The sequence below is a fragment of the Dromiciops gliroides genome, chromosome 2 (genome assembly GCF_019393635.1).
Source record: "Dromiciops gliroides isolate mDroGli1 chromosome 2, mDroGli1.pri, whole genome shotgun sequence".
NCBI classification, from domain to species: domain Eukaryota; kingdom Metazoa; phylum Chordata; class Mammalia; order Microbiotheria; family Microbiotheriidae; genus Dromiciops; species Dromiciops gliroides.
Genome location: NC_057862.1, coordinates 48246965 through 48390290, shown reverse-complemented (window position 1 = coordinate 48390290; position 143326 = coordinate 48246965). Strand labels below are relative to the sequence as shown.

General features: G+C 45.8%; 2 protein-coding genes across 5 annotated transcripts in view; both read left to right on the top strand.

The window, feature by feature from the left end:
• Positions 1 to 8640, top strand: part of UBL7 (ubiquitin like 7) — a 20679-nt gene extending 12039 nt beyond the window's left edge. For all 3 annotated transcript variants that reach the window (XM_043984529.1, XM_043984530.1, XM_043984528.1), the window contains exons 7-11: positions 2075 to 2208; positions 2475 to 2524; positions 2818 to 2985; positions 3734 to 3856; positions 8392 to 8640. In XM_043984529.1, coding sequence (XP_043840464.1) covers positions 2075 to 2208; positions 2475 to 2524; positions 2818 to 2985; positions 3734 to 3856; positions 8392 to 8529 — 613 coding nt within the window. In that variant the 3' untranslated portion in view covers positions 8530 to 8640. The remainder of the gene's footprint in view (positions 1 to 2074; positions 2209 to 2474; positions 2525 to 2817; positions 2986 to 3733; positions 3857 to 8391) is intronic.
• Positions 8641 to 46669: 38029 nt separating this feature from the next.
• Positions 46670 to 112100, top strand: SEMA7A (semaphorin 7A (John Milton Hagen blood group)). Of its 2 annotated transcripts, none has more exons than XM_043987337.1 (14): positions 46670 to 47115; positions 88592 to 88734; positions 90490 to 90531; positions 91552 to 91644; positions 92173 to 92257; positions 93633 to 93743; positions 95273 to 95412; positions 97492 to 97676; positions 98953 to 99061; positions 99353 to 99551; positions 106808 to 106926; positions 107081 to 107241; positions 108740 to 108798; positions 109765 to 112100. In XM_043987337.1, the coding sequence occupies exons 1-14, from the start codon at positions 46902 to 46904 to the stop codon at positions 110130 to 110132; spliced, it is 2028 nt and encodes a 675-aa protein (XP_043843272.1). In that variant the 5' UTR covers positions 46670 to 46901; the 3' UTR covers positions 110133 to 112100. The 2 variants fall into 2 exon arrangements, with proteins under 2 accessions (XP_043843272.1, XP_043843273.1); XM_043987338.1 differs by lacking the exon at positions 46670 to 47115 and adding an exon at positions 48419 to 48514.
• Positions 112101 to 143326: the final 31226 nt, after the last annotated feature.

The window sequence follows — 143326 nt, the reverse complement described above, 5'->3', positions numbered from 1 at the left end:
AAACTCTTCTACATGTAGAAGTGATCCCACTCCTTCCCAATTTCTCCTCCATCATTCCCACCCTTTCACTTATCTTCAGTCTCTCCTTTTCTACTGATTGCTTCTCTGCTGCCAACAGACATAATGTTTTACCCATCCTCAAAAAAAACTGTCACTTGATCCCTCTGTCCCTACTAGCTTCCATCCCCTATCTCTTCTCTCTTGGGACTAAATTATTTGAGAAGATTGACTGCACTGGGTACCTCCACTTCTTTTCTTCTCTCTTTTAAAAATTTTTGTTTTTTGGTGGGGTTAAGTGACTTGCCCAGGGTCACACAGCTAGTAAGTGTCAAGTGTCTGAGGCTGGATTTGAACTCAGATCCTCCTGAATCCAGGGCCGGTGCTCTATCCACTGCGACACCTAACTGCCCCCTTTCTTTCTTTTTAACTCTATACAGTGTCTTCTGAAATCATTCAACCAAAAATGCCCTCTCCAAAGTTACTCATGATCTCTTTAGAAATGGCCAGATCTTGTGGTCTTTTCTCAATCCTCATCCTTCTTGACCCCTCTGCAGTCTTTGACACTGTCAGTCATCCTCTTCCCTTTAATACCAACTTCTCTCTGGGTTTCTGTGGTGCTGCTTTATCTGGGTTTTCCTCCTACTGGTCTGACAGCCACTCACTAATGGTGGGTGTCCCTCAAGGATCTGTTCTTTTCTGTATACTCTTTCATTGGTGATTGGTGATCTTACCAGCTTCCATCACTTATCTCTATTGTAATGATGATTCTGAAATCTACTTATCCAGCCCTAATCTTAATGTTCAGTCTCACATCTCCAACGCCCTATTAAATATCTCAAACTGAATGTCCAGTAGATAATTTAAAACTCAACGTGTCCAAAACTAAATGCATTATCTTTTGCCCCCAAAACCTTCCCCCTTTCCTAACTTCCCCATTACTGTCAAGAGCCCCACCATCCTCCCCGTCATCCAGGCTCACAACTTAGGTGTCTTCCTCAACTCCTCATTTTCTCTTACCTCCCAATCCACTCTGTTGTCAAGTCCTATTGATTGTTTTCTTCATAACATCTTTTGCATATGCCCCCTTCTCCTTTGACACTGCCACCCCTGTGGTGCAGATCCTTATCTCACACCTTGATTGTTCTATCAGCCTGCTGGTCTGTTTCCCTACTTCCTGTGTTTCCCTACTCCAGTCCAACCTCCACTTAGCTGTCAAATGATCTTCCTAAAGAGCAGGTCTGACCATGCTGTTTCCCCTAGTTCAGTAAACACCATTGGCGCCTTCTCCTAGGACCAAATATAGAATATCTGTTTGGCATTCAAAGCCCTTCATACTCTGCCTCCCCGTCCCCCAGTGTTCTTATAGCTCCTTTTAGTGTCCCAGAGACTGTATCCAGTGTCCTCATTTCCGTTTCCATCAGTCATCTCCCATGCCTGGAACGCTCTCCCTCCACGTAGCTGCCTCCTGACTTCTTCAGGTTTCAGCAAAAATTTCAGCATATGCAAGAAGGTGAGTGCTTCCAGATTGTCCTTAAGGCCAGTGCCTTCCCTCTACCATTCCCATCATTGCTTGTTTGTGCATAGCTTTTGGCATGTTGTCTCTCCCATAAGGTGGCGCTCTTTGAGAGCAGGGACTGTCTTTTGCTTTTCTTTGTATCCCTAGGACTTAGTCCAGTGCCTGGCACATAGTAGGTGCTTAATAAATGTGTGACTTGACTGATGAAGGTCTCCTTCAGCATCAGCCTCTTCTCTGGTGAGGTGGGGCTCAGAGAAGTTTCATGCTGCGTTTTGTACTAATAGGAAACTCTCCCGTTGTAGTAGAGGAAGAAGGAGGATGATGAGCAGCAGAATAAGAGAAGGGTAAAGCTCCAGGATGACAAGTGGTTTAAGGGGTTCCTGCCTGGATTGGGCACAGGCATCACCTGCCTTGGACTTCACTTTGGTCAAGGACTCAAGTCACTTATCTGCTGGAGCTTTGCGCTTGTCCACCTCCCCTCCATCCGCACTTTCCCTGCCTTCCCCTCCCCCTCCTGCCTTTAGGTCACCTGAGTTTTTCTTGATGTTCTTACCCCAGGCTGGTGCCAGCTCACCCTGCTCTAGTCAATGCCATCATCCTGGTTCTGCACTCAGTGGCGGGCAGCACTCCGCTGCCAGTGGCAGAGGGCTCTTCTCGAAGTCTGCCTTCTAGCTCCTACAGGGACATGCCAGGTGAGCAAGCTGCCTTGTGGGAAATCAGAAGCCTTACACAGTCAATGGTGCAGGGGCTGACATCCCTCAGGGGCTCTGTGTATTGCTGGAGATGGGGGAGTGGTTATTGGGAACACTCAGCTTGAGTCAGTGAAATGCATCTGGCCCGTAATTTTCCAGAGATGGAGAATGAAATAGAAATTTGTTAGAGTAACTTAAAATGAGCTTTGGAACTGAGACTGTGGCTCTCTGCTGTTCTTACTGAAATCTGTTCTCCCCTGGACCAGGTGGCTTCTTGTTTGAAGGACTTTCTGATGATGAAGATGACTTTCATCCAGTAAGTTATCTTGGCTGCCTGCTGTTAGGGTACAGGAGCAGGTTCTGGGAGAAAAGCCCTTCCCAGAAGGCTGGGGTTCCCTTTGAGCCCCCCACGAGTGGGCTCTATGGTGCATCCGCTCCTTTTCCTTTTACTGACTCCAGTAGATGGGGTTCTGTTGTCTTTGTGCCCAGGGAGACCTTTGGAGCGGCTGATGGGGACCCCCCCCCGCCCCCCAAAGGCTTATGTGGCATAAATTACCCTTGCCCAGCTCACCCATGGGCTCTTACTCCATTGCTTGTTCTTTCTGCCAGAGCACAAGGTCCACGCCCTCCAGCAGCACGTCTAGCTCCCGCCCAGCGTCTCTGGGGTATAGCGGAGCAGCTGGCCCTCGGCCCATCACCCAGAGTGAGCTGGCCACAGCCCTGGCCCTGGCCAGCACCCCGGAGAGCAGCTCTCACACCCCTACCCCTGGCACCCAGGTAAGGACAAGAGGGCAGGCCCCACAGAGAGCAGAGCCCTGCCATGTGGGACATTCTCCTTTGCTGTGCCAGCAGCCATGGCTTGATGGAGGTGCTGGGTTCTCCACCAAGGTTTCATGACGGTAGCACATTGTCCCTGTGGCTCACACGTGAGCCCTGCTTTAGGGACTGAGAATCTAAGGAAATCGCCCTCCCTGCCGGCTCCTGTGCTTTCTCCAGCTTTTCAAAAGAGAGCTAAGGAATCCTGGAGTTGGAAGGGACCTTTGTAGCCAAGGCCAGTCTCCTCTGCTCTTGGGATCCCTTCTGTACCATCTGTGACAAGTGACTGTGTAGCTTTTGCTGGGATGCTGCTGGTGATAGCTCATTACTGTTCATGCAGCCTGTCCCATTGTTGGTCAGCTCCTAAAGCTTGTGCCTAGGACTGCTTAGCAGGGAGCCTGTTTTTAGCTGCTTTCTCCTCCCTGAGAAGGGAAGCGATTAACTCTAGGTGGGAGACTGAGTCTCAGAATTCTGGCCCCCAGGACACTCAGGTGTGGGGAAGGGCTCCTTGGGCAGAGGGACTCGGAGAAGCTTTCTTATCCAGGTGGAGAGCAAAGACACATGTACCCTGTTGGGGAGCAGAAGGAAAATGGAGCAGATAATAATCATCGTGGGCAATTTGGGGGGTGGGGAGGAAGGAAATTTACTGTGGAAGCAGATAAACTTTGAGATCACTGCAAGGGGTCATTGACAACTGGTTTGCTCCTAGGGCCACTCCTCAGGCACCTCTCCAATGTCCACCGGTGTCCAGTCAGGAACCCCCATTACTAATGATCTCTTCAGCCAGGCCCTCCAGCATGCCCTGCAGGCCTCGGGTCAGCCAAACCTCCAGGTGAGTCCTACCTAAAGAGGCGGCTTTCAGTGGGTGTGCCTCTCATGGAATCTCAGAGTAGGAGAGGGCCTTTACGATGATCGAGTCAAATCCTTAACTGATGCCCAGATCCCCTCTGCAGCATCTCCAGTTTCTGGAGGCAGATGACTCGTTCACTTCAGAGCATCCCAGAACATGAACTTCTTTCTTCCTTTGAGCTAGAATTTCCTCATTCTAACTTCCATGTCCTGGTCTTGGTTTTGCCCTCTGGGATCACCCATAATAACCCTAATCTCTTTTTCTTATAAGAGCCTTCATATATTTAAGTTTTCATTAATTCTTTTCTTCTTTGGGATAAATATCCCCACTTCTTTTAGCTGTTCCTGTTCTGTCATGTTTTTGAGTCCCTCTGTTATCTGGGTCATCCTCCCCCAGATGAGCTCATCCATATGTGAGACATAATCTGTAGCCTGACTATAGTATTGCCTTTCTTGTTCAGGATACCACAGAATCTTTGAAAACGTGCAGTCCAAGATCCTTTTGGCTTTTTTGCCAGTTGAAATGCACTCTTGCATGGTGCTACATTTTATTTTATTTTGATGCTCGACACTTTTTTTTAATTAAAAGAAATTATTTTTCTTTTCTTCAATTACATGTAAAAACAACTTTTAATCTTCGTTTTTAAAACTTCGAGTTCCACATTCTTTCCCTTCCTTCCTCCCCACCCCCTCATTGAGAAGGCAAGCAGTTCGATATAGGTTATACATGTGTAGTCATATAAAACGTTTCCATATTAGTCATGTTATGAAAGAAAACACCCCCCAAAAAAACCCTCAAGAAAAAGAAAGTTAAAAAAAGTGTGCTCCAGTCTGTATTCAGACACCATCAGTTCTTTCTTGGGGAATGGAGAACATTCTTCATCATAAATCTTTCAGAGTTGGATCACTGTATTGCTGAGAATAGCCAAGTCTTTCACAGCTGATCATCTTACAGTATTGCTGTTACTTTGTACACAGTGCATTTCACTTCATGACACTACGTTTTATTTTATTTTATTTTATTTTATTTTGTGGGGCAATGGGGGTTAAGTGACTTGCCCAGGGTCACACAGCTAGTAAGTGTCAAGTGTCTGAGGCCATATTTGAACTCAGGTACTCCTGAATCCAGGGCTGGTGCTACTGTATCACCTAGCTGCCCCGACACTACATTTTAAAGAAAGACTTGAGCACATCTAAGTTCGACCCATTATAAATCCACGTAACTTTATTGTCATCAGCTTTCCCTTTTGTCCATAATAAGATCGTGTGAGACTGTCAAATGCTGTGCTGAAGTTTCAGTAAATGTCACCCACAGTGGTATTCCTTTATTTCCTAAGTCTAGTCACTATCAAAAAAAGGAGATCAAGTTAGTGTGTCATGATTGTTCTTGGTGACCCTCTGATTGGTTCCTTGTGATTGTGAAGAATCCACCCCCTCTCCCATTTGAAATATAGCCAGGTCATTTATTTGTTTTTTTCTAGTACCTGTTCTGATATCCATGTTCCTTAAGGATTACCAGCAGTTGGAGTTCATGTGATCTCAACTGGAAGTTCTTAAGACCAGGAGACATGAGTTTGGTTAGAGCAGCTCCATGTTCTCTTGCTGTCTTTGATTTCAGTTCCATCTTAATTTTTAAAAAATTGCTATCTTTTGTTTTTCTGGTATCTGCCTTTTTCAATATATCCCTCCCCTCTCCTTCTCCCAGAGAGCCATTCTTTACAATAAAAAAGATGAAAAAAAATAGTTCAACACAACTAACTTATCAGAACAGTTTATCAAAACATGATGTGCAGCATTGCACACCCCATCTCCACATCTTTGCAGAAAGGTGGTGCATGTGCGTGTCCTTATTCCTGTCTCTGCACTGAAGCCAGGCCTGATCAGTGTGGTTTTGCAACATTCAGTTTTTATTATTCAACTGTTAGGTTGTTACTGAGTTGTTGCTATTCTTTCCATTTCTATTGCTGTAGTCACTGTATACATTGTTTTTCTAGTTCTGCTTACTTTGTATTCCATTTCCTTAGCCATATTTGCTTGACATTTCTCAACTAAAGAGTATTTCTGTTGACAAAAGGTGGAATCAAAATAGGCAATGAATAATTTTGCTTTCTTTCTGTTGTTGATTAATATAAATCGTCTTCTTTAAGTAATAGGTTTGGCATGTTCTTATTACCATTAGTATAGATTTAAAATAAAATGAAGCCAACTGCCAGGCATATACCCCAATAAAGGTTTGTATGTGTACTGCCATCCCCACCCCTTACCAAAAGTCAGAGTAGTTCTTTTTGTGGTAGCAAAAAATTAGAAACAAAGTAGATACCCATTGATTTGGGGAATAGATGAACCAATTGTGGATAATGCATTAAAAGGAATATTATTGGGGGGCAGCTAGATGGCACAGTGGATAGAGCACTGGCCCTGGAGTCAGGAGGACCTGAGTTCAAATCCGGCCTCAGACACTTAACACTTACTAGCTGTGTGACCCTGGGCAAGTCACTTAACCCCAATTGCCTCACTAAAAAAAAAAAAAAAAAAAAAGAATATTATTGGACCATAAGAAATGAAGAGTATAATGAATTTAGGGAAGCATGGGAAGACTTAGGTGGACTGATGCAGAGTGAGGTCAGATGAGCCAAGAGGAGTGGACACAGCAACCATAGCAGTGCCCATGGCAAGAACAGATACCCAGAACTGAATGTGGTGTTGTAACGATTGGAATGACGCCACCTGCTGGAGACTTGCTGTAGAGGAGTTCTGCCCATGAAGGGAAGGTCTTTGAGGGCAAGACCAGGAGTCAGGAAGTGACGCAGACTAGTGGGAGGAGGAAGGAAGAGACTGGCGCTCAGTCTCGGTCTTTTTCCTGAGGACGCTGGCGGAGAAGGGAGCTAGAAATGTGCTCTCCCTTTAATAGATAGGAATCTAGGCCTTTCTCTCTCTCTTTACCAAATTCTTATTCTCCTTAATAAATGCTTAAAAACCTAACTCTTGCTAAAGCTTATAATTTATTGGCGACCACTCATTAGATATTTTAGACAGTTTAGCTAGAATTTTACCCCTTAACAGTGTTACACTGCCTGAGCTTGTGATTATAAGTAGAGGAAAAATGAGAAAAAGGGCCTCCCTGCCTTTTTGTGAAGAAGGTGGGCTAAGGGTCATTGCACGTGCTGTCTGCACACACTATGAGACTTCAGCTATGTGTTGGTCAGCTCTGCAGAGCTGGTGGAGGGAGGGGATGGACAGGTCGAGGGGATCCTTCCTTTCTGATTGACATGAGAGACCGCTCTCAGGGGAGGGGAGGAAAATTGTTGGGAATAGAGATGGTGTAAAAACACAAGATATCCATTGAAAAAGTTCCTAAAACTAAACAGAGTCCCAGAATTGTCATCGTTGGTTTTCCTAAAGGCATTTTGGTCCATCTTCCTCTTTTCTGTTCTTCCTTGTGATTTAAAGCACTTCCCAGCTTGGCCCCTTCCTCCCTTTCTAGTCTTCTTTAACATTCTTCTCTCCATATTCTCCAGTCCTACTGTTGTAGCAGACTTGCTGTTCTTCTCACGTTGTGCCCAACTTCCCATCTTTGCTCTGTGCTCCTGCCTCTTGGAATCGCTGGTGTCCTTTAAGAATCCACTGAGGCTGGAGCTCTTCCCCTGGGTGGGAGGCCTGCCCTCTACCTTTTTTCTACTTTATGTGTATTTTGTATTTGGCTCCTTTTAGAATATAAGTCGTCTGAGGGCATGGAATGTTTTGCTTTTGTCTTTTCATCCACAGTCATGTGCACACTGCCTGACGATTCATCTGTTCCTTAGTCCTGTGCTCTTCTATTTTCAGATGTATATCCTTTTAAAATCTGACTTGTTGGACTTGGGTTACATCAGTCATTCTCTTAACATGTCTTCTCTGTCTTCACTCTTGAGAAGCCTCCACATTCTCTTTTATATTCTTTTGAACGCCATGGAACCACAATTGCTTTTTCTTTGAACTTCTCAAAAATCCTTTTCAATTCCAGAGAAAGTCTCGCTTGCTGACATTTCTGACCTTGGTGGGTGTGAATTCCAACATGTCCTTGATTCTCCTGTGATTCCCCTGGGTTTCATTTCACTGGCTCTTTTGGTAACAGTTGAGTCTAGAGCAGCTGCCATGTCCCTTCTGCTGCCTTTCAATCGATCAGTATGTCAGCAAGGCACATAAAGAATTCGCCACAAGTTTAGTTTTTAGTGAAATTGGGTTTCCAGCGTATACCCGGATGAACCTGTTGAAAAGCCCTCTGGACATCTGGAATGTCTTCCTCCCCTATTTTCTTGCCAGCTTCTCCCCTCAAGTCAGATGGAATGCCTCCATAGCACTTTGTACCTTTCCTATGATGTGCCACTCTTGTTTCCATGAAAGCTCTGCCCGTCCTCGCTCATCAGCTCTCTGCAGGCAGGAATGGCCCCTGACCTTTTTTACCCTCCGTGTTGAGTGCAGTCTTGCCTACTAAATGCTGACTTGTTTGTAATGGCTAATTATCTTGTCTTCCCACAGAGCCAGTGGCAGCCCCAGCTACAGCAGCTCCGGGACATGGGCATCCATGATGATGAGCTGAGCCTCCGAGCCCTCCAGGCCACCGGAGGGGACATCCAGGCAGCCCTGGAGCTCATCTTTGCTGGAGGGGCTCCTTGACCCCTGTCAGAGGCGGTAGTGCCTGGGCCAGTTGGGACGCTGTAGAGATAAGATGATTGTAAAGGTCCTGGGACCAACATATTTCCCCAATACACTTTATGTGGAAACTGCCTGCATGTTGTGAAGCCTCCCTGGTCAGAGTGGGGGAACGAGACATGAAGCAGGAGGGATCTGCCTGGTCCTGCCGCCCTGGATAGATAATGGGCCTTTGGTATTGGTTCTGGAGGGGTTTTGGCCTCAAGCCCCCACAGAGTCATGGGGCAGTTCTGTAGGCCTGGGAAGTTCTGGCCCCATTCTCTGTTTATGTGGAGGAGATTGCCCCTGAGGTTCAAGGCTAAAGTACTTGATGCATCTGCCCTCCCGAGAGGAGACCTGGCCCTGGGCCTGACAGTGGGGGAGAAGGGTTCCCCTTATTTAACAGGGAATGTTTATTTTTTTTTTAAGTTCTGTAACTGCTTGGAAATCCCATTTACCCTGTGAAGTTAGCTCATGATCACAACTTTGAGGTGTTCTTGTTCAGTTCATGAGTTGCTCTTGGGATTTCAGGGAGAGAAGATTGGAATAGGAGCTGTTCACCCCCTACCCCAACCCTAGTACTTCTCTCCTTTTTAAGCTCCAGGCTGCTTTGGGGACCTTCTGTGTCCCATCCTGACACATGGGCATGAGAGCAGGTGGCTTGGAGTCAGGAGACAGAATCACAGAACCTGGATTTGAACCTGGCTCACAAAATTAACCATCTGTGTGACCATGGGCGAGAGACGTCACCTCTCTGAACTCCAGTCCCCATATCTGTCAAACAGTAATCCCTCCGGGGTCTGCCTCGCAGTGATTGTCAGGTCTTAAAGTGCTCGCTCTCTCTCTCTCTCTCTCTCTCTCTCTCTCTCTCTCTCTCTCTCTCTCTCTCTCCATAAGTAGCTCTTACAATTAATAAGGGTAGCTAGCTATTTGTGAGAAGTGACCAGCAATCAGGAAGCCCCTGGGATAGTGAATGCCTACTGGCTTAGGCACCTGGTCCTTTGACAGGCTTTTTTCTAAAGGAATGTCCAGTCTTGACAGGGGAGGCAAGGCATAATTACATACTGTGTTACATAAGTGGTAATGAAGTAGGAGCACAGTTACAGGGGCTTCAGAGTCAAGTGCAGCATACAGCTAGTAGCCATTCATTCAGCCTTACTGGGAGACTTCCCAAAGCAGGTCCTTCCCCTTCAGCCAAAATCTGCCTCCCTGCAACCACTCATTTGTTTCCAGTTCTGCTCTCTGGACCAAGCAAGAGCAGTTCTTCATGACAGCCCTTCCCACGTGGAAATAGCTTGTGTCCCTCACGGCGTTCTCCCTTCAGTAGATCTTCATGGGGCTCAAGCTTAAGGAGCTTCCTAAGCCTGCAGCCCTCCTGTGCATGGGCTTTGGGCTGCACTCTATCGGCTTGCTAGCTTTTCCTGGGTTCTTGGTTTCCTGCATGATTTGGGGGTGGGTGGCGGGGGGGGGGGGCAAGAAAACTCCTTTTCTCTGTCCTTTGTGGTTTACTTGGGCATGGTATGTTAATTAAAGGAAATCGATAACTCATTTCTGTTGTGCAGCTGATGAAGTGACGATGCAGATTTCCCCCACTGCCGCCCCCTTCAGTTAACTTTCCCATAAGGGTATTAGAGCTGGCAGAGAACAGGAGCAGGAATTCCCAGGGCTCTCTGGGCCAAGAAGTAGTCTGGGCAGGGCAGAGTCATATTGGAAAAGCAAAAAAGCAGGGAGGTTCGTATTTGTCCAATTCCCCTTCTCTCCCCCCTCCTCACCCCCCACCAATTGCTTGCTTGTGGGGGCAAATGCTGCCTTAGCGCCAGGTAACTGCTTGCCTCCTGGCCACCTTATATTCTAGGACTTCTCAAAGGCTCCCACTCCAGGTTGCTGTAGGAGGAGATACTTTACTTCCCCCTCCCCCGCACAATTCTTTTGTAATCTCTGAGAAACTGCTATGCACAGAACATGGTTTTTGGAGATTGTCAAAACTGGTTAAACAAGTGACAAGGGACAAAGGATAGTGATTGATCATGGCTTTTGTCCATGTGGCATTTAATAATTATAAAGAGCTTTACTCACGTTCTCTCATTTAGTCCTCACTAATTCTGTGAGGTAGCTCATGCAAGTATTAATGCCTCCATTTTGCAGATGGGGAAACTGAGGCTTATAGAGGTAAAGGTTTTTACTCAAGAGAGCTAACTAGCAGTCATATTAAAGTGGGCATGCCTTATACTTGAGTACCAGTTTCCACTTCCCAGAAAACTGGGTTTTAAATTAAATTGTAATAAGAGCCCCTTATGGTGCTTTACACACCATTCCAGAGAAGTGGTCATCCGACCTTCAGTTGGACTTTGGGTGGGGAGGTGGTGGGGTCCTCTCACAGCTAGGACTTTTGACAGCTTTTCTGATCTCTAAAGACAGCTTCCACAGCCCCCTAAAATCTCTCCTGTGGTGTGACCAGAGGCCCTTCCCCACTCTAGTTTCATTCCTTTGTCAACTGCTCAACAAGCATTAAGTTCTTTCTTTGTGTAGGCCCCATGCTAAGAGGTGAGTACAAAGAACTGCCCTTCCCCTCCAATTGCTTACCAAAAGTCCACACAAGGGATGAATGCAGGTAGCCCTGGCACAAGGTAACCTCAGAGAGGACGGCATCAGCAGCTGGGGGAACCAGCAGGAACTGCAGGAGGTGGAGATGTGGAAGGAGAAGATTGCAAGCATGATGGACAGCAGCCAGTGCAGGGGCATAGAGATGGGTGGTGGCAGCGGGGTGGGGTGAGAGAATGGGTATGACACTAATATGGCTGGATTGGAGAGGGTGGAGGGGGAATAATGTGCAGGAAAACTGGGAAGGCAAGAAGAGGCCTGGTTGTGAAGAGCTTTAAATGCCCAACCAAGGGGTTCAAATTGGATTGTAGAGGTCATAGTCACTGGAGTTTATCATATTGGGGGATGATACGGTTAGACCTTCACTTGAGGCAGCTGTGGGAATGGTAGATTGGGGGAGGGAGAGAAATAGACCAATCAAAAGGCCCTTGTAGTGGTCCAGGGGAGAGGTGGCTAGGTCCTGAACTAGGGTGGCAGTGACTGAGGGTTTATGGGAAGGAGATGTCAATGAGATTTGACAACTGATAAGACAACTTTCATATGGAGTGAAAGGGAGGAATTAAGAATGACAGCAAGGCTGTGAACTTAGGTGCTTTGGAGGGTGGTGGTACCCTTAATAATAGGGAAATTTGGGAAGGGGATGGGTTGGCCAGGAGGGAGGACACAACAGTTGTTTTGGACATGTTGAGTGTGAGATGTTGACAAGACCTCTAGGTGGCAGTGTCCAGTAGGGAGTTGGTGATGAGGCCCTGGGGCTCAGGAGAGGACTAAGACTGGATATATTGGGGAGGGGGGAATGACCTAAAATGTTGCTCAGAAATGAGCACAGTACTCCAGATATGCTCTGACTAGGGCAAAGGGCAAGTGACACTCTTGTGTCACTTTAGGAGCTCCCCAAAGCCAGGGGGACTGAATTCCCTTTTGTCTCTGCGTTCCGACCTCACACAGGACTGGACATCTGCTTTGATCTCTGGTGTAATTGGAAACCAAATGGTATTTGAGAATTTGGACTGATTTCTTGATTGTAACTTTGTCCTCTGAGTAATTCTGCAGAGGGGGCTAGATAGTCTTATTCATATTCTTTGAGCTGGAAATCAGGTGCCCAGACCTTGTACACATCTCTATCCCCATTTAAAAACACAGCTGTGGCCTAGGACATTAGGATGGAGAATTAGGAACCAAATCAGCTCACTGTGATCAGTGTACCCACTGTCATCATGGGCAGAAAAGAGGCAGTATAACTGAAGATCCTGACTTTATAGGCCAAGGGACAAATTTTGGGAAGCGTTTCCATGGTTGGTGCTCATTGAAATATGGCAGTAAGTTTATCACCAAAACTTAAAACTGGTGACTATAACCCAACAGATTAAAGTCATATCTTAGAGGAAGCCAAGAATAATAGGGTGGAGGCCCCCCAAACAGCATATTAGGATTTCTAAGCAATTGTTCCATTCATATACCAGTCTCTACATTTGGCCAGGATTTTAAGCATGAGGGGAACAAACCTGGCGATAGGGTGATGCCCTCTTTTCTGACTAGGTATTATGTGTTTTAGCCTTGAGGAATCTGTCACTTCCTTTGGTGATCAAGAAATTTGTAGTCCACCTACAAAAACCATTGATAATTTTTCACACTTTGGGCAAGGAATGCAAAGCTTTTAGAAATAAATTCAGTTGGGGGGGGTGGTTAAGGGGAGAAGGGAATGAGTCCCTCTAACAGTTTATCATATAGTGGAGGGATAGAAGGCAGACTGAGGAGGAACTCATGTTGTGGGGCAGGGCAGGGGAGAAGCTAGTAACTTATTTTTCCTAACTAGGTGCTAAGTTCAGTTTTCTATTCTGTTAGAATGTGCCCTCTAATTTTTAGAGTCCTTGGACAGGGGTCTAGTTGCTTCACCTTAGTTACAACTATTTAGGATTATGTGAAAATAAAAATATATTTTGTCTAGTGAGATTTCATATTCATATATATATATATATATACACGTATATACACATATGCATATAGTAGAGAACCTTCTGGAAGGAGTAGAATTGACTCAATAGATTCAAGATGGGGCATCCCACAAGATGTAATCTGTATAAATGTAGTTTTGTATTAAGGAAGCAGAGATGAGAAGTTACTAAGCACATGAAGACTACAAAGAGTTGAGCACTTTACCTCCAAAGTTTGTGAAAAAGGAGAATAGTTATTAAGGGAGACTTCATACAAAAGGTGAGTTGTAAGGAGCAAGTTAATCCTGGCTGGGCTAGGAGCCGTGAGTATTTGCTTTAATAGCCCATTGCACGCACGTGCGCGCGCACACGCACACACACACACACATTTTTTTTTTGTGGGGCAATTGGAGTTAAGTGACTTGTCCAGGGTCACACAGCTAGTAAGTGTTAAGTGTCTGAGGTCGGATTTGAACTCAAGTACTCCTGAATCCAGGGCCGGTGCTTTATCCACTGCGCCACCTAGCTGCCCCTCCATTGCACATATTTTGAGCATTTAGGCATTAACCTTGCATTTTTATAATTTTCTCTCACTAGCACTTTTACACTGATCTCATTTGATCCTATGGGATAAATGGGGATGGAATCATTCCTAACCAATTTTACACGTGAGAAGGGATTGTAGATTTAAGGACTGGGAGGAAACTTAATGACCCCCCCCACACACACACACACACTCCCTCATTTCACAGATGAGAACTGAGCTTTGATTACAGAGCAAGTGCTTTTTCCATCCTACCCGGTTTCCCATAAAGATGAAATGAGTCGTCCAAGGTACTATTTGGTGACTGAACCAGGGCTTCGTTCTCAAAGGAGGACCACGAAATGGGGGAGGTGAATTGGATTTAAGTGAGGGTCGGCTGTGCAAGGTCACCAGCCTTGATCTCTTTCTCCTCTGAAGCCATCTGGGTCCAGTGGCAAGATATACATCAGGATGACTGGAGACTGCTCCCACCAGCATAAGCACCCTGGCTTTGGGGTCAGACAACCTGGGTTCCATACAAGGAGTTAAGTACCAGAGAGGGAATTGGAAGAAAGGACAAACAACAACAGCTTATGCTGATAATCAGAGTATACTTTTTCTCTGGACCTCAGTCACCCATAATACCTATGTTCTTGCTGTCCCGGGTGATTGGGGTGAAAGAGGATTGCGTTGGGATGTAGGGGAACCAAATGAGGAACAGCACCACAACCCCAGAAGAGAGCTAGTGAATTGGAAGACTTGAGTCACATGCAATGGAAAAAATTCTTAAGTGGAAGCTGGGACCTGGGTTCTAGCCCTGGTTCAGCCACCAAATAGTACTATCAAGTCTCAGGTCCTCCAGAATCCAAGGCCACTGCTTTATCCACTGCATCACCTAGCTGCCCCCAAAGCATTTATTCTTGCCACCCCCCACCAAGATTGGAGAGCTAGATAAAAACACATATAAATGTTATAATATATTATACATATTTATATACACATGTATAAACATTTACATACCCTTGCATATCTACATGTATAAATATGATACATACACATATGCCTATGTGTGCCCTGCCCAAAAAGAAATTCTGAAGTGGAAGCTGAGACCTGGGTTCTAACCCTGGTTCAGCCACCAACTAATGACCTTGGACAAGTCATTTCATCTCTTTGGGAAGCTGGGTAGGATGGAAAAAGCACTTGCTCTGGAGTCAAAGAAGCTCAGTTCTCATCTGTGAAATGGGGTGTGTGTGTGGATCTATAAGATTCCTTCCAGTCCTTAAATCTACAATCCCATTTTCTCACATGTAAATTGTTGTAGTCTATTAAGTGTGCAATAGCATTATGTCTAAAAATATTTTATTGCTAAAAAATGACAACTGTCATCTGAGCCTTTATCAAGTTGTAATCTTTTTGCTGGTGGGGGGGTCTTGCCTTGATGTTGATGGCAGAAGACAGATGAGGGTGGTGGTTGCTCAAGGTTGGAGTGGCTCTGGCAATTTCTTAAAATAAGACAACAATGAAGGTTTCCGAGTGGATTGATTCCGTTCATGAATGATTTCTCTATAGCACGTGATGCCATTTGATAGCATTTTACACACAGAACTTTTTTCAAAATGAGTCAATCCTCTCAAACCCTGCCACTGCTTTATCAATCAAATTTATGTAATATTCTTCTATGTTGTTCTGTCTCAAGGAATATAGGGAAACCTGAGGAGAGACATGGGGAATGGCTTGGTGGAGCAGTAAAATTTATTGATTAAGTTCTGTCTTATGCTGGCATTTTGTGGTGCCCCAAAACAATTACAACCAAAGATCACTGATCACAGATCACTATAACAGATAGAATAATAATAAAAAAGTTTGAATTGTTGTGAGAATTAGCAAGTTCTGACTCAGAGACAGGATGTGAGCACATGCTGTTGGAAAAATGGTGTCCATAGACTTGCTCCATGCAGGGTTGCCCCAAACTTTCAATTTGTCAAAAAAAAAAAAAAAGCACTATCTGTGAAGTGCAATGAAACAAAGCTCAATAAAACAAGGTATGTCAGTATTTGACTCTTTATAGATAAAGATAGAGGCCAAAAGAATGCATGACTTGTTGAAGGCCATATAGCAGATACTGACAAGCTTGGGATTAGATGGATTCTGAAGACCTCTTACTTTACAAACTATACACACTCACTCTCTCTCTCTCTCTCTCACATACACACACACAATATATATATATATGTATAGATATATATATATATACACATAGGCATATGTGTATGTATCATTTTTACATGTAGATATGCAAGGGTATGTAAATGTTTATATGTGTGTATATACATATATATATAATATATTATAACATTTATATGTGTTTGTATCTAGCTCTCCAATCTTGGTGGGGGGGCGGCAAGAATAAATGCTTTGGGGGCAGTTAGGTGACGCAGTGGATAAAGCAGTGGCCTTGGATTCAGGAGGACCTGAGACTTGACAGTAGCTGTGTGACTCTGGGCAAGTTACTTAACCCTCATTGCCCCACAAAAAACCCCAAAACAAACAAAAAGAATAAATGCTTTGGTTAAAAATTCTTCTCTTTTACCCTTAAAGTGCAGGTTCCAAGCCATTCTAGGTCAGTTGAATCATTTTTATTATCCTTCACACATACATCATAAGGTTGACTTGGGAGAAAGAAGTTTAGGGCCTAGGGTGAGGGTTTAGTCTCCCAGGAAGAGGCTAAACCCTGGAGTGGGCCTCCAATCTAAAGTATGACGATGTGATGTTCTCTGAGGATTTGCTCAGCTCACAGCTGAAGCTGTGGCTAGCCGCCTATGGCAGTTGGAAGAAAAAGGAAGGAGGAGGGGGAAAGGAGAAGAGGTTAGAACAAGAATGGGGACAAAACGTCACTCCATCCCTTCCAGCGTGAAATTTTCTTACTCCAAAAGGTCATCTCTGAAGATCTGCTAGAACTAGAGTCTTTAGAACTTTAATTCCCAGAAACCTGTGGAGGCCCCAAAATTACTCTGTTCCCTTCACCCCAGGAAGATCGGGTATGGGAAAACCCCCATGAATGATTAGGCAAGTCAGACCAGAATTCAAAAGGTAGCTTACATGAGACCTTACCCTGTTGGGTCTGCTAAGTCCATGTCCCCATTTCATAACTACATATTTCCATAGGAGCCTCCACAGGTAGCTACCTTGTCCTCAAAGACAGAAGCAGCAGTGTTATTTGGAGCATGTTCAGCCTCTTCACCTTTACCTTCCTTTCCTGAGCTCTCTGGTGAGGCAGATAGATGGTACAGTGGTTAGAGCTCTAGGCTTAGAGTCAGGAAGACTAGAGTTCCAAGTTGACTTCCTGGGATGATGGATATCAGGATTGGACTGGAAGGAGGACACTTTGAGGCACCAAACATTCCTGGAGTTCCTTGGTTAGTGTCTGGTGCTAGTGGATAGAAGGAAGGTGATCCCCTTCTCCACAGGAGTTTTTCCCTTCATTGATGGTTCTGGGGACCAGGACTGGTTGTCTGGGGAACACTGCTTTTCCCCAGCTTGGGTTCAGGGTCCTGGGCTGTCTCTATCAGCGTCTGAGGGGAGATGATGGTGGTTAAGTTGGTAAGTAGGAGTAGCTGTGGGACTCACTCAAAATATGCTGCCTCCTTGTCTCTCCCTCAGGGTCTTGCTAGTCCTTTTCCAAAAAGACTGATTAAGGAGGTAGGTTAGGTGGGTCCCTTTCCTTGTGCAGTCTTCAAGCAAAGGCTGGAGGACTATTTGTCCTATCTTATAATGGGGATACCTTGTGGGTATCCAGTTCTAAAGTTCTGTGATACTTAGGAGACCAGCTCAGCCCTGGCCTTCCACCATGACCCCTGAGGAGCTTGAAGCACAGAGTCTGGAGAGGAAAACGATCTTTTCTACTCTCACAAGAAAGAGTGAAATCAAATTCAATTCAATAAACATTTTAAAATTTCCTTCTTTGTGCTATGTACTGGGGTTACCAAGAAGGGCAAAAGACAGTCCCTGTCCTCATGGAGTTTACAATCCAATGAGGAAGACAACATGCAAACAAATATGTGCAAACAAGTCGTATACATAGGTTAAATAGGGAAGGCACTGAAACTGAGGGTTTGGGGAAGGCATCCTGTACAAGGTGAGATTTTCATAGGGACTTAAAGGGAGTCAGAGAAGTCAGTAGTAGGAGAGCATTGCAGGCATGGAAAACAGCAAGAGAAAGTGCCTGTTGTCTTGTGTATGGAGTAGCCATGTCACTGGATTGAAAAGTACCAATAGGGAGTGAAATGAAAGGAGACTGGACATACTGTTGTTGTTCACCCTTCATTCTGGTAGAATACCACCGACATCACTGGGAAGTGTCTTGATTTGTGAATGAATCAGATTTAAATGAGGATTTAATTGAAGTAGAGTTGCACAACGTCATCAGCCTCATTCTCTCTTCTAGAGTCATTGAAGTTCCATGGCAGGTCAAGAAGATTTTGGATGACCCAGCATGCAGTGGGTGACCTTGGCATCTTTAATGCCTGACTCAGCTAGGCAGGAGGGTGTTAGGTGAAGAGTTTTGAATGCCAAACAGGGGCTTGAGGTGGGGAGACTTCTCTCCAGCAGGCTTTAACAATCATCCAGGCATATGGTCATGAGAGTCTGTACCAGGGTAGAGGCAGGGTCAGGGGAGAGAAGGGGGCATAATGGAGAGATGTTACAAAGTTGAAATAAGCAGATTGGATATGGGGGGGTGGTGGTGAGAGATAGTGAGGAATCCAGGATGACTCCTAGGGAATTAAGGGAAGGTGAAGGTGGGGTGGAGAGGGGATGAAAGACCACGAGTTCTGGTTCAGATGTACTGGATTTAAATTCTCTCCTCTAGGTCAACCAAAGCCATAAACTGACATTTGAAGGGCTTCCCTGCCCCCGACCCTTGTATCTTCCTCACCTAGAATTCTGCTGTTACTTAGAGCTTCCTATGTATTGATATCTTTTTTTACATCAGCCATTTTGAGATATGTCCTCTTCCCATCCTCCAGTGAGCCTTCCCATGTATTGATATCTTTTTTTTTACATCAGCTATTTTGAGATATTAGAGCTTCATTACTTTGGCTTTAGTATTATCTTCTCCAGACATGTCCCTGAAAGGACACATTCAGACTCTCATCCCTTAGTGAAGATCTAGCCGATATTTTTCTCTCTGACAGGATGGTGTAGGATGGTGTCAGTGGGAAAAGTAGGGAGAAGGAGAAGTGGAGGAAAGTCAAGCTTTATTAATGTCAACTTTGCCTAGTCTGGTGAATGAGGGAGAGAGAAAGCCAGGCCTGGCTCTCCCAGGACAGGGAGCGCAGCACTGCCAGCTACCAAATGACTCCCAGTTCTCCCCCAGCCCTTGACCTTCCCCTAGGCTTCTTACAGCTAGAGCCTCACAACTCACAAACAATTAAGCAAGGCACTGTGCTAAGGATGCAATTTTTAAAAAATGGCAGTCCTGCCCTGAAGTAATTTTTAGTCTAGCTATGGGAAAAAGATCAGGTGGCATTAGAAACTTGGCTAATCCTACCCAGAAACTCACTTAGGCAATACTACTGGGTGAAGAGGCCTCAGATACTTAACCGGCTTTGTGACCTTGGTTAAGTCATTTAACCTCTATCTGCCTCAGTTACCTCATCTGTAAAAAAGGGACATCAGCACTTCCCAAGGTTGTTGTGAGGTTAAAATAAGATATTTGTGGTGAGCTTTGATGACATTGTTTTTGTTTTTCTTTCTTTTTTGCAGGGCAGTGAGGGTTAAGTGACTTGCCCAGGGTCACACAGCTAGTCAGTGTAAAGTGTCTGGGGCTGAATTTGAACTCAGGTCCTCCTGAATCCAGGGCCGGTGCTCTATCCACTGCGCCACCTAGCTGCCCTCCTTTGATGACATAGTTAAAGAGCTTTGTAAACCTTAAAGAAAGCTATTATAAAGGCCATGGTATTGGCCACTACACCCTCTCATGGGTCATAGGATAGTCACTACCCAGGTGGCATCAGCTATTCAGGCTGATGATTCAATCCTGTCCTAGGATAATATTCAATTCAACTCTGACACAGGTGGGAAAGAATTAAATACACAGAGGAAGTGCAAACAACCTCCTGGAGGCACCTACCTTTGCACCTAGTAGCTTCTGTGTGCCAAGCCTTTGGCTAGACAAGAAGTTGAGACATGGTCCCAGCCCTTGGGGTGCTCAGTCCAGGGGTAGGATGGGGAAGGAGACAGACAAAGTTCAAATATGAAATGAATTATATTGACTCATGAAGTGCCAAGTGAATGGTCAATGTGTCATCAGGATTCAGTGGGGGGAAGAAGGATCACTGGTGAGATCAGACTACATCAGAGAGAGAGAGTGAGAGAGAGAGAGGGGTGGGGGGAGAGCGAGAGTGAGAGGATGTGTGTGTGTGTGTGTGTGTGTGTGTGTGTATACCTTTGGACAGGCAGGATTTGGATAAGGCATAAAGGAGGGAAGCACTCAAGGTATATGTGTGAGAGAACGGCAATGAGCAAAGGTTTATGGGTAGGAGCAAGTATGGTCCTTTTGGGAGAAATCAAGAGAATTAGCTCTGAGAGTTGTTGGAGGAGAGGCAGCTAAATGGTGCAGTGGATAGATCTCCCTGCCTAAGGTCAGGAAGACACCTCCTGCTGAGTTTAAATGTGGCCTCAGATACATATTAGATGTGTGACCCTGCTCATTCAACACAACTGAAAACAACTGAACGACAACAATGTGGGAGTGGACCTCAAACATTAATCACTTGTTTTGCCTAATTTCAAATACTGGGGATACAGACACACAAGTGAACAGTCCCTCCCCTCAAAGTTTACATTCTCTCTGAGGAAACAACAACATGCATGTATATAAGCAAGCTTTAAAGTTTTTGCAAAATAAACCCAAGGCCATTTCAGGGAGGGAAGGGCAATCAGGAAAGGCTTAATGTAGGAAGTGAGAATAGTAGGTAGACACGACTGGACACATCAGATAAGGGAGGGCCTTGAGTTCCAGGTTTTTTGTTCATTTTTTTTTCATTCCTGTCTCTCTCTTCTTGACCCCATTTGGGTTTTCTAGGCAAAGATACTGGAGTCGTTTGCTATTTTTTTCTTCCACAGCTCATTTTACAGATGAGGAAACTGAGATTAAAAGGGTAAAGTGACTTGCTTAGGGTCACACAGCTAGAAAATGTCTTGAGTCCAGATTTGAACTCAGGACTCCCTGACTCCAGGCCCAGTACTCTAAATACTGGGCCACCTAGCTGCTCTTGAATCCCAGGAGGGGTGGTTAGATTTTTGCCTCGATTGTTCCACTGGGGATCCATTGAAAGGTCAGGGAGGGAGAGAACACTTCTGTAGTCAGTTACTTTACCAGACTTTCTGAGGTCCCTAGATTCAAGTGCAGGTCAAGGGAAGTAAGTATTGAATCACCTTTCTTTTTTCTTTTTTTTTTTAGTGAGGCAATTGGGGTTAAGTGATTTGCCCAGGGTCACACAGCTAGTAAGTATTAAGTGTCTGAGGCTGGATTTGAACTCAGGTACTCCTGAATCCAGGGCCAGTGCTCTATCCACTGCGCCACCTAGCTGCCCCTCATTCTCTCTCTCTCTTTTTTTTTTTTGCAGGGCAATGGGGGTTAAGTGACTTGCCCAGGGTCACACAGCTAGTAAGTGTCAAGTGTCTGAGGCCGGATTTGAACTCAGGAACTCCTGAATCCAGGGCCGGTGCTTTATCCACTGCGCCACCTAGCCGCACCCCTCATTCTCTTTTAAAATTTTTTTTTCCCCAATTACATGTAAAGCTAGTTATTAACATTCATTTTTGTAAGACTTAAGTACCCCAGTAGTAGTGATGGGTCAAAGCATATGCACAGTTTTATAGCCTTTTGGGCATGGTTCCAAATTACTCTGCAGAATGGTTGGATCAGTTCACAACTCTACCAACAGTGCATTAGTGTTCCAATTTCTCCACATGTTCTCCAACATTCATCATTTTCCATTTTTATCATATTAGTCACTCTCATAGGTATGAGGTGGTATCTCAGAGTTGTTTTAATTTGCATTTCTCTAATAAGTAGTGATTGAGAACATTTTTTCTTATGGCTATGGATAGCTTTGATTTTGTCATCTGAAAACTGCTTGTTCACATCCCTTGATCATTTTTCAATTGGGGGATGACTTGTATTCTTATAAATTTGATTCAGTTCTCTATGAATTTTAGAAATGAAGCCTTTATCAGAAACACTGACTGTAAAAATTTTTTCCTAGCTTTCTGCTTTCCTTCTAATGTTGGTTGCATTGGTTTTGTTTGTGGAACACTCACTCTCTGTGAACCTTAGCTGCTTCTTCTGTAAAATGAGAATGGTAAACAGGTATGCTATCTGCTTCATGGCGTTATAAGGATCAAATGATAACATGCAAAGTACTTCATAAACAGTGAAGCTATAGACTGTGGCATTGGTAATATTGTAGAAAAAGGACTGAATTTGGAGTCTGGATAGATGGATTCTAATCTTGCCTGTGGGACATTTAATAGTTATACAATTGGATAAGTCGTTTAACTACTCAGTACCTTGTGTAGCAGACCTGCATCAGTAACAAGCATTTTCATGCCAGGAGTTTTTCACATAGAAAAAATAATAGATTCTGACTAAAAATGAACTTATATTAATACACACACATACACACCACTTGGAGAAGGGCATCTGGTTGGCTCAGTGGATAGAAGGCTGGGTCTGGAGTCAGGAAGACCTGGGTTCAAATTTGGCCTCAGATACTTACTAGCTGTGTGACCCTGGGCAAGTCACTTCACTTCTGTCTGCCTCAGTTTCCTTAACTGTCAAATTGGGATAATAATAGTACCTACCTCTCAGGGTTGTTGTGATTATCAAATGAGGTAATAATCGTAAGGTGCTTTGCATAGTGCCTGGCACATGGTAGATACTTAATAAATGCTACTTATTATTATTTTTACTATAAGAAGATAGAAATATAACTTCACTCTCTATTTCCTCTCTCTCTCAAGCACTGTATGTGAGCTATGCAAGGGGGAATAATGCAAATCCTCCCAATCCTTCAAGAGTAACTGATCTAGTCAAAGAGCATCTAACTCCTCGGACCCTGGTTCCACCATTTACTAATCTATGTGACCCTGGACAAATCAACTCACTTCTCTGGGCCTGTTTCCTTTCCTTTTCTTTTTTTTTTTTTAGTGAGGCAATTGGGGTTAAGTGACTTGCCCAGGGTCACACAGCTAGTAAGTGTTAAGTGTCTGAGGCTGGATTTGAACTCAGGTACTCCTGAATCCAGGGCCGGTGCTTTATTCACTGTGCCATCTAGCTGCCCCCTGTTTCCTTTTCTGAAAAATAGTGGTTTGAGTAGATGGCCACTATGATCCTGTTCAAGTTGGGTCTGAATTCCAGCTCCCTGAGGAAGCCCTTCCTCATCATTTACTGCCTTTGTCATTTGTTGGTGCTTGGTGGCTAGGGGGTGCAGTGGATAGAGTGCCAGGCCTGGAGTTAGAAGACTTGAGTTCAAATCTGGCCTCAGACACTTACTAGCTGTGTGACCCTGGGCACGTCTCTGAACCCTTTTAGCCTCAGTTTCCTCATTTGTAAAATTATCTGGAGAAGGAAACTGCAAATCACTCTGCTATTTTTGTCAAGAAAACACTGGAGGGGGTCATGAAAAAGTGGACCCGACTGAAGAACAAAAGTACTTGGCTTTGGTTGTTCCAACTCATTTTTTCTCCATTGATTTCCCAGTATTCTCTCTCCTGTACTTTGCCTTCTGGCTAAACTGGCTTATTCAGGCTGTTCCTCATATTCCATGTTCCATTTCCCACTCTGCATCTGAAATTTCTTCCTTCTGCCTCCAATGTTGTCTTTCCTTGAACTAAGGGCATCCTTTTCTACCTCCAGGTCTCAGCTCAGATGTCATCTCCTAAATGATAATGATAATGATGATAATAAGAATTAAAATTAAAATTATCAGCCAAACATTTATTAAGCACCTACTAAGTGCGAGACACTGTGTTAAATTCTAGGGATAAAAGGAAAGGTAAAAAAGATAGTCCCTGCTCTCAGTGAACTGACAATCTAATGGGAGAGACAAGAGGTAAATAAATACTCATGCTATACAGGATAAATTGGGAATGATCAACAGAGGAAAGGTACTGAAATTAAGGATTGGGAAATGCTTCCTGTAGAAGATGGGGTTTTAGTGGGGGCCTGAAGGAAGCCAGGATTTGGAGCATTTCAGGCATGGGGGATGGTCAGTAAAAATGTCCAGAATCAGGACATGGAGGGTCTTATTTGAGAAACAGTATGGAAGCCAGTGTCCCTGTATGGAAGTAAGGGGAAAGAACGAGAAGAAGCATAAGGAGACTGAAAGGGTAGCGGCAGAGACAAGTTATAAAAGGCTTTGAGCAGCAGACAAAGGATTTTATATTTGACCCCAGAGGTGGAGAGTGTTGATTGGTGGGGAAGGCAGGGCAACATAGACCTACATTTTAAGAAGATCGAATTGACAGTTGAGTGAGGAATGGATTGGAGTGGAGGGAGACTTGAGGCAGGAAGACCAACCTGTAGCTATTTCAATAGTCTAGGAATGAGGTGATGAGGGCCTGCCCCAGAGGGGTGACAATGTCAGAGGAGAGAAAGGGCATAGACAAGGGATGTTATGTTGGTAAAACTTACAGGCCTTTGCAACAGATTGGACATGGAGGGTGAGAGAGTGTGAAGCATTGAGGATGACATATGGGGTTTCAGCAAGGGTGACTAGGAGAATGATGGAATAGGAAAGGTAAGAGTAAGGGAGGTTTTAGGGGGAAAGATAATGAGTTCAGTTTTGGCCGTGTTGAGTTTAAGATATCTACTGGACATTCAGCTGGAGATGTCTGAAAAGCAGTTGCAGATGTGAGATTGGAGGTCAAGGGAGAAGAGAGCAGGGCCTAGAACAGAGCCCAAAGGGATACCTGTTAGACATCTGGAGGGGGATCCAGCAAAGGAGACAGAGAAGGAGTGTTCAGAGAGGTAGGAAGAGAATGAGGGTGGGGTGGGTGGGTGGGGGTTGTGTCCCCCAAACCTAGAGACGAGGCAATATCAAGGAGGAAAAAAGGATCAATAGTGTCAAAGGCTGCAAAGAGATCAAGGACAATGAGGATTGAGAGAAGGCTATTGGATTTGGCATCTAAGAGATCATTAGTAACTTTGGAAAATAGGATAACATTGGGGGCAACTAGGTGGCACAGTGGATAGAGCACCGGCCCTGGATGCAGGAGGACCTGAGTTCAAATCCGGCCTCAGACACTTGACACTTACTAGCTCTGTGACCCTAGACAAGTCACTTAACCCTCATTACCCCACAAAAAACAAAACAAAACAAACAAAAACCCCCAAATATTTGAAGTATTGTCCCAGAAAAGAGATGAAATTTGTGCTACTTGATTCTAGAAAGGTGATCCAGAAACAAAGAATAGAAATTATAAGAAAGAAGATAGAAGCAATAACTAGCATTTATATAGTGCTTTAAGGTTTGCAAAGTGTTTTAGAAATATTATCTCATTTTTATCTTGGCAACAACCCAGGGAGGCAGATGCTAGTGTTACCTCCATGGTGACTTGCCGGGTGGCACACAGCTGTTAAGAGTCTGAGGCTGGATTTGAACTCAGATCTTACTAACCACGAGCCCCGAGCTCTCTCTACTACTATGCTATCCAGCTGCCGATTTAGTTTACAATCTCAGTTCAGTAGGAAGAAAATGTTCCTAGCAATCAGCGCTGTCTAAATGTTTAATGTGCTGCCTCAGAAAGGTATTGAGTTACTCCTCTCTAGAGATTTTCCAGCAAAGGCTGCAAGAGTTCTGGTTGGATAGATTGTCGTGGGGATTTCTGTTCAGGTATGGGTTGGACTTGCTGTCCTCAGATTTCCCCTTGAATTCTGAGATTCTGTGAGTCAAGCGTTGGGGTTTCATCTACACTGTCATATAATAAATGCCGTTCATTCAGTCCTACTTGAGAGTCAGGAATAATTTCGACGTGGGGGTGGGGGAGAAAAGGCGGTGTGGTGTGGAACAGTCTTAGATTAGGAATCGGTGATTTTGGTTCCCAGTTCAATGACTCATTGTGTGATCTTGGGCACGCCTCTTCCTTTTTCCTTAGCGCTAATTCTTTATCAGGAAATTAAGGACCAGTCAGTTGTCCTGCTACTCTGAAGATCTATGACTCAATGGGATTGGTGTCACCCAGAGAAAGGCAAACAAAAGGTGTGGATCAAATTTCAGGAGGCAAGTTTGACCAGGCAAGAGACTGGTTTAAAAAACTATTTAAATAGCTTCGTTTGTGTAACAACCTCTATTTGCATGTTTGTCATTTCATTAAAGCAGACCCAATAATAACAAATGCTAATATTTAGGGAGTGCTTGCAATGTAGGAAGGACTTTACAATTATTAGCTCGTTTGACCCTCACAATCAACCTGGGAGGTAGGTATTATTATCCCCATTTTATAGATGAGGAAATTGAGGTAGCCAGCGGTTAATTGACTTGCCCAAAAGTCCAGGCTTGGGTAACCTTTTGTTCACCTAGTTTGAGTAACGTATACTCGAACGTGCAAAACCCGGTAGTATGAATGAGTGAATGGATGGACAGAGGATGGATGGAGCATTTACAAACGCTCATCTCATAGAAAACATGGCGCTAAGCACCGGAGAGTGTTCGCTCTCAAGGGTCTCTCATTCTAATGGAGGAAACAACACAGAGAAAAGGTTTCAACCGCAAGTCAGGTGGAAAATTCAAAATTCAGCCATTTAAACATGGTGCTCATTCAGATGACCCTATTAGTCCAAATTAGGCATGTCTTAGAACTGGCCACCAGGTGGCACCCTAGGTATAGGTTCAAGGGTCCATAACAAAGCCTTCTTGCCTGTCTCGCGCATCGTGTGGATAGCTCTTTTGCAGTGAGGGACAGAGGCGCCTGACTTTCTTGTGTAGGACTTTGGGTAATTGTGAGGTGGACTCTGAGAGGTGTCTGACTGCATCGGTGTAACGTACTAGGGTTTGTTGTTGTGCAATCGTTTCAATTGTCTGACTCTTCGTGACCACTTTTGGGGTTTTCTTGACAAAGATGCTGGAGTCGGTTGCCATTCCCTTCCCCAGCTCATTTACAGATGAGGAAACTGAGGCCAACGGGGTTAAGTGACTTGCCCAAGGTCACACAGCTAGTAGGTGTCTGAGGCAGGATTTGAACTCAGGAAGAAGAGTCTTTCTGACTCCAGGCCTGGCGCTCTATCCACTGAGCCACCCAGCTATCCACACTGATTCACAGGCTCCCCTGTGCAACCGGTGACATTTTTTGAGATGTTTGAGATAGCTGGTCAGCCAGAAACCAATGTAGAGATCTCTCTGTGGCCAAGATTAGGAGTCAATGTTTAGAACAAGAAAAAGGGAGATTGAAAGGTAAGAAAACTGACTCCAGAGTAACTGGGTTCAAATCCCACCTTTGCCACTAACTTCAAGTGATTGGGCAAATCACTTAACTCTTCAGAGCCCCAGTTTCTTAATCCATAAAATAGGACGATGGGACTAGGTGACCTCTAAAGTACCTTCCAGTGCTAGATTTGTGATCCCCAGAATGCTGATCTTGAAGTCAGGAAGACCAGAGTTCAAATCTTCCCTCAGATGCTTACTAGCACTGAGTAGTGGGGCAAGTGATTTGACCTTTCTAAACCTGATTGATTATTCATCTGAAATATAGGGAGAATCATACATGTGGCACCTATTCTACCGTGTAGAAATGAGACAATGAAACCACACACTGTATAAATATCAGATTGTCACTACTTCTACTGTTGGTGCTGCTGCTACCGATAGCACCTCTGCTACTATAATTACAATTCTTGTTGGTGCTCATTCCTTGCATCCAGGGAGCTCTTAGTTTGGATGGAGAGAATTTCCAAATTGGGGTGGGGTAAGGCAGATATGGAACAGAATAATGCCTTGAAAGTGGATGTTAAAAGCTAAAGTTCTGGTGGTATAAGCAAGACTGTTGGGTTTTGGAGGCAGGAAGAATTTCTGTGGGCGGGCTAGGGAAGCAGGAAAGACTTCCTAGAAAAGGCAGAATTTAAGCTGGATAGGATTTGGCTAGGTAAAGGGAGGAGGGCAGGACATTCCAGGTATGGAGTAGAGTAAACAATCCCAAGCAAGAGTGACCAAGCCATGGGAAGGGGAGATGAGAGGGGCTGGTTATGGTGAGGCCTTGCCAGACAAAGCCTCGCATCATTGTGATCATCAATTGGTTCCAGATCCCAAGGTCAGACATGTCTTCTTGGCTGGCCGTCTCAGGTTGTGTGGGTGACCACAGGGCCATAGGTGCAGAACTGCTCCAAATCATACAGAGCTGGGATCTGAAGCCAAGTCCATTTGCTTTGACCCGATATCCTTTCTATGACACCAACATGCCTTTTACTTTATTAGGGCTGCCATTAGTTAGCAGATTGCCTAGTGTGCCAGCCAAAGATTATTAGCCTGGTATTTGGCTTTTGTCTCTTGAGGGCTGGAAGACACCATCTTCACCCTTAGGGACCTTGCTCTGTCAGAGAGATTTACCCTTGGAGGAAACGCTGGCTATCTTCAAATCTGAAGGACACATGCACAAAGGATTGGACTTGTTCTCTTTGACCCCAGAAAACAGAATTGGGAGCAGTGGGTTAAAGGTTTGATGGGAAACATTTGGGATTGATCTAATTAAACACTTTCCAATGATTAGAGCTATTCACAAGTCAAATGGGCTGCCTTGGGAGGGAATGGGTTCTATCCATTGGAAATTGACCATCATAATCATAACTAATCTTTAAAAAATTTTTTTTTGCGGGGCAATAGGGGTTAAGTGACTTGCCCAGGGTCACACAGCTAGTATGTGTCAGGTGTCTGAGGCTGGATTTGAACTCAGATCCTCCTGAATCCAGAACTGGTGTTTTATCCACTGTACCACCTAGCTGTTCCCACCTTTTTTTTGTGGGGCAATGAGGGTTAAGGGACTTGTCCGGGGTCACATGGCTAGTAAGAGTCAAGTGTCTGAAGCTGAATTTGAACTCAGGTCTTCCTGAATTCCGGGCTGGAGCTTTAATTGTAATCTAAGACCCATAGGGTCATAGATTTTGAGTTGGAAGAGACCTTAGAGGTCATAGAATTTATTTTCTGAGGATAAACAACAACAACAACAACATTGTATTAAAATCATGTGGGAACAAGAAGAAAAGGTACATACCATCTCTGTAGTCCTGTCTACTACAAGAGCTATATCAAAGATGTTTTCAGTGAACTTACCAAGGATGAGCTCATACCCTAATACTTTTATTCAACTCCAGTGATATATAGTCCATGGAATACAAAATATTAAATAATAAGACCATGACAGTGGCTCTTCCTGGAATTGTTTCTATTTAAATCTCAACCCAAAAAGATGAATGTAACAAGACATTATACCTGAATTACAAATAAATTCCCAACGTATACTTGAGAATTTAGTAAATTAACCGTACTGAGGATTGTTACTGAAAGAACTGTTGCCCACAACTACTTGAACATAACATTGATATGTAAACAGTTAAAACAAAGTTTTTGATAGATTCTGTCATACTGAATGCAGCTAGGTGACGCAGTGGATAGAGCACTGGACCTGGCGTCAGGAAGATTCATCAAATCTAGTCTCAGATGTGTACTATCTGGGTGACCCTGGGCAAATCACTTAACCATGTTTGCCTCAGTTTCCCCATCTGCAAAATAAGCCAGAGAAGGAAATGGCAGAGTACTCCAGTATTTCTGCCAAGAAAACCCCAATCAGGGTCACAGAGACTTAGACATGACTGAAATGATTGAACAACAACATCATCATATCGAACGCCTACAATCCACAAATCAAGTAGAAGGAAAAGCTCTAAGAATATATCGACTTAATGGAAGAAACCAAAGGCTTATGGGGGCAGGCAGAAATGTCTCTCATTTCTGTAGTTCTGCCTGCCCTGAGGATGCTTTGGGTGAGTCCAGAGAGGACTTAGAGTCAAAAAGAGCTGAACTCAAATCCAGCCTCAGACACTTATCACCTGTGTGACCCTGGGCAAGTCACTAACCTCTGTCTGACTTAGTTTCCTCAAATGTAGATCAGGGATAATAATAGCACCTATCTTCTATTGTGAGGATCAAATGACATAATTTTTTCCAGTGCCTGGTACATAGTAGGTGCTTAATAAATGCACGTTCTCTTCCCTCTTCATGTTTCTATTTTTAGAATGGAATTTTTAGATCCTTTTAAAAAAGTTTTAAGTATTTACAAATAGTGGTTATTTAAGTCTGCAACTTGTCCTTGCATCATTTCCCTGGCTCAAGTTGGAGGACTTGGGTTTAAACCCTCTCCTCTGATGTTTACCACCTGTGTCAAATTGCACAAGCTACATCACATCCCCGGGTCTCAGTTTCCTCATCTGTTAAAAGAGGAAGGTTGGACTTAATGGCTTCTAAAGTCTCTGCCAGTTCTAAATCTAGGATGCTATGGTAGTTGTTGAGTTGTTTCAGTAGTGCCTGATTTTTCATGACCTTGTTTGGGGTTTTCTTGGCAAAGTGGTTTGCCATTTCCTCCCTCTCATTTTACAGATGAGAAAACCAAGGCAAATAGGGTGAAGTGGTTTGCTCAGGGTCACACAGCTACTTTTTGTTCAAGGCTGGATTTGAACTCGGGCCATCCTGAGTCAGGCCTTGGAACTCTATCCCCTGTACCACCTAGCTGCCCTCCCTACAGTAAGGGAGAGGTGATTTCTGTCCCCTTATTTGGAGTGGCCCTGACCACTGACCCCCACATATTATGTCTAGAAAATGCTGTTTTGTTAGTGCCCTGCTTGCATGCAGACCTTGTCTCATTGCCTCAGGAAGTGCAGGCTGGCTCAGGAAATTACTCCATCCCAGCTGGCTTCCCTACTTCATTCCTGCTTGGATGGAAGGTGACGCAGTATTACAGTCTCATCCCATGCCATCTCCAGGCAGTTCCAGAGGGGAGGGTGGACCGGGAGCTAGGGGAGAAGGCACTTAGCAGTCCTACTCTTCTTGGACCTCCCCGGATTTGGCCTGGTCACCTGTCAATTTCTTGATTTGCATCCTCTTCTTTGATCTGTGTTTCCCGTTGGTGGGTTCTAGAGGCGTCCCAATTCTCAGGCCACAGTTCCCACCCTTTCCTGACTATGATGTGGGCTTCTCCATCACCACCCCAATTTAGCTGTGACCTTCATCCGTTACTGGACACTGCATTTTGTTGATCAGGATTTTTTTCTTTTTCTTTTTCTCCCCCTGACCCCATGAAAGCAAGTTTCCAATGACCACCTGGCTCCCATCACCTAGAGAGGAGTCATTAGTGAACCCTGTTCCTGGACAAGACTTGTATGAGAATAGGGCCTGGAGTTGGGGGTTTCTGCACAGTCTTCTTGTGGACTGTACCCCTTCTGGACAGCCCCCCTAAGCCAGAGAATTCTCGGAGCACTATTTGAGCCCAGACCCAGTGTAAGTCAAAGGGTTGACCCAAAGTTAGAATGGAACCTGAGACTTCTCAAGGAATGATAAATATATTGGGGAGGGAGCTCTTTGTAGTTCCCAAATCTATAAGAAAGGAAGGACATAGCAGCAGGCATCTGTTCAAGTTCTATTTTGGATTTTTGAGGGGTGAGGTTTTAAAATTTTTTTAAAAAACAACTGAAATTGTAAAAATTGCATGGATGCCTTTGATTTTTCATATCCCATTCATTTTCAGCTCTACCCCTCTCTGCCTCAACCAAGAACCTTCCTTTACAGCAAACAGTTAAATAACAGGCTAGCCACATCTGAGAGAATGCGCACCAGGGTCCAGGGTCCAGGGTCTCATTTTTTTTTTTTCCGGTGAAAGGAAAGAGATACATTTCCTCATCTCTTCTTGGGACTGGGATGAGTCATTATAGCTACATAGTCTCATTTCATTGTTCTTGTTTAAATTGCTGAATTCACCCTATGTTTGCTTTCCTGGTTCTGTTTATGTCACTCTGAATCAGTTCATATACATCCTCCCTGTGTTTTTTTAAATTGTTCCAATGCATCATTTCTAAGGGCCCAATAATAACCCATTATATTTGTTTACTATCTTTCTTCCAGACTGTTCCCTCAGTCAATGGGCCCAGGCTTGGTTTCCAGTTCTTGGCTATTCTAACTCTTTGTTAAGAGATATTATTGCCTGGAGGAAGAGGGGAGGCCTCAGCCTTTATCTGCCCATTCTCATTATTCTCCTTTCATTGCTTTGACATAGTTCATTCGGGTTCATCTATTAGCAGCTGGTCCCTTCCCCCTAACCCCTCAACTGGACTCCTTTCTCCTCTCAGCCCATCCAAGTCCCTTCAGGGTCCACCTCAAAACTTGCCACCTCCTGCAGCCTTTGTGATGAATTTTAAGGAGAGGCTTATATTCAACATTTTCTTCTCTATCTGTGCCCCTCAACCACTTGCAGATCATATACTGAGTTTGAACTCTGTTAATTTCTCCTCACTGACCTCTAATCATTGATGGTAGTTGTCTGTGTAGATGCACTCTGTTTCCCTAACCAGATTCTAAGCTTGAAAGTGAGAAACTGGGTCCTCTACTTAATTCAATTCAATGTGTTAATTAAGCCACCTACTGTGTGCAGTAGACTTTGCTAAGGCACTAGGGGAGATATCATAGGAACATAAATATAGTTCTGGAAGGGACCCTTATTTTTTATTTTTTTTTTAATTTTTTTTTTTTGGTGAGGCAATTGGGGTTAAGTGACTTGCCCAAGGTCACACAGTTAGTAAGTGTTACGTGTCTGAGGTCGAATTTGAACTCAGGTCCTCCTGATTCCAGAGCCAGTGCTCTATCCACTGTGCCACCTAGCTGCCCCAGGGACCCTTATTTTACAGATGAAGAATCTGAGGCTGGAGAGATACTAGAAAGATTGAGTTACTTTCCCAAACCAGCAAAGTCTTTTCTGTTCATATGAAGTTCAGATAAAACGCAGTCCCAGCCCCCCTGAGGGCTGCTGTTCAATGGAGGAATGAGCAGGGCTGTAACTAGGGCAGGGCAAACTGAGCTTTGCCCCCCAAAGGCTGGATTTAAAGAATGCTGGAATTAGAGGGCACTGAGAGTGCTAATAGTCCTTCAGCTGAGTGGAAGCAACAGAATTTAGCACCTAATTAGCGAGAATAATTAGTTAAAAAAGGGAAGCTACCAGATGGCAGGCTGAAGGTGTGCTCTTCCCAACCCTACCCTTTCTACCTTCCCACTCTCTCCCATGCACATGGCAGCCTTCCCAGTAGCAGCCTTGAGCCAGTGTCCTGGGGTCTCTGTTTCTTTGCCAAAGTGGGGGATATTCTCTTGCCTCCCCTCCCCACCAAGTGATGGCTCACTTCATGTCACTTTCCACGGGCCTCATTTGTGGTACAAAACCCCCTAATTACAGCTCCGGGGATAAGACACATTCACAAAAAACAGACTTCCCTCTTTGCAGTGTAAGCTTCTTGAGAGCTGGGAGGTTTCATGTTTTTTTTCTGTAACCCCAATACCTAGCATATAGCAGGTGCTTAATATATGTGTATGGAGTGACTGACTAAATTTCTTTGTGGGTGTGAGTGTTCTCTTTGCCAACACAGACCTCAAGCCCTGGATGCTGTGACTGGCAGAGTCCTGAGGCAGCTTGGTGGTGACCTTTTTAATCACCTCTTTTGGGTCATGGATCCCTTAGGCAGTGTCTGGTGAGAAAGTCCATCAAACAAAAATACATCTGATCACCAAGGAAACCAATCATATTGAAATAAAGATGTTATTTTTTCTACCTTCAAGTTCATGAACCCACTGAAATCTATCCACAGACCCCCATGGGGGTCCATTGACCCCAAGCTGAGAACTCCTGCTCTAGAAACTTAGCTTGACTGTACCTTGGACATCAGAAAACTTCCAAAAGACCATTGGAAACTTCTCCAGCTGATGTGCAGTCTGGGAAAGCCCCTGGTGAATCGATCCCTATGGTCCAGTGAATAGAGTCCTGTACTGGGCAGCTAGATGGCACAGTGGACAGAGGACCAGGCCTGGAGTCAGGAAGACTCATCTTCCTGAGTTCAAATGTGACCATAAACATTCACTAGCTGTGTGAACCTGGGCAGGTCACTTACCCCTGTTTGCCTCAGTTTCCTCACCTGTAAAATGAGTTGGAGAAGGAAATGGCAAAGCACGCCAGTGTCCTTGCCAAGAAAACGCCAAAAGGGGTTGTCAAGAGTCAGACATGACTCCACCACCGGCTGGCAGGTTCCTATTTTTCTCAGCTATGACTGATCCTAAGCCTTATTTCTTCTTTTCTAGGAATATATGGTCAGGGGTGGGGAGAGACAGTACTTTCCTCGAGGTTGCAGGCTGTATCAGAAGCAGGAAACTGGGAAGGAACCCAGGCTTTTGCATGTAAACACATCTGAGATTCATTTATCTTACCATCTCAAATTTTCCTAGGCTAAGAGTTTCAGTTTCTTAGATCTGCAGCTGGGGGCAGCTAGGTGGCACAGTGGATAGAGCACTGGCCCCGGAGTCAGGAGTATCTGAGTTTAAATCCGGCCTCAGACACTTAACACTTACCAGCTGTGACCCTGGGCAAGTCATTTAACCCCAATTGCCTCAAAAAAAAAAAAAAAGGTCTGCAGCCATTGGTGTGACAAAATCCTTCTCTTTGGGCACTGATTTTCTCCCCTGTAAAGCATTGGTCAAGGTGACCTTCAGTGTCTCTGGGAGGTTTCCTGATCCATGACTGGACTTCAAAGCTGGATTCCCAATAGCTCCAAGTGCATCAGGACCAGGTCACTTCCTTTCTCCTTTTACATTTCCATTTCTGGGAAAATCATGGGAATTTTTGTCCCCACCCTGGCCAAGGATGAGATTATCAAGTTCTTGAAAAGCTTGGGCCCTGAAGTATTTGGAAAAAAGAACATTTAGTGCATTGTCATTGGTTTCTCCAAAGGCCCCTGTACCCTTCTTCAGAGCCAGATCCCTTAGTAAAAGGAAGTCTCCCACTGATGCAGAAGGGGTCATAGAAGTACAATTAGATGAGGCCTGGGCAATGGTCATTGAGTCCAACTCTCATTTTAGAGCGGAGAAAACTGGGCAATGGTCATTGAGTCCAACTTTCTCCTTTTAGCATAGAAAAAACTAAGAGGAGATTAAGTGACTTGCCCAGGGTCACATAGGTAGTAAGTGTTGGGGGGGGGATTCGAACCCAGGTCTTCCAGACTCCAAGTTCAGTGCCCACCATGCGCACATTTCAGAAAGAGACTTCATTAGCCATCTCCTCTAGCCCCTGTCTGAACAAAACCCTCCTGTACAACATTCCCAGTAAATGGCCACCTGGGTGGCCTGGAGACTTTCGGGGGTGGGGAAAGGCAGCCTCAGTTGGGTGGCTCTACATGTTAGGAGGTCCTTCCACCATGAGTTTAAATCCAACTCTCTTTAATGTCTGCCCAAGCCCCTGGTTCTGCCCTCTGGGACCAGGAAGAACAAGCCTACTTCCTCCTCCAGGGGCAGCCTTTTCAGTGTTCCAGAAATTCTCTCCAAACGGTGGGGAGGAAGAAGAGTCGAGCTTTCATCCAGACCCAGTCGCCAACTTTGCCTCGCCAGCTCTGCTGTGGCTTTTTGCCATGCGTTGTTTGTGCTGGAAAATATGAGAACCATGGTGGCCCTGCCCAGCTCCCTAGAGGTGTCAGGAGACTCCAATGAGAGTGGGCGTGAACATGCCTCAGAAGGCACGGAGAGTGATGCGGATGTGAGGGATGCTTCTTGCATTCCTATTAAACACTCACATGCCTCTTTCACGCTCCACCCTTCGTGCAGGATCTCAGGGATGTTTTCAGTTCTTGGGCTACTTGGGCAGGACTTCAAATGGGATGTTCAGGTTTACCCTGGCCTAAAACCTCCCCAAATCCTCCCCCCAGCCTTCCCTTGATCATACTCCCTGTTCAAGCCTTCTCCTCCTCCTCCTCTTCATTGCTCAAGATTCCCTGATTCCATTTCCCCACTCCCAGCTTGCTCCTCAATCCCCTGAAATCTGATGGCCGTCCCCACCACGACCCTTCCCAATAGAATGCTTGAGGGTGGGAAATGAACTTTTGGTGATTCTACAACCACTCTGGGACTGTTCAGGCCCATGGGATTAGCATCATCATGGGCATCAATGACCATTTATAGCATCATCATTTTAGAGCTGGGAAGGATTCAGAAGCACCTTGTCTAATCCCTCATTTTATAGATAAGGAAACTCACCCAAGGTCATACAGGTGGTAGTAGCAACACATTAGGAAGAGGAATTCAACAGTAATGTCTAGGATATATTGGAGGCAGGAAAGCAATATGGACACCACTACAACTGACCTTTATGTGGCACTTTTAGTTTGTAAAATGCCTTACATATATTGTTCAGTCAATAAACATTTATGAAGCTCCCACTATGTGCCGACTATGTGTAGTACTGCCTGCCTACTGTGTGCCATCTTCTGTGCTAAGTGCTGGGAATACAAAAAAGAGGCAAAAAGACAGTCCTTGCCCTCAAGGCACATACAATCTAGTGGTGGAGGCAACATACAAACAAATACGTACAAATAAATTACAAATAGGATAAATAGGAGATAATTAACAAATGGTAAATGCTAGAATTAAGAAGCATTGAGGGGGCAGCTAGGTGGCGCAGTGGATAGAGCACCAGCCCTGGATTCAGGAGGACCTGAGTTCAAATCCGGGCTCAGACCCTTGACATTTATTAGCTGTGTGACCCTGGGCAAGTCACTTAATCCCAATTGCCTCACCAAAAAAAAAAAAAAAAAAAAAGAAGAAGCATTGAGAAAATTTCCTGTAGAAGGTGGGATACTTTATTTTATTTGAGGCATGACAGATATTTTCATGCCCATTTTATAGATGAGGAAATTGACAGGTTATAGGACTTGCCAGTGGGTGCCCAGTGGGTAAGTATTAGAGGCCGGGCTTGAACCTTGGTCTTCTTAACTTGACTATAGGTCTAGCACTATCCATTCTATTAGTCTAGCTCTCTGCCTGACACATGTAGAATCCACACCCAGGTCCCATGACTATATCTGGGCTCTTCTCCACTGAAACACAGAGCCTCTCAAGAGCCCCACCTCCGAATCAAGTGCCCAGACCCAAAAGCTGGCGACAGGCTCTCACCGCCGCTCAGTAATTCTGGAGGCACCAGGCAGAAAGCTGAGTAATCATCATCTTGATGACTTAACAGCGATGGAGAGCCTGCATTTTAAATTGGAATTGCCACAAATAACTCCCCTTGATTGAAATAACTCTCAAGGCACGGGGCTGGAGCGCAAAAACAAATAATAATCTTCCTCTGAAAACTCTCAAAAATCCTTCTCGTTTCTCTGACTCTCTGGCTTCAAATGTTCAGATCAGCCTAAAATATAGTAGTCCACAAGTGCTGGGTAAAAGAGATTTCTCCATCATCCCCCAAGTCCAAGAAGTTGACAACTCCCTCCTGTTCTATCTCGAATATAGCTCTCCAGCCTGTCCCCTCTTCTTTACTCTCCCAGCCACCATCCTAGTCTGGGATCTCATTAGTTTTCTCGAGACTATTGTAGTGGTCTCCTAATTGGTTTCCTATCTCCAACCCATCCTGAACATTGCCATTGGGTTCCTCTTCTTAATGTAAAGCCTTAATCACGTCACTCTTTGGCTCCCTACTGCCTACTGAATGAAGTTCACAGTCCATAGGTTGGCATTCTAGTCCTTTGGCAATATGGTGCCACCCTACCTTTGAAACCTAATCTCATGCCATTCCACTCTATGTACTCTTAAGTTTGAGCCAAAAGGTTGGAAACTACTCATGTTTTTTTTTAAATTTTTGTCCTTCCCTTTTTTGGTGCCTTTGTTCACACTATTCTCCATGACTGGAATGGATTCTTCACTCTAGCCATTCTGTCTGTTGAAATCCTCTTTTTTCATGACCCACTTCAAAACTTACCTCCTCTATTAAGTCCCCTTTTTTTATTTGGTCCCCTGAATGTACCATGCACATTCTTATCTCCTTATCTTAACTCATGTCATTGTCTGTACCTGGAATGTTCTCCCACTCTTCCTGGCCTCCAGAATTCCTATCCATCCTTTTTTTTTTGTGTGTGGGGCAATGAGGGTTAAGTGACTTGCCCAGGGTCACACAGCTAGTACAAGTCAAGTGTATGAGGCTGGATTTGAACTCAGGTCCTTCTGAATCCAGGGCTGGTGTTTTATCCATGGCACCACCTAGCTGCCCTCCTATCCATCCTTTAAAACCCAACTCAGATGCCAACTTCCACAGCAGCATTTCTCACTCTGTGGATTGTAGACTTTTGGAAGAGATTGGGATGCAAGCTACAAATCCATAAAAATCCAAACATATTTTCTTTATACTGAAGGAATGACACTTCATGGATAAACCAATTATTTTCGAATGTATACAGATGCTGTTTTGCTTTTATCATGCAGAGGGGAGAACAGAAAGGCATTTGATGTGGGGAAGGTAGGATAGGGACCAAATAGGGTAGGATGGGACTGAATTGTGGAAGGCTTTTAAACACCTCACCTAGCTGAGGTGTTTAGATTTGAGACAGTAGGAGAGGCAGACATTTTTAGAACAAGTGAGGGGGTAGCCCCTGATCAGACCATATCTGAGGTATTATGTTAAGCTCTGGGTACCACATTTTAGCAAGGACATAGAGAAGATGAGGTGGTTTCAGAAGAAAGTGACAAAAATGGGAAGGGGACCAGAGATCATGTCATATGAAGAGTAGTTGAATTATTAGCTCTAAGAGAAGACTCATGGGGAAATGATGACTGACTTCAGGTATTTGAAGAGCTGTCACAGGGAAGAGGGATTAGACTGGAGGAACTGGAGACCCTGCCTATGAGGAGTGGTTGAGTGATTAGTTCCAGGAGAAGACTCAGGGGAAATGGTTGCTGTCTTCAGGTATTTGAAGGGTTGTCACATGGAAGATGGATTAGACTTGAAACAGTCATAGTGATGGGTGGAAGTTGTAGAAGAGTAGAATTAGGCTCAATGTAAAGAGAAAACTTGCTGACTATTAGAGCTGCCAGAGTGGGATGAGCTGATTAAAGAGATGGTGGGTTCCTCCTTACCAGAGTCTTTGGGCAGAGGCTGGATGACCAATGGTTAGGGATGTCAGAGAGGAAATCCTTGAAAAGATACTGAAAGGACTCAACAACGCCTTCTGGGATTCTATGAAATGGCTGTCATTGGAGATTTTCAAGGAAGGGGAATGATTGGACAAAATCTATCTAATTGAGTCAGGGTGTGCACAGAATGGACCTGAAAGGAATGGTGGAAGTGGGGAAGTATGCAGTATTTTTATTATAAATATATTTTATATCTATAAATTTATGAGTATAAATTATTTTGATTATAAATATAAGACCATGGAATAGGATTAGATCAGAAAGATCCTGGTTCAAATCTCTATTGTACACTAAATAGTTTTGTGGTTTAGGGCAAGTCACTTAATTTCTCTGAGCCTTAGTTTCCTTTTCTGTCAAATTGAGATAATAGTACCTACTTCATAGGGTTGTTTTGAAGATCAAATGAGATAATGCCTGTAAAGCACTTTGCAAACCTTAAAGTGCTATAAACATGTTCACTATCACCACCACCATCATTATCATCACTTCCTGCTTCTCCTTGGGAATGGACTTACGCTGCCCAAATCATTATTATGTTTCCTTTTATTGCAGTCTAATGGTTTTCTATATATGAATCTTGACCCCTCAACTAAGCTTGGAATTCCAGGAAGGCAGTGACGGGATCCTCTCCTCCATGGTACCTGGCACTGGTACAGAGGTGCATAGAGCAGGCTTATGGAAGGAGTGCTGAACTGCTTCAAATTGAATAATGAGTCCATGGGACTAGCCCCGGGGTCATAAGGTTGCTGAACTCCTACTTCTCTACCATATTTAGCTGGGTGACCTGTTATCTTTCTCTGGGATTCAAAGAAAATGTGTGTGTGGGGGTAGTGTGTGAGAAAGAGAGAGAGACAGAAACAGAGAGAGAGAGAGAGAGAGAGAGAGAGAGAGAGAGAGAGAGAGAGAGAGACACACACACAGAGAGAGAGACAGAGAGAGAGAGACAGAGAGACAGAGAGAGACAGAGAGACAGAGAGAGAGACAGAGAGAGAAACAGAGAGAGAGAGAGAGAGAGAGAGAGAGAGAGAGAGAGAGAGAGAGAGAGAGGAGAAAGACACACACACACACACACACAGACTATTGAATCTCTAAGTTCCCTTACATCTTTGAAATCCTATGATTGCATAGCTCTCTATGGACATCAATTGCATGGGCTGTCCTTGCTTCCTGTGAACTGGGGAATCAGAAGAGGGATCTCTTGATTTCTGCTAATGACCATGATATTGCTAATAGGGAATGACATTGCTAATGAAGATGCTTCGGAGTCAGTGCCATGGGGACTATGTGACCAGGTTGCATAATCGGGTTGTTGCAGGGCAAAGATGTCAGGGTAATACCGGCCAGCTATCTCAGGAATGCCCGCCAGTAGGAGGAGAAAGATCTGAAATACTGGGTCACAGGAAGCCATCTCTAGGAGGCATGGGAAGGCATGCATCAATTTAGTTTTTTTTTTCTTTTTTAACACTGGAGTTCTCTTCCTAAGTATATCTTACTCAGACTGATATTAAAATGAGTTGGGCTTTTCTCCGTGCACACCAGCTGGGCGGTTGGGGATGGGGGGGGGAGGGGGAAGATGGCCCAGGAGCCGGCTGGTTGGTGAAAAGAAGCCAGCCGGAGATTAAAAATTCTCTCAGAATAAGCCACAGTGCATATTCCACCAGCTCCCCTCCTCCAATCCACAAAACCTTTCCAGTATCAGAGGAAAATGGATCTCCTCCTTTTAAGCACTCTACTTCTGCCTTCATCCCAACCTCGCCAACCCTTCTAGGATCTTGCTTCAGTAATCATAATCTCTTTTTCATATATCTTCAATCTCTTAGGTCCACTGGCTTCTCATCTGCCTACATGCCCAAGACCCCCTAGGTTTGAAATAGCTCCATCCAGCCACCCTCCAATCTCTTCTTTCCCCTGAACAACTAACCTTCTTGGAAAAGTTGTTGGCCAATCCCTACATTTTCTCACCTCTCTATCTCTCCTTAACCCCTTGCTGTCTGGATTCCCTTCTGACCACTCTATTGCAACTGCTTTCTCTGAGGGTATCAAAGAAAAAGACCTACTGTTTGCTGACCTCAATGACCCTTTCTTTCACTTCCCATTCTCCTCAACCTCTCTTAAGCATTTAGGATATTTTACTCTACCCCCTTCTTCATTTCACTTTTCTTGTGATATGTGTGACCTCGGGTCAGTCACTTCAGAGAGCTGACCTTGAAGCCAGAAAACTTTGAATTTTAATCTCGTTTTAGACACTTACTAGTCATGTGACCCTGAACAACTTAACCTCTCAACCTCAGTTTCCCTATCTGCAGAATAAGGGGTTTGAACCCAAAGACTCTTAAGGTCTTTTTTGGTTCTAAATCTATGATTCCATGAGCCTCTGAACTCATGTTAACATCTCATCATCCTTCAGCATGATTTTCTGTTCTCCTTTGTCTTCAGACACATTCCCTTTCCTGAACTTTCTATCTTTAACTGCTTCTTGTCTGTGTTCCTTATTGCCTCCTCACCCATTAAGGTAGATGTCCCTGAGGGTTCAGTCCTGGACCCTAGTCTCTTCTCTCTTTCCTCTCTTCCTCAGCAATCTTATTGCCTCCACAATTTCCACTATCACCTGTGTAGCTTACTTTCCAAACTTTGTCTCAACTCCTGACCACTTCCCTAAGCCTCAGATCATTGTATGACTTCAGTTGGCCATCTACAGCCTAGCTTCTTAAATTGTGAGTCCCCATGGGGTCATATAGCTTGAAACAGGGGGTCTCAAAAAATTTGGCAACAGCAAAAGATTATGTACACCTGTTTTTTATATCTACATACTGGGAGTTGAGTGAAAATTTCTCTGTCGAAAAGGGGTCAAGAGTGGAAAATGTTTTGTTTTGTTTTTGCAGGGCAATGAGGGTTAAGTGACTTTTCCAGGGTCTCACAGCTAGTAAGTGTCAAGAGTCTGAGGTTGGATTTGAACTCAGGTCCTCCCGAATCAAGGGCCAGTGCTTTATCCACTGTGCCACCAGCTGCCCCCAAGAGTAGAAAATTTTTAAGAAGCCCTGGTCTACAGGACATCAGTTGGCTTTGCCATTGGCATTTCAATCTCAATAGATCTAAAACCAAACATTGTCTCCCCCCACCCCACTCTGCCCCCACCAACCTTCCCCCTCTTCTAATTTAAAATTTCTGCCAATGGCACCTTTGTTCACTTTATCTCTCATGGCTAAAACCTTGGTGTTTGATTTTATCTTGGACTTCTCCCTTTTCCTCTCCTCTACAATCAGTCACTAAGGCCTGTCACTTTTATTTCTGTAATATCTTCCCCATTTATTCCCTCTTCTCTATTCCCACTGACACCTCCCTAATCCAGGATCTTGGAGAGCTGCCTGCATTATTTCACTAGCCTCCTAACAAGTTTTCTTGGCCCCCCTACTCTTCTCTAGTTTCCTGAAAACCACTCTTCATCTCTTCATTACCCACCCTCCTATTTCTTTTTTGGTCAGATCTGCTTTAAAAAGTGCTCTTTGAAAAAAAAAAGTGCTCTTTGACTGATTTAATCTCATCTAGGGAAGCTCCCACTGAATAGCTTCATCACCATTGTTAGCGCCTTCCCACTGAGATTACCTCCAAGTTAAAATGTGTAGAGCTTGTCTATTTATATCATAGTTATTTGCATGTTGTTTCCTCCATTAGACTGTGAACTCCTTGAAGGCAGGAACTATTTTTGCATCCCTAGTTTAGAGCAGAGCCTGCATACAGCAAGCACTAAATAAATGCTTGTTGTCTTGACCAAGAAAATCAGAACCTTCTCTGTTATTCATAGTTTAAGAGAGTTGCCAAGGGCTACTTGCAGTAGCCTCCTAACAGGTTTTTGCCTTTGATACTTGCCTAGGGTCACACAGCCAGGATATATCAGAGGCAGGATTCAAATGGGTTTTCCTGGGTTCAAAGAAAGCACTCTAGCCATTACCCCATGCTGCCTCCTAGTCTAGGGGGTCTCCGAGAACCAGATCGTTTTCTCACCTAAAGTTAACTAACATCTAACCATAGAGGCTCTTGTTTTGGGAAGCAGACCATATATGGACTGGTTCTTTTCTCTGATCTTGGTCTTTTGGGGAAATCACACACCAAAGCTCCACCCTGCCAATGCTCTTTAACTTTTCACGATTTCCCTCCTAGCCTTTCCTTTTTGACTCTCTCACTCCATATGGTAGGGTGCTGCTGGCGGGGAGTGATTGGGCAAGAATTCTAGAACAATAGGACTGGCAGACTTGGCTATACTTAAAAAAACAAAAAACAACTAACCAAAAAATACCCTCCTGCTTTGATAATGACTCGACCTGTGTGGGGCAGCCTTTCTTTTCACTGAATTATACAACTTCAGAGTTGGAAACAACCTCAGTCATAATTTTCCCCCTTAGAAAAGAGCCCTACTTTTTGACATAAAGACTAAACGGGAAGGGCAGCTAGGTGGTGCAGTGGATAAAGCACCAGCCTTGGATTCAGGAGGACCTGAGTTCATATCCGATCTCAGACACTTGACATTTACTAGCTGTGTGACCTTGGGCAAATCACTTAACCCACATTGCCCTGCAAAACAAACAAACAAACAATAAACAACAAAAAACCCCTAAACGGACCCCTTTGCAATGTTCACCCTTTGCTCCTGATTCTTTCTACCTTCTGGGACCAAGTAGCACAAGCCTCATCTCTTCTCCCCTTTATAGTCCTTTGAATTCTTGAAGACATTTATCATGTCCCCTTGAGTCTTTTCTTCAGGCTAGATATCACCTGTCTCTTCAACCAGCCTTCACATAGTATGATCTCAAGGCCTTTCATCATCCCCGATTGTCATCATCTAATTTATCAATATCCTTTATAAATGGAACCAAACAGCTAACTCCTCTGGATTTGGTCTAATCACACGGGGAGACCAGCAAAACTTTGGACAGCTTGTGTGGGATTCTTGGGACGTCAAGAAAAAAGTGAGGAAGGCCTTTACTATGTTGGGTGGATCCTATCCTTTTCCCCTCCCCCAAGTGGTGCATTTATTGGAGGACCCAGAAAGAGTCAGAACAGGACAGGGGGACCATCTGAGCATATCATGAGCTCTGCACAGAAATCTTGGGAGAGAGACAGGATAGGGACTGGCCACTAGGTGGCAGAATGGATGCAGTTAACCCTAACCCTATCCCTTACCCACAAACCTTAACCCTGTGCTTACAGTCTGGAAGGCCAGGACTTCAGATCCTATTACCTCAGCTGTGTGACCTGAACAAATCCCATAACCTCTTTTAGACTTAGTTTCCCCATGTGTAAAATGAAAGAGTTGGATTACATGACCTTAAGATTCTTTCTAGATTGAAACTCATGATTCTATGATGATCATTCCCATTGTGAAATTGCAGCTCATAGGAGTAGGTGATGTCTCAGAACTATAAGGTGGCAGAAACAGACAACTAGCTACCTCTGATCCTATCAGGAGCAAGCTCAAATTCCCTCACATCTCCCTATAGCCAATCTGTGAGACTGGGAGATGAAGAATCATTCTTTCTGTTTCAGATATGATTTCATCAGTGAAGGGGACTTCCAGTGACAAACTCCCCATACTATAGCAGGTTAAAACTTGCAATGCAATCAAAAGGCTCAGAGGCTGCCTGGGGCCACTGAAGGGTTAAGTGACATTACCTTGGTCATACTGCCAGTATGTCTTAGGGGCAGAACTTGAACCCAGGACTTCCTTTGTGGTCATCTCTCCATCCACTAAACCACACTGGTGTTCCATTTTACTATTGAGGAAACTGAGAATCAGGGGAGGTAATTTGTCTGAGGTCACATAATTGGACCCCAGACTCAAACACAGGCCTTTTAACTCTGCATCAGGTACTTTCCCCCTTAACACACCATACTGTGTCTTCCCCATCGATCCTTGTCTACCAACAAGGAGGTTTTCTTCCCTACTAGACTATAAACTCCAAGAGAACAAGGATCTTGTTTTATCTACACTTTAGAGCAGGGCTTCTTAAGCCTTTTCCACTTCCAACCCCTTTTTGTTTGAGAAATTTTTACATGACCCCGGGTATATAGGTATATAAAATGGGTATACATAACCTTTTACTGTTGCCAAATTTTTCTTGACCCCCACATTCAGTTACCTACAGTTTAAGAAGCTTTGCTTTAGATCTTCCCCATCACCAAATGTGGTTCACTGCATTCAGCAAGAGCTTAATATTTGTTGATTTAAATTACTTAATTCAGAAAGATCTATTAAATACTTACTATGTGACAAGTCTGGGTATCCAAAGACAACAAAAGAAACCACTTTTGCTCTGGAGGAATTTACTTTTTATTGGAAGGCAACAATCTTTATTCATACAAAGAAAATTAAACATAAATGCATAGGGATTTGAGGGAAGTCAAAATGCTGGAGAAAGCCTGAATGAACACAGAGGAAATGGCCACCTAGTTTCTGGGTTTAAGCAGGAATTCTCTTTCATGGAGCAGCTGGGGGCGGGGGGAAGAGGATAGAAGGGATAGGTTAACTGTGAGAAATGGGCCTTGAGCTGAGCCTTGAAGGTAAGTAAGTGTGGTAAGAAGGCACCTAAGGTGGCCCAGTGGATAAAGTGCTGGGCCTGGAGTCAGAAGGGCCTGAGGTCAAATCTGGCCTCAGACACTTCCTAGCTGTGTGACCCTGGGCAAGTCACTTAACCCTGCTTGCTTCAGTTTCCCCATGCAGAAGGAAATGACAAACCCTTTGCCAAGAAAAGCCCAAATGAGGTCATGAAGAGTCAGGAACTACTGAACCAACACCACTCCCTTGGGCAGCAGCATTATAGAGAGCCAGCTTCAAAGCCAGAAAGACAAATACAAGGTCTGCCTATGTCAGGGTGAGTCAGTTAACCTTTCAAAGCTCTAGGAAACTCTGTAGGGCTATACATGGCAGAGATGGTACTGATCTGCCTGGCTATATACATTTTATTGCCAAACCTAAGAGCCCTAAACTGTCCATCAGCAGTCCTTGACACTCACAATTCAGTGTTGGTTTCATGAATGCAAACTTGAAGGGGGGGGGAAGGCAAGACCCTCAGTGTGTGTGTGTGCGGTGGTGTTGTAAAGGGGCAGCTATTGAGAAATTTTCCATTAGTGATAATAATAGTTATCATTTATAAAACTCTTTGTTTGCAAAGCCTTTACAAGTATTTTGTCATTTTATGCTCACAACTATCCTGGAAGGAAAGTAGGAGCTGTCGTCATCGTCGTCATCATCATCATCTCTTTTACAGATGAGGAAACTGAGGTAAACAAGTTCGATGACTTGCCTAACATCACACAGTCATTTAAGTATCTGAAGCAAGATTCGAACTCACATATTCCTAGCTCTGTCCACTGCTGCCACCTAGCTAGTGTAACAATAGCTGTCTTTATGTAGCGCTTTAAAGTTTGAAAAGTCCTTTGCCTTCTCGCTCAACAGCGTTGTTAAAGAGGCATGCATAGGTATCGTTATTGCCATTTTAGAGATGAGACGGGATTCCAATCCGGACCGGTTCGGTATCCACTCCACCCCAATGCCTCATTGTTTCGGAGTCTGGAGTCCCAGCTACCCCGCCTGAAGCGCGTTGGCTTGACGGACCTGAGAAAAGGTGCTTTCTCAGACAGGAAGAGGCTTCCCCAGATGATTCATTCATTCAGCAGAGTCCCAGAATTCGGGCATCTCCTGGACTTTAAGGGCACGGGCGCGCGTGTGTGATTAATTTCTCTATTAAGGTAGGTGGGAGGGAGGCGGAGCTTGGGGTGCGCACGGGACCTAGGCGTCCCTGCAGCCCCTCGCAACTCCCTCCGCCGGACCCCGCCCGTCTGGCTTGCTCCCTCCCACCCCCCTTCTCTGCCCCGGGCGGCCCAGAGCCCGGGGGGGGAAAAGACGTAGACCGGGATGGTGCTGGCCCGGCCCTAACTCCGCCCCCAGCTTGGGGGTGGTGTGGCTCCGCTCGCAGGCTGCCTCCAGTCACTCGCTCGTTCGGGTGGCGCTAGCTCTCCAGGCTCCCGGCCCCGCAGCCTCAGCCCACTCGGGCCATGACACCGCTGCAGCAGCGCCCGCCTCGGCGCTCTGCTCCCTCGCCGCGGCTGGCCGCGCTGCGCGCCCCGAGGGCTGGCCGCCTCCTGGACCTCCCTCTTCAGCTCGCTCTGCTTGTGCAGCTGCTCGGAGCCGCTACTCCCGCCGCCGTCCCCGCCGCAGCCACCGGCAACCACCCCAAGACTAGCCCCCGCATCACCGCAGCCTGGAAAGGTGGGTGCGCGCCCAGGGCAGCTGGCGAGCGCCGGGAGCCAAGGCGGGCGCCCGCTCGCCGCTGGCACTGAGGGTCAGTTTGTCAGCCGGGGCCGGTGGATGTCCGCGAGTGTGTGTGTGTGTGTGTGTGTGTGTGTGTGCTCGCGCGCGTGGCAGCAGCACCAGTGCCTGGCGAGCGCGAGTGTGCCTGGATGAGTGTGTGTCCGAGTGCATCCATGTGTCGGGGTCTAGGTCTGTGTGTGTCCCTGGGCATCTGAGTAAGTCCGTGTCAGTGTGTGTATCTGTGAGCGGATTGTGCCAGTGGAGCTGTCATGGGGTGCCAGTGTGTGAAGTCTGTGTCGGGGCGTGTGTCCATATGTGAGTATGCCGGCGTGTGGTCCCCGTTTGTCGGCGTGTTCGTGTGTCAGAGTGGGAGTCTGTCAGTGTGGGTCTGAATCGGTGTGAGTGTGTATGTGTGTGCTGTGGGCCAGAACCGCGTTAATGCGGCGGCGATCTCTGCCTGCCCGAGCCTGGAGCTGAGCCTCCACCGAGACCTGCCCGCAGCCCAAATCTGCAGCGCTCGAGGGGGGAGGGAGGCGGAGAAAAGCCTGGAGAGGAGAGGATCTCCAAGCACCCCAACTTCAGCTCGCACTCGCGCTGCACCTGGAGCCCTTTCCCGAGACACTTTCTCCCTAGCCCGGGAGGGGGGGGGGTGACCCACCCCTCCCCCTCCCCCTGGGCTCCGCTGCTCTGGTTACAGCGGGGTGGTGAGGAGCCGGGTGCCGGGGCGCCGCCGGGCCTGCCTCCTGCCGGCTGCCAGCCGGCCGAACCGGGCCCGGGGGCTGGCGGCCCCGAGATCTCCCTCTCTATTCTGGGGCTGCAGAGAGCGTGGCACGCGCCGCTGCCGCCTCTCTCGGCTGCGCCTATTGCAGACCCCGCCTGCCTGCTGGTGTTCCTTCTCTTGTTGCGGGAACAAAGACCCTTCTCGCCCCCTCGCCCCGCCACGTGAGCTGGGGTGCCTGGCTCAGGGCTCCCGGGAGCTTGTGTGGCTGGCTGTCCGAGGGGAGGGGGCCAGTCGCCACACTGCCCTTCAGCTGCACCCCGACCAGCAGGCTGCCTCTCCGGGTGCAGCCCCAGCCCAGCAGGGGTGGGCGGGACAGCGGCCATTGGCCCTCTCCCCGGGGTGAACCGCTCACTGGACAAGGGGGCAAAAGGGGCTTGAATGGCTCAGGAGCTCTCGTTGAGTCTCTAGACCTGGCTGGCTGGTTGAGTCTCCCTCCAGCAGCCTCTCCCGGGGTAGGGGGCCAATTGGAGGCTGGCCTGGGGAGGACATGGCTCCCGGCAGGTGGCAGATAGGATCCTGGGATGCCAGGGTTTTTTTTTTTCCCTCCTGGTGTAGCAGTGCCCAGGAACGGTGCGGGTAAGGGAAGATGGCAACATAAGGCTCTGACATTTGAATGAGCAGGGTGGTTTTGGGGGGGCGCGTTGGAGAAGGAGGAGTAGTGGAGGGCTTTAGCCCTAGGAAATCTTTCGCTTGTGAACTTGGAGGCCCCTGCCGGATTTCTGAGTCTCGCCTTAGTTTTGTCCTTCGTACAATGGGGACACACTGGCTGAGAGGTGGAGTCCGGGGCTCGTGGCTATGAAATGGGAGGGGGTGGCGTTCACTCTCAAATGTCTTTTCTTCTCTTTCCCCTGCATTGCACAAATGCCTCCCCCTACCTGGGTCCGGGGTCTGGCCCAGAAATCTCTCATCCCTGCAGTGGACTGTGGTGCAGCCTGGGGCAAGGTTTCAGTCGGAGCTCTTTGATGTTGGCTAGATTTGCTAAGGAATGCGAAATCCCTGCTGCTAGGCTGGCAATATCTGGGGCAGGTATTCTTAGCTTGAGGTGGTGGAGGGAAAAAAAAATCCCCAAACTGCGGCACTGGGAAGGAAGATGACTTGCTCAAGGTCACTCAGCACATTAATACTAGACTTGACTGGTTTGGAGGGAGGCCTGGAGAGTGGCTGAATGAACCTGGAGGAAATACCAGTCTAGTTTCTAGGTCAGAGCAAGCTTACTTTTCATTCATTCAACCAATATCTATCAAATGCTTATTATGTGCTAAGCATTGAACTAGGCATTGGGGATACAACAAAGTGTGCAGATCCTGCTATAAAGAAGCTGATGCCTGCTCTGTATCTTAAGTTCTCTTCTTTACCAGTATTGGGAAGGGGGGGAGGAAGGAGGTAGTGAAGTACAGTGGGAAGCGCACTGGACTCAGATGACCTGGGTTCCAATTCCAGCTCTGTCACTTAATTACCTGTGTGACCTTGGGGGAAATCACTAACTCCCTTCATGCCTCAGTTTCCCTATCTGTAAAATGAGGGAGTTGGATTAGATGAACTCTAAGGTCCCTTCCGGCTCTAAATCTTTGGACTTTATGATCCTTACAGCCTGGACTACTGAAGGGAAGCAGTTGGGTGGGTGGGTGGGGGGATTGTATTTGACTTACAGAAAGGATGGGAATCAGGGGGCTGGGGTGGGGAGCAGTTCCTGTAGGCAGCTGTGATCTCAGACCTCTCACTGGGGAACAAGGGTTCCCCAGGAAATCCCAGGTGTGTGCAGGTGTGTGAGTGTGTGTGTGTTTGTGACTGTGTGAATATTTGTGCATATAGCCCCTGCACACAAGGTGGAGGGGCTCAGTTGACACAGCCCCATTGCTGCAAGAAAGTCAGGCTGAACCACAAGGTTGGTGGGGAGGTTTCTGGCTCTCTCTGTCTTGCCCAAGAATCTACCAGGACCCAATGCCTGAGTGTCTAGGTTCTTGTCCAGACTTTTTGCTCCTTGAGTTGGTGGTAGTCTTGGTGGTAGGGAGGGCCTGGATCAGTGTTCTGAGCTCATTCCGCTCTGTGCCTCCCCCCCCCCCCCCGCCCCCCGCAAGACTGGAGTTATAAAGTGCTAGGACATACATGTGCATGGTGTGTGTGTGTGTGTGTGTGTGTGTATCTGAGTTCTGAAAGCCTTCCCTCCCTGCACTTAATCTCTCCCTGCACTTCGACCCCCTCTCCCCATTCTCTGCACTTAGTTCCTTTCTTGGGTTACTATTGTCCACCTCCCAGCATTTCCCCCCTCTCCCCCAGGCCTGACACTCAGCCTCTGCCCTCACTTAACTTCCCCCCAAATTTCTCTAATTAGGCTATGAGGTCCCACCCCCATCCTTCCCCATTCCCTGGCACTTGGCTTTTCTTCCTTATAGGGGCCGGGATATGGGAAACGGTTTTTGAATCCATGTTAGGCAGTCAGAGGAAATCCTCTCAGACAGTTATGAAAGCCCCCAGGCTTGCTTCTTCTCATCTACCTATGCGTCTGCATTGAGAGGCTGATTTCGGTCCTTACACTCTTGGTGGGCTAATGGTCCCATCTTCAGACTCCAAAACTTTCTCCTGATGAGCAAAACTTGGGACTGGGAGATCCTCTGAGGCCCTCCTCCTTTAACCCCAGGCAGGGTACCATCTGTTCCCAGCCTGCTTTCCAGGACTGGGTTGCCAGCAGTCGGAGAGGGGTCCCTATTATCCAGACCCTGCCATTGGCCCCATCCTCCAGGGTTGGGCTGGCTGACAGCTGCCTTCAGGAAACTTGTGGGGCATATGGCTCCCAGGGCAGGAGCTGGCAATGAACAGAATGACCACAGGGTGTGTGATGGAGAAGCCCATGGACCCAGAGTCCCCTTTGTCCTCTGAGGGAGTACGGCCATCCAATTCTGCATTCCCTGGCCTCCAGCCCTTGTCTTCCTCTATCCAGAAACGCTGACCCCTTCATCCTCACTGCCTCCTCCCTCCCTTCCTTCCACCAACCTCCCTACCTCCCACTACTCCAGCTACAGAGGGGCAACAGTTTGTAGAAGAGGCTCCTGTTGAGGGAATGGCCTGAGACATGGTTACAATTGATGAGTTTTAAGTTTGGGGAGGAGGGCATTTTTCTCTTTAGACTGACTTCACCACTTGAGATCCCAGAGATCTGGAAGGTGTGTCAGGAATACTGCCCTTCACAAGTGGGAAAAAAAAAAGATCAAAACATTCATTTTTAACAGGGGAAGCAACTGAGATCCAGGGAGGATGTGACTTTCCCAAGGCCACACAGAGATAAGCAGGATTTGAACCAAGGGGTTCTAACTCAAGCTTCCTTTTTCTGGCTAAGATGTTGAGTAATTTCAAGTGGTATCTGAACATGGTTAAGCTATGTCCTTTTTTGGGGGGTAGGGATCAGATGGTGGTTAGCGGACTTCCCCTGACCCTTTGTCCCCCAAATATCCTTCAAGTATAATATCTTAAACTTTTAGATACAAAAACTGCAGAGAGGTAGTACTTTTATGTAAGAAAAAAAAAACCTTTGTGTAAGAAACAAACAAACTCTCCCTAGTGATGGGGGCTGATGAACAGTGAAATGGGTGTGATTGAGTTTCCCCACCGTCCCTCAATCACCCGAGGTTGTGTAGAGAGAATCCTTTTTCAGGTTTGGGTTAGAATGAGTGGTCACCAAGCTCCCATCAGACTCTTGGATTCTCAGTCCAGGATTCTTGCCTCCAAATTCAGCATTCTACCAATCTAGGGGCTAGGTTAGACAGCCTTAACCAGCCCACATTTCTCAAGGGCAGGCATTTGATGGGGGCGTTCTAGTTCCCTTCACAATTTTTTACCTCTTTCATCTGAACTGTGTTCTCTGACAAGTTGGGGCACTGGACTGGGGACTAGGACATCTGGGTTCTGCTTCTGTTAGTTAGCCCTGAGTCTGTTATATTGGCCTTGCTTTCTCCAGCTGTGTAATGGGGAGAATAATGCTTGTCCTGCTCTCTTCCTAGGGTTGTTTTATTTATTTATTTATTTATTTATTTAATTTTATTTTATTTTTAGTGAGGCAATTGGGGTTAAGTGACTTGCCCAGGGTCACACAGCTAGTAAGTGTTAAGTGTCTGAGGCCGGATTTGAACTCAGGTACTCCTGACTCCAGGGCCGGTGCTCTATCCACTGCGCCACCTAGCTGCCCCCCCCAGGGTTGTTTGTTGTGAGGATCCTGAGATAATGGATGGGGAAGTGCATAGGAAGGGGAAAAGGTTCTGTAAATGTGAGGCTTGTCACTAATGGAGGAACCGAATAAAGAGGGGTGGTGCTCCTAAAGGAGGCATATGCAGGAGGAGTCCCAAAAGGCATGATTCCAGCGGCAGAGAATGCGCCAAAACTTCCTTGGCTAAGTAAGGTAGGGCCAGGAGCCTGAAGCCTGATGGTGCAAGGAAGGTTCTGGTCTTTGCCATTATTGCTGCCAGTATAGTGTAGAGTATCTTGAAGTTCAGAGACTCCAGGTTTAAAGGTTGGCTCTGCTAAAAAGCAATGTGACCTTGGGCAAGTCATTTCCATCTATGAACCTCAGTTTCTTCTTCTTTTTATTTCTTTTAATTTTTTTATTTTTGCAGGACAAGGAGGGTTAAATGACTTGCCCATGGTCACACAGCTAGTAAGTGTCAAGTGTCTGAGGCTGGATTTGAACTCAGGTCCTCCTGAATCCAGGGCCGGTGCTTCATCCACTGTGCCACCTAGCTGCCCCACCTCAGTTTTTTCTTCTGTAAAATGAGGGAGTTGGATTAGATATTTCTAAGGTCCCTCCCTGCTTTAATGTTCTAAGAAATTCCTCTCCTCTTTTGCTGAATAGCTACCTCTTTGGGAGTGGGAAAAGAGGGGGAATACTGGTGGGGAGGGGGGCAAAGAAAGCCCCTGGGGTAGTCCACTTCCCCTCTGGGCTAGCATATGGTAGTGAAACCCATGTCTTTTCTGGGCCAGCTGGTCTCCTGGCCCCCTTCATTGGCCCAGCCTCTCCCCTGAGGCCAAGCCAATTACCAAGTGTGAATTTATTTCCGATTTTGGTCACCACAGCTGGGGGAAGGATGATGCCTTATTCCCAGTGGGTGCTGTGGGGGTGGAGGAGGGAAGTTGTTACCCTTTCTAGGGCTGAAGTCACTGTTGGGCCTCCCCAAGCTTTAGCATTTCCAGTGGAAATCCTTTAGTCTCAAGGGCTTTTATTTGCTCATCTCTTCTGGGAGTCATCTCTGTCTCCACCTGGTAGAACTCCTTCCCTCTGGGTGGGTTAGGAACCTGACAACTTCCCAAGCTGCCAACTTAGTGGTGGTGGTGGTGGTGGTAGTGGTGGCTAGGAGGGAGGGGAGGGGAATTTTCAGTAATTAGTGTCATCTCAGGTGACATCATCAGGAAAGGGGAGGTAGGAAGTCCCCCTTACCTGAGGACCCAGTAGAATAATCCCCGGGGACCTTTGGGAGTATCCACTTAGCTCTCAGCCAGAAATAATAGCAGCTTACATTTCTGTATTCCTGTACAGTTCACTAATGCCTTTCTTTTCAACAACTCTTTGGGTTGGAGAAATGGCAAACATTCTCCTCATTTTACAGATGGAGATACTGAGGCTCAGATAGAAGAGAGATGCATGCCTTACATACAATGGATTTCAAGTAGAATCAAGATTTGAACCCAGGTCCTCTGATTCTATATTTAGCATGCCCTCCATTGTATCACTCTGCCTGTTTTCCATCTTTCCCCCAAGGAACAAACCCATCCCAGTTAGGGATCTCTCATTTGCTTGCTCTGTGGCCAGGGATAATGTAAAATGGGATTAACTATTCCTCCTGTATCTGAGTTTGAAGATTAAAAGAGAAAATTAATGTCTGCAAAGCATTTTGCAAACTTTAAAACACTATAGAAATAGAAAATGTTATTATTATTCTCTTAAAAAATCATAGAAATGGGGCAGCTAGGTGGCACAGTGGCACAGAGCACCAGCCCTGGAGTCAGGAGTACCTGAGTTCAAATCCAGCCTCAGACACTTAACAGTTACTAGCTGTGTGACCCTAGGCAAGTCACTTAACCCCAATTGCCTCACCAAAAAAAAACAAAAACATAAATAAAAATCATAGAATCACAAGATTAGAAAGACCAGAGACCATTTAGTAAAATCCATGTATGTTCACAAAGTCCTTCTGTGATTTACCCCCTAAGTGGTCATCCTGCTGAAGGGGATGAGATCCACTCCTCCCCCCCTTTTTTTGTGGGGCAATGAGGGTTAGGTGACTTGCCCAGGGTCACACAGCTAGTAAGTGTCAAGTGTCTGAGGCCGGATTTGAACTCAGGTCCTCCTGAATCCAGGGCCGCTGTTTTATCCACTGTGCCACCTAGCTGCCCCCTATTCTCTTCTTAAACAGCCCGTTCACTTTGGGTATAGCTCGTGTTGTGGGGAAGTTGACCTGTCCTGTCCAACCCCCTTATTTTTCACTTGAGGAATCTGTGGCCTACAGAGGTCAGGAATAGAGGAAGGAGCAGAGAGAGCCAGGATTGGAACCTGGGACTTTCAGCTGCAAATCTGGCATTCTTCCACTGCATCCCACACTTCTAAGCATTTCTGGGTTGGCTGGGTGCCATTGTAATTAGAATGCTGGACTCAGACTCAGACTCGGACTTGGAGTCAGGAAGACCAGCCTGCAAATCCTCCCTCAGACACTTGCTAGCTGTGTGACCGTGGTTAAGTCACTTACTTTCTGTCTGCCTCAGTTTCCTCATCTATAAAAGGGTTAGAGAACAATATTGGGTAGTGTGAACTCAAGGAGCTGAGAGAGATCCCAAAAGAAGAAACAACAAAGTAATCAAGGAGGAGATGGAAAGGAGCTGGGTGTAGCTGTTGGCATATAGTCCCCTAGAAGCCAGAGATGGAAGGGGCCTTAATAGACTAGCTAATATGACCTCCCTCATTTTTTCAGTTGGGGAAACTGAGGTTCAGAGGGGCTAAGTGACTTGTCCATGGTCACAGAGCCAGCAAGGGCAGGATTTGATACAAAACCTTTTGATCCCAAACTTGGGGCTCTTATCCACTGTATCACAGGCTTCTGTCCCTTAGCCCTCCCCCTCTAAACAAGAGGAAACAAGGAGATGGGATTGCTACATCCACTGTTCTTCTTCTCACCTCAGAACACATAGGAAATATCCAACCCCATATATACAGGACAGAAAGGACAATACTCCTCCTTAGAGGGGCATACATATGTAGCTACTCTCGGTGAGAAAATAAGTCTTTGATTAATGCTATGAGCTCATCCCTGCCACATAGGCTTTGGGGACATCCTCTGCCCTCAGCCCGCTTCCACTCTCTTCTATGACCCTAATCTCTCTGAGCTGGCATTCTTGCCTACCCTCCCTTATCTTTCTCTCCCCCTCCCCTCCTAAACTGGGCAGACCAGGGTGTGTGTCACAAGAGAAAAAGTTTACACTTCCTCTTGCCTTCTCTGAAGTTAGCCATGGTTTGCTAGAGATGGCATTTCCCCATTCTTCTGATTTCCTCATGGGGTATTTTGCACATAGGATTTTAACATGTTCTTAGCTTCCAATAGGGGACAGATTCCTTTCACCATAGCTGGAGCCTTAGGATCCATATACTGGGGCATTCAGGGGATGGACAGGTCCCTGAAGGGCCAACCATGAAGCCTCACCAGTCTATAGTTCCAACACCCCCTACCATTTATGTACTTGGTAGTGGCCTTTCTCCCATGCAAATCATTTTTGAAAAAGAAAACCCACGTAATTTGCACTTGTTCCACATGCGTCTCTGTCTCCTCCCATCTCACACTAAAGAACCCCAATATCTCCCTATCATAAATATGCCTAGTATTGCTCCATCCCCTATCTTCCCAGTCACTTCTAAGGACAAAATAGAGAAAACTATGGGAATGTAGACAGGCAAGGCAAACTTGGCATTGGCTCCCTCATAGGTTGTGGGATCATAGCTGAGTGGGAAGGGACCTTACTCATTTTAATCAACTTCTTCTGAAGTTGAGGAAACTGAGGCACACGATGGTTGTGACTTGCCCAAGGTTGAGTAGGTACTAAATGACAAAGCTGAGTTCCAAACCCAGGTTCTGTACCTCCAGAGTCAGGACTCTTTCTCATATCCATTGTTGCATTTCCCCCCCGCAACCCTGGGCTTCTCAGGTGCCTCAGAAAGTAGTCCTTGACCGATCCCTATTTCTACATCTCCCCCTTCTCTATCACTTCCCCATAGTTGTTAGCTCATGTTCTTCCTCTTCTCCCAACCCGGCCCCTCACATCTGAGGAAACTTTCTACCTTTCTTCCCTCTTTCCTCTGCTGGGTTTTCTCTCATCTCTCAGCCTCTCAGTCTTATCCATCTTTTGGGGCTTGGTTCATCTCAGTTGACCTGGGAAAGGGCGCTGATGGCTCCGGTTAGGAATGATGCTTTTCTCTGGCTTTACATAGCACTTTGTATGTCCCATGTAGGTGGATCCATGATTGTTTTTAGTGGATACTGCACTGGTGCAGGTGACACCCTATCTACTGGCCTGCCACCCAGTGCCATTTTTGTCCATGCCTTTCCCAGAATGCTTTGCAGTGGTTCTGGCCAGAGTGCTGGAGCTCTGTGATTCAGCAAATTAAATTAAAATTTATTAAGCAGGTGCTAAAAAAATACTTGTTGGACTGGGCAGGACTGTGGTGGATTGGAGGCTTTCCTCTGGTTCTGATATGATTTCATGGATCCCAGTTCCAAACTTGGGCTGTCCATCTGTTAGCTCTTGCTTTCACTCCGTGCCCTCCTTTTTCGTCCTTGGCTGTACCTTTTGCTTCAGTTTTGGAGTACAAGTCTTGATTGGGAATGTGCTGCAGTCTGCTTACCCCCACCCTTGGGGTCACCTGCAATTTTGATTCTTTTGAGCACATGATGATATCGTGTGGCATCACTGGGAGAATATTGGTATTGAGGAAGATGAGCTTTTGTGTCAGGGAGCAGCTTAATATCTGTGACAGCACTGTTTTCCCAAATGGGATTTGGTCTTATCTTTTTCTATTCAATTCAAGGCACAGTTTATTGTCCATCTCCAGTGCCCCTCCAATTCAATTCAATGAGCATTTATTAAGGCAGCATGCAAATTGTGGCTAGACAGTGGGCTTTATATTAGGATTTGCTCAACTCCTATCTTATACTCTTGCTATCTGTGTGACCCTGGGGAAGTCACTTAAACTTTCTCTGCCTCATCTATAAAATGAAGGGGATGATGACCCCTAAATCTCTTCCATCTTTAATTCTATGAGCCTAGGATCCTACAAGCACCTACTATATGCCAGTGCTGTGTTAGGTACTTGGTGTACAAAGTCAAAGACAAAACGGTCACCACCTTTAATAAATGCTTGCTGATTGATTGAAGGAGGCTCTATTCTCACTGGATGTAAAAGACTTATTTCTTGATTGACTAACTCAATGGGTCACCCATCCAACTGAATGCCATAATCTGGGAAATCTGCATCCTTATTTCGCTTTTTTTTTCTTGTATGGATGGCTAAGGTGGTCTCCTTTAGGCGATCATGCATCTCACTGACAAGACCTGGTAGTGTTCCAGGGCTTGATACCATCAGGATAATTACATCTCCAGAAGTGCCTGGGAAGCCTCATACCTGATGGGAATTGATCTTCTAATTGGACTTTGCACAGGACATCCTCCATGGCAAGTATCTTGGATTAGTACAGATCTCCCTGTTTGAAGCCTAGGTCGATCTAGTCATCATTTGGAAGCACAAAGTTAGATGGCCCCTGATACATCTGTCACAGAAGATATGTGCATGTTCTTTATATGTTGTAGAGACACCTTGTCTGAGGAGAGCCACTGAGGTTGCATTTAAATTGAATCAAACGCTATTTTGTAAATGACCAGCAATAAAGAAAGTTGTGGTCAGCCTTCTGGGGAAGAAGACCCTGTGGACTTAGGCTGTTGGTCAGCCAGATACATCTATCCTATAGACCATTATTTCTCTGATGCCCTTCTTATAGTCTGATCTGCACTATAGCTGTTCGATGATTATGGCATTGGATTGCGTACTTGCCCATATATTCTCTCACGCTACCTCTCCAGATCCACTCCATGAGAGCAGAGGGCAGCATCTTTCTTGGTTCTTAGCATAGTGCCTGCACATAGGAAGAAGTTGCTTACTAAATGACTCATGGATGAATGAATGAATGAATGAATGAACAGAAGATTTGGATACAAAGTAAATGTCTTTTTGTATAGGGTTAAAACCAGCACACTCCTCCTAAGACATTTGATGTCTGAGGTCGTCTTGTCGTGGGAAGAAGCTCCTGCCCCTGACCTGCACTCCATTCCCCCAGGATCCTTTCCCTACCTCAGGAGTAGCTATGGTATAAGAGGACTGTCTTTCACCCTGTTGGAGTGCTCTTTCCAAAGCCATAGCCTCTCCCTTGGTCCTCTTGCTGCCCAATTATTTGGTGTTTTTATGGGGGAGTATAGTGTCCTGTTTTCTCCAAGGAGAGAAAACTAGCATCAAGGTCAAGGTCAAGGTAAATGTGCCTGGGGTTATCAAGCCTGAGGGACTGGGATATGGAAGCTTTAGCCTCCTAGGGCCTATCATTATTAATACCAAGCAGCTTTCTGCTGCCACTCTGATTAATCCGGGTTTAACACATCAGAACCATCTGGCCATTAGCCAGGCTCATCAGCAGCCTCTCAAGGCTTGGGGGATGGGCCCCTCTTGGTTGTGTGGTGGATGTCCAGATGGAGTGACCACCTTTTGGAGTAATACTGGGGAATCACAGGGCGATCTGTGAAATTCTGTAGATTTACTGAGTACTTCCTGTGTGCCCCCCACTTCCCTGTTGGGGGAAAAGAAGACATGAGCTGTCTGACCTTTGGGGGCTCCCATTCTGGTTGGTGGGGGGGGGAGACAGGATTCACCCACCTGAAACGGAGAACACCAGTAGGGAGCATGTGATTCAGGGCCCAAACTTCTGGTTCATAGTATAAATACCATAGGACTTGAGAGGAGGGAGAGATCAATGTGAGCCTGAGAGAGGACTCCCTGGAGGAGGTAGGATTTGACATGGGCCCTGAAGGGTGGTACAAATTGGATAGTCATTTCAGGTGAGAAGAGCAGCAAAGACTCAGGAAGCGTGACCTTGGCCCAATGAGGGAACAACGAGGCGACTGTTGGGGAGAGTCTGTTGGGGAGCGGTGAAAGAGGACTTTGGATGGGGAGGGCAGAACCAGATTCAGGAGGGCAGTGAATGCCAGCAGGGGAGTTTAGACTTGAAATACTGGGCAGCAGGGATCCACTAAGGTTCATGAGTTATCCTGACCACTAATATGCTTGGGGTAGAAATTGAGCTGTTCTCAGTGGGGGATGGTGATTATTCAATTCAACATACATTCAAACCCCTACTGTATGCAGAATAACACTCTGTTAGACCCCTGGGAAAAAGCAAAGTTTAGATAAGACAGGGTTATGGCCTACTAGGAAGACAGGACACAGACACAAGTAATTATAATACATAATAATATATGTTAAGTGTAGCCAAGAGGCAAAAGGAAAGTACTATGTGATCTAGGAAAGATGTGGTTGGGGAAATGGAGGAAATTCATCATTGGCTGAAGAAAGCAGGGAAGAATTCCTACAGAGCATTTGAATTGAGCTTCAAAGGAGTGGGGAGATCAGTGGAGGAAGAAGAGGTGAAGGAGAGAGTACAAGGAGACCTGGGAATAGCCTGGGAAAAGGCACATGACATACAAGGTGTGGCTAGAGGATGCTAATCGGTGAGTCCGGATAAAATATGGGGTACATGAAGAGAAGAAGGCTAGAGGGGTGGAGTGGAATTGGGTCAGGTCACAGAAGGCTTTGATCATCAGCCTAACAAATTAGAACTTTATTTAGTAGACAGGAGGGAACCATTGAAAAGTTCAGAGTAGAGGAGAGACATGGTGGGAACTACATTGGATTGGAGGAGAGAAATAATGGCAGAAGACCTAATTAGGAGGACACTGCAGTAATCCAAGCAGATACGAATAACATTCTCTACTGGGGTGATAGTTGTGGGGCAGGAAAGGACAAGTGAGAGAGATTGTGTAGAAAGGACAGGGATTAGTAACTGATTATTTATGGGAAGAGACTTTTCTCTTAAGGGAAAAGCCCAAAATAACAACAACTTGGTAAATGGTGTCTGACCGAAATTGTAAAGTTAGCAAGATGACCTTGATTAGAAGAAAAGATAATCTGTTAGGGATATGTTGAGTTTGAGGGGCTTGTGGGATGTGCATGGAAAGATGAATTGTAGGTAGTTAGATATGTGGGTTTGGAGCTCTGAAGAGGGGTGAAGGCTGAAGATGATAGATTTGGGAGCAGAGTTGTAACTAGGGTGGAGTGACAGGGCTTTGGCTCAGGGAGGCTATACCCAGCAGGTTGTAATTTCTCTCCATAGTTTTCCAGAAGCTATTATCCCATGACCTCAAGATTTGTAATACTATTCCAGCCTGAGCCTCTCAATACAACCCTGTTCCTTTGCCCCATCCAGAGCCAGTACTCTCAGGTTCTCATTTCCTGGTGCCCGTCTCCTTGGGCATTCTTCCTTCTTCACCCAATCCTTGAAGGGCAGGAGATGTTCCCTCTGCATCATGGGTTATCTCTTCTGATCTGACTGTATCCATGGTCAGACTAGCCCCAGGACCAGTGACACCAACTACAATACTGCTGCCCCAGCCTTACTGTTTTTGCCCCAGGTAAAAGAGTTCCTAGTTACATCTCAGTTTGAGAGTCATCTTTGTACGAGTATTCATTGAAGTCATGTGAGTGAATGAGATTGGCAAGCAAGAGAATATAGAGTGGGGACAGAACCTTGGCCAAAACCCATCTTAAGAAGAGGGGAAGAGGCTGAAGAACCAGTGAAAGAGAGGAAACTTCGAGAATTGGTGGTTAGGGCTCAGCAATGTATTAGAAAACAAAGCAGAGTAGTGCCCTCCCCCACACCCCTTGTGTTTACTACCAGATTTTAATGTCTCAAATAAATATGGTTCCCTTTGCCAGGGACAAGAATGTCCCGGTGATGTGACAGACCTCCAGAAGCATCAATGTAATCAGGACTAGCCAAGGACCAATGTTCCCTTCTGTGGATGAGACCCTCCTCTCCCTCCTCTCCCCCACCCCTGCCTCAACCCCCTCATCACACAGGGTTGCCGTGGCAATCACTGGCTTCCCTTGAATATTCTTCTTTCTCTGTATTTGTTTTGTCTCCTCTGCCAGAGCCATGGACTTGTTTATCATTTGGGCGTATGTTCTTGGGAGACTCCGATCTATTCTTAATACTCACAACAACCAAATATTATTATTCCCATTGGCAGTCAGAGCTTTGACCTTGTCAATAAGTCCAACAAATGTACCAGCTTACTCCTATTCTTGGCCCCCTCCCAGAGGCAGGCACACTGTGGGCACATGCAGAGATGCTTGGGCATAGCCCACAGTTTGGTGCGTGGAGCTGTTATACACATGCATGGGAGACATCTACACTTGTACACACACAGGCATCCACAGGCAGCTGGGCACACACAAATGTATATGTGTACAATAGACTTGGAGAAATGTGCTCATTAAATGCGCACATGTATTGTTGGCATGTACATACAAATGCATCTCTATACAAACATACCCCATGTAGAATGTCTGCATCTATGCACACCTGCTTATGCAATGCAACCATGCAACCCATGAGAACACACATGCATGGGTCTCATAATATATGCACACACTTCTGTATTTGTATGCACACACCAAACTCCTTTATGACACATGCATGTCTCCCCTTGCAAGCATGCGTGTATTTGCCTAATAAGTCTGCAGATACTCAAACGCACTTTGTCTGTTTTCTTACAGCCACCACATCTTTCTCACAACCTCAGACAACAGGGACAGGGGCCCCAAGGCAGCCAGTTTGAGCAAGTCACTTCCCCTGGACCGAGCAGAGCTTCCTTTTCTGTAAAATGAGAGGGTTGAGTTTCATAATCTCTTCTGCCTTTGACATTCTCTGAAGGCTGTGCTTAATTTCCTGCTATTGCTGTTACTGTCCATGGTGGCTGATCACAGGCTGACCTGGCTGCTCTGTTTCTCAGTTGCCTGTAAGAATCTCTTGACTTCTTCTGGAGGTACTGGTGTGGGGTCGGTTGCTGTCCTGAGGCATTAACCTCTGTCTCTAGCATTCCCCCAGAATAGTGGGTGCTTGGCTGCCAATAGACACTTTGCCCCAGTCTCTGTGGCTACCCCAAACCTTTCTTCAGTCAGCATCTTCTGAAACCTCCAGCTTTTCTCTTTAGGCTGTTTCCCTTCTCCCATCTCCACCCTGTCATGCCTAGTTGGCATATTCTCAGCCTTGGCTGTGGTGCCTCAGGCAGCCTGGCAAGTGGCCAAACCTTAGTACACAAGGCAGACCACTCTGCAAAGCTCTCTACCCCTAATCCCACACTTAGGACAACTCCTGGGCAGTGTTCCCTTTTTGGGGTAACTGATCCCCAAGGACATACTTGATATTCCTGACTTGAGTTCTGAGTTGTCCCTCTCCTGATCCACTAATTCCTGTTTGGCTCCCTCGTTTAATCCCCAAACACCTCTGGGTCCCTTGGCTGCCCTGAACCAGACTGACCTCATTGGCTGTTTGAGAATAAGATGATCCTGGCATAACCCCTCTAGCCAAAGGATTTTCCTTTATTCCCAGCTCCCAGGATTGACCTTTGGCTTTTCCAAATGTGTAAATATATTTTGGGCTTGGGATCTTTGCCCTACATCTATGTGATTTCTTAGAACCCAGTGCTTTCTGGGAAGTGGGCTTAATATAAGAAGAGATATTTATAGATGTTTGGATGGACAGAATGTCAGCTGAGAGGCAGTGGGGTATAATGCAGAGAGCCCTGTGAGAAGTCCCTTTATGAGCCAATCTTCCTCAGGTCATGGCCCATGCATTACCTCCCTGGACAGAGCCTCTTTCACCTTCTCATTCAGCTGTGGGAATCAAAGGGCTTGAATTAGGAAGTTTCTAAGGGCCCTCCCAGGTAGATCTGCTCTTGCTCCTTCCCAAGCCCTCTAAGCACAAAGAATTTAGGGCTGAAATGGCTCCTCAAGGCTAGCAGTGCCCTCCCATAATTTACAGAAGGCAGGAGCAGTGAAGGGGCTTGCTTAAAGTCATGAAGTGAGTAAGGAGACACTTTGAACCCAAATCCTCCAACTCTACATGCAGTGCTCTGCTTGCTGTGCCTCCAGAATGAGGGGGAGCCCTGTGTCCCCCCTCACTGCTTGGGTCTCAAAACCTTTCCTCTCCATAGCATCAGAACACTTAGCTCCCAGTCATAATCTCACTAGATTGTCACCATAGTTCTTTGAGCAAGGGCAGGCTGACCTCTTCACTGTCCTTGTGTATTTTGTTCAGTTGCTTCAGTGGCATCTGACTCTTTGTGCCCCATTTGGGGGTTTTCTTGGCAGAGATACTGGAGAGGTTTGCCATTTCCTTCTCTAGATCATTTTACAGATGAGGAAACCAAGGCAAACAGAGTTAAGTGACTTGCCCAGGGTCACATGGCTAGTGTTCGAGGTCAGATTTGAACTCAGGTCCTCCTTACTCCAGGCCTGGTGTCATATCTACTGCAGCACCACCTAGCTGCCCATCCTTTTACATAGGTAGGACTCATTTCCACCTATATGCTTTTGCTGGCACTGGCCCCTCTCTCCTCTCTTTCCTACCCTGTACCTATCCAGCTCCCAACCATCCTTTAAACTCTGATTCAGAGCCTACCATTCCCGGGAAAATATCCTTGACTTCAGCCCACATGAATCTCTACTTCCTTTAGGTCATACAGCACTTTAGACCCTATAGTATGGATCTGAGCTCTTAATTAACCTTTAATTATTTCATGAGGCACATAGAATCATAGAACCTAAAATGACAAAGCTGGAAAGGATCTTGGATACCATCTATAGAAGGCAGTGTGGCTTAGTGGATAGTGTGCTGGACTTGGGGCTAGGAAAACCTGGTTTCAAATCTTGCCTCTAACACTTATCTAGCTCTGTCACCACAGAAAAGTCAGTAAGCTCTCTGACCCCTCAGTTTCTTTTTCTGTAAAATGGAGGTAATGATGGCTGTATTATTTACTGTTTAGGGTTGTCGTGATACTCAAATGAAATATGCCTGTGAGATGCTTGGCAAACTCAATGTAAATGTCAATTATTTTCTGGTCTAACATCCTTATTTTTTAAAAAGGGGAAACTGAGGCTCAAAGAGATAGGCAAAGTTACTTGCCCAGGGTCACGAGGTAACCAAGTGCAGAGATAGGGATGGGACCCAGATCTCCTAAATCCTAGCCTGGTATTCTTTTTTTTTCTACCCCATGCTTCTTGTCGGTATAACAATTTCCAATTTGCTGTTTGCCCTTTTCAAAGCCCATACTGTGTGTGTGTGTGTGTGTGTGTGTGTGTATGTGTTTCTGGTCCCTGTGTGGCCGGAGGATAAATGAGAACAACTGAGGGAACCACCCATGGTCGCCCAACAAGCGAGTGGCAGGCAGAGCTTCTGACATCCTCGGGATCCTGCATCCAGTTCTTTGGATTCCCAGTGGGTTTTTCCCCCTTTGTATCACATCAGTCTACTGATTTGTCTTCTCGCTGCTTTGATGGTGGAGAAATTTGGGACATCAAGGAGTGTTTGTAGAAGTGACCAACTCACACCTCTTCTGGCTGGAACATTCTGAGCCTTTGAAATCCCTGAGCTGGTGATTCTGTCCCTGCTGAATCTCTGGCCCCCATCTCCCATGTTGGGGGGGAGGGAGAGGGAGAAAAGGGGGAAAGTGCCAACAGATACTCCCTTAGTCTGTGTCAGTGACGAGACTCCTACAGTCTTGATAAAGAACCTAGTCAGGAGCCCTTGTATGATATGGCCAAGGTCAGCAGCTGAAAGCTGAGCCTTTCTAGACTTTCCTGTGCTACTCTGCCAGTGCAGATTCATTCCTTAATGCTCTCCTAGTCCTGCCTCTAAAAGCCGTCAACCAAAATAACAAACCTCTCAAACTTTGGAATGGTAGAAAGCCGGGAGGCCAGGATGTGAGAGGCAGCCTTGCCATGCAGTGCTGAAGGCTTGGTGACTTTCTCCTCTCTGTGCCACATGATCCGATGCTCCCAGGGGAAGCTCGGGCTAATTGTATGGGGTCTGGCAGTATCAGCTAGGTGTTTGGATTCCTCTGCTGTTTCCCCTTTCTCTTGGGGGATCCTAAAATCTGGCAGAAAGGGAGGGGGCAATAGTGAAGAGGAAAGGGGGTGGTGAGGAGCCACGGAAGGGATAACCAGTCAAATGGTGGAGGCTTGCCACCCTGGTCATAGTGCCAGGAGGCAGCAGTTGGCAGCTTTGCAGGTCTGGATTCAATTATCAAGAGTGGCTATGGGTACATCCACTTCCCAGGAGGTGCCACATGTATTCATTTTGTTTCATTCACTAGATTAAGCAACTCAATTCAACAAATATTTATTGAAACCCACATTGTGCTCAAGGCGTGTCCCCTAGGTGCTGGGGACAAAAAGTTAAAAATAGGAAGCAAAGCAAAAACAGCTTCTGCCTTCAGGGAGCTTACCTTCTACTGGGAGTGGGGCAGGCAGAATACAACGCGTACACAAGGAAGTGTAAGTAAATACAAGGTTGTTTGGGGTGGAACCTGGGCATTGGTAGCTGGGGGGGAGGGGCAGGGGATTAAGGAGTGGACACCCGAGCTGAAGCTGGAGGAACCAAGGGTTGTGAGGGTCAGACCTGAGAAGGGAGTGTATTCCAGGCCATGGGGGATGAGCTGAGATGGAGCCTTGGAGATGGGGAATGGCAGTCCTCTAGCTTGTCTGGCATTTTGAGGGCATGAAGGTGAAATAAGGTTGGGAAGGCAGGTTCGAATCAGGGTGTGAAGACACTAACTGCAGAGGAAGACATATTCCAGAGTCCTACAGATGGAAATGACCTTAGGAGCCATCTAATCCAACCCAGATCTGAAAATGAACCACCCTCTCCCAACATACCTGATGTGATCAGACCTGTGCTTTTGGAAGATTATTTTGGTAGCTGTGGGAAGGACGGATTAAAGAGTCAGAGAGACTAATAGGAAATTAGTACAGTAATCCAGGCAAGGGGCTATGAGGAGATGACCTTGGGTGGTGGTTGAGTGAGTGGAGGGAAGGGGATGGGTGATATAAGAGATGCTTTGGAGGTAGAAATGATAAGACTTGGCATTCATTGCATATGGGAGGTGAGAGGAAATGTCATCAGAGAGGACTCCAATAGTGATACTCTCTATAGAAATAGAAAAAAATTAGGGGAAGGGTAGAATTAAAGGGGAAGAGGATTAATTTCCTTTTGGCCATGTTGGGTTTGAGATACCTACAGGATGTTTAAGTGTACAAGAACCTTTTCCAAAACAATTAGCACGGACCATTCATTGGTTTTTTTATGGATGGAGAAGCTGAGTCTCATGGAGTTCAAGAGATTGTAATTCAAATCAATAGTGGAGATAGGAGAAGAATACCAGGGATGAGTCCCCATTAGCATCTGGGCACTTGGCTGTCTCTCTGTAGGCAGGGTGGGTGTTACCAAAGGGGGGGGCGTGAAGTTCTCTGAGAATGGAGAATGTTAAGTCAGGGCAATTAGGGAGGTAGAGACAGGCTGGCACAGGAGAATTGGCACTGCTGCTCAACTCTTGGGGTTGTCCCTGCTCAAGGCCAAATATTTCTCTGTCTGGGATTGAATTGCACCGACTGCAAGCCAAAACTTGTGAAGGTTAAGGGGAAAATGTCAGTCTTGCTACTTAGGACCCTGGCTGTGGGATCCTAGTCTCAGTCTTTCCTGCCCTGTCTTTGTCTGCCCCTACAGACCACTGACTGGTCAGCCTCGACCTCCTCTTTTCTATCCCTGTCCAGAGCTGTCCCAGGGTTGGCAAACCCACCTGGGCATAGCAGAGTATGCAGTTGGGCACTGGCCTGGAAATGAAGAAACCGAGGTTTGAGCCGTAACTTATCACTTACTTGATTTGTGACATTGTATAAGTCACAACGTCAGGTTTCCCCTATCTGTCAATGGAGATATTGGCGCATGCCCTCCCTACCTCACAGGACTATTGTGAGGATCAGATGAGAGAGATTTGGGAAGTATATGCATAGATATGAGATTGAGGGAAGAGGTGGATGAATGAGGACTATGAGTAATGCAACCATAAGACTTGTTTTCTGGAGATCGCTCGGGGAAATCAGAGAGAATGGAAAACACAAATTTTCCTTCAATATGAGGAAAATGGGGGGGGGGGGAACCTTCCAAACAATTTTTGACAGGATTTCTAGGTTAGTAGATTAGAGGAATTCCATGGACACAGTGAAATGGAGTTTCTTAAAAAAAAAAACGCTCTTTAAGGAATTCTGAGTTTAATAAGCACTAAAGATGTCAAATAGAAAAGATGAAGCAGCTGTATGTGGGTCTTATGGACATTTCATTATGTTTTTTAAAAAGCATATGATAAATTCAGCCTGTATTTTCAAAGTTGTCTTGCTCGTCTGCATTTCCTGCTGAACTTTCTTTTGTTCTTCTCTGTGCATTGAGAAAGAAAATGTTTCAATAACCCTCTTTTTGTCCTTTTCTTTATCTTTTTTTTTCATTTTGATAACCCTATCTCAGTGTTCTCCTTACACTCCCTGCTTCCCCAAATTGGCAGTAAGAAAAACAAAGCCCTTTAAAAAAAAATGCACAGTTAAGCAAAACAAATCCCCGCATTGTCCATGCCTGAAAATGTCTCTCCTTCCCCATCTTGAGTTTATCATCTCTCGGTCAGGAGGGAGAGTAGCATGCGTCATCATCAATATTCTGGACTTGTGGTTGGTCTTTGCATTGACTAGAGTACTTAAGTCTTTCTCAGTTGTTTTCCTTTACAATGTCTTTATTATTGTGTATGTAAATATGTATGTATATATGTGTGTATATATACACATACACATATGTACACATGTGTGTGTGCAGAGAGAGAGAGTTGTTGTTTATTTATTTTCAGTCATATAAGACTCTTTGTCACCCCTCCTTTGGGTGTTTTTCCTGGTAAAGATACTAGGGTAGTTTGCTGTTTTCTTCTCCACCTCATTTGACAGATGAGGAAACTGAGGCAAACAGGGTCAAGAGACTTGCTGAGAGTCCCACAGCTAGTAAGTGTCTGAAGCTGGATTTGAACTCAGGTCTTCCTGACTCCAAGCCTGGCACTCTATCTACTCACTGTACCACCTAACTGCCCTGCATATATGTATATACATGGATATATTCTCTGAGCTCTGCTTACTTCTCTGCATCAATTCATACAAGCCTTTCCAAGTTTGTCTGAAATCATCCCTTTTTTCATTTGTTATGGAGCCATAATATTCCATTACATTAATAAACCACCATTAGTTCAGCCATTCTTCAGCTGATAGGCACCTCCTCAGTTTTCAGTTCTTTGCCACCACAGACAGAGTTGGTATATATGTTTTTGTAAATATGAGTGAATGCATGAATGATAAAGCATTTCATAAGAGCCTTTTGCGAGCCAGGCACTATGCTAAGTGCTGGAGTACAAATAAGAACAAATGAGGCAATCCTTGCTCTCAAGAAGATTCTGTTATAATGGAGGAAGATATTGCAAAGAGGCTTGGAAATGATTGGGAAGTGTGGGGGAGGCTTGGTCTCGGGCACGATTAGGTAAAAGCTCAACTACCAAAAGCCAGGAACCAAGGGTCAGAGTCCAGTGGGAGGAGGGAGAGGAGAGGAGAGGATAGCATCAAGGTCTGGGAATGTCTGGGAAAGGACACATGTTTTCTTGTGTGTGTGTGTGTGTGTGTGTGTTTTGGTCTTTCTTTGGTCTTTTAGGGGTATAGGTCTAGCAGTGGCAATGCTGGGGCAAAGGATATACACAGTTTAGTTTAGTGACTTTACTTACAGGTAAAGTTTCAAATTGCCTTCCAGAATGGCTGGACCTATTTGCAGTACCACTAACAAGGTATTTGTTTGCCTATTAACCTCTCCAAAAAAGATCATTCCTTTTTTTGTGTGTGTTTTCTTTACCAATCTGATGGGTAGGTGGTAGAACCTCAGAGTTGTTTTAATTTTAATTTTTCTAATTCTTAGTGATTTGGAGCATTTTCAAATATTTACAGATATCTTGCATTTCTTCTTTGAGAACCACCTATTCATATCCTCAACCATCTATCTTTTGGGGAATGAAAGTTTTTTACCACAACACTCATACATTTGATTTTTTTTTGGCAGGGCAATGGGGGTTAAGTGACTTGCCCAGGGCCACACAGCTAGTAAGTGTCAAGCGTCTGAGGTAGGATTTGAACTCAGGTACTCCTGAATTCAGGGCCAGTGCTTTATCCACTGCGCCACCTAGCCGCCCCCGACTCATACATTTGAAACAATTCCTCCTGTATCTTGGATATCAGATTTTTGTTTGAGAAGCCTGTGGCCAAAATCCACCCCCCCCCCCAACAATGGTGCAGATTTACTCTCAGACACTAATAGCTGTGTGACCCTGGGCAAGTCACTGAACCCTCTTTGCCTTAGTTTCTTCATCTGTCAAATGAGCTGGAGAAGGAAGTGGCAAGCTACTCCAATATCTTTGCAAAGAAAACCCTAAATAGGGTCACAAAGGATTGGACACAACTGAAATGTCTGGATAACAAACATGTGTGTGCGCGTGCGCACACATGCACATATGTGGAGGGAGAGAGAGAGAGAGAGAGAGAGAGAGAGAGAGGATGAAAATATTGGGGTTGCAAGGTCATAATGACAGGTCCTTAAAATGATGAGTTTTTAATAGATTCATGTCAACCTGGAGGGAAATCCCTAGTAAAATGTCCCAGGAATCCATGCTTGGGTCTCTCCTACTCCACATTTTTATCAATGACTTGGATAAAGGCATAGACCGTGTGTTTACAAAATATGTGACTAATGCAAAGCTAGGAGGGATATGCTGGATGATGGATATGAAATCCAAAAAGACCCAGACAGGCTAGAATGACGAGCCCCTTCTAATAAGATGGAATTTAATAGTGAAATCTATAAAGCTCTACCTAGATTTGGGTTTGAAAAAAATGGTCCCCACAACAGACTTAGTGTGATATGACAGCTAAAAAAAAAGTGAAATAGGATCTTAGGTAAGTGAAAGATTTGTGATTTTGTAACTGTAGATGCAGGGGACTTCTGGTGTGGGAATGCTGATTGCAGCTGTCTGTGAGTAAGTGCTTACTGGGAAAGATTGCAGGAAGTTGAATGACTTTCCTAGGGTCAAACAGACAACAACTGCCTGAGGCTGGATTTGAAGGGGCGGGGAAGGGTGGGTGGGGGGTGAGGGGGTTCTTCCCAACTCCAAGCCTTGTGCCTATCAGCTCTGCTCTCCTGCCTCCCTCCATACTCTGAGGTTAGGGAGGATAATAGTAGGATAATCCCATTCTACTCTGTCCCGTTCAGATCACATTTAGATTACTGTGTTTGGTTTGGGGGTGTTGAAAAGTGGAATGTGTGACTTGAGTGTTGAAAGTACTTCAAACCAAGAACTTGATTGAAAGAACTGTGAATGTTTACCCTGGAGACGAGAAACCTTTGGGGGCACATGATAGCTGTTTACAAGTAAAGCCTGTCATGTGAAAAGAGAGATTAGCCTTGTTTCTCTTAGCCCCCAAAGGGCATAACTAAGAACCATGGATGGAAGTGGTGGTAAGGCAGATTTCAGTTTAGTGTAAGGGCTGTCGATTTACACCTAGAAGCCAACCCTCTCATTTTACAGATGAGGAAACTGAGGCACAGTAGTTCAGTGACTTGTGGGGGGTGGGGGTGGGGTCACACATCTGAGGTGGGATTGAAACTCTAGGGTTTTTTGACTCCAAATTGAGTCTCTTATCCACTGCCCACTCTGCCACTCAAAACAAATAATTAGATCTTTGCATCAGTCTGGCATAATGGGGAGAGCAGTGGATTTAGTCAGAGGACTTTGGGTTCAGATTCCTGGTTCTGATACTGACTATCTGTGTGGCCTTGGACAAGTAATTTAACCTCATGGTGCCTCATTTTCCTCATCTGTAAAATGGAAGGGTTGTGCTAGATGAATGACAAAGTCTCAACCAGATCAACCTGTAACTAATGAAATGGCTTGTTTTGGAAGGGAGTGAGTTCTCCAGCCCCAGAAGTCTCCAAAGTGGAAATTCGATGGTGAATTGTCTGGTTTGTTGTAGATAGAATTTGTTCTACTGGTCAGAGTTGGACTAGTGACCTCTGAGGCCCCCTTTGGCTCTGAGGTTTTATGATTCTATTATTATTTCATCAGACTAGAGGGTAAAGGACAACAGGGCATTCATTTTGACTAGGAGCAAAGAAAGGTCAGAATTTTAGGGCATTACTGGGCCTTCTGAGACTCGGGCGCCATGGCAGCTGAGGACTGGGGTTGAGGAGGACAGGGTGAGGCTCCTTCCTGGGGACCTAGAGAAGCAGGGGGACAGGACTTCAGTGAGAAACAACTGAAAATAAGCTTAGCTTCCAAAGCCATTTGGGGGAGCTGTATTGTAGTAGCCTGTTAGACAAGCAGAAAACCTAAAGTGCCAGATGTGACTTAGATGAGTGACTTAAAAGGCTATAGATGTTAATTGATGGATACCCAGGAGCTGGTGGCTACTGCAGCCCTGTTGTCCATTACCACTGGCCTTGAGAGAAAGCTAAGTAGTGCAGTGGTTAGAGCACTGAGTCTAGAGTCTAGAATACTTGAGTTCAAATCTAGCCTCAGACAGCTGTGTGACCCTGGGCAAGTCACTTGACCTCTGTTTGCCCCGGGTTCCTCAACTGTAAAATAGGGATGAATATAGCACCCATCTCTCAGGGTTATTGTGAGGATCAAAGGGGATAATATTTGTAAAGCACTTAGCTTCCTCCCTTCCTCCCTGCCTTCTCTCCCTCCTTCCTTCCTTCCTTTTCCCCTCTTCCCTTCCTTTTCCCCCTTCCTTTCCTTTCTTCCCTCCCTCCCTCCCTCCCTCCCTTCCTTCCTTCCTTCCTTCCTTCTTTCTTTCCTTCCTTCCTTCCTTCCTTCTTTCTTTCCTTCCTTCCTTCCATCTATGGCCTCCATTAGGCACAGGCAACCCTGAGCCTCACTGCCCTGCCCTTAGAGGGATGTCTGGCACCCCTGATATCAAATGAGTACCAGAAGTCAGAGAACTTCCTTATAGCTGAATTGGTCCAAGGTCCTTCTCAAAAGAGAGATTTTACACCCCAAAGGAGGGCAGAATGGAAATAAAAATGGTAGTGCCCTTGTCGCATCTTCTGGGACAGTCTTTTTTTTCCCTCTTTGGTTTAAATGTGTTTTATTTTAGTCACCCCCATGACATGTTTTTAAAAATGATGTCTCAGCTCCAAATAAATCTAGGTAAAAAATAAATGAATAAAGGTCAAGATGACATCAGTTCCTAGGACAGTCTTGCAGCAAAGTACCTTAGGAAGTAGGAATCTAGGAGAAACTTGTGACTTAGGGACTAATCTTATCTCTGGGAAGTGTCTACTGTAGCTGAGATAAACAGAACCCTCCCCCCCCACGCCCTAGGCATTATTTGGGTTAATTATTTGCCGTACATCCCTGACCTTGGGTAAGTTTCTTCTATGCACTGTGCTATCCAAATGGGCCACACTGCCTCTTCAAGATATTAAGCTAAGAGGTGATTAGTCCTATTGCCTTTGGCCTGATCAGATCACATCTAGATTGCGGCATTTTGTGTGTGTGTGTGTGTGTGTGTGTGTGAAGGTGGAGCATGTCCCAAGGAGGTTGGAGCCTCCTAACCTATAAAGTGAGATTGGATTGGATGATCTCAAAGTTTCCTTCCAACACAAAACTTAGGATCCCATGATCTGTCATTGAGCAGCAAGAGTGAACCTTCTCACAAGGCACCTGCCTAACAGTCCAAGAAAACACCTCTTCTGCATCAGGGACCTGTGCTAAGATCTGTAGCCCTGAACGCTGGGGTGAGGGCAGAGCTGAGGCTCCCTGTGTGTAGAAAGCAGGGCAAAGAGAATCTGGAGGCCAGGTTGAAGAGGGTGGGGTCAGTCGTGGGGGTATGAAGGATGCTGCCCTGGGCAAGCTGGCTCTCATGCCTCCAGTGGGCTGAATTCCTTGAAGGCGATGGGCATGGCAAGGGGTGATGTCAGTGGCCAGGTGCAGAGCAGATGCCTATTGTGGATGTGGTCAATACTGGCTGGTTGGGTTCCCTCGAGGGAGGAGAAAAATCTCTGGTGCTTTTTTGGATCCCAAGCCTGTCATGAAGGATGCCTGATCCCCACCCTCCCACAGGATGGGGATTCTCCCGGGATCTATCCCCAAACCCCTCCAGCAGCCCACCTCATTCCAGAAACATCACCCTCCTCTTGCTCATGTGTTAGTATCATTCCCAGGGATTTCCTTTTGACTCCATCTTTAGACAACTAGGGCAATTGACCTTTAGGGTTAGATGATTCCCCCTGAATTAACTAGTTCTGTCCCCGGGTGGATTGGAAGCCTGATGTTCAGGATATTCAAGTATTGCCTACCAACTGCCCCCTCCAGAAGACACTTGCCCTCTGTCCACTGGTTAATGGGAGCTTTTCCTTTGGAAGAACAAATGGTAGGGGATTTTGGGGCTTTCTGGCTAAGGGAGGCTAGCTGGTGACCACAGCCAGATGGAATGAAGGCAAGCAGTGTAATCTAGAGGAGCCTTACAGGAAGAAAACTCACCATATGAAAATGTCAGGTTAGCCAACTGGGAATGGGGTGGTTGGCTAGATGTGAGTGTTTACTCAGGGAAATAATGGGTTGTTTTATAGAAGTCACTCCAGGGGATATTTAAATAGTCATCCTCCCCCCTCCATCTGAACCGGGATTGGTTTATAGGGACACCTTGCCCAGGTCTCACTTCAGGAATACTACCTGGATTTTGTAATGGGAAACAGGAGGTGTTTATTCCAAGAGCGGGCATCTCTGGGTGGAGCCTCGTCTCCAGCCTCTTTATTCCCTCCTGTGGCTTTTTCTCCTTCCCTGAGCAAGCTGGGTGACCATAATGGATAGAGTGCTGTAGTTGGAGTCCAGAAGAACTGAGTTTGAATCCTGCTTTAGACACTTCCTAATTGTGTGATCTCCCTAGGATTATCAAGGAAACCAGTTCTATTGAAATGCAGTTGTCAAAAAAATATATATTTTTAATATTAAAAGCAAAGCAAAACAAGTTTGCGGCTCCTAGATCAAAAACCCCTGGACAAAGCATTTCTAGAGGGAATTTCACTTGAAGATGTAGGGGCCTTCAGGGATAGGAGCTTTCCCAGCCCCTTTGAAGTCCTACTACCAATGGGTAATGTTGTAGGGGACATGCTTAGCCTACCTTGTACTGGGTTGGGACAGAAAAGAAGACTTTACCTTTCACCTGGGTTATCTTGAAGTGATTCTATCACACTGTTCTGACTCTGGAGACAAAGGGCAGAGCTATGCCTCTGGGCCAGCCAAGCCGGTAGGACTAGATTGACTGTAAATTAGGATGATCTATGACTGACTGCTCTTGGCTTTCCAAGGGTACAGCTCTTCTTTGTTCTTCCAACAACCAGTTCCTCCTCACTGGGATGCCTGTATGACCACATTATCTTGGATATCCTGAGGACAGTAGAAATCTCCTCCCTTCTTGTCTTCTTGACTAAGTGTGGAGAAGGGGAGCCCGATTCTACGCTGCGCCACATCCAAGGATCAGAGGAAAAGAGAGTGTGGATCTGTGTAGCTCAGGAGTCCCATCTCTCCCTAGAGATTAATCTCTTCCAGAGACTCCTGGGTCTTGGAGGCCTCTTCCTGCCCCTGGATTCTAGTTCTAGAGTCCTGGCCTGTATCCAGGTATCTCTTTCTTTGTATGGGAGATGTCTTGATTCTCTCTGCTTGGTTTTTGTTGCTCTCACGTCGAGGCCAAGCATCTCTCGCCTTGGAGGCAAGTCTGGAGAAAGTGATTGCTTGACCAGCCCCACATCTCTCTCCATCCCACCCTCTCATTCCCAAGCCCCTTTGACTCTCAGCATCCCATAGAACTTACCCATTCCTTCCTTTCATTTGCAGCTGTTCTTTATCCTTTGCCCTCCTGTCTTGTTCCCACTTTTGATCTATTGTTTGAGTTGGGCCCAGCAATCATTTCCCTTCTCTGCTTGTCTTTTGACACTTGCTGCTAAGACATAAACACAGCTGTTCAGCCGAAAGGCCCAGGAGTTGACTTCAAGGATCCCAGCTGGGGTGGCACAGAGAGGAGCACACACTGCATGGGACTGGGGTTGGGGGGAAAGAGGAGCCCCACTGTCCTGGCACCGGAGTGGGAGTGAGAGGGGGCTCAGGGTCAGAGGAGAGCGCCTCCCAAAGCACAGAGGGCCTGTGACCGGTATTTGTGAAAGGAGGACCCAAGAGGAAGACCATCTGGAGCCAATATGGTGCAAGGGGAGTGCTGAGCTCTATCAGAGAAGGGCTCTCAAAGAGGAGGAGGGAAGACCCAAGGGAAGATGACGGAATATCGATCTAGAGAGGTATGTGGCCAGGTGGAGAGGCCCCTTTTGATGGTTTGGGGGTCCTTTGACCAGCATCAAGGTCAGGGGTCTTCAGCAACTATTCCATCATTCATAAAGCAGATAGATGACTACCAATAAGAAGATGGGCCCCAAGTGCTGAACCAGCATTCCGGAACATGTCTGTCATGAGGGAAACAGTGCGGACCCAGGGATACTCAAGATAAGAGCCCAAACTGAACCTACATGTAGGAGAATGTCACCTGGGAATGAAGAGTTTCTAGGTCCTCTCCAAGATATTCCAAGACAAACCAAGCCCCAACTCTTCAAAGCTGCTTCTCCTTCAGAATCACAGAATTTTAGAGCTGAGCTGAAATTTGCAAATTGATAAAAATAAAACGTTGAAATTTGGCCATCTCGGCCCGACTCAGAGACTGAGGCCTTGCCTGCAAGATCCATCTCATGAGAAGGTCAGGTCCTGTTGTTCTCACTGCTCTTTTCCCAATGACCTTCAGTAGCCCCACCCCACAAGTTAAGGGGGCTCCTTCCTTCCCCTGCTGTCCAGCTCCCTGTTACAGTTTATCTTTCTCTAGCAGAATGTAAGATCCCGAGAGTAGAGATCATCTTGTCCTTGTGTTTCTGTGTCCCCAACGCTTAGCACATCCCCAGTGTCTAGAACTTACTAAATGTTTAATAAATGTTTTATTGTTATCTTTTTCCTGCTTGCTATGACCTTGTGTGAGTCCTTCAGTTCTGGGACTTAGAGGGGCCCTGGAGAAAGAATACAGCAAGCTTCTGGAGTGGAGCTTATGCCCTAAGCAGGTCTGATGGCATTCCCAAAAAGGATGGGGTGAGGCAGAATTAGAGACTTCTTTCTGGACGCTAAGCAGATCCCTATACCCTTCAATGGGCACACACATACCTCTAAGCTAGCAGGCAAGTGGGCACCTCTCACCTCTTTCTGCACTTAATTTGTACATTCACACAGTGCTTTTCAGAGGGCGTTCACATCCATTATTATCTATTAAGTCAGGACAACAGCCCATATTCTTTTCTCCATTTCACCAAAAAGGCATTTTGGGAAGTGACTTGACTAAGCTGGGTCCAGGACTGAGATTTCTCGATTCCAGTGCCCCGCCCATCCCAAAACACTACCTGTAAAAGTAAAGGGTAGGCAGAGGTGAGCTAAAATCCCTTAATGAAATTTTAGGGTTAAGAACTTGGAAGGACCTTTAGGATGCTTTTGTTGAACGCCCTTTTAGAGAGGAGGAAACAGAGACTGATAGAGGTTAAATGACTTGTCCAAGGTCTCGTGACACCTGGGTTCGAATCATGCTGTCTAATGACAGAAGCACCACTCAAACAGGAGTCCTTTGACTAATCCAACACTTTCCATTGTACCATGCTGCTTTGCAAGCTCTGAGATTTTATGTCTGTATTGCTAGGTCTCATCAAGCCTCCCCAAAGGACAATGCCCTTTTTGAAACCTCCAAAGTTTGGACTGAGGAGTGAAAGGGGTTGGAGGTATATTATAATTTGGGGGAGGGGAGGATGGAGGTGTGGGTGTAGAGGGGGTGATGTTGGCTCTGGGGAGAGGACATCTTAGAGGGCAGGTCCTGGCCTGTACCCACCCTGTGGATCCTCCTCCCTATCTTCTGCCCCCCCCCCCATTATTTATTCTGGGAGCTTTTAGCTGCTACTTACTCAGCCACTAATGCGTCAGGTTCAGGAACCGAGGGGGAGGGGGGCCGTGGTGCCAGACTGTGCTTCTTTTAGACACACTCTATCCCAGCCAACAGAGGCCCCAGGGAGAAACCTGGTCCATCGGAACTGGAGGGGAAGGGGGGGCGGGGGAGACAAAAGGTGTGTGAGATGGGAGGATGCTTCACGGGGCAGGAGGCATAGCCATGAATAGCCGGGCCTCCTCAGGAAGTAGGGGGGGCTGTGGAGGGGGTGCCTTGGAGAGTGAGTGCAAACCTGGAATGAGGGATTTTCATTAAGTCACAAGCCTTCCCTGGGCCTGGCTTTCCTGGTCTGGGCACGTTGCTAAGTAGGAGGAGATGGTGATATTGATTATGGAGCGGTCTGCTGGGTGCCCGTCCTGCTGGTCAGTATAGGGCCATTCATCATCCAGCCCCATACTCTGCCTCTCTCACGCTACCCGAAGGCTGCTTACATGAGGAGAGAGGGTGGGGTTCAGTTTTTATTATTATTATTATTATTATTATTTTTTTTTGCGGGGCCATGGGGGTTAAGTGACTTGCCCAGGGTCACACAGCTAGTAAGTGTAAAGTGTCTGAGGCTGGATTTGAACTCAGGTACTCTTGAATCCAGGGCCGGTGCTTTATCCACTGCGCCACCTAGCTGCCCCCTGGGGTTCGGTTTTTGAGCCACTGCAAGGCATAGATATTGGGGTTCTGGCCTCTCTTGAGGCTTTTGCCTTCCATTGTCCCACTTCTCTGTGTCACTAACTAGACTTCTACATCGTGGGGCTCCCTCTTGGGGTTCTCACTAGTAGCCAAGGGATTATTTGGCTGTAGTCCTTCCCCCAGCCCGTGTCTCTGTCTCTCTTTGCTCCATCTTTCAGAATTCTCATCCTTCAAGCTTAGCTCCTCCATGAAACTTTCCTTGAGCCCTCTTAGCTGAAAATGCTCCCCCTCCCCCCAAGTATTTCTGGAGGATCTTGGCTGGATCTCTCTCCCCTTGGTCTCCATCACTCACTTCTTGGTATTATGCTTACCTCTATGCATGCTGAATCCCTCCCAGTAGATCTTCAGGGCAGGGAGACATTTGAGGAGTTGAATTGTCACTTGACCGAAGGGCTCTGCTCCCTGCACTTGAAAATCCATGGGTAGTGGCCACATAAGGGGTCTTGTAACTCAGTGTGGGGCCTGAGAAAAATTTGGCAACGGTAAAAGGTTATATATATATATATATATATATATATATATATATATATATATATATAAAGGTTATATATATAATATACCTATATACCCAGGGTTGAGTAAAAATTTTTCCAGTGAAAAGTGCTTGCGAGTGGAAAAAGTTTAAGAAGCCCTGGCCTAGACTATCAGAATAAGAGAGTTGGCCCTTATGGGGTCCTTAGAGAACATCTTGTTCAACACCCCCCACACTCATTTTACAGCTATGGTTCACAGGGCAAGCACTTGATTCAAGATTATACAACTAGTTAGGAAGGGAAAAAGAAAGAAAGTCAGAAAAAATGAGGAAGGAAGAAAGAAAGGTGGGTAGGAAAGGAAGAAAGAAGAAAGGAAGGAAAGATAAGAAAGAAAGAAAGAAAAAAGTCAGAAAAAAGAATGAGAAAGGAAGAAAGAAAGGCAGGTAGGAAGGGAAGAAAGAAGAAAGGAAGGAAAGATAAGAAAGAAAGTCAGAAAAAAAGAATGAGGAAGAAAGAAAGAAAGGCAGGTAGGAAGGGAAGAAAGAAGAAAGGAAGGAAGGATAAGAAAGAAAGAAAGAGAAAGTCAGAAAAAAGAATGAGGAAGGAAGAAAGAAAGGCAGGTAGGATAGGAAGAAAGAAGAAAGGAAGGAAAGATAAGAAAGAAAGAAAGAAAGAAAGAAAGAAAGAAAGAAAGAAAGAAAGAAAGAAAGAGAGAAAGTAAGAAAGAAAGAAAGAAAGAAGGGTAGAGCCCAAATCTCTTGGCTCCCAATCTAACAACCTTTCCACTCCACCATTATCCTCAAATCTTCACTATCACCTCCACAACAAATTCCATAGCCCTTTACCTGGCATTCTATAATGCCTTCCCATTGCCTGCTTTCTCCACAGTCTGGTCTTAATCCACCTTTCTCATCTTATCTTCTATATTAATATGGACGCTCCATTTCCACGAGTTGGTCCTTACCCTAGTCTAGGAATGCAGCCTGCACACTCACTGACTTCTCAGAGTGTTGCTCATGCCCTCCCCCTCTCCCCCTCTCCCACCTCCTATTGAAAGCCTCTCCATCCTTCCCAACCCTTTGGATTCCTGGGGAGGCAAAAGGGAAAATGGTCAGGAATTTGAGACTTTGCTCCATTGACATGGTCATAAGAGCCATAGAATGTCAGCTCTGGGAAGAGCCTTAGAACATAGGACATAGGACATAAATATAGAATACTCCAGCTTCAGTGGAGCCTCCTAAACTATCGAGCCGGCTAGCTCCCTTATGTCATTTGTTGTTAATAGCTAACATATAGGGCTTGAAGGTTTTACAGGGTGCTTTGCACATGTTAGCTCATTTGTCATTTCTTATCAAGAATTGCAATTAAATAAATTCTATTATTAATAATAATATGCCATTTATGTAGCACTTTAAGATTTAGATAATTCTTTCCATGCGTGATCTCATTTGGTAATTTGAGGTAGGCATTATAATTGTCCCATTTTTATAGTTGGGGGAATGAAAGAAAAGAGAGAAAGAAAGGGAGGGAGGGAGGAGGAAAGAAAGAAGAAAGGAAGGAAGAGAAAAGGGCTTGAGAGAAGAGAGATGAAGTCACTTGTCCAAGGTCACATAGTCGGGCAATGACAGGACCAAGACTAAAACCCAAATCCTTTGAAACCAACTAAGCCTGAGCCTTCTCATTCCCTCTGGATCGTGGTAGACTGAGGTCCAATAGTAAAGGACAGAACTGTCATAGTATTGGCCTATTTATTTCCCTGAGTTTCTTAGGTGATTTCTTCTTCTGTGCTTTTAACAGTGAGGTGGAGGGGGTGGGAAGCAGCAGGGATCTAAATTTAATAACTAATAAAACCCAGCCCCTGCCAGCAACACTACAGTGATCAGCAGGGCACAATAAATGGTAATCGGCATCAGTGTAGCTGACACCCTATCTAGCCATCCTTCCTTCCTCTGCAGGCTCAGGGTTCCCTCCTCATTGATGGGGAAGGCCAGGTGGCAGATGTCTGGGACTTCCCTCAGTAACCAAGGGGCTCCGAAGGACACCCGTAGCTCCCTGGTATTTTTGCCCCTCAGAAGGATGAGGCCAGCTGGGCTTGTCGTTCCGGCGGATTTCTGAGTCCCCTGTTGCCCTCCTCTTCACTTGGGCTCCAGGCAGATCACCCAGAGTGCTGATGGCAGCACCCGCTCCCCCTCATCCCCAAAATGAACAAAGCCGCTCATTCTTGCATTCATCCTGCCGCTGGGCGCTTCTGTAGGGAACAATTGGGCCTTTTGAGCTCTGGCTGGCCGGGTGAACAGGGGCGAGAGCAGAGGATGAGCCGGGGCCCTTGTTTCCCCCTTCCCTCCCCCCCCCCTCCAAACTGGTGTCATCTTCTCATTTCCAGCTTCCCTTGAACATGCCTATGCTGCCTTTCTTGTAATGGCTTCTACCAACAGCTACTCTTCCTCCAGGAAGCCTTCCTCTATTACCTCTGCCCCTTCCTTCCACACTGATGGTTGAACCAGTATTCATAGGATCATAAATATCGAGCCATGAGGCAGCTGGGTGGTGCAGTGGATAAAGCACCAGCCCTGGATTCAGAAGGACCTGAGTTCAAATCCGGCCTCAGACACTTGATACTTACTAGCTGTGTGACCCTGGGCAAGTCACTTAACCCGCATTGCCCTGAAAAAAAAAATAGAAAAAAAAATATCAAGCCAGAAGGGTCCTTTGAGGTCATCTAGGTCAACCTTCTCTTTGTACAGAAACTGAGGCCCAAGGCTGAGCTATTTGCCCAAGATCATTCAGAGAATAAGTAGCAAAGCCAGGATTTGAATCCAGGTCTTTTGACTTCAGATCCAGCCCTCATTCCACTGTGAAACCTGCTTTCTGCTTTTCTCTCAACAACTAAATAGTTCTGTGACCTTGAGCAATTCACTTAATCTCTGTGGGTCCCAGTTTCCTCATCAGTGGGGTTAATGATGCCTGCCCTGCCTACCTCACAGAAGTGTTGTGGGACCCAAAGAAGATAATAGATTTGAAAATGTTATGAGAAGCGTAAGGCTATTTCAAGGTATTCTTAATATTATTGTTCCTTTGTCCCAAATCTCCTGAGTGGGAAGGTCCGTACCATGTTAATTGTTATCTGCCAGCGTTCTTTATAGCATTTCTGGGATGTGGAGCCCAGCTTCATCAAAGGGATCTATGTGTTTTCCTCCCTCTGTCTCCATTGGCCAACCCAGGGCTTAGTAACATCTGGGTCACAGTGTGGGGTGGTGGGAACAAGGCTGGGGGTCGAAGCCTCCTTTGGAAGTGTTGGGCCAGGGGCAGGTTTGGAGGTTTCCCTTACGGTCAGTCCCCTCAAGATGTGATGGGCTTCAGGAAATACTCCTGGGAAATGGCCCAACATCTCTCAGACATGAATTCAGCTGTTTTCTCTTGGCCTTAGTCGGGGAGAAGGATAGGCTAGCCTGGGAAGACATTTAGCAAGGGCAGGAGGGGGGCGCGCAGACAGTCTGGATCCCACACTCAGCTCCCAGGAGACGAGTGAAGGGGGAAACTTGTGCCTCAGCTTGGTCAGTGGATGAAAGTGGAGATGGCAGAAAGCTGAGTCAGGAAACCCAAATCCTTCCAGTCTAATTTTGCCCTCCAAGAGGGAAGGAAAGAAGAGGTTCTGTGCTGAGCTGCCCGGGGCTTCCAATCTGTGAGAGGCCCTCGATTTGGGGGCAGCGTAGGACCATGTTAGGTGTCTTCAGCTCAGCTGCAGAGAACCAGACGCTTCTCTTCAGAGAAGGAGAAATCTGCAGACTTAATCTAGTTCCCAACGTCCTGCTCTATTCCATTGGATTGATATTTGCAGAACTTCAAACAAGGGCTGGTGGGGGTTGGGGGCCACAAAGCAACAGGCCAGTGACCCTGAGTGTTTTTTTCTCATTGGTCTTTAGCTGCTGACTCAGCTCCTTAACCCACATACCCTCTCACCCAGTGAAGGGAGAAGGAAACTTGCCCCAGAGCACAGAACACTCTTCTGAGAGAGCGTTGGTTCAGGGGAAAGACTTGGGTTAAGCCCTAGTCCTAGCTGTTCATTAGACTGCTGTAACCTTGGGCAGAACACTTAAACCTCCTGTGGCCTCAGTTTCCCCAACTGTAAAATGGAGAGATTAGACCATTTGGCCTCTGAGGTCCCTTGAAGCTCTAGAGCTATATTCCCATTGGATTAAGAAGGCATCTGTCGGGGCAGCTAGGTGGTGCAGTGGATAGAGCACTGGCCCTGGAACCAGGAGGACCTGAGTTCAAATCCAGCCTCAGACACTTAACACTTACTAGCTGTGTGACCCTAGACAAGTCACTTAACCCCAATTGCCTCACCCCCCCACCCCCCCCCAAAATAAAGAAGGCATCTGTCGGTAGCTTGGTGGTACAATGGATGGGTTGGTGGACTTGGAGTCAGGAAGACCCGAGTTCAAATCCCACCTCTGACCGTTTACTGGCTGTGTGACCGTTGTAAAGTGCTGCAGGAGTGGTAATTATTGTTCTAGCATTGATCTAAGGTTCTCCTTAGGTCTGATTCCTAGGCTTTTGAGATGAGCCCAATCAGCGTTTAGAAGTCAATGCCTCAAGTGATGTAAAAGTGGGAGATGGGAGAAGTAAGTGGGGAGAAGTTCTAGGAACTGGGCTGAGTTACAGAATCATAGACCGTCAGAGGTGGAAGGACCTTAGTGGTCATCTCATCCAACCACCTCATTTCACAGATGAGGAAAGGAGACCAGAGTGGGTGGGAGGGTGGGTGGGTGGGTGGGGAAGTGGTTTGCTCAGACAGTCAGCGAGTGGATTTATTTGTGAGAACAGCATTCTGGTCATTTTCACATCTCATAGGGTGGGTTTCTTTTACTCTCTTTTTTGGGGGGGGCAGGGCAATGAGGGTTAAGTGACTTGTCCAGGGTCATACAGCTAATGTCAAGTGTTTGAGGCCGGATTTGAACTCAGGTACTCCTGAATCCAGGGCTAGTGCTTTATCCACTGTGCCACCTAGCTGTCCCCAGGCCTGTTCTTTACCCATGGAGCCACCTAGCTGCTCCCATTGGGATTTCTATAAATCTGTAAGGTATCTTAATCTCTGCAGGTAGGGAATGTAAGTTTGGTGGCTTTCTTTTAATATATCAAGGAAGGAACTTCTTGTATGGGTTTCCTGTGCAGATGGCACAGGATTTGGAGTCCAAAGGACCTGAGTTCAAATCCTGATCCTGCCACTTACCGGCTGTGTACTGCTACCTCCCTGGGCCTCAATTGCTGCATCTGTCAAATAAAAGAGTTGGTGCTAGTGACCTCTAACGCCCTCTGTAAGTTTAAGTCTGTGATCTCGTTACCTCTTGTTCATAGAGAAGGATTATTCCCAGGGCACAGATGAGGAAACAGGCTCCTTGAGTTGGAATGATGGCCGAGGTGGTCAGGCCGGCCAGCCCTCTGGAGGTGCTGCCTGCTCAGCTCTCAGCTCAGGGTACTTCTGAAGGGAAGAAGATCCATTTTCTCCCTGGAGGCAAACACATCTACTGTTTCCTCTCTGGTCAGAATCTTCCATCTGCCCAGTCAGCCCTTCTGCTTTTAAAGGCACAGGCAGTCGCTCTGGTGACCCTGGCTCTGCTTCAGGAGGAGCCTCGGGATAACAAATGTCTTGTGAACCCTCATCCAGCCCCCTGGCAGCTAATAAGTCTTTGCTGAGGACTCTTGTCCCCTCCCTATCTCCTTTTCTTAGACCGGGCCTTATGGGAGAGACAGGCGGAGAAGGGGGCCCAGAGCCCACCCTCTCTGAGTTCTCAGTCTGGTCGGGGCACATGAGCAGGCCTTGGAACCAAAGAACACTTGCAGAGCAGTAGGATCAAGTATGAGTGTGAGATTTATTACAGGCTTGGAAAAGGTGGGAGGTCAGTGGAGGCTCCCGAGAGGAAATGGGATGGGGGAGGGGGCAGATCTGGGGCCAAGTGGCCCGCCCCCTGGACCACCAGTAACTTGAATCCTTAAACTGGGCCCGGGACCAGTGTGGACTCCCCAGCGGCCTCTCATCATGGGTACAGCCCAGCCCCATGGGGAGCCCCAGCTCTCCATGCTACAATCTCCCCACTCTTATTTCTTAATTAATTCAATCGAACTGGACTTCTCGAAAGATCCGAGACCATGGGGAAGATGGTGAGGGTTGAGGGGGACAGTGGTCCAGCTGGGGCTGCGGTGGCAGCACAGTCCGGGCACTGAAGGTGACTTTGAAGGACAGTTCCTCTTTGCTCCAGTTGGAGGGTGGGAGAAGCTTTGATTGCATCCTAACAGAAGTTCCCTTGTTCCCTCGCTTAACAGCATCCACAACCCCGCTCCCATCCCACCTCTCCCCCTACGGAGGGAGTGCTTAGGAAGGGGAGCCTGTCTTCTCCAGGCTTGAGGAAATCGTATCTTTTGTTACTCCTCCCTCCTTCCCCCCTCCGCAACTCTTCCCCCATAGTCCATATGTTGTGGGGGAGGGGAGAGGACTTGGGGGAGCATCTGTGGGCAGGCTGGCACCGGCTGCCATCTCTCTGCTTGGCATTCGTGCCTCGGGTACCGTCTGGGCCGGCGGGCCGTCTCCAGGGAGGCTTTGGATAGGAGGGGAGAAGGCTGACAGGCCTTCTGCCTGGCTGATGGGAGTCCCTGAGATGGGAATGAATGCTATGTGGTCTCTGCATGTGTTCTAGACATTTGTGGTCTTGGATCTAGCCTAGTGCTGAGCACCGGGATTGGAAGCCCCCAGAGGTCAGGCCGGGGGACTTTCTTTGTGCTGTCATATGGTGCCCAGTACCCAGAGGACAGGTCCTTACTTTGGAGGGTTCTCAGTATAGCTCTTAGAATTAACTAACTTTCCTAAATAACATTGAACATATAGGTAGGTATCAGGCTAATCTCCTTAAAAAACAAAACAACAAAAAACTATCTCCTGGCTGCTTTTTCAGGGGGCTGATCTCATTCCCTTGTTCCTCAACCCCACTCTCCCTCAAGAATCGATAATGGCTACCTATTGCCTTCTTTCTACTCTATTGCTTGACGTTCAAGGCCCTATACTCTTCCTCTACTATTCTCCAACACATCACCCTCCCCCTCCAGCCAGGCTAGTTTCCTCTCTGTTCTCTATATATTGTTCTTTCTCACCATTGTGCCTTTGCCCATGTTGTTTCTACCACCTAGTATACACATTTATATAACACTTTACAAAGCGCTTTCTTTACCACTGAACACAAGAATAAGTTTCCCAAAGGTTAAATAACTATCCCCAAAGCACATAAAAAGCAAGGGGCAGACTTGAGGTTCAAGGCCAGGCCTCCTGACTACATGAGAAATCATTTCCTTGTCACTGAAGGTGTCAGAAGTGGAATGGGGAATCAGAGGGTGTTGAGATCACCACTCGGTCTACACCTGATGTCAAGTGAAGGCTCTGTGACTATTTGTCAGGAATGTTGTAGAAGCTATTTCTGCTCAGGTGTGGGCTGATGTTGACGGTCTCTGAGCTCCCTTTCAATCAATAAACTAGATTGTAGGGGCGGCTTGGTGGCGTAGTGGATAAAGCACTGGCTCTGGATTCAGGTGTACCTGAGTTCAAATCCGGCCTCAGACACTTGACACTTACTAGCTGTGTGACCCTGGGTAAGTCATTTAACCCTCATTGCCCCGCAAAAACAAAAACAAAAAACAAAAAAACCCCAGATAAACTAGATTGTGACTGTACTATATTGTACAGTAGACAGAGAACTGGGCTGTCTGTCTGGAGACCTGGATTCTAAGTCTGGCTCGGCTCTGGATTCAGAAGGACCTGAGTTCAAATTTGGCCTCAGATACTTGACACTTACCAGCCGTGTGACTCTGGGCAAGTCACTTAACCCTTATTGCCCTGCAAAGAAAAAAAAAAGAGAAAAGATGAGCAACCTAAGTCTGGCTCAGCCACTGACTGAATGGCCAAGATCTTCTCTGGGTCTTAGTTTCTGTATCAGTACAACCAAGGGGGTAGATTAAAGGATTCCAAAGGTCCTTTTCCGAGAGGCAGCGTGGTTACTGGATTGCCAGCTGGGCCTGAGTCAGGGGAACATGGGCTCCAATTCTCCTCCTCCTCTTTGTCCTCTTCCTCCTTCTCCTCTTCTTTTTCCTTCTCTTCTTCTTTTTTTTTTTTTGCTTTCTCCTCTTCCTCTTTTCTCCCCACCACATTTAATCATGGACAACTCACTCATCCTCTCAGCCTCCTCCAATAACTCTCAAAGACTTGTCTACAGCCTCATTTACAACTTGCTACAGAGGAAGGGTTAATAGCCTTCCCAAAGTCCCTCCAAGCTGTGCCTGTGGTCCCAATTTCTGCCAATTCCTGAGGGCCTCTTTTCCTGCCTGGGATTTTCCTTGTTCAGTTTGAACCTCATTCATCTCAAACAACACTTAAATCCGAAGCCCTCATTAAAAAAAAAAATCTTCTGTGTACTTTGCATGGTATACAGTCAAGGCTTAATAAATACTCTATCTCTTGCCATTATCACTTATAACCTCCCAGTTCATAGCATCATAGATTTAGAGCTAGAAGGGACCTCAGGCCATCTAGTTCAATCTCCTAATTTTAAAAAATGAGGAAACTGAGGCTCAGAACAATTCAATGACTTTTCTAGGGTTTCACAGCTCGTAGGTGTCGGAAGTAGGATATGAACCCAGGTTTTCCTGATCCCTGGAAATCTGGGATCACCAGGGGTGAACATTCTTTCCCCAGCCATGCTGTGAGCCTCTTGGGGGGGCAGCAGCACCCCAGGCATCTTCCCTTTTCCGTAGACCTGAGCACGAAAGACTGCTTGCTTGCTGAACAGCTGGGATGGGAAAGCCCAGTGTCGGGAGCCTTGGGGATAAGAGAGACAGTGGCAGGAGGAGAAGGATGTGGGCTTCTGCAGGAGCTCTGTGACCTTGGGCCGATGGCTTCCTGATCCTAAGACAAGTCCCAGGGGACCTAGAGAGGCTGACTTCTAAAGCTGCTTCCAGCTCCGAGTTCCCAGGTTCAGTGAAATGCCGCAGTTCAAGGTTCCCCAAAGACGTTTTCTTTGTTATGTAACCTGCCAGCTGCGACTGCTGTCATTTTCCCTGCTTCCCTGGGAGCTGGTGGGATGTCACTGATGGCCGCCTCAGGGGAGCTCCCCTTGGACAACAGGAACTAGGGGGATTTAGAAAATATTTTGAAAAACGTCCTTCAGATAGAATTAGGTTCCTTTGTAAGCCCGGATATTTTATTTGATGTATTTGAGAAGGGGTCTTCAGGCTTCACCACACCCTGGCAGAAGAAGGCTACCCCCTGGCCTCTGAGATTACCTCTAGTTTATGCTGTAGAGGGCTTGGGTGTACAGAGTTGTTTGCATGTGGTCTTCCTCATTAGAGCGTGAGCTCCCCGACAACAGAGATCCTGTCTTTTGCCTCTCTTGGAATCCTCAGTACCCAGCTCATGGAGGGTGCTTAATAAATGTTTGTTAACCAACATGACGGAAAAAAGGTTAAGAACCCAGGGCCTAAATCGATATTTTAGATATTTGTAATGCACTTAGCACATTGCCTGGTACATAGTAGGTGTTTAATAAATGCTTATTTCCTTCCTTTCTTCCTTCTTTCCCTCCTCCTTCCCCTCCTCCCTCCCTCCCTCCCTCCCTTCCTTCCTTCCTTCCTTCCTTCCTTCCTTCCTTCCTTCCTTCCTTCCTTCCTTCCTTCCTTCCTTCCTTCCTTCCTTCCTTCCTTCCTTCCTTCCTTCCTTCCTTCCTTCCTTCCTTCCTTCCTTCCTTCCTTCCTCCCTTCCTTCCTTCCTCCCTTCCTTCCTTCCTATAACCCAGTATCTTAAACATCAGGCAAAGACAGTCACAAGGCTGGACAATGGCACCAATGACACTGTGTTGTCCTCTATTGGGAGACTTGGAGGAAGCGAAATACCCCCTGCTCTTGGGGAACTGAGTGAAGAGGGAGTACATGGTCTCCCCAGGAATGTCAGGTGGAATCAATCCAGGAAGGCTTCCTGGAGGAAATGACTGGTGAACAGGGTTCCAAACACATCTTCCTTGGCTGGGGGAAATGGGACTGTTGTGAGGGGAGAGAGGGGCTTTGTGCTGCTTGCTCCACCCTCCCTCCTTTCTTCCTCCCTCTAAGCAGTCTCTTCTTTTCTGGTCTCTGCAGGGCAGGAGAGTTACAGTTTTCTGCAGCCGGAGCCCCACACGGTGCTGTATCACGAGTTGGGCACTGACTCTGTCGTGGTGGGAGGAAGAGGAAAGCTCTACCATTTTGACTTCATCCAGGGGAGAAATGCTTCAGTAAAGACGGTGAGGACTCTGCTCCCTCCCCTACTCCCAACTCCGCTGCCCACTCCCAGATAGCTCAGCATCCTCCTCGGGCTGCTGGAACCCCGGAGGGCCCAGTCTGGGCGCCGTGAAAGGACAGGCCTCCTCCTAGCCTTCTCTCTTCTTCCTTCTCCCTATTTCCCCTGTCCTCCTGGTCCTCTCCCCTCTTCTTTCCTCCCTTATTCTGCTTTCCTCTTTTCCCTCTCCTCTATCCTCCTTTTCTCTTCCCTTTCTTCACTCTTCTTGCTCTTTGTTTCCTTCCCCTCTCTCGTTAGTTCCCTTCTTCTTTCCCCTTCTATTTTCTTCATTTCCCCCTCCTTTTTCTTTTTCCTTTCCCCCCACTCCTCACTATCTTCTCATCTCTTCTTTCCTCTTATTCCCACTCCCCTCCCCTCCTGTCTTCCTGCTCTTTCTATCCCCCTTCTCCTTCTCCCTTCCTCCCTCCCTTTTTTCTTTCTCTTTTCCTCCCTCCATGTTCCTCCCTCCCCTTTTTTCCCTTCCCTCCTTTCTCCTCTTTCCCTTCCCCTCTCCTCTTCTCTCTGTCCCTCCTCCCTTATCTTTGTCCCCTCTTTCCCTTCCCTACAACTCCTCTTCTCATTCTCTCCTTCCCTCTTCCCTCCCTTCATTCCTTCCCCTCTCCTCTCTCCCTACAACCTCTCCTCTCATTCTTTCCTTCCCCTTTTTCCTTCCTCCTCTGGAAGGGGAAGATCCAGATGAACGTTTCTAATCTGTGCCTTTGCCAAAACTCCTGAGGGTTTCTACATTTGGTGGGGGAGGGGAGGGTGAAACATCTCACTTCTAAACCCCAGCCCCTCTGTTCCCTTGGGAGTTGGGAATAGGGTGGGGGTGGAGGTGAGGGTGGGAATGGTTTGGCTTCCCCTCCCTACTCCATCTGTCATAAATGGTTCCCTGGGAGAGGAACCCTGAACAATAGGCCAAATGGAGGAGCCTGGGGGTGGAAACTGCCTGATATAATTGCACTTAACAAACATTAGCTAATGAGTCCCACCTCTTCTGGTGGAAAGAGGGCCCTGACCTTGGTGGCCTGGGACCTGGGTTCCAGTCTCAGCTTAGTCAGTGAGTGACTCATGTTGACCCTCTGGGGATAACCCTCTGAGTGCCTCTGGACCTGAGTTTGCCCCCTTGGAGAATGAGATTGGGCCTCCTTCCTTGGGAGAAAGAGGGAGATCCCCAGGTGGGAAGGAGCGCTCTGAACCAAGGAGCTAAAAAAGTTCGTGTTAATAGGTCTTCCTGTTTATCGAGGGCCCTCCTTTCCCTCAGTGACTCCAGGGAGGAGAGTGCTCTCGGGTTTCCCCTAGAAACACAGAAAGTAAGCTCAGGCTCTGCTCTCTGGGAATTTGGGGGCTTCAAAGGGGGAGTCTGGGGTCTACTCTCAGGGAGCTTCGTGTCTAATGGGGAGGTAGGTAAGGGGCTTGCTTAGAGTCAGACAGCAATTGAAAAGAGATGTGAAACCCTGTAGTTTGTGGCTACTTCCCATTCCCCAGAGATCTCTTTCAACCCCTAGTTAGGTAACTTCTTCAGAAAAGCCAGCGTGGCCCTCAAGGCTGGGGTGGGGTGGGGGGATGAGAGAGGTATGTCTGGGATTCAGACCTAGAACTGCTGGGTTCTAGGTGTTCTGCCCATCAGATGACGGTCTAGGAACCCTTGCCCCTCCTCCATCACTTCAGTATGGGCAGTTTGGGCCAATGCTACCTTTCTTCTCTCTCTCTGGCACAGGTGACTGTCAGTCCCAATAAAACATTCTGCCAGAATCAGCTGGTGAGTAAGATTGGGTCTCAGAGGTTATGGTGGGTGGGAGTGGGGAGTGGGTGTTGCATAGACATGGTGTAGAGGGGTGCCCCCAGGAGACAAGTCTCAGCAGCTACTTTCTACTTTTTTGGGAGCCAGCCTACCTTGGTGTTACTGGGACAGGGAGTAGCCTATCCTGCTGTTACTGGAGCAGGGGAGCCCTGCTCTTTGCCCCGACTGGGTGCAGGTGTCCTTGGCAGGAAGGGGAGCAAACTGATGGAGAAATGTGTAGTAGATGTCAATGTGGAGAACTCTGGGAAAAGAATCTGATGGCCTCCTTCTATGAGATATCATGGGTCTTTTCCTTGTGGTAAAAGGGAGTCCCTGAATCCTCTCCATGGCCTAGTCCCTTGATGGGACTAGATAGAAAACTTAGGACAAAGGTATCAGGTACCTCTTGTTTTTTGCTTTCCATGCTTGCTATAGACAAGGAACAGCAGACTGTCTTCCTCTTTCTCTTTCTGTCAGCACTTTGGAGGCTGAAAATGATAGAATCCTATGAGTAGAGGGGGCCAGGCAGCATGAATCTTCATCACAATATCTGACCAGTGGCCATCCAGACTCTGTTTGGACACTTCCTGTGAAAGGAAAATTGCTATCCCCAGATCCTGCTCTAATTGTTAGGAAGCTCTTCCCAGGAAGGGAAATTATCTAATTTTGTTCATCACAGAACAACCCTCCACTCAGTGTAGGAACCCCCTCTATGGTAGACCTGACAGTAGTCATCCTGCCTTTGCTCAAATACCGCCCAGTTACACAGGAATTCCCTTGCTCACACCACAGTCCTTCCCACTGTTAGATAGTTCTGATTGTTGTTGGGAAATTCTTATGTTGAATAGAAACCCACTTCTAGCAAATTAGGTATTCTCTCTGGGCTCACTGTTTGGTGGCCCCATTGTCAGGGGCCCCTTTCTTCCATCCTTCATGCTTTAGGGTGGTCACTGTTTTGTGCCAATCTTGAAGCCTCCATGCTTCTTTTGTCTTTGCTAGGACTGTGAGAACTATATCACCCTTTTGGAGAAGCAGACGGATGGGCTGCTCTTTTGTGGGACCAATGCGCGCCACCCTAGCTGCTGGCATTTGGTGAGGCCACCCTCCCACCTCAGCCGGGGTGGAGGGTGGGGGGGGTGTCTAAGGAAAACTTGGCTCATTCTATCAAAGAGGATGCAGGAGAGTAGGGGGGGGGGGCAAGACTTGGCTTTGTTCTGAAATCCCTCCAAGGAATGACCAGTCAGCATCATGTTGGGAAAAGGAGGGAAGCAAAACAGTTTTTGCTCAAAGAGACTCCAGTCTGAGGGGGTGGTGTGGTGATGAGACAATTAAATATAAGAACCTCCCCCCCCAAACATAAGAAAGGACAATTTAATCTAAGGCCAAGTGTGTTAGTGATGAAGGGATATGGAGTCAGAGGGAGTAGGGGGCTTGATGAGTTTGAAGGGAGCAGAAGGGCATGGATTGGCAGAGTGGGGAAGGGTATTCGGTTGGAGGCTTAGAGAAATGGAAGGCAGGGAGGGGCAGGGGCTGAGTAAGAACCCACGTCCCTCATAGACCTGAAGAATGAACTGGACTTTAAGAGGTCCAGACTGACCCTGCCTGTTCTTTCTCTCCCAGAACAACAAGACCATTACTCTGCTTGGGGAAAGACGGGGCTATGCCCCATTCACCCCAGATGAGAATTCCCTCGTCCTGTTCAGTGGTACGTAGCAGTTCCAGGAAGGAGGAGGGGGCCGAGGTTCATCTGGAGGGATTTCCAAACTTGATGGCAGAACTTGTCTATAATAATATGTGTAACACTGTGGCATTTGTTGCATCGAAGATTAGAACAGGAAGAGACCTTGGCAATGATCTGATTCAACTCCCTCATTTTACAGAAGGAGGAAGGAAATACTTCTAGAGAGGCATTGTGTTCTGGTGGGTAGAGAGCTGGCCTTGGAGTCAGGAGGACTCAGGTTTGAATCCTTCATCAGACACTTTCTAGCTGTGTCACCTTGGGCAAGTCACTTCCATTTCTTCATTGGTAAAATGAAGGGGTTAGACTGAATGACCTCCAAGGGCTGACCCTGTGGCCCAGAAAAGGGACATGAGATGTATAAGGCAAGTGGGTGGAAATGTCTCTGATGAAATAGTCAAATATAACAGGGAAAACTGTTGGTGTTTTCTGCTGTGGGTTCAGTTCAATTCTGAGAGCTTTCATCCTTTAAGTAAACGGAATAATGCCTGTGGGACACAATTTGAATACAGGTGGAGCTAGGATTTGAACCCAGGTCTTCTGATTCAAATAATGATTGAATTGAATTATAAAGCTCCTATTATGGGTAAGGACCCACATGTGCTAGGTATTCCAGTGGTCTTTCTACTATACCATGTTGCCTAACTGTGAGAAAGAAGAAACAAGCAATTACTAAGTGCCTACTATGTGCCAGGCATGGTGCTAAGTGCATTATAAATGTCTCAGTCAATCTTTATGACAATCCCAGGAGATATGCTATTATTATCCACATTTTACACTGCAGAAATGGAGACAGAGGCCAAGTGACTTGCCCAGGGTCACACAGCTAGTAAATGTCTGAATCCGAATTTGAACTCTGAATTTGACTCCAGGCCCAGTGATCTATGCATTATGGAGCCACATAGCTGCCCTGAACATACTATGCATGGAATTGCTTACTGGGAATTCTGGGGAGGCTCTTGAGTAATTAGACCGTTAACATCCATAAGTCGAAAGGCTAAAACAATACATTTTATTGAGATATTTTGTTTTTACATGATTTATATTTTCCAATGCATCTCTCTCCCTATCCTTCCACAGTCATCCCTTATAACAGAGAATTTTAAAAAAAGGGGGGAAAATCTCAGCAAAGTTAACCAGAAAATCATTCAGAAAAGTCTGATACCATGTGTAATATTCCATACCCATAGGCAGGCAGTTCTGCGAAGAAACAAGGGCAAGTGGGAAAGCTCAGTCTTTTGGGTGATGAAAGACATTGGAAGCCTCCATAGCCTCTCAAGGTGTGGGCTCCTGCCGGGATGGTGTCGGCTGACTGGATGCCTTCTCTCTATCCCCTCTGCAGGTGACCAGGTCTACTCCACCATCAGAAAGCAGGAATACAATGGCAAGATCCCAAGGTTCCGGCGCATTGGCGGAGAGCGGGAGTTATACACCAGTGACATGGTTATGCAGAGTGAGTGATCAGTGTCTGCCTGCTCCGTGAGGACTTCGGGACTGGGGTTGATGGGGAGCTCAGAAGGAGAGGACGGGAGGGGAAGAGATGGACTCTTCCTTCTCCCCCTTCTCGCATGGGGTTCACAGAGAATTTATACATGTGGAACAGTGGGAGAATAGCCCCAGGTGGTCAATGATTGAATGGTGGGTGGTGTGACCCAGGCAGTGAAGCGTGTAGAAGTCAGGGGAGGGAGGGATTATTGAAAACTGAATGGGACTCAGAATCTTGGATGTAGGACTTGAGTTGGAGTGACAAGTAGGCAGTACTTAGACAAGCACAAAGAAGGGAGAAAGGGGCTCACACAGGAAAGTAGGAATGAGCCCCAGGCTGAGAGATAGTGGGCAGACCTGAGTCAAGTGAAGGATGCATGTTAGAAAGTTCATTGAGAGCTGAGCACTGGGTTGAAGGTGTTGGGAGCCTGGGGGAAGACTTGGGACTTAGGACAGAGTTGGGTGGGGCGGGGGAGAGGGGCCAAGACTAGGTAAGGGAGGTGGGAAAGGGGACAGCCAAACAGCTAATGTGGACTTTCAGTGGAGCTGTTGGAAAATGCAGGTTGGCCCTAGGGTTGGCACCTTTGTGGAAGGAGAACAAAACAGGAGGCGGGCACTCGGCAGGTGTATGTGCTGTCAGCAGGCTGGGGCTGAGGTGGCTCTCCTGGGAACCCCACAAAGGAGGCCCCCAGGGGGCTGGGAGTTCCTCTCTCTGTCCTTGGCCTGCCTGCTCTCCTGCCCTGGGGAGGGCTGATCTCATCAAGAGGCCCTCTGGCCTCCCTCCCACCAAGTCATTATGGGCTCTGCCTACCTGGCAGAATTGACAGCCAAAACACCTGGGGAGCTTCTGCCTGTTCCCAGGGATATTAGGTCATTGTTTCTTTGCGGATGATGCGCTCATCAAAGGTTCAAAAACAAATGCTCTTCTCTTGGGCCTTGACCTCTGCCCCATCCCCAGACTCCAAGGCCAACTCTTCTCCAGCTCAGCTGAAGACCAATGCCTTAGTGGTCTCCCTTGATTTCCCCATTGTTCCCTCGATTCTCCCTCTCCTCCTCCATCTCCTGCCCAGAATGGGAAAGGCCTAGAACTTCCTGTTCTTTCTGTGTGATGCTCTCTGAGGGTATCAGCAAGGGTTCTGGCCAGAAAGCTTGACCATTTGCATACATGTAATAGGTGCCTGCCTATGTAGGGTGACATGAAGTACCAGGAAAGCATCCCCTACCCCTCAGGAATAGGCTACCCAAGTGTCCAGAGTCTCCCAATATCTGCCCTTCATCCCTCTGGGCTTGGTAGTGTCATCTCATAGAAACCCCCGCCTCCCCACCAACTACCCAGGAGGATATCGATCCAGTCTCCATTTTTTCAGAGAGGAAGTGGCTTCTCTAGTGCATAGGAGGGATTGGGACATCAGGAGCCTTGGGGAGCAAGTGTCAGGGAAAGATACCATCACCTTGGCACTGTGTCTGACTGTGTGTGGGGTTCTTTGTCTCTTCCAGACCCACAGTTCATTAAGGCTACCATCATCAATCAAGATGAAGCCTATGATGACAAAATCTACTATTTTTTCCGGGAAAATAATCCTGACAAGAACCCTGAGGCCCCCATGAACGTCTCCAGGGTGGCCCAACTGTGTAAGGTGCAGCCACAGGGCTTGCTGGCTGGCGAGGGGTGGCGGGGGCAGGGGGGTGGGGAGCTTCAGAGAGGGCCAGGCCACATCCAAGGGAAGGTAGCCAGTTCTGCTGGTGCTCTGGGCTCGCTGGTGTCTTCCTGGAGAGTGGATTTCTTCATGAATCAATGGCTCAGTCCCACCTTCAAAGATACACCCCTGTCTTGTACTAACAGCTAGGGTGGTCCAGTGGAAAGGACTTGGGATTAGAGGTCCTTACTATGTTCTGGCCTCAGCACTGACCCTAATTCACTGAGCAACCTCAGGGAACTTGTCTCCCTTCTTTTTGAGTTTCAATTTCCCCATCTGTAAAAAACTACCTTCCTTCCTTTAAGGGCTGTAGTGACCATTAATGAGGAGATGTTAGTGAAAACACTTTGGAAAATCAGTCACTGTTCAAGGGTGAGGCATTACTGGGTTTTTTTTATTGTTGTCATAGAGGCAGTGTAGTCTAGGGGGTAGAGAGCTGACCTCAGAGTCAGGGAAAACTAGGGTTCAAGGCCTGACTGACTCGCATTGGATGTATGACCCTAGGTAAGTCATTGCCTCCCAGTGGTCCAGGTAACTCTAAAACTCTTGAGTTTCAGAGCGAGTGCTGACCTCTGTTGGCAGAGAGAATTTCCTTATGAAGGATTCCCCATACCAATGACATTTTATGTCAGGTTTAATAACAAAATATCAAATGCAATTGTAACAATTCTTTTTATTTATAATTTACCAGCAGAGAGATAGGGTAGGAGGAAAAGCCCCCAATTTTACCTCTGCCTCCACCCCTATGATGCCACCCACAATGCCACTTTATCTACTCCCCTCCCATCTCTGCCCTGGATCCATTTACCTGGCATTACACTTGGAATTTGCTCAACCTGGTGGGCAGAAGTGGTTCTGCTGGTAACTGGTCCAAATTCCTCAAATGATGCTCAGACCTTTTTTTTGGCGGGGTAATGAGGGTTAAGTGACTTGCCCAGGGTCACACAGCTAGAAAATGTTAAGTGTCTGAGGCCAGATTTGAACTCAGGTCCTCCTGATTCCAGGGCCAGTGCTTTATCCACTGTACCACCTAGCTGCCCCGATGCTCAGACCTTAATGTGACATGTACCAGGAGGGGAAGCTGCCAGATCAGCCCTCCCTTCTCTTCAACCTGGGGGCCTGGTTTGGGTAGGGTCCCAACAAGGTAGTGACAGGCCCCCAAACACCCCACGATCTTAGAATTTTAGAGCTAGGTGAGACCTTAGAGGTCACCTCCTCTGGGCCTCCCATTTTACAGAGAGGAAGACTGACAGGCCCCCAAACACCCCACGATCTTAGAATTTTAGAGCTAGGTGAGACCTTAGAGGTCACCTCCTCTAGGCCTCCCATTTTACAGAGAGGAAGACTGAGGGCCAGAGAAGAAAGGGGCCTTGTTAGTAGAGTTTGGATTAGAGCACATGCCTTTGGATGCCAGATCCAGTGTTCTTTCCATGACATTTTGTCATCTTCCTGGATTCTCCTTAGCGATCGCTCCGGGAATGTCCCCAAACTCTTTGGTTGGTACCCAGTTGTATGTCTTGCCTGGACCCCTTTTCAGAGGCTCCAAGTTCACACGATGACTTTGCACATGGGGGAGGCAGGGTAGCTTGGGACCAGTGCCCAGACTTCCTCCTTTCAGTGAGAATGGATCTCTGGGCTCTCTTGATAGAGTCAGAGCTCTTTTCTAGCCCCTTTGGAATTTCATTGGGTTATAACTCCAGAACTGGCAGAAACCTTGGAGATTGTCTAGTCCAGCTCCCTGATTTTACAGATCAGGAAACTGAGGCCCGTGGAAATTAAGTGACTTGCCTCAAGGCCATAGAGGTAGCTAGTGTTGGGGACAGGATTTGAATCCAGGTCCTCTGACTCCACGTATGAAACTGCCTCATGGATTTTGGTCCCCTCGGTTCTCAGGCTGTATCTCTCTTCTCTGTTGGAGCCCCTCTTGGACTGTCTTCTTGGTCAGCTGGGCTGGTGATCTATGAATTAAGGCCCCGTCCTGGGATAACAGCCCCGTCTTCTCCTTTTCCTCCTGGGCAGGGGGACCGAGGAGGCATGAGCTCTATGTCTGCCACCAAGTGGAACACCTTCCTGAAGGCCATGCTGGTGTGCAGCGACCCGACCACCAACAAAAACTTCAACTGGCTCCAGGATGTCTTCCTGGTCCCCAATGCCACAGGAGACTGGCGGTCCACCAAGGTCTACGGGGTCTTCTCCAATCCCTGGTGAGCTGGGGGTGGGGGATGACTGTCTGGTTAGTTTGGCTGTGGCCACGAGCTAAGCACCGGCTGGGGGTGGGGCGCCTGTTGAGTGTGTGGGGGGGGGAGGCAGGGATCTGTTAAATGGGTGCTCAGGGAAAGGGATGAGGGCTCAGATAGAGAGTAGGAGTCTCAAGGGGGGAATGGGGGTCTAAAGGAGGGGACAGGAAGATTCAGGAGGACTCAGAGAGGGGATAGGGAGAGTCTCAAAGAGAAAGATTTCAAGGACGAAGGGGATGAATGCTCAGGGGGATGAGTTTTCAGTAAGGGGGATATGGGGCTCAGTCATGGGAATAGGGGTCCAGAGGGTGAGGGTGGGGGCTTTTGGAGAATGGGGCATCAGGTGGGGAGACAGAGCACTCATTGAGTGCATGAGGGCCTTAACTCTCCCCTCTACCCCCTAGACCTTTCTTTCTTCATCTGTAAAATAAGGGAGATGGGCTAGCAGGCTCTGAGGCCTCTTTCAGCTCTAGAATTGTGGTTCTGTGACCCTACGGGGCTCTGAGCGGGATGGCTGCCAGTTCTGGGTCACTAGCTGCGCTCTTCTAAGGAGGTGAGGTGAGGTCATGCCACCCCTTCTGCTGCATTGGCCTCTTGAGGGGTGTTATCACACCAGGCTCAATTACTGTGCTCAGCTTTGAATTTCTGCCTCTTAATCGCTCTAATCGATTGAAAACAAGAAAGAGTGTGTATGGGCGAGGATATAAGGAGGTACGGAATCTTTGGTGACGGGGGCCTTATTTATATTGCTCATGATTAGATCAGAGTCAGAATTCCAAGGACCTGGGAGGAGATGGGAAAGATCCAGCCCTGGGACCGAGAGCTGCCGTGGGTGCCCAGCTCTAAGGCCTAGGGAGTCGGGCTGGGAGCAGATGCCACCCTGCCCTGGGCAGATGGCATCCACTGAAGTCATAGATGGCACACCATGTTCTATGCCCACTGAGGATGGGGTCTAGATACTCATCTGCCGGAGATGCCATTGAGGGAATCCTACGTGGGTAGGAGGCCAGATTGCAGGATGCCCAAGGTCCTTTCCTATGACGAGACAAAGAAAGAAAGGCCTTAGATTATAGTGGAAGGGGGGTTAGGTTACCCCTGAGCACAGTGAGGCCCTGAGGGCCGATGTGGTTGTTGGTGATGATTGTGTGACTGGGTTCTCCCTGAAGCTGGTCTAGCTGTTTAGATGTGACCAGGGTCAAGGGGTTGACCCAGCCACTGAGGCAGGGTTCCATGCCTCCCACAGGAACTACTCGGCCATCTGTGTGTACTCCATCGGCGACATAGACCGAATCTTTCGAACATCCCCACTCAAAGGCTATAGTGGGACACTGCCCAACCCACGGCCAGGCAAGGTGAGTGTCAGCTCCATTGTCCTTTCCCCCTCCTTCACACACAGGAATAGAGTACTGGGCTTGGGATTGAGGGAGGCCTGAATTCTAAACCTGCCTGTAACACTTAGCAGCTATGTGACTATAGAATCACTTAACCTCTGTGAGACTCAGCGTCCTCATCTATAAAATGAGACTGGCAGGATCTCTATGTTGCCAGGCTCAAACAAGCAAACACTGATGCTGATCCAATGTCCTGCAAACCTTAAAGACAGCTGACTCGCCACTAATCCGTGTCCTTTTCCCTTGACCTAGTGCCTTCCAGACCCACAGCTGACACCCACAGAGACATTCCAGGTAGCTGACAGTCACCCTGAAGTAGCCCAGAGGGTGGAGCCTTTTGGGACCAAGAAGACTCCCCTCTTCCATTCTAAATATCACTACAAGAAAGTCCTGGTGCACCAAATGCAGACCAGGAATGGGTCCACCTTTGATGTTCTCTACTTGGCCACAGGTGAGGATGCTCTTTTGGGAGGAACTGTCTTTGACTTTATTCTCTATAATTTTATTTTATTAACTAGTGATTTGGGTGAAGACATGAATGACACTCTTAACAAATTCAGGTGCCACAGAGCTAGCAGCAACAGCTAACAGCTGTATAAATCAGGATCCCCAAATATCTCATGATTCCAGAACACTGAACTAAAACTAAGGACATAAAATTGGATGGTGATCAATGTAAAGCCCCTTTCTTGTGTTCAAGAAATCAAATGTACAAGTAGAGGATGGGGGAGATAGGGTTAGATCTCAGATTCTATGAAAATGACTCTGGGGGTCTTAGTGGACTGCAGGTCTGATGAGTCCGCAGTAGATCGTGGTGGCCAAAAAAATCCTGTTGCCTAAATAGAAATGAGGTCTAGTGCCAAGAAGACTTTCGTCTTTCTGTACTCTGTTTTGACTTGACCGCATTTCAAGTTTTGTATTTAATTCTGGATGTCATGTTTTAGGAAAGACATTGACAAATTGGAACATGTCCAGAGGGCAGCCGGCCTGGTGAGGGGACTGGAAGTTATGCTGTGTGGGTGGGGTTCAGGTGGAGGCCTGGAAAAGAGAGGACTTAGGAAGGACATGATAGCTGTCATTAAATATTTGGAAGGCTGTCATACGGAGGAGACTTGTTCTACCTTGTCCTAGAAAAGCAGAATTTAGAGTCGTGGCTAAATAACAGCTTTGGAGAAGCCAATTTAGGTTCAGTGTTAGGAAAAACTTACTGCAGATTAGAGTGGAATTCATCCCAAGGTGGGAGGGGCTAAATGGCCGTTAGCCAGGGAAGTTATAGAGGGGATTTCTGTATAGCTAAAGGTTGACCTATGAGCATCGAGATGGCACAGGGGATAGAGCTTGGAATCAAATTTATCTTCATGAGTTCAAATCCAGCCTCAGACACTTAGTGACCCTGGCCATGTCACCGAACCCTGTTTGTTAGCTTCAGTTTCTTCATCTGTCAAATGAGCAGGAGAAGGAAATGGCAAACCAGGCCAGCCTCTTTGCCAAGGAAACCCTGAATGGGGTCAGGAAGAGGCAGACATGACTGAACAGCAAAAGTTAAAACTAGAAGTCCTAGGGGCAGCTAAGTAAGTGGTGCAGTGGATAGAACACTGGCCCTGGACTCAGGAGTACCTGAGTTCAAATCCAGCCTCAGACATTTGACACTTACTAGCTGTGTGACCCTGGGCAAGTCACTTAACCCCAATTGCCTCACCAAAAAAAAAAAAAAAAAAAAAAAAAAAAAAAACAACTAGAAGTCCTCTCCTCCTCTGAGGCAGGTCCAGAAGGGAGGGTCAGACCAAGCTGAGGATTTTCATTGGCTGGCCCCCTCATCCCTGTCTCCTGGCTTCCTTTGAGTCCCAGCTAAAATCTTCCCTTTTCCAGGAAGCCTGTCCTAATCTCTTCCAATTTAGCCTGTTTGTTTGCATATTTTCTCCCCTCTTAAACTGTGACCTCCTCAAGAGTAGGGACCTTGGGGCAGCTAGATGGTGCAGTGGATAAAGCACTGGCCCTGGATTCAGGAGGACCTGAGTTCAAATCCGGCCTGAGACACTTGACACTTACTAGCTTGTGTGACCCTGGGGAAGTCACTTAACCCCCATTGCCCCGCAAAAAACCAAACCAAACCAAATCAAACCAAACCAAACCAACAAAAAAGAAGAGTAGGGACCTTTCCTTTTATCCCCAGTTCTTAGCACAGCATCAGACACATAGTAGGTGCTTAATAAAAGTTTATTGACCAAGCCACTTCCTCTTCCTCATCCTCATATTCCAGTGCTTGCCGTGTTGTGTGCAGGGTTCTTTGATGGACCTTTTCCATGGAGGAGGAAGGATAGTGCGAATGAGTACACCTCCTTCCCTGGAGAGTTTAGAAAGTGCTGGAGGGCTTGAGCAGATAGATGAGACGCTGAGTCGCCACTTGTAGAAGAGGTGGTGGAGAGGATTTCTGGGCAAGTAAAGGTTAGGCCAGTTGACCTCTGAGGTGCCACCCAACTCTTGGGATTCTCAGAGTCTGAAGCCAGGGCCGTGGACTAAATGGTCTCTGGACATTCATGAGCTGCCCTGGAAACCCTAGCTAAATGCAAATACAATCCTCAGGGGTAAAGCCCAGCAGTGGTTGTGGCTGCTGCCGCCGGGCCCATGAGGACAGAGAGGATCCTGGGACGGCTACCAACCAGGGACTTAGCTTGGTGCCAGGTACACAGTAGGCACTTAATAAATACTTGTTGACTGATCTCTTCTGTCAGGGCAGCACCTTGTCCTAACCCGATTCCCCTCTCCAGAGGGCAGAGAGGGTTGGGATGGGGTTGGGGAAGAGGTTGGTTTGGGGGGAGAGCCAACCATCAGTACTTCAGGCTCCTGGGACTTCCAGGATTAGGGTGGAGAAGTGAAGCTTGCCTGGGCAGTTGTAGGAGATCTGCTCTGCCACTAGGCTTCTTCCTGCCCCTAGACCTTGATACATGGGCCTGGGGACTGGGTCTTATTGTCCCTTTCCCCAGGGAGTCAGTAACAATAATCTGAAAGCTTCCTGTCCGTTTACTTCTTCCTCCCTTCCTCCCCCAGTCAAAATAGCCTCCTTGGAGTTTCCTTGCATAGGACGTTCCATCTCCTGGCCATGCCTTTGTTCTGGTCGTCTGTTGCCTATATGTGGAAAGCTCTCTCTCCCCTTTGTCCACTCAGAACCCCCAGTTTCCTTTAAATCCTACCCCCTACAAGAGATAGTTCCCCGATTTCCCCAGTAGCTAAGTGTTCCTTCCCTGATCAACTGACAATCAATGAGCATTTATGAATGTATTTAATGAATTCAGCAATAAAGAATTAAACCAATAAATTTAATAAATGCAACACAAATTCATTATAATTAATTTTATAATTACAGTGTCTTAAGCTCTAGGGATACAAGTACAAAGAATTAGACAATCCCTATTCACAAGCTGCTTACATTTGAATAGGGGAAACCAGTGCACATAAAAATATATATGGCATAAATATAAGGGTAATAAAGACATATATAGAGGTAGTTTGGCAGGGAGGGCTGTAGCAGTAAGCGGGGGTGGGGGGGATCAGAAAGGGCTTCATGCATGAGATGGTACCTGAGATGTCTCTTACAGGGTGAGAAGGTGGAGGTAAGGAGGGAGTGCCAACCAGACATGGGGGATGGCAGAAGTAAAGGAATGGAGATTGGGAACAGAGACAAGTCCCCTTTGTCTGCACAAGAATAGGCTTGGGAGAATAATGTCCAGTGGGGCTGGGAAGGTGGCTTGGGGCCAGGTTGGGCAGGGGTTTGAAAGCTAAATAGAGGAATGTCTATTTTACGTTCTATCCTAGAGCCCATAGGAAGCCTCTTGAGCTGGATCGATAGGGGCATAATTGCTTAACTGTGTACATGCTGTCCCCTCCTTAGCCCCCAATCCCTAGAATGGAAACCCCTCGAGGGCAGGGATTATTTCATTTTGTGTGAGGGTCTAGCACATTAGAGGGATTTCATAAGAGTTTGTTGAGTTGAACTGAGTTGAATTTAGCAGAAAGAAGGCAGTAACTACAGCCTCCTTTCTCTCCCCTCCCTAATCCCCCCGGCCTCAGGGCAGAATTTCCCTTAGGTGACTAAAGGGCTTCAGTTGAATAAGGCCTCTGGGGATGGCTTATTTTTATAACGAAACTTATTTTTACCGTACACTTACGGGGATTGTTTCAGCTGCGACATTGTCTGATTTCCTCCTATTTACAAGCCTCAAAGTTCTCTTTATAGCGGCCAGGAAAGCCAGAAACACTCATAGAGTCTATTGTTTAGCCTCCTGGAAAACGGGTCTGTGAGGGGAATTGGATTCTTTCTTTGACAAGGCCAGTGAAACGTTACACGTTATAGGAGGAAGGACAAACAGAGTAGCCAGTGCCCTTCCTGACTCTGAGCCCCCACCAGAATTCAAAGAACCTCAAAGGAAACAAGATACAGAGACCTTGTAGATGGGCCAGGGTGAGGGCTGGGCTGTTGTGGAATAAAGACCATGAGTCAGACTCCTGGCCTTCTGATCAGCTGTGTGACCTCGGACAAGGCCTTGAACCTCTGTAGGCCTCAGTTTCCTCATCTGAAAAATGGGAGAATGGAGCCAGAGCCTAAGATTATAGATTCATACATAGCAGAGGCTTGAGTGAATCAAAGCCAAACTCTCTCATCTTATTTTTTTTGTTTTTTCGGGGCAATGGAGGTTAAGTGACTTGCCCAGGGTCACACAGCTAGTAAGTGTCAAGTGTCTGAGGCCAGATTTGAACTCAGGTCCTCCTGAATCCAGGGCCGGTGCTTTTATCCACTGCGCCACCTAGCCACCCCCCAAAACGCTCTCATCTTACAAAAGATGAAGCACCTCCAAAGAGGTTTATGGATTTGGCTAAGGTCACATAGCTTGTAAGGACTGGAGCTGGGATTCAAACCCAGGTTCTCTGACTCCTAAGGCAGGAGTTTCTAATGATCTCTTTCCAGATCATTCTAGCATTCTAAGTTTCAACATTCTAGAATTCTAAGATTCTGTGAACAAAATCAGCCAGCAGCAGCGGAAAGCCCCTCCCTCATCAAGCAAATACGGTGGGGCCTGAGGTTATTTTGTTGGGAGAAAAGAGAAAGGAAGTAGAACCCAGAATCCCCTCGAAGACTGGTGAAGGGAGAGTGTCTAAGTGATGAGAACAGCAGATCCCTGTGTGTCCACCCAGGACAAGCTGAGAGGGAATGAACTTGAACCCGCAGCAGGAAGAAGCCGGCCTAAGTGCCAGGAAGAGACGCCTAGCTTTCACCATCTGCCATTTCAATTCAATTCAGTTCAGTTCCTTTTACCAATGTTTATGAGCCTTCAGATACTGTGTCAGGTTCTGGGGTCATAGAGACAGCAAAGAAAATGTTCCTGCTCTCAGGGAATTTTCCTCACGTTGGAGGCAAATAACACAAACACAGACAAATGAAAAGGAAACATGAAGTAAATGCAGAGTGATTTAGGGAGGAGAGAGAGCAATGAAGCGGCACCTGAGCTGATGAACCTTGAAGGATTCTGGGAATTCCCAGAGGCAGAGATGGGGAAAAAGAACATTCCAGGGCTGGGTGACAGGGAGGTAGGGGATAGCATAGGAGGGGAATACTCAAGGGGGCCGTTTGGAAGGGCTAAGAAACCCTGACGTGATTAGAGAGAGGCTGGTGACTGTTCCAGTTGAGGGATGCGATGCTCGTGTAGGGATGCTTTGAGTGCAGCCCAACCCCTACTCTGTGGGTTACAAAGTAAGGGGCAGGGCTGAGATTTCAACCACCAGTCTCACATCCCTCTTCGCTAGGTTTTACTTCAGACATCACCGTTTGTGATTTTGATTCGATTCAACCTGAAATAACTCAACGTGACAGACATTTATAATCACTCTTGACTTGGGGATTCTGTGGTTCTAAGAGTGAAAGTGAGGTACCACTGAGTCAGACCTAGGTCTAGATGCCCCCTTGTTGTTTCCAGCTTCCAGGACAGGCTTCCTGAAGTGATTTCTTCCATCTTGAATGCAAGCACTTGATCTCTGGTCCTCTTCCAGGATTGTCAGACAAGGAGGTCCTACTTGCCCCAGTTTTTTATCCCTACCAGCCTGATCCATGTCTGACCTGAGCTAGCTCCATCTTCTGGGTACAATTTTTACGGTGAAATCAGCTTAATTGGGCGTGGAGTTCCTGTGGAGGATGTAATGAGCTTTCCAGCTCTCTGCATTATTCTCTGGGCTATCCAGAAGCAGCTGACCTGCTCATATTGTGGAGGAACAGGCCCGCCAGCCCTCCCCAGCCCTCCTGTTTCAATGACATCCCCACCCCCACCCAATCTGACTTGCCCTTTCAGTTCCAAAGCTTGGTCATTGGGCCGGGGCACAGATCAATGGGGATCAAATGGAGAAGTCATCAGACTTGTTCTTTCAGTCTGGGGGAGGGAAAGAGGCCCTGGGAAGAGAGAGGAACAAGAGCACTATGTTAGGTGAGGTGGACAGAGAAAGCAGGGCTCTGTTGGTGAAGTAGGACAGATGGCTGTGTCTTAGAGGTGGGAGAGGTGTGGGCTGGCCCAGAATCGGGGGTTGGCCAAGGTGACCCCTAGTAGTTTGTTCTACTCTGACCTACTGGGTCAGAGAGGGCCTAGTGGTTCTGGGTCCTGCTTCTGTATTCACTCATGTCTGATCTCATGCCTCTTGGCCCCAGTTTCTCATCTTTAGAATGATGGGGGAGGGGGTCTTGCTACTGGCCTTTGGAATTCTGACATTATTTCTTTAAGCTCATAGGATTTAGAACCAGAAGGGGCCTTGGGCATCATCGAGTTCAATCCCTTTATTTGATAAAGGTGGAAAGTGAAGGTCATGGAGGTCAAGCAGAGGTAGTTAGAGAGTGGGGATTGGAAGCCACATCTTTGACTTGAAATCTAGGGTTCTCCCAATATCATAATGATTCCATAAACTCAGTAGCTGAAAGCAGCTTGACACCTGATCCAGGAAGCACTTGGTGTCATAGGATGCTAGATTTCAAGCTTGAAGAGACCTTAGAGATCACCGGCACCCCTCCACCCGCCGTTTTGCAGATGAGTCCCAGAGAGGTGAAGTGATTTGCCCCGGGTAGTAAGGGGCAAATCTTGGATTTGAACTCAGGTGCTGTGACAAGTTCCAGACTCTTCTCGTGGCCCAGTGTGGATGCCCTAAGAGGCTTTGCATGTACTGTTTATGAGTCTGTCCCCTCTCCCTCCCTCCAATTAGGAACTCTGTCCTGGAAGGATACCATTCACCATCACTCCCGCCCCCCCCCCCCCATCAACCCAAGCTGACTCTAAACTTTCCTGCTCTCTGAATGGTCCTCTTGGGTGGAGGGCCCAGGGACATTGTCCCCCCACCTCCAATCCAGACTCTACACGCTCCCCTCCCCCACCAGCAGTCCTGGGAGCTGAAGGGCCTGAGCTCATTACTCTACAGAGATAAGGGCTCTCTTGGCTTCTCTGTTCCATCTCCTACTCTTCTTTCCACTCACAAGACAGATTTTCCACCATGACACCCACACACAGTGCTCTTGACCCATCCTGAGTCATGTAGGGTTAGCCTAGTCTAGAGCAAAGGGGGTTGGGGCTCTGAGGCACTGGATGGCTTTCCCCTAATTCACCTCCTTCCCCTTTCCGTCTGTTTCTTTCCCTCTTGGTTCCCGCCCTCCTCCCCACCTACCCCCCTTTCTCTCCGCAGACAAAGGAACAATCCATAAGATGGTGGAATCAGAACACGAGGCCTTTAACATCATGGAAATCCAACCCTTCCGTCGCCATCCAGCCACTATCCAGTCCATGACGCTGGACAATGTTACGGTGAGGCCCTGCGCTGGTGCTGTCCGCGCCTGCTCTGGGTTGGGCTTTGGCTAATGAAGTTCAAGGTTCTGAGCCCCCAGACTCAGCTCATTGACCTTCCCACCCCCAGCCTAAGGAAGTGCCCTAATAGCCCGGGGCCTTCTTGCTCTTTCAGATGAAACTGTACGTGAACTCTCAGTGGGAGGTCAGCCAGGTGCCTCTGGACCTATGCAGCGAGTACCGAGGGGGCTGCCAGGGCTGCCTAATGGCCCGGGACCCTTACTGCGGCTGGGACGACACACATGGCCAGTGTGTCTCCATCTACAAGTATAAAGGGTAGGTGTGACCCCTGACCCTCCCCCAGGTGTTCATCGAGCCTCTCAATTGGATGCACCAGATTCCTTTGACCATCAAAGATATTTGCCAGCCTCTTGCATGTGGACAGACAACCCCTTGGCTTTTCCAGGGCTGCCCCGGGGGATAGGCATTCCAGGGATTAGGAATACTATTTCTTAAGATGACTTTTTATTGCTACCTTTTGTTTTTATGTCACCTGCATTTCCTTTTATATCCTTTCCCCTCCTTCTTTCCAAAGAGTCGTCCCAAATAACAAAGAATTTTTTAAATGATTTTTTTAACTAATGAGGAAGCAAGCCCATATAACAAAGGGTTTTTTTTTTTTAAGTGAGGCAATTGGGGTTAAGTGACTTTCCCAGGGTCACACAGCTAGTAAGTGTTAAGTGTCTGAGGTCGGATTTGAACCCAGGTCCTCCTGACTCCAGGGCCGGTGCTCTATCCACTGTGCCACCTAGCTGCCCCAACAAAGGGTTTTTTTAAATGAACAGTACCCAGACCCGCTATGCCTTCTGTGACCCAGTATGTCAGAGTGGAACAGACTGCTAGGGGTCACCTTGGCCATCCCCCTGCTTCCAGGCCAGCCCACACTTTGTCCTAGACTGATCCAAAACTAAAACAAAGCCGTCCTTGCCTCAAGGCATTTCAATTCTTCATTTTCTCTCTTCCTCACCAGGCAGTGTGGCACAGTGGGCAGAGAACCCAGTTCTCAGTCAGGAAGGCCCTGGGTTCGAGCTCTGGCTCTTGTATATACTGGTTGTGAGAAGCTGGGGAAGTAGCTTTATTTCTCTGTGCCTCAGGTAATTTATTAGACTGGCACAATCTGCATGGGAGGAAGGAGTTTTCTTATTGCAGTTTCCTGTAACATTGGAATCATAGGGGCAGCTAGGTGGCGCAGTGGATAGAGCACCGGCCCTGGAGTCAGGAGGAGTACTTCAAATCCGGCCTCAGACACTTAACACGTACTAGCTGTGTGACCCTGGGCAGGTCACTTAAGCCCAATTGCCTTACCAAAAACAAACAAACCAACCATTGGAATCATAAGTCCAGTTCTCCGCGCCCTCCCCACCAAAAAATCTCTGTTACCAGAGAGACATAGCTTAGTGCATAGGGGACCAGTGTTGGCATCAAAAAGACCTTGGTTCAAGTCCTACCTGTGAGATATACTGACCTGGTCATTAAATGTCTTAATGCCCCTTTCGATGCTCCAAGACTTATCGGAAGCCATTGCTGTTCTGGCTTCACTGCTCTCCGTTTGGGGGACCTAGAGGAAGAGGGGCTGAGGCATTCTGAGAACCCCTGGGGGAAAGACAGTGGAGGGCCTGGTCCTGGCACAGAGAGGGGGGCGATGGGGCTGGGCGCTGGCAGGGATGACGCAGGCAAGATAAAGAAATACACACCATTGTGGGGGGGTGTCAGCTGCGCTCTGGGGTTTTCTCCCTTACTGCTTGTGTAGCCTGTTGTACCATCTGTTCTCTAGGCCTGTGTTACAGTCTCTGGGTCCCAACGAGCCACATACAGAATGTCCATCTAAGTTGGGTAAGTCATACCCTTGAGTTTGGGAGAGAGCCAGGATTTTGCTCTCAGGGAATCCCTGGTTGTAGGATGAAGGAAGGAAGGAAGGAAGGAAGGAAGGAAGGAAGGAAGGAAGGAAGGAAGGAAGGAAGGAAGGAAGGAAGGAACAAACGACGAGTAGATGCAAAAGCATTGATTTAAGTGCTTACTGTGTGCCAGGCATTATTCGAAATGCTGGCAACAGAGACACTACCCTTTTGGGGCTTACACTCTTAGAATGGGAGACAGCACATATGGTAGAATGGGGTTGACTGGAGAAGAGGACTGATCCACAGACTGTGTGTTTGACAGAACCTTCCCAGAAGCACTGGTTGTGTTGATTTGTCATTGAATTGACTGCACCATTGGATTCAGAACTGCAGAGACCTTAGGGACCATTTAATCTAATCCCCCCCTCATTTTACAGATGAGAAAACTGAGGCCTCTTGAGGTACAGTGATTTTGCTCAGGTTAAGACTAGTAAATGAGTCCAAATACCATGGGAGCCTGTCCTGAGGCAGCCCTGTGTGTGTGTGTGTGTGTCCATGTCTGTGTCTGAGAGGTTGGGGGTACACACAGGCCTATCCTCAGTGTAGGCTCACTGAAGAGATGCTTCTCCATGCTCACTCTAAGATCCTGATATTGGCTCATCCAATATCACTGGTGTGGGATGAAAGGAATGCCAATCTCTCAGTCTCCCAAAGGGGTGTGGGATTGAAGGGGCCATCTGGGGCTGCTTGAAGGGGACTAGGAAACAGTGAGCTGCATAGGTGGCTCAGTGGTTCAAATCCAACTTCAGACCCTTAACTGGCTAATCACCCTTCAACCTCAGTTTTCCCGTTTGTGAGGATAAAGTAGATGATTATCGTTAATTGTTTTCAAATCTGAAGTTACCATACAAATGCTAGTTGTTGTTGTTATTAATTTTTATTATGATTATTTCCCCTCCAGAGAAGGGCTCTGGTGAGGCACAGAGTGTCACCCTGGCCCGGAATTCTCGATACTACCTGACGTGCCCCGTGGAATCCCACCACGCCACCTACTCGTGGCACCACGGAGACAAGAAGGTGCACCGCTGTGAGCCCGGCTGGCAGAACTCAGACTGCATCTTGTTCATCGAGAAGCTCACCGATGAGCAGTACGGGCTATACCGATGCAAGGCCGAGGAGGGCACCTACAGCCGCATCGCTGTTCAGTGGGAACTCCGCAAGGAGGCCACTGCGGAGCACCTGCTGATGGGCGGCAGCGAGGGGGGTCCAGGCTCCCTGCTCTGCCTCAGGCTTCTGTCTGCACTGGCTGTTTTCCTCCTATTTCAATAAGGATCCCTCCTCTGCTCTCAGACCCCCTTCCCAACACCTCCTCCTCCTTCTCAGGGTGTGGGACTTTGTGGCTTGCTCTTGCCCTCCTCTGCCACTTCTGGGGAGACACCCTTTGCCCCCCACCCTCCCCAGGTGCCTCTCACAACTGCTACAGGCCCAAGCCTTGCCTTTACCCCTGGGGGCTAGGGCTGGGGGAGCACAGAGCTTCTCCCCCACTTTCTTCAGGGGAATGAACATTTCTGAGCCATAGGTCTGCTTGGGAGGCATGGGGGGTGGTGGGGGGGAAAGGACTTGGGACAAAAGGAGAGGGGTCTGGTCTTGGCTGCACGTGGATCCTGGGCTTGTGAAGAATCTTCCCGGAGTGGTGGTAGGAGGGGGTATGGAGAAGTGAAGAATGTAGGAGAGAAAACCACCAATGAAGAACAAGACTGCGAAGGGAGTAGGGATTGTATCCGGGACATTCTCCCTTTAAGAATGTTTAAAAGAAAAACAAGTCTCTCTTCAGACATCACGGGAAGGAATCATCCACCAGAACTGAACGGGGGTGATACAGGTGCAAGAGCTGGACTGGGGGTGGGGTGGGGGCTGCAGGAGGCAGAGGTATTCCCCACCAAGGTCCAGAGGGAAGAGTTTGCCAAAGGTGAATCATACTTGGAAACTATATTGACTCTATGCATTGGGTGTGTATGGGTGAGGGGTGGGAGGGGGCTGGACGGAAGGAGAGGGGTCAGGCAGATCCCTGGCACTTGGCCTTGCCCTACCTCCAGGGTCCTTCTGTGCCCTAGCTGCCAGAGCTGGCCTCTGATCCATCCTGCCCCTGCCCATGCCCCTCTCTTTACCTGTGGGGTCCAGGACCAGCTGGTGTATCCCCAGGGAAGGGCGCGCCACCAAGCAGTCCAGGGTGGGTCCCTTCCCCTTTTGGTGGGGAAGGGGAGGGCCCTTTGAAGCTTGCATGTTTATCTAGGGATGTTTCCTTTCCTGTGGGAAAGGACTTTATTTGTATTTGTTTAGCTTATTTTAAGTCTGACAACTTCCGACTGCATCCAAATGAATCTTAAACAATGTTGGGAAGGGTGGGGGTGGGGGTGGGGATTAGGTGTCCCAGCCTAGGGCACCTGGGGTTGGAATCCTTATATGAGAAGGCTTAGTTTAGGGATAGAGGGAGGGAGGGAGAGGGTGGGGACAGAGGGGAGGAGGACTGTCTGCTGAGATCTTGGAGGCCTTGGGGAAGACTTCCTGGGCCCGGACTTGTAGCCCGGAGGAAAAACAAGGAGTTGGGGGTTAGGCTCAGGGCTAAGGAAGGCTGGACAAAGAAGGGTGTTGATTTGATCGGGGAGACAGTCCCCAGCCCCAAGGAGCCCCAAGGCCTGATGGGAGAGACCATTTAAAGTAGCTCTGGAGTCCCCTCAGAATGGCAGTCAGAGGGGCAGGTATTCCCTGTGACTTGGGAGTTGAGGGAATTATTGGGGGAAAAGGTTGGGGGTGGGGTGGGGTGGGATGAGAATGAAGGAATATAATCGGTCCCAATTTCATGGTGTTCATTTGGAAGGGGCTTGGTCCTCATGGGTAATGAGGGCTTGAGCCCCTGTTGGCCTTTGGAGTTGAGGGTTGGGGGGCAGAAGGGGGGCATCCCATTCTAATCCCCTCTGTTGTCCCCTCCCCAAGGACTGTGCTTCCATCCGGGTTCATGCCTTCAGCTCAGGTCATATTCTAATTTAGGATAAACTGTGAATCCCAGAAGGAGCTCTCCCCGGGGCGGTGGAGGCTGGAGCACCCGCTCCCCAGGGGTTTGGAGCAGGGGCTCTCAGTGCCCTTGGTCTGTCATTTCAGTAGCAAGCCCAGGCAACCTTCTTCCTCTGTGCCCCATGGGCCCCAGGCCCGGGAATCTGGCCACCTTGAGTCTGCTATGTCTCCTCTTGATGCACTTTAATAATGTAACATATTACTAATAAACAAGCTATTTATTTACCTGTGTCTGGTCATTGACTGGCAGAACACTGTCAACAGAGGCCCCGAGGGCTGGGGGGGGCACTTCCAGGTCAGGGGTCTTCTGCCAGGATCAACTCCTCTCTTCACCTCACTTGACTTCCCTTGCCCTAAGGTCAGGAGACCTGAATTTTAGATCCAGCTACGTCCAGGCTTTTATCATGTTATATTCGACAAGCCCCTTCACCTCCTGGGCCTCAAATTTTCTGGGATGATATTATTTGCCCAGCCTATCTACTAAGAAAGAAATAAAGAAATGAATGGGCAGTTTTCCATTGAGGAAAAAATCTTGGTATTACTATAAATGGAAAGTACTAGGGGAAATAGTGGCCTCTAGGAAATTTTGTGTATTGGAGCCCCTGGGAAACCACATGCAAAGTAATACACAAATCAGGATTTAGGCAGAAGGTGGGGATTAGGAAGAAGCCTATTGATTGTTCTCCTCCCTCATTCCCTTTGCATACACCACCTCACCCCTCCCATCCCCTAACTCATGCCTTGGCAGACTGTCTAAATGAGAATCTGACAGTGAGGGACCCTTCTCTGTGGTCCCTTCACTCCACATCAACATCCTCACTCAACAGTGACAGTCCTCCCAATGTCTACATCAGGGCTATATATGTAGGTCCTGGTGGGACATTTAGAACTCGAGATCAGAAAAAGAATTAGTAATTGATGCTGTGCTTCTTTATGTCTTTCCCTCACCTGTCCATCCTTTCCCTTAAAGGTACAAAATGGCAACAAAACAAAATTGGATGGAAATATAGCAGAAAAGTATCTTGTCCCTTAGTAACTCCCAGGATCACTGTGGCTGTTTTGAGGTAGTCTACTGTTGAGTTCTGGGCCTGAGCCCCCATCCAATTGTTTTCTGTATACTAGACCATACAAAAGACATAGATCAGGGGCAGCTAGGTGGCGCAGTGGATAAAGCACCAGCCCTGGATTCAGGAGGACCTGAATTCAAATCCGACCTCAGACACTTAACACTTACTAACTATGTGACCCTAAGCAAGTCACTTAACCTCAATTGCCCCGCAAAAAAAAAAAAAAGACATAGATCAATAACAACATCAAAACAACAACCACCATGTAGCTAATAAACGTGAGCAAAAAATGTAACTAATAAACACGAAACAATGGAAATAATGAAGAAACAGGTTAAACGGTAAAAACATTTTATGGCCAAATGGGCACAATCTCCTATCATTCCAGGTTAGTTAAAATCCATTTCCCCTTTCATACCTCTGATTTTTCCAGCAAAGAGGGTGAAGAGGACACAGTTTTTCTTTAGAATTCACATGTTAAATGATAGTGGGCATTGTCATCTGCCTCTGTTTTCCAGGCATTTCTTGTGGAGGACTGGGGAATAATTGAAAACTCTTGTCTCAGCTCTGGAGTATCATGGGTCAATGATGAATCCATGCCTTGGGATGTGATGCCATATTGCTCTATATGGTCTCTCCACCGTAGCTGCATCTAATGCCCCTAGGAGTGCTTGTGTTGTTCACTCTCTTTTACCCATCCCTGGTGCCTGATAGGTTACTTCTTTAACCCTCCTGCCTTGTGAATCACTCCTAATCAGAGACTTCTCCTGATGCTGTCACCAACTCACAGCCTTTTTGGGGATGTAGTCTAGTCTCTCGGAATAAGTGATGTTTTCTTTGCTCCAAGCATTATGGGAAACTGAGATGAATGAATAGCCCAAGAGACAGAGTTTCTGGATAATTAATAATCAATTTATTAATTAAGCTTTAGAGTTGGAATTCACCTAGATTGGATTTTATTTATGCTTTAATTAGAATTAAACTCTCCTAGTTGGGTGGGGTCCCACCCAAGATTGAGGAGAATGCTCCTGGAGAATTAGGTCAATCTCATCAGCCCTATCCTTTAGAGACTGACTGACCAAGAGGGACTGGTCCCTAAATGAGGAAATAGAAAGGGAAAAACCTCAATCCTAATTTGGTTATTAATATAATAGAAAAATAATCTTTTCTCATAAAATGAAGTCCCAGGAACATGCCCCTGTATCTCACTCATCCCATCAAATCAGTTGCTACGTTTTATTAATTACATTGAGACAATGGGGTGTAGACTTTCAGAGCTGGAACGGACCACAGAAACATCTGGTCCAGCCTGTACCTGAACAGGGATCTCTGACAAGTAGTCAGCCAGTCCCTTCTTGGAAACTTACAGGAAGAGGGAGCTCCTTGCCATTGATTCCTCCTTCCTTCCTTCCTTCCTTCCTTCCTTCCTTCCTTCCTTCCTTCCTTCCTTCCTTCCTTCCTTCCTTCCTTCCTTCCTTTCCTTCTTTCTTTCTTTCCTTCTTTCCTTTCTTTCTTCCTTCCTTCCTTCCTTCCTTCCTTCCTTCCTTCCTTCCTTCCTTCCTTCCTTCCTTCCTTCTTTCTTTACCACCTAGCTGCCCCCCACTGATTCCACTTTCACTCATGTATAATTGTCCTTATGTCAATAGGTACCCTTACACATTTGTTTGCTATGCTCAGTACACTCTAAGTGCTATGGGAGATACAAGGATGTGTAAGAGACATGCATGGTCCCCCAACTCAGGAGCTTTTCATATCCAATCCTGTCTGTTCCTGGGCTGACTAGCCCAGCTCTGAGCCTCATTACCTTCCACCTGGACTGTTGTAACAGCCTTTTGACTGGGGCTACCATGCTTTGGCTTGTCCATTTGCTTGGAATGCCAAGCAGAAACAGATTGGTCTTCATTCATATGGAGATAGTGAGAGGTATTGCAAACCTTCCAAGGAGGAATGAGGCACAACCATGTGCTCTCATCCTAGACAACCTTAAGCCCCTATTAAAAAAAGTAGTGACAAAAAAGATTCAGTTATCTTAGGTTTCATCACCAACCATTCCTAGGGCCTTTCTGTCTCTTCATCCCCAATTCAATTCAATTCCACTCATTGAGGGCTTAATATATGCAAGGCCTGATGACTATAAAGGTAAAGACAACACCTGTAATATGTGAGAGATCTATAATTTCTCTAAGAACTGATATGGGATCTCTCCCCATTGAAGAAGCTCCATAGATTACAACCTATTTGTGGTTTAAGTAGATACATTCTGGGCAGCTAGGTGGTGCTGTGGATAGAGTGCCCAGTCTGGAGTCAGGAAGATTCATCTTCCCCAGTTCAAATCTGATCTCAGACAGTTAGTAGCTGTGTGACCCCAGGGAAGTCACTGAATCCTGTTTGCCTCAGTTTCCTCATCTGTACAATGAGCTGGAGAAGGACATGGCAAACCACTCCAGTGTTTTTTCCAAGAAAACCCCAAATGAGATCAGGAAGAGTCAAATACTACTGGGAACCACAACAGATAAACCCTAAGGCATTGCCTGAGGCACATGGAGATTAAATGACTTGCCCAGGGTCATTTAACTAGTGTCAGAGGCTGAATGTGAACCCAGTTCTTCATGACTCCAAGCCTAGAATGCTTTTTACCTCATCATGCTGCCTCTAATAGTGGGCATTTTCATGAGGTTTTAAGGTTTTCAGAGCACTTCATGTATATTGTCTCATTTCAGCCTCATGACAACCTGTGAGGGAGGCACAACAGATCAGAGACATAACTAGGGCAAAGCATCAGGTACTTTGTCCCAGGATGCTGACATGGGGAGGCATACTTCCTCACTATAATGTTATTCTACCCAGAAAGGAAGGGAGGTACATATTAAATTCTTATTGGGATGGACCCAGGAAAAGAAATAGTCAAGGAATGGAGAAGTGCTGATCTTCCAAAAAGGGTTTAGTCCCAGGCAGATGTGTTGCAGTTCCCAGGAAGCCTGGGTATAAGCAGCACCCTGGGAAGCAGTCCCTTGAGCATCATCCATCCACCTGTGATGAGCTGGCTCTGTGGAGCCAGGATGCTTCTGGAAGGGGATAGTCTTCTTCATTCTACATTCCACCCAGAGAGAGGGGCAGTGCAGCTCCTTGGAAAACTGGAAACCAAACAATTAAAAAGTATTTATGGGGGGCAGCTAGGTGGTATAGTGGATAAAGCACTGGCCTTGGATTCAGGAAGACCTGAGTTCAAATCCAGCCTCAGACACTTGACACTTACTAGCTGTGTGACCCTGGGCAAGTCACTTAACCCCAATTGCCTCACAAAAAAACCAAACCAAACCAAACCAAAACAAACCAAAACCTAAAAGTATTTATTAAGCTGCTATTGTGTCCCAAATACAGTTAGGCACTGAGGATAAAATAAAATAAAATAATTCTTTCCCAGGATGTATATTTCCTCATCATTCAGGATGGGGAAAAGGGTCACATAGATACCAGACAACCCCAAGATAAGCTGGGAAGTGGTCCCTTGGTTCAAAATCAGTGCCACTTTCCCCCTCCCCTCAAGCATCAGAATATCTAGTTATGGTCTTGCTACAGGACTAGTATCAGCCAGAGAGAGGCATTTAGTGGCCCATCACAGGGCTCTGTCTTAAGCCCTTTCATTCAACATTTTTATCAGTGATTTGGTCAAAGACAGAGAGGACATGTTCCACAAATGATGATGTGAAGCTGGTTCGGGTGAGACTAGATAATATGTTGGATAACAGCATCAGAATCTAAAAAAAAAATATCAAAAGACTGGAATTAAGGAATATGTTATGAAGCACAGAATTTAGGCAGAAGCCCCAAACGTTCTGTCTTGGTGATTTGGGGAAAGTCATTTCCTCTCTTAGGTCTTGGTTTCCCCATTGATAAAATGAGAGAATCGGACTCCAAAATATCTAATGTTCAATTCTAATGTTCTATGATCTAATTTAGCAAGTATTAAATGTAAAGTCCTGCTTTTATTTTTGAAGAAAAAAACTACGCATATATAAGATTTCCCATTTTACAGAGATCACTAAGGCTCAGGTTAATGATTTGTGCATAGTCAGTAAGTGTCAGGGGAGGCTGGGGCGGGGGTGGTGCAGAATTCAAAGCCACATCTTCTCATATAAAAGTCTAGCACTTTATCCAATACACCACAATATTGTCCTAAAGGACAAGGTTCCAGCAAACAGCTATGAGAAGCTGAAAATACTTTGGGCTGGGGTGGAAGGAAGTGGATGTGGTGGCTCCTGAGCTGAGACTTGAAGGATGGGCAGGGACTGTTCTTTGTTTTGTTTTGTACTCTTTATAGAGTTGGCTGAGAAAGAAAGACAAGATGGGACCTGCTCTTGAGGACTGCTGACCAATGTATTTCCTACATGAGCTACATATCCCGGAGATGGAAGTTGCCCCCAGTATTCCTTGTGAATAAAGAAGAATAGAAAAGGGAACAGGCCTGGAATTGTCACTCTGGTTGGGTTCCTATGGGGAAAACAAAGCAGAACAAGACAAAACAAACATCATTTGCTGTCCAGAGGGGACAGTAAAAAAAAAAAAAGAAGAAGAAGAAGAGAGCAGGATTCACCCACAGAAAGAAAAAAACAACAACAAATGTTTCCTTTGGTTTTGGTGAACTTGGAGAAAGGGAGACTTCAAACACATTCTTGGGGTCAGTGAGTAGGCTTTGAGGAGCCTGTGGAAGACAGAGAGCAAGACCAGGCTTTGTGAGGTTTGGCTCTGATCCCAGCAAAGCCATGGGCTCATTATTTGATGTATAGTTGAAGGAACACTGACACCGGAGTTGGAGAACCCGAGTTCAAATCCTGATGCTTACTTTCTGTGTAAGATTAGGGGAATCACTTAGCCACCACTGGCCTTAGTTTCCTCATTTATAAAATGGCCTTTGAGCTCTTTAGATCTATGATCTTATGACTTTGGACAAATCATTGTCTCTCCCAGAGCTCTCTCCAACAGAACCTTGAGGACTTTCTGTAAGACTTAGGGGTATAAAACCATCTATCTCACTCTCACTGCCAGCTAGACTGCCTCCGCCCCCCTCCCCTGCCCATGACTGGTGAGAAACATCTCTAGAGCTGGTTGGGTGGGCCTCGCAGACGAGTAGAAGGTATTTGGGTCAATGATATTGCCTCCTCCAGGGGAAAAAAAAGGGAGGAGCAGATAAGGTTCCCCATATCCTGCAGGTCATCTTCCTCAGACCCAGATATGTTAGACTCAATGCAAGAATCCTGTCTGCAGCATCCCAGACAACCTCTTCTTGAACACTGACAGTGACAGGGAGCTCACTTTCTCCCAAAGTAGCCAGTTCCACTGTTGAATGGTTTTCATTGTTAGGAGGTGTTTCCTTTTTTTTTTTTTTTAAAGTGAGGCAATTGGGGTTAAGTGACTTGCCCAGGGTCACACAGCTAGTAAGTGTTAAATGTCTGAGGTCACATTTGAACTCAGGTCCTCCTGACTCCAGGGCCAGTGCTCTATCCACTGCGCCATAGGAGGTGTTTCCTTAACTGAAATGTTTCCTTGGAACTTAGCCTCATGGGTCAGTTCTGTCCTCTGGAGCAGAGTAGAAAAGACCTACATTCTCTGCCAAAGACAACTTCTCAGCTCTTTGATAACAGAAATCATATCTCTCTTAAGTCCTTTCTATCACTTCAGCACACCCATTTCTTTAGCTGTCCTTTGAATGACATAGTTTCCTAGTCAGCCTCTATCTAGACATCCCCCTCTTTGAAGGGGGGTACCCAGAATGAGGCATAATATTTCAAACGATCAGATTTCAACTACTCAGTGGTGGTCTTCCTGAACAGGGCTACCAATCACCTCCCTTATCCCGGGTTCTACAGGAATGGGAACAGATCACAGATCGTAACCCAACTCTAACTTGTCATCTTAAGGCATTACCTGAGGATGAGCGAGGCTAGGTGACTTCTTCATATCACACAGCTAGTACATGGTAAAGGTAGAATTCCAACCCAGCTCTTCGTGGTTCCAAGCCCAACACTGTCTAATAGCCTACTCTGCCTCTCTCTGAATACCAGGCTTCTATCACCGTAGTACAATATCACATTAATTAAAAAAAAAAACCCACAAAATTCTCGTATCACCTTGATGACTCACGTCAAGCCTGTTGTCTGCTAAAATCTTTAGGTCATTTTTACATGAACTTTTGATTAGCCATATCTCCCCATTCTATATGCAGGCAGGTTTTTTTTTTTAATTGCCAGAGCAATAGTTTACATTTAGTGTCTGTTAAATTAGATTATGGAATCAGTCATAGAATGTTAGAACTGGAACAAATCTTAGAGACAGTTGAGTCTAACCCTCTCATTTTATAGATGAGGAAATTGAGACCTAGAGAGAAGTAACCCTTTCCAACATCACAAAGGTGGAAGAGCTGGGGTTAGAACAGCAGGCTCATAGTATGCTCCTTAAAAACATTTATTTTTTTTACCCTGATTTTGTCATCCAATAGGCTAGCTGCCCACCCAACCCTTCCCATGTGCTTCAAGTCATTTGGGAAACATGTTATACATGTCTTTAATTTTTTAAAATTTTTGGTGAGGCAATTGGGGTTAAGTGACTTGCCTAGGGTCACACAGCTAGTAAGTGTTAAGTAACTGAGGCAGGATTTGAACTCAGGTCCTCCTGAATCCACGGCCGGTGCTCTATCCACTGTGCCACCAGCTGCCCCTATCCATGTCTTTAACCAAGTTACTGATAAAAACATTGAACAAAACGGGGCTGAGAAGAGAGCCTTGTGCCCTGGCGCTCAATGCTGGTCCAGTAATCAAACAATCTTTAGATAAGTCAAAAGTTGTCACACAGGTCAAAGACAAAAAGAATGATCCTACTTAAATTAAATCATTTATGGCAACATTTTTTTGTGGTTTCAAAGACAAAATAGATGTGTTAAAATAAACAGAAAGTGTTAAAAAGTGTTAAATAAAAGGAAAGTGTTAATAAACTTGGTACATGGGTAGAATAAAATATGACTACATCCTAAGAATGATGAATATTAAGCCTATAGAGAAGTATGGGAAAATCTAAGTGAACCTGATGCAGAGTGCAGTAAGCAGACCAGAAAAATAATATATAAAGACTGCATTATAGCTGACTCCTACTGGTTCCCTAGAGTTGGTTGATTATTAAAATTTCAGTGTAAGCATTTATCCTTCAGAAATGGGCAAATACTCCACAGTGGGGCTTAAGAAAGTTATGGAGAAAATATTAACAATATGGGTTAAATTTAAGTGAGTCATAGGCACATTTTTCTCTTCAGAAAGCTGGTTGTTAATTTCTTAGCATGCCACTGAATGTATAATACTGTAAATGGAAAAAAATAACAACCCCATAAACTCCCTGAAACTACACACTGTACTTACACTGACTAAGCTTGGCCTTGATGAAGAAATAAGAAAATTCCCCTCCTTCTCCATGAGTTCATTGATCAATTTCAGAGGAATTCATGAGCTTGGATAGGAAAAAAATATTTTCACTAAGTCAGCACTTAGCCCATAGTAGGTACTTAACAAGTGCTTCTTCTTCTTCTTGTTGACTGACCTATAACTGAAATATAGCATTTCTTTCCATTTTGGGTGTAGGCAACAAGTATTATTCTGTCATCATGAGTCTTTTTTTTTTTTTTTTTTTTTTGGTGAGGCAATTGGGGTTAAGTGACTTGCCCAGGGTCACACAGCTAGTAAGTGTTAAGTGTCTGAGGCTGGATTTGAATTTAGGTCCTCCTGACTTCAGGGCCAGTGCTTTATCCACTGTGCCACCTAGCTGCCCCAACAAATATTATTCTGAGAAGGGCTTCCTCAGATTGCAAAAGGGCTCATGACACACAAAGAGCTAAGGCCCTCTGCACTAGAGAGGAGCACATTGTGGGGCTGTAGTGGAATTGGAAAGCTTGAGGATCTGAGGGTGAGAGCCTCCTTCTGCAGATTTATTTTGTGTGAATTATGAATTACCTGACTCCATTGTGTTATGCTTGAACTTGTATGTTTTCTCTTTCGGTGTAAATAAATCCTAGAATTTACTAGAATTTACTCAGGAAATCCTAGAAAAATGGAGGCATGGATGAGGAAGCAGTGTGGTATTAGTGGAAAGAGGTGGGGAGCCAGAGGACCATCAGAGGATACTTACTGCTTGTGTGACCTTGAGCAAGTCATCTGTCCTCTCTGGCTGTAAAACGAGGGGGTTTGGACTAAAAAGCCTTGGCTGTCCATTCCAATTCTAGTTCTATGATTGTACCTTTGAAGATGAGGAAGTGGGCAGGGTGTATACAGGTGGTGGCACAGTGTATAGAGCATCTGGCCTGGAGTGGCAGTTCAAATTAACCTCAGATACTTATTAGCCGCATGACCCTGGGCAAGTCACTTAACCCCAATTGCTTCCCCCAAAAGAAGGAAGTGGGCCCTGGATATAGGCATTCAGAAGGTAGCAGCTGGAGACAGGAGACAGGTGTAGCAAATCTTTCAGGCAGTCAGGTAGATCCAGGGCTTTTTTTATGGGCTTTCAACCCGATTGGGATTCAGAACTCAGAGAAGTTTAGAAAATAGCAAAAGGTGAAGGCGCTGAGGAAGAAGGTAAAGGCCCCTGGTTCACCTGCAGGAGGGAGAGCTAGTGCACTGGAAGCCCGACGATGCTTTACAAGAAGCAGAGCCCAGGGAAGGACTCATTCCTATCTCCAGGCAGCTGCCTTTCCCAGAACATTGGCTGCCCTCTCTTCCCCTCCCTTTCTCAGTCTGAAGACAACAATGTATTGAGCAAGTGTTTGTTGATAGGGGAAACAGGATAATTTACTTGAATATAAGAACCATAGTAGGCAATTGGACAGACCCAAGCAGGATGGTAGGCCATAGGCAGGCGTAGAGTGTGGGTGCGGTGTGTGGGCATAGGCCAAGTGAGCAAGACCATCTGAGAAGGGGTATTAGGAAAGACCTCTAATCTTGCATGTCCGGAAAGTAAAGTTCTTAGACTACTGAGGACTTAGCCACCCACCCCACTTCTAGTTCTTTCTAGCATGAGTCTTCCCTTTTCTAAGACTCCTTATAGCCAACCCTGGCGGGGGGGCAAGGGGAGGAGAGGAACTCTCAAACTTAATTGAGATTGCTATCTCAATAACGATGCCCCCTCTCCATTATGGAGACCAACCTTGCCAAACCATGAGTCAGGAAGACTCAGTTTCCTGAGTTCAAACCCAGTTTTGGACACTTCCTAGCTCTGTGACCCTGGGAAGTCACCTTAATTCTGCCTCAGTTTTCTCATCTGTAAAATGAGCTGGAGAAGGAAATGGCAAATCATGCTAGTATGTTTGCCAAGAAAACCCCAAAATGGGGTCACAAAGAGTCAGACACAATGGAAACAACTGAACAACAACAAAAAAGTTGAAGAGTAAGAGACTGGGCTGGATGTGGGAAACCACATAGTACTTTCAGAGGTCTCAAGTTGCTTGCTTCTGCCAAAGTTCATCTTTTTATTATTTTTTTTAAAAAAACAAAAAAAAATATTGATACCATTATCTTAAAATACTTTCATTTTTGAATATGTCCTCTCCTAATCATAGAATGATCTCTTATAAAACGAATAAAAAATAAAAACATTTTCAGGTAGTTAAGTGGCACAATGGATAGGGTACTAGAATTTAGTCCAGAGGACCTGAGTTCAAACCCAGCCTCAGACACTTGCTAGCTGTTTGACCCTGGGCCAGTCACTTAATCTCATTTAGTCTCAGTTTCCTCATCTGGAAAATGAGAATAAAAATAACATCCATCTATCTCACAGAGTTGCTTTGAGGATCAAAAGGAAAGAATATTTATAAAAGGCTTTGATTTACATAATTTATTATTTATTATGATTTAATGATTTTTGTAAAGTGCACTATGTAAATGCTTGTTTTTATTTAAATGACAAAAATGCAATTAACACTGATCAATCCGTCAATCAAGTCTGATAGTATATGCAATACTTAACTCTCATAGTTACCCACCTCTTTGGAAAGGAAATGGTTTCCCTTATCTCTTCTTCAGGGACAAACATAGCCATTGTTTATTATACAGTGTTTGATTTTGTTTTGTTGTTCTTTCTATTGCTATTGTTGTAATCATTGTCTAAGTCATTTTCTTGACTCTGTTTACTTCACCTCTCTACCAGTTCATATAGATCTTTCCAGGTTTCTAGGCTTTATATTCATTGTTTCATATGACAATCATTTTCTGTTATATTCATATAACAATTTGTTAAACCATTTCCCCAACAGGAGCGGGGACCATCTTTTTAATGCCCAGATCTTCCAGTGATGTTATTTGGCTGTAGATTATGAAATACTATGATCTCAAGAGAAATATAATAGCAAGTGACCCAAAGGATCACTCCTCTGTATAAAACCAATTAGATTTGAAAGACTCATGGCAGGTGAAAGCCGGCTTCAGTGTATTACCAATGAAGACTTTAATGCAGTAAGTGGTTTGAAGGACATGTTCAAGGACATGTCTGACAGGAATCCGTTGGTAATAGTTTGCACTTACAGTTTGCGTTAAGTCTTGCAAAGTGTCTTACAAATGTTATTTCATTTAATCCTCGCGACAGCCATGTGAGGAAGGTGCTATTATTATCTCCATTTTATAGATGAGGAATCAGCCTAAAAGAGCTTAAGCAACTTCCCCTACACACACAACTGGCAACACATCTGGTAAGTGTCATTATTACTTCATTGAGTCTGTGATCTCATCAATGTAGGTATTCCCTCCATCGGTAGAGATTGCAATTCTTCCTTGTTATCTTATCCTATGTGACTCTTGATCATGCCTTCTGCTAAATCCCATACAGAGGGTTCACTCAACATGGAAGCTAGGCCTTTCCCTAGATTTTTTGACATTGTTTGGATGCTAATGATAGAACAGATGAATTATCCATTCATTGTTATGTAATGGGGGGAAATGGGGTACGGGGTTGGGATTCTTAGGAATTCCTCTTTAAAGAATTACACCGTCTTGCACACAAAAGTTAGTTAGAATAAGGTGGTAGTTTATTTAGGGCCAAGGGAAGGGAAGTGTGGGAATCCAAAGCTAGCTCAGTCCGATTTGGTTCCACTTATCTCTCTAGGCATTATCTGTCCTCTGGTTTAGTTTATCAAGGAGAAGATTCCTTGATGTGCCCCAGAAAACTTCTGGGGTGCTCTGCACCCCATGACATTTAGTTGTTCATTCTGGAAGACTGGACCACTTCTTTTTCTGGTCAAATATCTCTCAAGAACCAAAACAACCATCACTACCACAACAAAAGAATCACAGAATTTAGAGTGAAAAGAGACCACCACAGCCATCTAGCTCAACCCACACCCCAGAAAGAAATCTTCATTAGAACTTGACCAATATGTGGTCACTCATCCTGTGCCTGACAACTTCCATATACAAAATATGGTCCCGCTTTCCCCCTACTTTCTGAGGCAGCTTGTTCCACTCTTGTCCAGCTCCAATTGTTGGGATGTTTCTAATGAAGGGGCCGAGGAGAATTTAATCTGCCCCAGGAGGTTGGAGAATACAAGAATGGCACACAGAAGAGAAGAGAAAGAAGGACCAGTGAAAACTTGGAGCTAAGAGAGAAGTGTGAGGTTTTTTTCCCCAAAGACAAAGGGGGTTGACACCTGGAGGAGGGAAGAAGGAAGTAGCAGCTTGTCCTTTAGGTAAGGATGATGTGCGTCCACAGGTGCTGCTGGGTGAGATTGTTCAGGGTGAGTCAAAGTTATGTAAGGATGGATTTAATTGATCAAATTGGTCATGAGCCATCCCAAAGAATTACAAGACTCAGTGACTCAGTTCCTAAGTTTTATTAAAAGACTGTGATGGCCACAGGTAGAACACCCAAAGTTGTCTCGAATAGAGAGATGAAAATGGTTATATTTATAGTGAAAAATGTAGGTTACTTCTTCATTATTCTAATCTCCTCCTTGTAGGAGGTTCATATCCTATTTTGGAATTCTTGGGGTGCTAAGATGTCCCCCCAAGGTGGTACCTTTCTCACTAGGGGTGTGTTTTTGGGGTTTAAACATCATGTGGTGAACTTAAGGACACATTTGGTCCTGCTCAGGTTCCTAAAACCTGTTTAAACTTGTCAGACTCCAAGGGTCTCTCTGTTTAGGATATCTCTTTGCTTTAAGATCTGGTTTCTAGGTACAGTTTCTGTTTCCTGTCATCCAGGATTATTAATCCCTGGCTACTGTTTCCTTAAACTTCTGTTGATAGTGTTTGTTGATAAACCCTCTAGTGGATAAGGACTCAGGTCTTAGTTTCTCTGCTAACCCTTCTGGCCACCTCCATCAAAAGGACATAGACACAAGGAGTAGATAGATGGTGACTCTTTGTTGAGAGTCAGCTATATGATGATGTGATACAATGAAGAAGTCCTCCATCTTCCCAGAGCATGGATCCAAGATGTGACAGATTTACCAAACTGGATTCCCACTATCCAATTCTGGTGATGTATGTGGGCATAGATGATATGATCTGCAGGAACCTAGAAAGAATTGCTAAAGATTGTGAAGTCTTGGCCAAGAAATTGAACTCCTTAGGGGCATGGGTCATAAGTATAATAAATCTATAAGGGGCCTCAACAATCATCTAGTCCAATTCCTTTATTTCATAGATGAGGCTCAAAGAGCTTCAGAGGATCATGGAGTTAGGTTTGGAAGAGGTCTTAAAGATCGACCAGTCCAACCAGCCTGATTCTACTAACAAGGAAGCTGAGACCCAGATTTCAAGTGACTCTCTCAGTCACACAGGTAGTAAGGGATAGAATTAGGTTTCAAACTTAGTCCTCTGTTTCCAAATCCAGCAGTCTTTCCTTAGTACCATACTGCCTCCAGGTTGTTTTTGTTTTGTTGTCATCACTAATGTCCATTAAAGAGGAGCTTTAGATGAGAAAAGCAGATTTGGGGAATGAGAAGCTAGTTAAGGAAATGGTGAATAAGAATAGAAACTGTCTTTCCAAATTATTGGTTACAATATTGGAATGATGGGTTCTTAGATTGCAACCAAATTGGGCTGATAAAATTGTATTTGCCTGGAGTCTTGCAAATTTAATCAGGAAATCTTTAAACTGAAAAGGAAAAGGAAGGAGAGAATTACCTATACATATTCACCAACTGAGACACAGAGAGCAGTCTTGCTATCAGAAGATGGATCACAGTTGAGATATCCACAAGATTATACGAGGGGAGTCAAAATCTAAGAAAGGAGACAGTTATAAAACCCATGGTTTCAGATGTCTATACTGTACACAAATACACAAGATATGGGTAACAAGCAAGATTAGCTAGAAATCCTAAAACAAGGGTGTGTACACTTGACCTCATAGGTATTGTTGATGCTTGGTGTGGGGTGGGATTTATTGGGGAGGACACACCTTATTTAGAAGAAACTGGATAGGTAGAGGAGGAGTGGTAGAGAAGTAGCTTTGTGTATTAAGAAGAAATATTCACGTGAGAGGATCTAGCCACCATAGTCAGGAAGCATTGCAGAGATCGTGTGAATGTAGATCAACAAAGGCAGAAACAGAAGTGATATTGTTGTTGGGTCATGATTGAGGCCAACTGGACAGAAAGAGGAAATTGATAAAGGAGTTTTGGAAAGAGATTACAGACTACCACCGAACCATGGTGTAGGAGTAATGGGGGTGGAGAAAATTTCAATTATCTATATTATGTGGAATTCTCTCTTTCTCTTTCCTCTCTTGTTTTTTTCTCTCTCCTTTTTCTTCTCTTTCTTCCCCCCTCTCTTTCCTCCCACCCAACATCAGAGCAATGAGTAATTTTGTTAAACTTACCTTAATGATGATTTCCTCCTTCAAAAGGTAGAGGACCCAACAAGGGGAAATTTTTACCTAGATCTGATTCTTACCAATAAGGAGGGATTGATTGCTGCAGTTGAAACCTTGAGAGGAAGTAGATTCACCATCTTGGAACTTGTGAGAGAGGAGACAAAAACTGGAAAAAGTCTGGTATGCATCTTAGACCCAGAGAGCAGATTTCAAAGGGTTCAGAGAAAGAATTGGTAGGATTCCATAGGGAAAAGAGAAAGATCAAAGAAGAGATAGGCTGGGGCAGCTAGGTGGCGCAGTGGATGGAGCACTGGCTCTGGATTCAGGAGTACCTGAGTTGGGATCCGGCCTCAGACACTTAACTTACTGGCTGTGTGACCCTGGGCAAGTCACTTAGCCCCAATTGCTTCTCTAAAAAAAAAAAAAGAAGAAGAAGAAGAAGAGATAGGCCTACTCTATGGGGTAGATGGGGTGGTGATAATTGACAATGGAGAGAAAGTAGAGCTGCTTAACCCTTATTTTCCAGTTTTATCTGCTAAAGGCAATGATCTTTGTATTGGGAAGGATTTAAATAAAAAGCTGATGAAAGTTGATAGTGTAAGGGTGTGCTGTACTAAACTTTAACTCTCAAGAACTGATAATGAAGATTAAACTTAAAAGTGTGTCCTGCATACTTTTAAAAATTTATTTATTTATTTATTTTTTTTAGTGAGGCAATTGGGGTTAAATGACTTGCCCAGGGTCACACAGCTAGTAAGTGTTAAGTGTCCGAGGCCGGATTTGAGCCCAGGTACTCCTGACTCCAGGGCTGGTGCTCTATCCACTGCGCCACCTAGCTGCCCCTTGCATACATTCTTATTGAGAATTGTTTGTTAAATATTTATCAACATGCCTGTTTGATAGGCAAGACAAATATGGAAAAAGAAGGTACTTACCTGAGCTAGATGAAATCATGTGACCCAGTTGAGACAAACAGATGTTATTACTGAACCGCTGTTGGTGATATTTGAAAAATCTTGAAAGATTATGGAAAAAAGGGGAAGGCATAGGATCAGAGGAAGCCAAATGGTGTCCTGATTTTCCAACATTAAAAAGGAAGGGGGGGGCAGCTAGGTGGCGCAGTGGCAAAGCACCGGCCCTGGATTCAGGAGTACCTGAGTTTAAGTCTGGCCTCAGACACTTAACACTTACTAGCTGTGTGACCTGGGCAAGTCACTTAACCCCAATTGCCCTGCAAAAAACAAAAAAAATTAAAAAAAAAAAAAGGAAGGGGGGGGGCAGCTAGGTGGCACAGTGGATAAAGCACCGGCCCTGGATTCAGGAGGACCTGAGTTCAAATCCGGCCTCAGACACTTGACACTTACTAGCTGTGTGACCCTGGGCAAGTCACTTAACCCTCATTGCCCCGTGCAAAAAAAAAAAAAAGGAAGGAGCTTGACTTTGATTCTTGGAAAAAGTCTGGAATGGAGTATTAAAGGAATGGTGAGCATCTAGAAAAAGAGGAAATGGATCATGAAGAGTCAGCATGGTTTTATCAAGAATAAGTCATGTTAGACTTGCCTAATTTCTCTCTCTCTCTCTCTCTCTCTCTCTCTCTCTCTCTCTCTCTCTCTCTCTCTCTCTCTTTTTGACAGGGCAATGGGGGTTAAGCGACTTGCCCAGGATCACACAAGCTAGTAAGTATCAAGTGTCTGAGTTCAGATTTGAACTCAGGTCCTCCTGAATCCAGGGCTGGTGCTTTATCCACTTAATTTCTCTCTCTCTCTCTCTCTCTCTCTCTCTCTCTCTCTCTCTCTCTCTCTCTCTCTCTCTCTCCCTCTCTCTCTCTCTCTCTTAACAATGTCACTGAACTGGTAGAGCAAGGAAATATTTTCTTAGATTTTAGCAAGGCATTCCACAAAAACTCTCATGATATGCTTATGGAAAAGATGGAGAGATATAGGTTAGATGATGGCAAATTTAGATAGATTAGAAGCTGGTTGAATGGCCAGACTCAAAGATTAGTCATTAATAGTTTGATGTCAACTTGGAAGGAAATCCCTTTTAGGGGGCAACACAAGATTCTGGGCTTGGCCCTCTTGTTTAATATAAAAGCATAGATTTAGGAATGGAAGGGACCTTTAAGGTCATTGAATGCAATTCCCTTGTTTTACAGATGAAGAAACTGAGATACAGAGAGGCTAAGTGATTTACCCATGGTCACACAGCTAGTAGGTATAGGAGACAGATTCAAATCCCCATCCCCTCTCCTGATCCTGAATCAATGTTCTTTCCACTATACCAATGGAAGAGGAGGTAGGTCAGCCATGTGTAGGAGTGAGGGCTTAAGAGAGGGATTGAGCAATTCGTTTGTTTCCTCTGCCTTCCAGCTCCTGAAATAGCTGAAGAACCACAGGAGATCCCACAATCAATCCATTGAAAAGCTAATAAAGGAAATACAGTTCTTTTAGAGAGGTCTTGTCAAGAAGCCCAGCCTATTGTTGGACCATGCTTCAGGTTGGGCCAATTCCACTGGACTAAGGAAGAACTGGTTTGATTGATTTATTAGTGTATAATATAAGCCCAGATTGGTTTTACATATAGGTCTTGGTGTAATGTGAAGGGTATGAATGAGGCTGCCTCCAACCTCCCAATATTTCCACACATAATCTTCTCCCTTTCCCATGGCTATACCATGTTGCCTGAAATAGCGCCTAACAGTGCTTCCATGATCAGTGGTGCCTTTTGATTCAGTATTGTTCTCTTCAATTTCCTTTCTATTCCAAGACCCTCTGGTATGGGAATCTCACTTAGCTTTTCCAAGAGGTTAATAGCAACTTTCTTCCTGGGAATGGGGGTCCTAGGCTCCAAAGATGTGTTTAGTTTCAATTTTTCTGAGGCCTGCCCCTGTGTACAAGGGTAAATTTGGGGGATAATGGGTTCAGGAGGGACGTGTGTGTGTGTGTGTGTGTGTGTGTGTGTTTGTGTGTGTTGGGGGCAGGATTTCAGTTCATTCCAATGCTAAATGAATGTCATGCAAATGATATGCAAAGCAGCATGTAAATGAGTAGCTATTATTGGGGCCTTTTCTGTAGCAGGACTGTATCAGGGCTTGCCTCTGCTGGGGGAAGGGACTCTGACTCAGTCTCCCTAGTCCCTATGGGGGCAAAAAGGGGAAGCCACAGGGTCAGCCTGAGGTCCTGGGTTCAAATCCTAGGTAGAAGGGGCTATTTTTGTGGCTTCCTATGGTTAGCACTGCTGATTGGCTGGAGATGGAGCCTCTTGTCTCTCAATTCTAACAGAGTCTTGTTAAGGAAGCCAACGTGGAAGCTCTAAAAATAGCCTGCTCTTGGCCTCCCCCTCCATGCTCCAGATCCCAGCCTCCTCCTCCTCCTCCCCCTCAGCCACCTAATTGGGAAACTGCCTCCACACTTCAGTTCCTCATTTTGTTTCTTCCCTCCCAGCTTTCCCATGACTCCCAGCTCTCTTCCCTTGCCTAGGGTGGGAATCATAGAATTTTTTCCTCTATGTAGGATGTGATAAACTGGCGAGGAGTCTCCCTGGGACAGGGAAGAAGAGCTCCAAGTGATGACTCATCAGTCTAGACGAGATCTTGCTGATGGGGAGCTTGGAAATGCTGACCTTAGAAATTAGTGGGACAAATTTAGAGAATTTGCCAATATGGAAGTTCATGGTAGAGAGAAAAGAACTCCGTTTCTAGACCTAGGAAGGGCAGCATGGTGTCTGGTCAAGTGATGCAGCCAGGCCTAGATGGGCATATCAAAGTTATCTTCAGGGAAAATCCTCCCCTCAGCACAGTTAGTTTAGTGTACATATATATATATTTAAAACTCTTCCTTAATTTGTAAGTTAGTTTATTTATTTATTTATTTGTTTGTTCATTTGTTTGTTTATTTATTTATTTATTTTTGCGGGGCAATGGGGGTTAAGGGACTTGCCCAGGGTTACACAGCTAGTAAGTGTCAAGTGTCTGAGGCCGGATTTGAACTCAGAAACTCCTGAATCCAGGGCCGGTGCTTTATCCACTGTGCCACCTAGCTGCCCTGTAAGTTAGTTTTTAAAATCCTGGCCTCTGCATGGGGTAAATGAAGGGAAAGGAAAAGAACGTCCCCTAGGGTAGGTAAGTATTAGTGGCAAAGGTAAAGAGAAAGACTGGTTGTCCATCCAATGGTTTTGGAGGATGAGGGAAAGAATGAGACACATAGGTTGAGTATGGAATAGAAGAGTAAGAAAATACCCAAGTGTGTCTGCCCATCAGATCAATTGACAAGCACTTATTAAGTCCTTACTGTGTGTCAGGCACTGTGCTGATTGGTCATCTGAAACACTGGTCATCTGACTCTCCATCTTTCTGCCTGTACCCCATTTTTTCTCACTTAACCTTGACCCCAAGATACCTTTGGTCTCTCTGGAGTGGCATGAAGGAGTTGGGTGGGTTGAGTGACTGCACCTCCAGCCTTTGTTTAGTATTTCTTGCCTCAGGTTGGAAGTTCCTGTCAGTCAGTTGATTAACATTTACTAAGCACCTACTATATATCAGGTACTGGTCTAATGATGAGGATGGAAAGAAAGGCAAAAGACAGTCCCTGTCCCCAAGGTGTCAGAGGTGGGATCTGAACAAGGGTAATGTGATTGGGCCAGATGCTCTTTCCATCTGTCTTGTTTTATATCTTATTCTTCTCCATGTACATGATGATCCCATTACACTGGAATCCTCATTATTCCTCACACAGGATATTCCATGGCTTTGCAGGGACTGTCTCTCACACCTGGAATGCCCTTCCTCCTCACCTCTGACTCCTAGCATCCTTGGCCTTTTTGAAAACTTAACTCAAATTCCACATTCTGTAGGAGGCCTTTCCTGGTTCCCCCTAGCTGTGTTCCATCCCTTTGAGATCTCTTGACATTTACACTATATATACCTTGTAGATACCCAGATTTTTTGCATATTTTCAATTTTCTTTGTATCCCCTCCGCCCACAGTAGTTTGTGCATAGTAACAGTAAGTAAATAGTAAGTAAAGTAGTAGTAATAGTAAGTAAATAATAAATGTCAGAGATAACATCTGTATACCTCTTGTTCCAGGCACATAGTAGAGACTTCACAAATGTTTATTCTCTTCTTCCTTCTCCCCCACTCCCATGAACACTTACCAAATGTTTGTTGACTACTGACTGACCTTTTCTATTTCACCTCCTACATTGGCCATTTCATTTAGGGTTTTCTGCAACAACAACTCACAATTATACATAACTTTGTGGTTACAAAGCATTTTTTATTCATTAGCTCTCCAAATCTTCACAACACTTTTTGAGAAGTAGGTACCAAAAATAGCATTAGACCCATTTCACAGATAAGGTAATTAAGGCTCAGAGAGTTTGAATCACTTGCCCAAGGTGACATGGGTAATAAATTGCAGAGCCCATGACTTCTAACTGATTCCAGATAAAACCAAAATCACAGGATCATGTAATGTTAGGGTTGGGATAGGACTTAGAGATCTAGTCCAACCCCTTCATTTTGCAGAAGAGGAAACAGAGGTTTTGGAGGGAAAGGAAAGTGATTTGTCCAAGATTACATAGCTATAGAATGGCACAGGAGAATCAGGTCGATTTAGATTCAGGTCTCTTGACTCCTAGTCCTGAATGCTTCTTACTTATCCCTTCCACCAGACAATTATTTTTTTTTTCAGGGCAATGAAGGTCAAGTGACTTGTTCAGGGTCAAACAGCTAGTAAATGTCAAGTGTCTGAGGCTGGATTTGAATTCAGGTCCTCCTGAATCCAGAGCCAGTGCTCCATCCACTATGCCACCTAGCTGCCCCCTCACCAGACAATTCTTGAATCCAAGGCACAATACTTTGTCTTCCTTTACCACATACTGTGAATACCAAAAATTCCTCACACAGAGGGGATATACATCAGCATTGAGCCAGAATGTTCCAAAGAAGAGTACAAACAGACATTTGCAGCTACTTTCTGTCTGTGTTCTATGTCTCCTTTCTTATTTCTTAAAATGAGCAAATAGACAGACCAGTCTTAGGTTGCCAAATGTCATCTGTTCTAGGAAAAAATTCTTTGAAATCAAAAGGGAATCATACTATAGAAAGCTTAGGGCCTTTCCACAAAGTCTTCCTTTGAGGCCTCCTTATAGTAGGGAGTTGATCCTGGGAACTCAGAAGTTTGGCTAGTAAATCATAGGTTCTTTTTTTTTATTAATTTTTTCAGTTATATGTAAAGATTTTTTTTGAGTTCCAAATTTTTCTCTCACCCTCCCTTCCTCCCCACTCCTGAAGCTAGAAAGTAAATTGATATAGATTATACATTACAATCATGTTAAAGATATTTCCACATTAGTCATGTTGTAAGAGAAGAATTAGAACAAAGGGAAAAATGCAAGAAAGAATAAACAACACCACCAACAAAAAAGCAACAACAAAAGTGAAAAAGTATGCTTCAATCTGCATTCAGAATCCGTAGTTCTTTTTCTGAACGTGGAGAGCATTTTCCACCATAAGTCTTTTGGCACTGTCTTGGATCATTGTATTGCTGAGAAGAGTTAAGTCTATCACAATTGATCATCACACAATGTTGTTGATACTGTGAACAGTGTTCTCTTGGTTCTGCTCATTTCACTCAGCATCAGTTCATGTAAATTTTCCCAGGTTTTTATGAAATCCATCTGCTTATCATTTCTTTACAGCACAATAATATTCCATTACACAACTTGTTCATCCATTCCCCAATTGATGGTCATCCCTTCAGTTTCTAATTCTTTGCCACCACAAAAAGAGGAGCTATAAATATTTTTGTACATGTGGGTCCTTTTACCTTTTTATATCTTTGGGATATAGACCTGGTAGTGGTATTGCTGAGTCAAAGGATACGTACAGTTTGATAGCCTTTTGGGTATGGTTCCAAATAAAGCATAGGTTCTGAAAGGTTCTAGAATGCTTTTGAGTGTGGTTCCAGATAGTTTTTTCTATTGGAGGACCAGCCTACCTTGGTGTGGAAAGCTTGTCATCAGTATGTTGGCCATTAGGTAGAAGAATCATAGAGTTTTAGGGCTGGAAGGGATCTTTGAAGCCATCTTGTCCAATCTGTACTTGAAAAAGGACTTGCTCTACAACTTATCTGAGAAGTGGCCAGTCTTTTGCTTGAAGACTTCTAATTAGGGGAAACTCATTACCTTTAAAGGTAGCTCTTTTCACTTTGAGATATCTCTAATTGCCAGGAAATTTCTTTAAACATCAAACCTTAATGTGCCCTGTTGCAACTTATATCCTTTGCTTGCCTTCCAGGATTGAGTTGAACAAGCCTAAACTCTCTTCCACATGGCAGTCTTTCAAATACCTGAAAATAGCTATTATGCCACAAGTGATGGATTTTATATCTTAAAATGTGCAAATAGACAAACAAATCCCAGGTGATGAATTCTTTGGCCATGGTGATCCATGAGACAAAGACAAATTAAAAAATGGTCCTGTGTGGCTCCTTTCTGTTTTTTCAGTAATATTGGCAGAGAGGTTGAAAAGGGGTGCTAAGGATTACAGAGTTTTTAGACCATCTGCAAACATTAATGTTAATGTTATAGACTATTAGTACTCAAATAAGAGATCTTTGTTTAATGATGAATGTACTATGGGGAGACTCTGAGACCGAGTTATGTCAATATTAACACATTTACTATCAATGAAATCAGAAGATATAAAGATATTGTAGCCAAATGGAAAATTATAAACTTCTTGAAGGTTGGGGGAGGGGATTATTTTCTTCCAGTGCATAGCATGATGCCTGGCATATAATCTCAAATATTCAAAATGTATTTGTGATTTTATCAATTTGGCACTTCCCTCAAAGGGATCATAGGATGGTAGATTTCGAGCAGGAAGGGACCCCAGAGATGATCTAGAGAATTCCATCTCCTCATTTTACTGATGAGAAAACTGAGGCCAAGACAGGTTAAGTGATTTGCTTATAGTCAACACAGGCTGTAAGTGGGAAGCCATGATTTGAACACAGGTCATCTAATTTCATATCCAGCACCCTTTATGCTACAACATTCAACCTCCCAAAAGGCAGAGATCTATGCCTTTCCATCCTGTGTGACTCTTGTCCACATTTCCCATAAGTATACCATCGAGGGTCCTCCCAGCAAACTGGAATCCTTTCCTTTTTCCTAACTGGAGGATACTTAGGGATCTTTTGGGCTGACCACTCATCATGTGACCAACTCATCAGCTCTTCCTATCATACATTTCTGTAATGATAGATGCCCTTTATTCTGGTTTCTCATTAAAGGTCCCTTTTTTGTTATGTGTTATAATCTGCTCACACCTATCTTGGCTGACACATAGTAGATGATTAATAAATGCTTGTTGGATTGATTGGCTCACAGCTTCTCCTTGGAGAAGGTGAACAAAGCAGTTGGCTTTATTTTGTGCCCAGAGCCATCAAGAACATTATTTCATGGGACACCTGTTCATCTTACCTTGTAGAGCTCATGTTAACAGAGCACTAAAGATAGTTGCAGCTTGTGTGCCAACATTTCTTACAGAGGGTGAAGTAGAAAAAGTCTACAAAGAACTTGCCCAAGGATCCTCCAAAATAAGACAAGAGATATCTTGGTACATGATGATTTTAATGAGAAAATGGAAAGTGATTTTTAAAAAAGCCCAACCAATCTTGGAAAATATGATTTGGGATTAAGTAATGAAAGAGATAAAGGTGGATTGATGAGTCAGAATTCTGTTTCCCACATATACACACACAGACATACATAATGCTTTCTTCAGTAACAGAATCAGAAGTCATTACATGGGAAGTACTGAACATCACCACAAAAATGGAAATTGACTTGATCTCAACACAGGAAATAAACACTAACTGTTAATGAAGTGGGTGTTATTTCTGAACTAGGGTCAGGCCTTGGACTAGTTGAAGCTAAGATCAAAATCAATACTAAATTAGAAGAATAAATAGAGGGGAAGCTAGGTGGCACAGTGGATAGAGCACCGGCCTGGAGTCAGGAGTACCTGAGTTCAAATCTGGTCTCAGACACTTAACACTAGCTGTGTGACCCTGGGCAAGTCACTTAACCCCAACTGCCTCACCCCCCCCCCAAAAAAGAATAAATAGACATGAGAAAAGACCATCACCACCATTCCAACCTGACCCAATTAAAAGAGCTATTCATGCCAGGATGTGGAAGGGACTTTAGCGATGTTCCAAGATGAGAAAACAGAAACTTAGAGGAAGGAAGGGCATTTCTAAGGGTCAGATTGATAGCAATCAGGAGAGCCAGTTCTCAAATCCCAGTCTCCTGGACAGTCCCAGGACAGTGTTGCTCTTGCCATCTACACCATGATTCTCTCTCCAAGGAAGTCTGGCCAATTTTTTGGTCTGATCCCTACAATAGAGGCCCCTGGGTCTAGAGTTTAGGGACTCAGACCCTTGTTAACCCTTCTGTGCAGGGCAGAATAGTTCATGAACTCTTATGAAAGGTCAATTTAAAAAAAATACCCCTTGTCTGACCTTGAGTACACAGAGGGACAAAGAGACAGGAAGCTGTAGGAAAACAAGAAACCAATAATCCATGTGTTGTTTTTGGAAACACAACCACAAATCAAATGAGTCCAAGGATGCTGTCTTCTTGTCTGGAGCCACTCACAGACACTTGGCCAGTTGTATAGGGAGGCATTTCCTTTGTGTCTTCTTCAGCTTTCAAGATGAATTCAATCACACTGCAAAGCCCGAAAAAAAAAAGAAAGAAAGAAAAGAAAAGGATGGTACCAGCACAGGGAAAGAGCATTGAATTTGGTAGTCATTAAATCTGGGTTCAAGTCCCTGGCTCTAACACTAATTAGCTGTGATCTTGGGCAAGTCACTTCCATTTTCTGGGGCTCAAACTTTTCATCTGTAAAGTCATGGAATCATAAAACTTCACAGTTGGAAGAGACCTCAGAGATCCTCTGATCTGATTCAGGAATTCCCCCTTCATCCTCCTGGACTAGTGAGCTCTGCTTCCACTTTTCAGTGATGGCAGAACTCATTACCAATCAAGGCAGCCAATTTCACTTTGAGCCAGCTATTTAAGTATTTGAAAGGTTGTGTGTAGAAGAGTTGTTAGACTTGTTTTGTGTGGTCCCTGAGGGCAGAATTAGGAGAAATGTGGGTAGGAGTTGCAGAGAGGTAAATTTAGTCTTGATATCAGAGAAATTTATTGTGCCAGACATATGCCCTAATAAATTTGTGGAGAAGTAAGATGAGGCAGTTGACTCAGGAGGTAGTAAGTTCTCCATTTCTTGAGGTCTTCAAAGTGGAGGCTGGATTACCAGTTGTTGGGAGTATTATGGAGGTAATGGGTTGGCCTAGATGGATTGGAGCTCCTTTCTACCTCTGAGATTTTGTTATTTTTGTATTTAAGTTAGCAATATTTCATTTCCTTGTCTTTTCTTTTCCAGCCTCAACATGACATCCTTCAAATATGCCCTTGTGGTGTTTGGTCTCCATTCTCCTTACCATCCCACTCACTCACTTCAGAACATGCTTTAACTTGGGCAGAGCTGAGAGAGAGGTTGTCAAGCATTTGAAGAACAGTTATGTGGAAAAAAGAACTAGACTTATTCTGACTGGCCCCCAAGGGCATGGGTTGGAAGTTGTAGAGAGACAGATTTTGGTTTGATATGATGAAAAACTTCCTGACATTTGGAACTATTCCAAAGTAGAATAGGATGCCTCAGAATGTAGTGGATTTCCCCTTGGTGCAGATCTTCAAGTAGAGGCTGGGTGACCATTTGTTGATTTTCTTCAGGGGATTCTCAGTCTTCTGTGAATTGAACTAGCTGGCTTCAAAAGTTTCTTTCAACCCTGAGATTCTGTGATTCTGTAATAGGAAACTAACAAAGGTTTTTGAGTAGAGGAGTGTTAGGAACCTATCTAGGCATTGTAAAAATTATTTTGACATGTGTGAGAAGGATAATTTGGTTAGGGCAGAAACTGGAGGCAGAAAGACACAATAGGAAGGTATTTCAATTGCTTCAGAGAGAAATAGATGGAGGTTTGAACTAGGGTGTTTGCTATGTAAGTTGGGAGGAGGGGATGGGGGAGGTTTGGGGGTAGAGTAGAAAAGATGAGTTTAATTTTCAACAAAATGAATTTGAGCTGCCAATGGGCATCTGGGCAGAGATGGTTGGCAGGTAGTTGAAGATGCAACACTGGAGTTCAGTGGAAAGATTGGAACTGAATGTAAAGAATTAGGATCCATATGTACAGAGGTGATAATTCAATTCACGGGAATGGATGACATCACCAAGGGAGAAAGTGTAGAGAGTAAAGATAAGTTAGCAGAGAACCTTGGGAACACCCAGCTTAGGGGGAGGAAGAAGCAAAATGAATTAAACAATCTCAGGACACTGAGAAGGAGCGTGTAGATTCAGGAAGGGACCCAAGAGAGAAATTTAACTAAAGGAGAAAAAGAGAAGCACAGACACAGAGACAGAGAGAGACAGAAAGAGAAAGAAAATGAGGAAGGGAGGTAAGTAGGGAGGGAAGGAAGTTGGAGGGGAGGCGGGGAGAGAGTTCGAAAGGGAGAAGGAAGAAGGAGGAAAAGAAGAGTCTTTGAGACAAATTTGATTAGTATCACAGGATCATAGATTTAGAACCAGAAGAAAGCTTAGAACCCATCTACTCCAAACTCCACATTTTACAGAGGAAAAAACTGAGGCAGAGACCTAAAATGACTTGGTCTAGATTGTGTAGGTACTGATGGGTAAAGCTGGGACTCACATTTGGTCCTTGGACTCCATTTTCAGTGCTCTTTCCACTATACCATGTTAGTGACAGGATTATATATGGTAAAGGATATGAATTGAGGGAGAGGGATGGAGAGTATAGCTTTGACAGGAGTGGCTACCTCATCCTCTGAGCAAAGGAGGTGTGAAATCAGGGAGCTGAGTGAGCCCCAAATGGAGGAATTTCTCATTAAACAAGGGGGCTAAGTCAAATGCTGATAGTGGGATGGGATGACATTGGGGAATTGAAGAAAGGGGAGAGATGGTTTGGAACAGCTGATATGATAGTGAGTCTTTTTTTTTTTTTGGTGGGGCAATGGGGGTTAAGTGACTTGCCCAAGGTCACACAGCTAGTAAGTGTCAAGTGTCTGAGGCCAGATTTGAACTCAGGTACTCCTGAATCCAGGGCCGGTGCTTTTATCCACTGTGCCACCTAGCTGCCCCATGATAGTGAGTTTTAAGTCATCATCCTGTGAGGATAGGCTGAAGGAACTTGTGATGTTTAGTATTGAGAGGAGAAGACTCAGGGTGAACGTGAGTTTTTTCAAACACCTGAAGAGCTGTCTTGTGAACAATTTGTTTTGTTTGGACACAAAGATCAGAAGATCTCCCCTGGTGGTTTTCAGATAGAGGCTGGGTGATTACTTGTCAGGGACATTAGAATAAGGATTTCTTCATCAAGCCATTCTCTTCCAACCCTGAATTCTATGATCATGTGATTCTGAATCAAGCATATGCGGTGGTGAGAGTGATATGTGATATGAGTCAAGATGAGAGTCCAGTTGAGATTAGATCCCTTGAATTAGTGATGTACCCCGTCTTCATGATGTCACGATGCTCATGCTTCCTAGGCTTTCTTCAAATTCACTTTCTGATTTCTTAAGATTCCCCATATAGTTATCCATATTACATCAGGGTGTTTGACTCCAGAGGGCCTTACCCCTATGCTTGGGTATAAACATGCTAAGGTGTGGCTCCCAGGCTCCAGATCATGGAAAGTTCTCATCAGAGAGACTCTGATGAGTTCATTGGCTCCCCTGCCCATGTGTCTATAATGTTCCCAAAGATCAAGGATAAATAGCAGCAGAAAACTAGATCTTTCTTTGCCTAGTGAGTCTCCTTAGTAGCCTCCTTGAAGGAGGTAGAGTCAGCATGATAAAGATGGTTTCTATGTGAGCTTTGGTTGGGGCAAGAATGGGTAATGGGGTTGTGGAGGAGGGAGGCAAAGTCTTACAGGCTTTATGTATTTCAGAGCAGGAACAGTTTAGTGATGCGGTAGAAAGAAAATTGGATTTGGAATTAGAGGACGTGGGTTCAAATCTTGACTCTATTACATTCTTTTTTTTTTTTTTTAGTGAGGCAAGTGGGGTTAAGTGACTTGCCCAGGGTCACACAGCTAGTAAGTGTTAAGTGTCTCAGGCTGGATTTGAACTCAGGTACTCCTGACTCCAAGGCCAGTGCTCTATCCACTGTGCCACCTAGCTGCCCCTCTATTACATTCTTGATTCAATTTAGTTCATTCAATTCAATTATGTATTAAGCACCAGTTATGTGCTGGGGATAGAAAGATAAAAAAAGGAAACAATCCCTGTCCTTAAGAAGCTTACATTGTCCTGGTGGCAGTGGGGTAACAAGTACAAGCAAAATATTGGCAAAGTAACACAAAGCAATTTTGGTTATCAGCTGAACCTTTAAGGGAGCCAGGGATTCCAAGAGAGGAGGAGGAGAGAGAATTCCAGGCACTTGGGGAAAGCCTGAGTGAAAGATTTAATCCCTGTGTGATTTTACAAAAACACGTCACTTTCCTAGATCCCGGTTTCCTCAATTGTAAGAAGGAAGCTCCGTTGGGCTATCTAGACTTCTAAGGTCCCTGCTAGACTAAATACATGATCCCGAGAACCTAGGACTTCACACTGGGCTGTGGATTTGGGCTCCAGAGGAAATGGAACTTACTGAACAAAATGAATTAGTAGGAGGCCCTGAGCTAGAGAACCTGAGGTTCCCCATCACTGGGTGCATTTTCCAAGCATCTTGCTGCCTCCCATACTGATTGGTGAAGACTTTCCCAGTGTTTGCCACGTCCAATGAACTCCAGTCTTGGAGCCAATTCGTGGAGTGGTTAATGAAAATGAAAAGGATGACAATTTACCTCACATTTGTGACTCCTTGATGTTTGTCTTTTTAAACCCCAGTACCTAGTTCAGTGTCTTTATAAATATCTATTGCTTGATTTGCATGGCATTCTCTACTTTCCAAAGCACTTTTTTTTTTTTAATCACTTGTCATTTGATCCAGGTGTTATTATCCCTGTTTTGTGCACGAGATAACTGAAGTCTAAATGGAAGAAGTCACTCAAGGTCAATTGCAGAGTTAGCATTAGAACCCAGGTCCCTTGATTCTCAGTCCAAGCCTCAACCCTACTATATGGTTTTAGAATCACCTTTAGTATGAAGGGAAGAAAAGGGAAGTGAAGGGAAAGAAGAGAAGAGAAGGAAGAGAAAGGAGTGGAAGAGAAGGGAAGGGAAAGGATGGGAAAAGGGAAGAGAAGGAAAGAGAACAAGCATTTATATAGTGCCTACTATATGCTAGACATTGTGTTAAGTACTTAACAAATTTATTGGTTATCCCCCATTAGGCTCAATACCTGGGACTATACATTGGGGGGGATGGCTAGGTTCCAGATCTAGGGATTCATATATTTAGGGCTAGAAGGGACTTCAGAAATCATAGAATCATATAGCTAAGCAAACTGATGCAGGGAAAGAGAAATTGACTCAGAGCGGAGGTCTCCCAGTTCCAAATGCAGTGTTCTCTCTGTTGTTTAAAGCTTAACCGACCAGAACCTCTTTAAGGGGCTTCCAGGAAGTGGGTATTGAGGCTGCTGCTGGTATAGTGGGTCCATGACTACTGGTGGTGGGGGAGGTTGTGGGTTCCACGCTTATGAACTTCATTACCAAAGCTGAAGTTGAGGTTGTTCAGAAACAGCTATATTCTTCCTGTTAGGTGGGGGTTGATAACGGGGAAGGATAGGGTAGAGGGCAAGTAGGACTGAGGGGTCATTCTCCCAGCAGAGAGTTTGTGCCATGTGTCATGCCTTCCCGAACATGCCCACATTTATCATCTCATCTGATGCTCACAATAAGTGGGAGGCAGAATTATGATTGTCTTTATTCTTTTGATAATAAACATTTTTATTTAAAGTTTGAGTTCCAAATTCTCTCCCTCCTTCTCTCCTTCCATTCCTTCCCCCTTTCTGAAGCAGTAAGCAGATAGAGGTTATACATGTGCAATTATGTAAAACATTACCATATTAGTCATTTTGTACAAGAAAACTCAAAAGAAAATAATGGAAGAGAGAAAGTGAAAAAATAGCATGTTTCAGTTTGTGTCCAATCCATATTAGTTCTTTCTTTGGAGGTGGAACAGTATGCTTTGTATGATTGTTTTTAAATCATGCCAGAAGTCAATGACATAGCCATTGCTGGAATCCCAGGTTTGTGGCATTTAGAACTAGAAAGAACCTTAGAAGCCACTGAGTCCAATGCCTTTGTTTAGAGAAACTGAGGCACACGCAGGTTAAGTGACATGCTCAGTGATATAGCTAATAAATGTGTCAGACAGGATTTGAACCCAGGTCTTCCTGACTTCAAAGGCAGTTGCCTATCTGCTATGCCATACAGCCTCATTGTTATACTGTGCTGCCTCTTAACTCTGAGCTCTACTCTACCATAAATGTACTTCTCTCCTGCAAATGGATGAGGGAGGGCTGCCATTAGTTCCAGAGCCATCCCTCTCCCATGGGTTCACCCCTTGCCCCCAAACAAGGAAATAAATCTTTAGTTGATTTCCTTCCCTGCTAGTTTTCATTCATTCGTTTGCTTGTTCTTTCATTCATTTATTCACTCTCATCTATTCAGCAAACATTTATGTATAGAGTTCTGTGCTCAAAGCTGGGGGAATAGTCAAAATTTATATCATATAGGATCCCCTGCCCTCATGTTGCAGGGGGCAAAAGACCCAAAGTCAGATATCAGACATACTCAATATTACATAATAAGTGTATTATTAATTAGAGGGGTATAAACAAAGTGCTTAATGAGGTTCAAGGAGGGGAAATTATTTACTCTCTGAGTGGATGTGTTTGGGGGACTGATGGGGGCAGAGTGAGATGTAGTCTTAGAACTAGCCTGCCTGGGGGGAATAAGGTGTTGTCACCTTTTCCAATCAGAGGCCTCATTTGGTGTTAAAGGGAGGGGAGGTGTGATGGAGGAAGCCCTTTCACTTTCCAGTTTCTGTTCAGAAATTACCCAGTTACTATAAACTCCCCAGGTGCCAATATAAATGAATGAGAAGGGAAGGCTAAACTGTAACAACCTGGCCATGTGGTCTCTGACTCATTGCTTCCCTTCCTCCCCAAAGCTGGGTCTAGGAAAGAAGACCTGGTTCAAAGGTTCCATCTCTCAGGGTCCCCATCCCTTCCTAGTGAGTCAGCCTGGCTTGCCATGGAGGTCACCACGGAGGAGAGGAGGGTGTCCCTGAGTTACTAATTGGCGCTTGGTTTTCTAGATAAAATTATTTTATTTTATTTATTTTTTTTTGCGGGCAATGAGGGTTAAGTCACTTGCCCAGGGTTACACAGCTAGTAAGTGTCAAGTGTCTGAGTCTGGATTTGAACTCAGGTCCTCCTGACTCCAGGGCTGGTGCTTTATCCACTGTGCCACCTAGCAGCTCCTCGATAATATTCTGTAGACA

Bases quoted from the DNA above. Each gene is read 5' to 3' on its own strand.
- SEMA7A (XM_043987337.1), top strand. From the start codon at position 46,902: ATGACACCGCTGCAGCAGCGCCCGCCTCGGCGCTCTGCTCCCTCGCCG. The intron at 88,735-90,489 runs GTGAGGACTCTG...TCTCTGGCACAG, and splicing joins GAAATGCTTCAGTAAAGACG to GTGACTGTCAGTCCCAATAA. The intron at 107,242-108,739 runs GTAGGTGTGACC...TCTGTTCTCTAG, and splicing joins TCCATCTACAAGTATAAAGG to GCCTGTGTTACAGTCTCTGG.